The sequence below is a fragment of the Pinus tabuliformis genome, chromosome 5_2, assembly GCF_031772625.1.
Source record: "Pinus tabuliformis cultivar Carrire ecotype Pingquan chromosome 5_2, CPIR1, whole genome shotgun sequence".
Lineage (NCBI taxonomy): Eukaryota > Viridiplantae > Streptophyta > Pinopsida > Pinales > Pinaceae > Pinus > Pinus tabuliformis.
The window spans coordinates 552,949,084-553,083,847 of NC_142306.1; the positions used below are offsets into that span (position 1 = coordinate 552,949,084).

General features: G+C 37.6%; 1 protein-coding gene across 1 annotated transcript; it reads left to right on the top strand.

The window, feature by feature from the left end:
• The first annotated feature begins 6,457 nt into the window (after window positions 1-6,457).
• LOC149160146 (acyl-coenzyme A oxidase 3, peroxisomal-like) lies at window positions 6,458-86,874 on the top strand. The gene is made up of 15 exons (XM_089436638.1): window positions 6,458-6,828; window positions 26,039-26,378; window positions 81,662-81,779; window positions 81,878-81,985; window positions 82,080-82,252; window positions 82,403-82,502; window positions 82,744-82,818; window positions 82,936-83,066; window positions 83,463-83,598; window positions 83,826-83,945; window positions 85,224-85,370; window positions 85,525-85,629; window positions 85,726-85,827; window positions 86,004-86,071; window positions 86,348-86,874. The coding sequence occupies exons 1-15, from the start codon at window positions 6,690-6,692 to the stop codon at window positions 86,526-86,528; spliced, it is 2,043 nt and encodes a 680-aa protein (XP_089292764.1). The 5' UTR covers window positions 6,458-6,689; the 3' UTR covers window positions 86,529-86,874.
• The last annotated feature ends 47,890 nt before the right edge of the window (window positions 86,875-134,764 follow it).

The window sequence follows — 134,764 nt, forward strand, 5'->3', positions numbered from 1 at the left end:
TTAAATTGTTGTGAAAAAAAGCGGTGTTTTTATCCCCTGCTTTAAGCCATAAGCATCTTGACTTTTGCCTAATTTCCTCCTCTTGCCTGTTTTTCTTGTAAAGATCCAAGAAGATTTCTTTTTCAAAAGCATGCTCTTGCTCGGTATCTTGTAGATTTTCTTTCTCCTTGCTCCAGTTTTCAAGTTTCTTTTGCAGCTCTATTTTTTTATTTTTTTCCTTGAGAGCGTTTCCTCTTGCCCAAGCTTTTAGTTCTGATCTTAAGTTTTTTAGTTTAGTTTCCCATACGTAATGGGGGGAGCCTATAACAGAGGTTTCCCAGCTTTCCTTTACTAGCTTACCAAAATCTTCCTCGCCGTCCTATAGTTTGTTATATTTGAAAGGAATCGGACTGATATTCTCTAGCCTATCTAAGATCAGCACCATCACCTTATGGTCAGAGGCTGAAGCATGCACTATTTTTCTTTTGATGGTTGGAAAGGCTGCTGCTATATTCTCTTGAATCAAAATTCTATCTAGTCTTTCCTTTATATTATGTGCTCCCGATATTTTATTACTCCAGGTGAATTTTCCATTGCTTGGTGGAATGTCAAGAAGTTTGTGCACTTCTATGAGGTCTTCCAGGGCTGCTCTTGAGGGGTCACTGAAGTAATTGCCTCCCAGCTTCTCATCTATATGTCGAATCAAATTTAAATCCCCTCCTAAAACTAGCTTTCTTCTTGGACCTTCTTATGCTTCTTCTTTTACTGATTCCCAACACATAGCTTTATCTCTGTAGTGGTTTGGAGAGTATATATTTATAACGGTATACTCTTCATTCACATTCTTATATTTTAGGTCTGTCCTAACCCAATAATTGTTGAGTTTTTGTTTGACTAGTTCCCATTTCCATTTGTTCCACAACGTGCAAATACCGCCTGATGCTCCAGTGGAGTCCATAATGGTTCTTTCATAATTTTTTTGAGTTTTGATAAATTTTTGAACCTCTTGGTTGCTGACTTTGGTCTCTTGGATCATAAAAATGTTTAGTTGTTCTTGTTTTATTATGTCTCGTGTTGTGTTGATTTTAAAAGTGGAGCCCAAACCCCTGCCATTCCAAGAGACCATAATCATTATTTACTCGATTTGTGGTGAGTTCCACCCTTTTTCTTTTGCTGATTTTTTCCCCACTTCCCTTCTGTTTGCTGAGGAAGGAGTCCATTGGTTGTTGGGTACCGATGACCATTTCCTTTGCTGTTGCCTCGTCTCTTATTTCTTTGTTGGATTTCCTTCCTGCTTTTTTCTACTGATCCTACGCATGAGTGCTTTCTTTGACTTTGTTTCTTGTGAGAATTCGATCAACAATGGGTAGGGGGGAGGATAAGCTCTGGGTGGGAGAAGAGATGATGGCTAATGCATTGACTTGGGTAGGGGAACGAGGGGATGACAGGTCTTCCCCCAGAAGTTCAAATGGGTTAGAGGTCGGGTTTACTGGAGGGTCCGTGATGATAGGAGGAATAGAGGCTGAAGCTAAGGTTTCGAGAGGCTGAGAGGGGTTTGGAGCTGCTTGTTTATTATGGGGCTTCTTTCTTTTTACTTGTTCCCAAGTATCTTCTTGTGTCTCAACATTCTCAAAATTCTCTACTTCTTTTATTTTACTACACCTATTTGCAAAATGACCGTATTCATGGCATACCTTGCATTTGAAAGGGATTTGTTCGTAGTCCAGCTGCTGGATGTGAGTCCATTGGTCCACCTTGATTTTTATTGCCTCCGGTAGCCCTTTCCCCAAGTCTACTTCCACGCAGATTCGAGCACAGGCGTGCATGTTATCTTTTGGCTCACATCTGTCTATATACTTGCCAACCGCATTTCCGATAGCTTTCACCAACTCATCGCCCCAACAGTGGAGGGGAAGATGTGGCAATCTGACCCACACCGACACAACGCTTGGAATGTCCATCTCTGGGTCAAAATCCGGTGACCATCTGTTTAGATACAAGCCTCTAGAGTCCATAAAGTAAGGACCATTTCTGAATATTAGATTCCTGTCTTCTTTGGTTTCGAATAGGAAAGTGAAATATCCCCTTCCACAGAACCTTATAGCTATTTTCCCTTGTATATTTGCACTCCAGTTTCTCTCCACCCATTTTTGGACTGCTCTGGGGGAGGGCCACAACCCTGTAAATTGTCCTACCAATCCACGTTCAGCTAAAGATATAGCAGCTTTCCTGGGTAGAGTTGGGGGTAAAGAGATCTCTGGTATGTCTGCTAACTTCTTCACAAATTTGCTAGTAGTTGGCCTGGCTTTTGGAGCTCCATTTTCTACTATTAAAGCAGCGAATGCTACTTCTTGTTTGTCTATTCCATGCTGTGAGGAAGAATCTCCCCCTGTAGAGAGGGGCATGGTGGGGGAAAGCTCAGCGGCAGGAGGCTGCCGAGAGAGGGGAAAAGAACGGGAAGCTGCCCAGGGAGAGGGGAACCATCAGGGAGGGGTCGAGACCGAGCTCAAGGAAGCCCAGCAGCAGGAGGCTGCCAAGCAGGAAGGCTGTAAGAGGCAGTGAAGGCAGCTAGGTCAGGCCTGTGCGCGCACTCTGAGCGAGCAAAAAAAAAGAGATGAAGTATTCATATTTTATAAATAGTTATAGTGGTTAACTATTAAATGTTAAAATTAAACACGTTAATAATATTTATAGTAAAATAAAATAAATATCCATAACTATGAATTTTTTTATATTATAAGTACTAAATTTTAATTTTAAAAAAATGTTATAAAAATAAATAAGTTAAAATATTTATAAATTATTTTGATTGTAAAATGAGTTAAGGTTTTTGAACATGTAGTATTGATAAATCATAGTATTGTTTTTGACCAAAATAAAAAACAATATAACTTGCCTATATATATTACATCAAAATTAAACATACTATAATATAATTTTAAATTGATATAAAAAAAAGTTTAAAGTGATAAGTAATTATATAAATAAAAAGTGTTTGGAAAATCTAAATTTCTCTTACGTACTATATTATATAACTATTGTTGAACATTAAAATTTCTTAGTTAGAAAGAAGAATATACGAGAATCATGTTGGAACATATAGTTAACTAATTAGTGAGGAAGAAGAGTATATGATAGTTTTGTTAAATATTTTGTTATGGTATTTTTTTTTTTAATATTTTTATAAGTCAATATTTACGTAGATTAGAATACACACACACACATATATATATATATTAATTATTGTCTAGTTTAACTTAGAGATGAAATAATTGTTTTCACGGGAGTTTGATAATTTAATTTCAAGCAAGAATGTGATTTTTTGTTATTTAAAAAATATTTTTTGAATGCATAAATGAATTCAACACTTTGAAAAGCTCATGAAACACTAGAATTCTACAGATTAAACAACTTAAACTCAAGTTAAAATTATGCATAAAAAATAATGTGAAAAAGGTTATTTCATCTATAAGTTAGACTACTCATTTTTTATTATTTAAATTATATTTTTAAATGTATAAATAAATTTAATTGCGTAAATTATTTAAGCATAAAACTAACGTGAAAAAAGTCATTTAAACTATAAATTAGACTACTTATTTTTTATTATTTAAATTATATTTTTAAATATACAAATAAATCTAAGAGCATAAATTATTTAATCATGTAATTTATGTAATATGTCCGCACTTGATAGATCAATGATTTGGTTGAAGGTTTGGTTTGTGTGGATAAATATGAGGTTTGGTTAACATTACAACCCATTAAGAAAAATATGCAATTCCCTTCATGCATAATACAAAGTTGACATGTAATTAAATTTTTTATTAATAATAAATTATAGAAAGGAAAAAATTAATTAAAAGTAAGGAAATTCTTATATTTTCAAATTCTTTTTTTTTTTAATTTTTTTTTTAAATATTTTAGTATGGATCTTAAATATTTCAATATTTAGAAAAATTAGTATAGTTTAATATCAATTTCATATAAATTTTTATAGAAAAAGAAAGTAGATTTCTTTTGTATATGTTATAAATATTTTAATATTCATTTAAAAATATTTTTATATATTTTATGTCAACTTAATGTATGAGAAAAAATAATTAAAAATTAAATATTGATTAATAAAAAAAATATTGTTCATTTAATTTTTAATATAGGATTGATATGATTGGGGGAGGTCGGAGGGGGTTTCCTTTTAGGTTTTGACGAACAAATCAAATTAAAATTTTCTTAGGTATTAAGTGTCGCAACTAATAACCAAACTGGGTTTTTAGCACTTTGGAAAGGTCTCAATAAAGTTTTATCTATTTTGGAAAGGTCCTAATAAAAATTTATCTAAGGGAATTCATAACCTTGAGGTATTTGGGGATTCACTGTTAGTTATGCAACGCGTTCATAAGAATAAAGAGCACCCTTCCCTCTAGGTATTTGGGGATTCATTGTTAGTTGTGGAACAAGTTCATAAGTATCTAGAATACCCTGACACTCTTGCATCGTGAATACTATAGAGAATAGGGGCTTTGATGGTTAAATTTGATAATTTTTCTATCTACCATGTGAAACACCTTCATAATCATCTGGCAGATGCTATAACCAACCATGGTGTCAATCTAGGCCATGGGGAATACAAGCACAACGAACAACCCATTGAATTTGAATACATACCATGATAAGTTTTCGAATGATTGAAATATTGGTAGTATGAAACATTGCTTGGGAAGACTTGTTTGGGTGGGCGCATCCTACCATGTCTCCCCTGAGAGGTATTTGCTTTAACTCAGGCAGGAGGTGTTGATGGTCAAGGTTCGCGAATTGGAGGTCAATGCAATAAGCAAGACCATCGAAGGCTTGAAGGAGGTCTTCAGCGTTCAGATGTCAATTCTGGTGCTGCTGAAGTCAAGAATGTCCAATGGGTCTTTGCAGTGGATGTAGTTAATATGTCAAGTGTTTCTACACTAGGTGCCGAATTGGCTTCAATGAACAATAGTGTGCCCAATATACCTAAGGAGAGTGATTTTAAATAATTGGTTTTAGGATGTTTCTTCACAAGTTTTGGTTGTAGATGCTATGCAATTTTGTATATATATGTGGTTGTTTTTTGGAGATAGTATAAAGATACTTTGATAGTAGTTGTAGATGATTTGAGTAGGGTGGGTAATATAGGGTCTCTTTAGAAATTTTTGATAGCCAGTGAAGCAAGATTGCTCTTAGATGTAATAGGTATTGGCCTGCAAACCAATATTTCTTAATGCAATATAACCGTTTCTTTAAAAATAAAATTAAAAAAATATAAGATTGATATGTGATATTTAAAAAATATTTTAATGATAAAAATATTTAATATGTATATCAAGTAAAATCATTTAATATCAATTATTAATAGATAGAGTAATATATAGAGATTTTTTTTACTTTCTAGTGCACGAAAGATACGTCTTGATGATGCATGTTATATAAAACACTTGAATATAAAAGATTTCTTATGGTTGTCCGCTTGAGGTAGCTCAATTGGTAATGGTCGTGGAAATGAAGTCTCACCATCCGAAAGTTATTGGGTACAAGGTCTCACCATCCGAAAGTTATTGGGTTCAAATCTTGTACAATCAGGTGAGAAGTTCCATATGATGAAGATGTAGTCCTACCAAACTTAAAAAAAGAGATTTCCTATAATTAAAATATTAATTAAAATGGATTAGATATATATTTCTCGAAATAAATTTATGATATATATAAAACAATTAATTGAAATCTATCTTAATTTTTTATCTATAAAATGAAAAATTAGATCAATAAAAAGTCAAATTTCTTGAAATAACAAACATTTTTTCCTATTTTAAATATCGAAAAAATTTAATCCTTTAACACTTCATAAATGTGAATTAAAATAAATCTAAACTTGAAAAAATTTATACTAAAAAATTTAATCCTTTAGAATTTGTGAATTAAAATAAATCCAAACTATTTTTTATATCACTAAATTCAGAATTTCTTTTTCCCCATTTTTATTATTTTTAATATTATCTCCCAACTAACAATGACATCAAAAAAAAGGCCACAAAATTATTGATCAAAATGCTCACATCATCAGCCTTTACTCAAACCTATAGGGAGTCAGAATATCTCCTTTATATTCAAGTTTTAATCCTTTAGAATTTGTGAATTAAAATAAATCTAAACTATTTTTTATATCACTAAATTCAGAATTTCTTTTTCCCCATTTTTATTATTTTTAATATTATCTCCCAACTAACAATGACATCAAAAAGAAGGTCACAAAATTATTGATCAAAATGCTCACATCATCAGCCTTTACTCAAACCTATCCGGAGTCAGAATATCTCCTTTATATTCAAGTCCGCTCTCCAAAATAGAGAAAAAGTAACATAATCACACTGATAACAGTAACGCCTACGCGTCTTATCCACTGTAGCGGTCAAGGAAGTCGGCATCTTTGACTGTAGGATACGCACGGATATACACTAGCACGGGATACAGTCAAGTGTGGCGGTTTGGGTGCTGTTAATTCCACGCATGCAGTCAAACTCGCCTAATTCCGTGAAGAGTCGGGATGCACTCTAGCTGCGTTTTTCTCGAACCTATAAAGAAATCCTGTTCTTCCCTAGCTTATAAATTTACCAGTCTGGTTAAAATAATTTGTAGCTGAACGGAGGAATATATTGACCGTAGTGGTGGGTGTGTGAACAGAAATGGAGAATTCTGAGCAGCAGTTCGCACGCAGAGCGTTGGTAATTGCACGGCATCTAATCAACTCCGACACCTGCAATGAAATTTCGTCGCTGCAGACTTCGTCATGTCTGCAGTACTTACCCCCTGAAAGATTTTCTGGTAAGTCTTTCGTGATCTATTTATAAAAATTTATTGACCTATTCAAAAATTGCTTATACAGGCATAATTTACAAGTTTTTTGGTGGATTTAATTTCTCTGGGAAGATTTTGTAAATTTTGAGCTGTTCAGCAGAAACTTTGAATTGCAGAAGCATTGAATTCGGGGGAGGTGGGGGAGATTTTCAGTGATTATTTATCTGCATCTCCTTTTTTTTCCCCTTTTTTTGTTTTGTTTAAATTTTATTTTATTTGAATAACTAAATCTATATATGATGTTGGCCTAAATGTTTATAAGTTTGACCATATTATGTCATTCGTCAATGGTGATCCGCATTCTTAGCTGGGACTAGCTTCCGAGGGCTTCTGACGAGGACATTAAAATCAATTCCGAGTTTTTTTTCAGGGGAAATTCTAGGTAGATCAATCTGAACGTATCTACCCACGGGCCAAATTAGCAAGGTCTAATCCCAAGGATGTTGAGGAGATTTGACCCTGTGACCTCCCCATAGGGGATATCATGTTACATGAAAAGTTTGTGGATGGATCCGACCACTTCGAATGAAGTTTTTATTTTTGAGGGGGCGGGAGGGAGAGGGGGTTAAAGTAGAGTTTTAAGAAAATTTCCATTTTTCACTATAAATTTTTGGACTGAATTATTTTCTTGTTTCAATACGAAATTCGCTCACAACCCATCTTACCCGCTCACAACGCATCTTACCATCGTCAATCCAGGGCAAACTGAGATTGTAAATAGATGTTTAGAAGGATATTTTCGTTGCTTTGCATTTGATAAACATACCTAATAGGTCAAGTCGTTTCCCTTGGCAAAATGGTGGTACAACACATCCTTCCATACTTCATAAAAAATGTCCCCATTTATCGCACTATATGGATATCATCCTCAATCCATCACATCACCCTCGAAAGGGATTGCAAAGGTTCAAATAGTGGAGGACCACATAAGGCACGAGCAAAAGGTTTTCAAACTATTGAAGGACAACTTGGTTATAGCACAAGATAAGATGAAACAAGCATATCAACATTGTAGTGAAAGGGATTTTGAAGAGCGGGATTGGGTATTTTGAGGCTTCGATCATATAAAGAGATGTCCCTCAAATGACAAAAGAAGGACAATAAATTAGCACCCAATATTATGGCCCCTATGATGTGTTGCAGAGGATTGGAAGTATGACTTACAAATTGGAATTTCCTTAATCTTTACATGTACATCTAGTCTGTCTTGTTTTTTGCTTAAAGAAGGTAATCAATGACAAGATCCCAATCCAAACTATTTTACTAGAGACTAATGATGAAGGCAAAATCATACTAGAACTAGAAACAATCCTTGAAACAAGGATTAAGCAGTTGGGAAATCCAACAATTACCGAGCATCTCATCAAATGGAGGGGCCTACTAGTGGAATAAGCAACAAAAAGATAAGTTATTCATGCAAAAGCACCCACAATTAGTCAAGTGTTGAGGACAACACTTGTTCGAAGGGGAGGGGTATGTTAAGCACAAAAAACCTCTTAGTAAGCCCTAGATATTGAGTTATTACATTTCTATTGTTATGTTAGTAAGTTAGCCAAAACCTTTCATTGTACCCTTTCATTATAACTGTGCCCTTTTTCTCGTATATACGTACTAAGGAGACTTAGTCTTAGGATTATCTCATCTTGTCTTTTGTATGTATTCATTGTAAAAGGAGATTTCCCTCTTGAAATGGATTGTAGTCTTTGAGTTTCTATCATTTTTAATGTGCTTGGATCATTACGTAATCTCAACTGTACATTTCATTGAGAGATTAGGGTTTTGGTATATTCGGGTTTTAGCAAAAAGTTTAAAGACAAGTCAAGATAGAGAGTTCAAACATTTTTTGTTGGATAGGAATAGCGATTAGGAGAGATAGATCAAAGTGCATGAACTAGAAGGAAAAGTAGTGTATAGCAATACTATACAACAAGTTTGTACAATACCATTGTATGGCATATTTGTAGAAAACTACATAACCAACCATACAATAGTAAAATAGGGCCGCATAATTATTGCTTCTATTTTCTCAAATATCATGCAAGTTGTATCTCTCTTTAGTAGGCCATGCACCTTAGGTTAGGGGTGATTTTTTTTTTACACAGATGCGTAGGGTTTCTATTAAATCTACGCTTCGACGCAACAAACTACAATGGAAATATGATACATTTCGTTTTCATGCATAGGATCCTCTAAGGGAGGATTGACATGTGTTTCAAAAAGATCTAACTGAAACCAACTGCAATAAGAGGTCCCACATACAAAAACTTTACAAAACCAACCGAGCAAAATGACACATTTACAATAGGAGATCATTAGCAAAAGGGAGAGAGAGCTTCTTCTGGGGGCCTATTTAGATCAAGTTGCATATTGCATGTAGGTCGACTGAGTGTTATGCTTGTAGAGCTCAAATTTTCTTTTATCTCCATCTACAATTGCAATTCATTCAGTGGCCTCCGTAATGCATGAATTTCATCATCTTAACGAGTGATTTTATTTTTGAGTGACTTAATTTCATCCATAAGAAAGATGAATGTGTTCATCTGCTAGTGAACTTTCCAATTCAGGTCCATGTGTTCTAGATGTAGGGCTTCAATTTGATGTGAACATACTTTACATTCTCTATTGCCATTTGCTACTGTTAAATTTCCTTTTTGAGTTGACATTGGATAGATGCGGAGAAAAGGGAGCCAATTTTCAGAGAGGACCAGATACAGAGGGGTTTGGGGTCCAATGAAAAGGTTGCAACTGTTGAGAAATCTAGGGCATCAAGTATTAGGTGATTTCTCTTCATTCAGTAACTGCTTGTGAGTGTTTTTTACTTCTTTAGATTAGGATCTTCTTTTACTTAGATTACTAGTGTTCTTCTTCATCAAACAATTACCAATGCATGAACATAAATAGTCAAGAGATACAGAATGTAGGTTATGAGCCAGGGCCAAAACCTCTCATTCTTTGAGAGGAAAACCCACACAAATTCTTCTTATAGAGATTCCAATTGACGAATACCATGAACAAGACCCTTGACCTATTTGCCATTCCAAGACCAAGACATTAGTTTGCTTGATTTTCAACCTTCTGCTCTTTTCCTTTTCTTGATTCCTCTTTCACTCCGACCTTCTTAACACTGAGACTACATCACTGAGACATTCATTGTGCTAGCAATAAGATAACACCGAAGTACATTACTGTAATATCATCAAAAACCTCATCATTGCATTGAGATCTTCATTATTGTAATACTACCGAGATCTTATCACTTGTAGGAGCACCGAGACCTTATGAACTGTAAAGACACCCAAACTGTGATATCACTGAGAATGTGACTTGAGTGAAGTTAAGATTGTGATAGCACTAGATCCTTCTTTCTATGGTAGCACCGAGACCCTTTCATTGAAGTGACATCGAAACAGAAGTTGCACCAAAACTATGAGAGTACTGGACTATGGGAATACCAAATCTATGAAGTTGGCATAACACCGAATTGTAGTCTTCTCAGATCACTGAACTGTAGCCTTCTCAGATTACCGAACTGTAGTCTCCTCACCGAACTGTGTCTTTGTAATCTCCTATCTGAATTACAGAGGTATCTCAACTTGTATTTGTACTTGGTCACCCAAATTTTAGAGAGATCCAAATTTTCTCTGTGGAATAGGTCGAGCTGCCTATTTGTAGTAGTTTGTCCATGAATATTAGCCGACATGATCTTATAAAGGGTTGTCTCTCCAAATTGGGTGAGCCGACATGAGTTCTTCACTTTGTCTTGAGGCTGACTTGAAGAGGAGTAACTAGTGCTTGTCTTGGAGGGCTATTTGACAATCCTATAGACTTATATACATTTGTAACATGCCCAAGAATGGTTCATCATACATGACATTGACTTTTGACAAATCCTAAAAGCCATCTAAAAATAAAATCTCTTGCTCATGAAGTCCATGAAGCAAGCATTACAATAATAATTTTATTTTTCTTCTTTACAAAAGTCACAATTACATGTCATTATGAAGACCGAACCTAGTTATACTTTTCAACACTACCTCCTAACTAGGGAGGTATTCATAATGGTACCTAGTCATTCTCAATCTGAAGAATTTCTCATAAGAAGAATCAGATTGGTAACCCATCTGTATAGCATCATATCAACCAACATTGTCACATAGCAAGGCCTTGACTAACAACTCCATCTGTCCACAAGATCTGAGCTCAATGCTGGTGAGACCAATGATTTATAGGTATTCTCATCATTGTCTCTCTCGGAACATACCCCACCCGAGTTCTCAAGGTGTGTTCCATCAAGACTATTCTTACCTTGGATTCCCAGTCCTCAAAGAATATCGGTCCTCTACGACTACTCTTATCTTGGATGCCCTATTTCATCCTCAAAGAGCATCAGATGCTAGATGATTAGCCAATTCTCCATTCTGTCTTCCCAAGTGAAGACCAAAATGATGTGTCTATCTCTCCCTCTCAATTAAGGAGGAAATATCGATTCCAATAAAGGAATGTACTCATTCCTACAGAAGGAATGTACCTAAGCTACCTCTTGGCTTAGGAATTTCCAAGTTTCTTTCAAGTAAGAAACTTGTTTCCAGGCTTCCTCTTAATTAGGGACCTACAATAGCTCCTCAGATGGAGATGAATTAGGGACCTACAACAGCTCCTCAGGTGGAGATGAATTAAGGACCTACAAAAGCTCCTCAGGTGGCTGAAGAGATACTGCCTTCGATATCATGAATTTTTTCGTTATGGAGTCTTCATCTTTTGGGACTTCTTCATAGGGCACAGATCATCCATCACTTTCATCCACGAGTCAGTCATGTCATCATTCCTTCTATTAGAAAGCGATCCATCAATCTACATCTAGCCTTGCTTGATGTCATGCTGCCTTCTTCATGCTGTCTTCTTCGGAAGGATCTTACATCCTTCTACATGGTCTTCTTGGGAGATATCCACAATTCTTCCCTTGGTGGTCCTGCAAAGTTCATCTAGATATTGTTCAAAATAAGAAATGAACACTTAAATCAAAATTAGCGTTGTGATGGTCTTTCATCATGACATCTTCCTATAGGCATCAACATCCTGCATACATGTTGACACATCTCCCAAAGATATATATATATATATATATTGTCAAGGGTCTCCATCTTTTCCAGACTTCCATCAGAGTCTTCATATCTTTCTGGGAGATATCATAGTCAAATCTTTCAGTTCTCGAATGTTGAATGCCTTCTTCCATGGTTGCATAGTCTACGATCTCTTCCTTTCTTTCTTCACACATGACATTCCTAGGAACTTCCAATCAGAGTTCTTCCAATTACTGTCAATCACCTCATATTCCATATGAGGACATATTATGTTGATTTCATCTAGTGTGACCCATGCCTTCCTGCATCCTTTTATATGAGATTTCTTTCCTTTGATCATGCTTCTCAAGATAGAGCAGTGATCCATGTTACCTGCAACCATACAACATGACTTTATAGTATTGAATACAAGCATACATACCTCATTTACCTTTAGGTCATCTAGGCTTCTTTCAGCAGCTTCCTGATTGAAAAGAGCTTCCACCCCTTGATTTGCGTCAGCTCTTATGTCATCATAACATCATCCTGTGAATTCCACAAGTTGGAGTTCCTAATGAAACACTTGCTTCCTCTCTAGATCGGTGAACCTTCTGATGAGGATTCCATAAGAGAACCTTGAGGATCTTGCATATCCCTATCCAACAGATGTTTCCTTTTGACTGATGTATGATGAGACTTGCCTTGGATGACTTCTTCCTTTTTCCCATAAGTGTCACTTGAGCTTTTAATGAGGTCACCGAGAGCTATATCCTTCATATTTGACTATCATAAATTTTGTTCCCGACATCCTTCTTGTTTCCTATGGTGATGTCACGAGCTCTTCTAATGCTTTTCCTCTTCCTTGGACTTCCTTCTTTTCAACGTCCTCCACTTCTTCGATGAAATGGGCTTCTTTTCTATCTTTCTTGTTATTGCCCTTCCTGAGCTTAGGACAAGCTTTCCTGTAATGCTTATAGCATTGAATCTTAGCTATAATCTTCCTTCCTTTCGACAAATGTTTGACCACTTTTTGCCCTCAACTTGTCATCATCTATCTTGCAAAAAAACCATAAGTAGTTGAATGGAATAAATTTCTTATCCTTATAGGCATTTGTTACCTTGTTCATCAGTTAGTGCATTTAGAACAAAGGAGATCATTTCCTTATTTGAAATCATCTCTTCCAGATCTTGCTGTTGAGATCTTATGAAGATAGCCCTTTATCCTTTGATACCTTCAATTTGTGTAGATCAGATCTAAGTGATATGACCTTCTTTATTGTATCTTCAGAGAATAGTTCTACCAGCCTATCATATATCTCTTTTGATGTCTCCAATCCTGCTATATGGGGAACGAGGGAATCTTTGACGAATTCCATAAGAATCTCTTGAGCCCTTAGATCCTTTTCCATGTATTCAGATAGTACTTGACCTTCAGATGGTTTGGAGACTTTTCCATTGATATGATCAATGACTTCATTTTCTTCGAGGACTATTTCTATCCTTCTTTTCCATGCAAGGAAGTTTGATGACCCAACCAACTTATAGATCTCCTTGCAAAACGAAGTCATTTTACTAGATTAGATTATAGAAGAAAAAGGTACTTACTTGTCAAGTGAAGATAAAATCTTCAACTTGATCCCTTTGTTGATGATGATCGATGAAGATGTCTTGATGCTCCTCGGATGATCTTCTTTAAGGATAAGGAGGTCCTTGCTTCAATGAGGGGGAGATTGCCTTGGAACCTTTTGAAGATAATGATTAGGCCCTTGATCTTGCTTCTCTTGATTAAATAGTCTACAAACTCTTTGAGGTTTCCTTGGGTGATTATAGAGTGCGGATCTCAGAATTACTTCTAGGGTTTTGACTTCCTCCAAGATGATGTGATCTTTGACCAAGAAATGCTTCTCTTGGATGAATAGACTTCTAGTTCCCTTGATTTGTAAATCTATTTGCTTTGAGTAGAAATAAGGCTTTGGCGTTGATTATTTGATTGATGATCCCAATTCTTTTCAAGTAGACTTTCTTCTTTGATCTAGGGTTTGATTCTTCAATGTAGATCTTGAACTTTCGCTTTGATATCCTTTGACTTGCTTTGATGCCTTTCTTGAAACTTGATCCTTGAGTTTCTCTTTGATTAGATGCCCTTTTCTTGACTTTGTCACCTTAGCTCCGAAACCATGTTGAAAAATCTAGGGCATCAAGAATTAGGTGATTTCTCTTTAATTAGTAACTACTTGTGAGTGCTTTTTACTTCTTTAGATTAGGATCTTCTTTTACTTAGATTATTAGTGTTCTTCTTCATCAATCACTACCAATGCATGAACATAAATAGACAAGAGACACAGAATGTAGGCTATGAGTTAGGGCCAAAACCTCTCACTCTTTGAGAGGAAAACCCACACAAATTATTCTTATAGAGATTCCAATTGACGAATACCAAGACCAAGACCCTTGACCTATTTTCCACTCCAAGACCAAGACAGTAGTTCGCGTCACTGTCAACCTTCTGCTATTTTCCTCTTCTTGATTCCTCTTCCACTTCGACCTTCTTAACACTGAGACTACATCACTGAGACATTCATTGTGATAACAATGAGATAACACCGAAATACATCACTGTAATATCATCAAAAACCTCATCACTGCACTGAGATCTTCATTACTGTAATACTACCGAGATCTTATCACTTGTAGGAGCACCGAGACCTCATGAACTGTAATGATACCCAAACTGTGATATCACCGAGACTGTGACTTGAGCGAGTTAAGATTGTGATAGCACTGGATCCTTCTTTTTGTGGTAGCACCGAGACCCGTCCATTGAAGTGACATCAAAACATAAATTGTACTGAAACTGTGAGAGTACTAGATTGTGGGAATATCGAATTTGTGAAGTTGGCATGGCATCGAACTGTAGTCTTCTCAGATCACCGAACTGTAGTCTTCCCAGATTACTGAACTGTAGTGTCCTCACCTAACTGTGTCACTGCAATCTCCTATCCGAATTACAGAGGCATCTGAACTTGTCTTTGTACTTGGTAACCCGAATTTCAGAGATATCCGAACTTTTCTCTGTGGAATAGGCCAAGTTGCCTATTTATAGAAGTTTGCCCATGAATATTAGTCGACATGATCTTATGAAGGGTTGTCTCCAAATTGGGTGAGCCAACTTGAAGAGGAGTAACTAGTGCTTGTCTTGGAGGGCTATTTGTCAATCCTATAGACTTATATACATTTGTAGCATGCCCAAGAAGGGTTCTTCGTACATGACATTGACTTTTGACGAACCCTAAAGGCTCACAATGGGAGCCATCTAAAAATAAAATCTCTTGCTCATGAAGCCCATGAAGCAAGCATTACAATAATAATTTTATTCTTCTTTACAAAAATCACAATTACATGTCATTATGAAGACTGAACCTATTTATACTTTTCAACAACAAGGAGTAACTATAAGGCTAGCGACAGGCTAGAGGCATGCAATAACACCAACAGAGTTTAAGAGAGGCAACTTCAAATCACATGGAGGAGTAGGAGGGGAGCCAAAGCTCATCAGGCTTAGACCACACAGGCAATAGAGGAGAGGATACAAAGGGGTTTCCAGTTAAAGGGATAGAGCTTCAAAAATCTATAGGAGGCAAAAATAATTGGGAATTCCTTCTTAATGACAAAGGAGTACTTGAGTGCATGAGGACCACGTTAAAGGAAGCTGAGATGCCTAAAGAAACACCCGTGAAAGCGTACCAAGAAGCCAATTGCACTGCCACAAACAAGATTGAAAAGAATTGTGGCTTCACGATCCAACAAGGAGACCCAAGATGCACCAGAAATAATGGGATTGCTCAACTCACGTCTGTCAGCATAATATAAGCTCTTCTCTCCACTGGTTGTGCATATAATAGAACATTTAACCAGGATAATTCCCAATATATGACAAATGACAAAGTCAACTTCTAAAACAATAGCCTATCTCAGAGGAGTAGTTGCCATGCACCATTGCGGATTGAACCGCCATGAAGGGCTATGACGAGATGACCAGACACGACCCATGGATTTAATTCTAGAGCCTGAGATCCCACACGCAACACGGATTCTGTCGCCACTAATTTCTATAATAACCCACATCCTTAGAACCATCAATGCTATAAGTGTGAGATCTGTTCGAGATTAGTAGTGCCATCCGGACGCAGCTCTTAGCACCTGCGAGGGTATAAGGAAGAATTCCCATGCATGACCTACATGCTCATGACAAGCCATGCCACCTCTTATAATATACCATCCACATAGACCTTGAGTTTTATAGTTGCTATCGATGCATGGGAGGTGGGATTTTGGATAAGGGCTTTGTTATTATTATTATTATTTTTTCATAAAAGTTAGCATAAGGGCTCGTATAAATTTTGTATAGGCCAAGGGAGAAGGGGATATGTTCATGGAATGATTCACCATCTAGACAAATCGTTTATGTCAGTCTAGCCCATTTTTAAAAGGCATGCAAGATTAGCTTGTTTATCGGCTCCATATTTTGATATCTTAGGATATGGAAAAAGGACTTAAGGTGGAAATGATCCAAAGCACCCATGATTCTTTGAAGGAGTTTAAGATGATTTTCCTTAAGAAATGATCCTCTATATAAATATTGTATGGTGAGGAGAGAGTCCCCTTTAATTACAATCTTGGTGATTTCCATATCTTTGGCCAAGTTTAGCCCAAGCAAGAGGCCATATATTTCAACTTGGTTGTTGGTCCACTTTCCTAGCCCCCAGGAGTACTTAATTACTTGTTTTCCATCAAGATTAAGGATAACCCTTACCCTCCTGCTACCCCTAGGTTAGGGATGAATTTATTGGCCATACTACTGCTAGTTTTAACCACTGTAGAGGTTGCCTTGTAAGCTTTGGTTAGTTGAATTATAAGCTAATTTGAAGGAAAACTATCTGTGTGTGTGTAATTGGTCTACTTTTCTACTATTTATTGTTACTAGCTATTGTGTTGTAGTTCAATATTCATAAATTAATTTGAGATATTTTATTAATAGAGTGTTTGTACAATAGTTACCTAGGGTTGGGAAGTTTTACATGGTATTAGGGCTACTCTCTAATTAAAGGGTTTTATGTCGTTCTTAGTAGATTTGAAGATAGGAAGAGGGCTAAGTAACATGACACATTCACCCCTTACCTTGTCTCATGTATTTCACGTGTCGTACATGACATGTGGGTGACACGTGTTCAACATGAGTTTGACTTGGGTCCTATTTGTAGGACACAAGTTTGACTAGCGTTGGACACGAGCCCTATAGGTGTCCCAAAAGTTGGACATTTGTCCAGTGAAAAAAACATCTTAAAATCGATTTATTGCCTCATTCTCACTCAATTCAGTCATAGGTTTGGAGCGATCAAATGTTTTGGACTATAGCTAAGGGCAATTAATCAATGTTAGAAGGGATTCCAATTATTGGGAAGTGGATTTGTCTAGGCCCTACTAATACTGTGCAATTAATGGTAATTTTAAAGTAAAAGTGACATTCTCATTTATCTTTCATTTTCATCCTTTTACTTCTTTTTACTTAAATTTTTAACATTACCATTAATTGACTCAGGATGTTTGAGAGTAGTTTTGACCTTGTCGAATTCCATATGGAGAAAGTAGAATTTTAGATCCCACTCAAAATCCAACAGGCTTTATAGTTTTCAGGATTTCAGGATGGGGGGATTGCAACGTTTCTATTGGAGTTTGTCATTTATAAGGGCATGGAACTAGCATTTAATTAAGAGGACCAAGCCCTATATGTACCTTGATGTTGGTGGCATTGATTGTTGAACTCCTCTGTCATGACCCTAGTCAAAATGTACCCATCACTCAAACAAAATCTCAATTTGACATTTTAAACTTTTTCTATCTTATTTTAATTCTTAGAGGGTGATATTTATGATGAGGATCCCAATATAGACAATGATTTTGATGATATGTAGTACTAGTTATTTGTAGTAGCATGATTTTTCTTGTACTTTGTAGGATCTTTAGGGCCTCTTTGTTGATGTTTTTTTGGTTCAGATATGGATTGCACTCAATGCTATTTTGGTTACATGCATTAGTTGTATGATTGAATTAGTATCATCATCATGTCAATGATTTATATATTTCTTATTTTATGTGTAATTCACTAATTTGTTATATTTTTTAATATATAAGATGTAATGTGTCCTCTGTGTCATGTTTTGGGGGGTCACCATGTCATGTGTTGGATACTTATATCTTCGTGTCCTTCGTCTCCATGTTCTCATGTCATGTGACTTAGGAAGAGGGTTGTACAATAGAGTCATATTACAAGTTGTATGACAAATTTACAACCTTTCCTTGATTTCTGTGCATAGATGATTTTTTGAGAGATAACATCAACTAACCTTAGAGGAGAGGTTGGATAGTGTGTCAAATTTCTTATCTTGGAAAGTCAAGGTAATGTTGTTATTGGAAGAGTGATCTTTGGGATATGGTTAAGGATGTGGTGGCCATACATATAGATCCATTGATGTTGGTAGCTCAAAAGAAAAAAGAAGTGAAGGGCAAGTAGATGGTCATGGATGCTATAAAGGATCATTTGATTCCTCATATATTCGAGAAGAAGATTGCAAAGGAGATGTTCAATGTTTTGGTTGGCCTCTACTAGAATAAAAACGTAAATAGGAAGATTTTGTGGAGTAAACTCAAATCTATAGAAATGTCCAAATCATACTCACACACCAATTACTTGATGAAGGTCATGTAAATGCATATTTAACTTGTAGTAGTTGGGGAGAAGATTGCAAATGAAAAGCTAGTGAACATGGCACTAAATGGATTCTCATCTTCATGGAAGCCATATGTCAAAGGCATTTCTGCTCGTGAGAATCCCCTTGCTTTTGAAAGAACTATCTAGGAGGAGACTTAGATGGAGTCAAAGGCCAACAAGAATGGCATTGATGATAACTAATCCGGATTGGATCATTATATTGTTCGTCATCCATCTCGATGCATTAAGAGTGGAAAAAATGGAGGAAACAACTCACGGGAACATTTTTATCGGCGAGACCCAGTTTGGCGAAACGGGGTCTAAAATCTTTTGAGAGCGTTTTGAGGCATCAAACAACATTTTTTGGGGGTAAAACTTTGCCACTCTAGTGCTGCACCTTTTCATGTTGTTCTACACACAAAGATCTTTCCAATGACGCAAGAAACATGTCAATTGGAGTCCATATGCAAAATTTATGCCGCTCAGAAGTTGGACTTCTTGTTTTCACCATCATGGTTCGAGAGGATGTCGTGTCAGTCCCCATTAATCATGGAAAAGGGACTAGCCACGTGTTTTTGATGTAAAAGACTTTTAGAAGAGTCTATATTGTAATTCTAGTTATGAGTTGATGCAGTCAAACTTAACTACTAGTAGGATTTCGGGATGTGTTATAACTGGGCCACTAGGAGGAAGAGGCATTCCATTCTTTCGAGAGTATTTTGTTCCATAGTTGAGCAAAGATAGCCAGGAGAGATAGGAGGTAGAGCACACAGAGAGGATTTGTGCACTGTAGCAGCTCATAGGCCATAAGCATTACTTCTTTGTACCTGCAGGGTTATTTTCTAGACAGAGAAAGAGAGTGAAGCGACCTCACCTTCCAGCTGGGTTTTCTCTCGAAAGGGTTCCCAAGGTATATCTTATGTTCTATGTGTGTGTGTGAGCTTATTTTGTCATTCCTACTTTTCTGCATAATTTCCATTTGCATGCATGCACTAATTATAGTTAAATTTACAGATCTAGAGTTTCAATAAAACTATAATAGTGTAGGAATTCAAATTTTTAATATATTATTATCAGATCTGTTTGATGAACTGTCCAATGGAATATCCACGACAGTTTACGGATTATTTGGTATCAAAGCTGGTTTTCTTGGGTATTTTATGGAGATTATAGGGATCTAGATTGGCGGGGCCGAAATTTGTAAAACCCTAATCATGGCTGACGAATTTGTGAACAAACCTCGTGATCTTGCAAAGATTTGGTTTACGGGGTTGGAACAACAAGTCGCAAATATCAACCATAATGTAAACCTCCTCATGGCGGCCTTGAATAACAAGGTGGGGATATTTGGAGAAGATGGGGGTTCGAATGTAGAGGACAAATCAGAACGGGGATTAGAAGATTGGGGAGAAACAGAGAACCGATCGAAGAAAGAACTCGAAAAATATCAACCTAGTTCAAGTGCCATGAATCAATCCCTGTTTAAAATGGAAGCAAAAGTCGATATCAAGCCATACCATGACGAGATCGATGCTCTAAAGCTGAACCACTGGTTGCAGCAACTGGAAGTTTATTTCAGCGTCCATCAGATTGAGGAAGGGCAAAAAATCTCATTCGCGCGGTTGAAATTAGAGGGACATGCATTGACTTGGTGGGAAAGCCACACAGAATTCCTAAAGTTGGAGGGAGAACCTCCAGTGACTAACTGGGAAGATTTCAAAACCCTCGTTAAGTCATAGTTTTATCCCATTGGGTACATGGAGGATCAGTGGATTGGTGGCATTACTTCAAGCAAAATTCGGGCCAAAGTGTGTAGGAGTACACCACGGAATTCAAGAAGATGGCTATAATGTTGGGTATTTCTCCAAAGAACCTAGATATACTCCTCAAGTATTTGGGAGGTATGCACTGTCATCTGCGTGAGCAAATGATGTTGCTCTAGCCCAAATTGATGGATGAGGCTTGTGTACAGGCACAACACCTAGAGAACATAGGCCTGAAGAGAGTGCAATCAAGTGGATCGAAGCAGAAGGAGCAACAAAACGCTTCTAAGGAGGGGAAGAAGAAGCAAAAAGGGGGGAAAGATAAAAAGACGGCAACCACTGCACACTAGTGTAAAGATACTAGCAACCACTACAACTACTGCAACATTGATGGCCATAGAGAGGAGAAGTGTTGGAAGTTGCATCCAAAGCTAAACCCGAAGAACAAGAAGAAAGATAACAAGAAGAAGAATCTCATGGCCGCGGATTCGAGTAACCAAGTTAAAAGCAACTTAGACGTGGATGAGAAGATTGTATGTACATTAGTACAAAAGGAGGTGAATCTTAGTAGCCTTCAACAATAGGAAGAAAAAGAAATGACTAAACAATTCCATATAAAAAGACAAGTCAAGAAGACAAAGATTGATGCTCTATTTGACTTAGAATCGTAGGCGAATCTCATTACAACAGAGCTGGTCAAGAAGTTCATGATCATCCAAACCCATATCCACTTGGATGGGTAAATAAGGATGCAAAGCCGAAGGTATCAAAACAATGTAAAATTAGATTTGCTATCAGTGCTAATTTTATAATTTTATTGATGAAGTAGATCTAGAGGTGGTTCCCCTTGATGTATGTGGAATCGTGTTTGGGAGTCCATACATGTACATGCGTGATGCAATATTCATGAGGAGATCCAACCTGTACAGGCTTGTCAATGATGGAAAATCATTTATCATCAACGCGCACAAAGGCAAGTAAAAAATTTCATTGATAAGTGCCAACCAAGCCAAGAAATTGACCAGTTCCACTAAAAAGTATGTTTTATTGTTTTTAAGAGAAAGTCAGTCTGTAGAGGAGTCAATAAGAGGCAAGGCATCCCTGGAGGGGTGTACTAAAAAACAGAAACAAAAATTGGAGGAGTTGTTACAGGCATACAGGGATGTGTTCCAAGAGCCTAAAGAGTTACCACCTAAGAGAGAAGTGGAGCACGAGATCCAGCTATTGTTGGACTCCCCATTGCCAAATATTGGGTTGTACAAGCAATATGTTATAGAAGCAAGTGAGGTGAAGAAACAATTGTAGCAACTGCTGGAACAGGGTGTCATTCAACGAGTACATCACCATGTGGGTCACCCATCATGATTCTGCCAAAGAAGGATGGGACTTGGCAGATGTTTATATATTACAGGACGTTCAACAAAATAACACTCTAGAACTTGCTAGATCAGTTGCAGCAGGCAAAGTACTTCATCAAGTTGGACTTGAAGCCTGGATATCACCAGGTTCGAGTTAAAGAAAAAGACACCTGGAAGACTGGCTTCAAAACTAGACAAGGTTTGTATGAGTGGTTAGTTTTGCCATTTGGCCTATGTAATGCAGTGATTACATTGATAGGGGAGGCAGTGATTAGATTGATTGATCAGTTGTAATTCTGTGATAAAAAGGAAGTTTCTCCCTTGTTGTAATTCCCAGAAGAAAATCCTTTGCTGCGGAAGAATAATAAAATACACACAGTGTTGCAGGGTTTCCCAAGAGTTGGGGTTTCCTAGGTATATCTTGTGTTCTATGGTTTGATGTGTTTGTCTTCTGATTTTTTTTCCATTGTGCATATTAAGTTAGAAAAGTCAGTGTATTTGTGATTTAAGTTTCCAGAATATCAGTGGTTTATGTTTCTCGGTTTTTATACTTAGAAGATTGTGAATCAGTTTAGTGGGTTTTAAGGAAATCTAACATACACCTTAGGTATACCTCTCTTCACAGTGAATTTATCAACTGTACAACTGCCAGGTTTTATGTTGATTTGATGGAAATTCTGTTTATGTTTGTAATTGATTTACGTTTCCAACTTTCCACTATTTATTGTTTCCAGCTATTGTGTGGTTGTTGCAATATTCAGAAATTAATTTCTGAGTTATTTAATTAACAGAATATTAGGATAGTAGTGAACTAGGGTTGGGAAAATTTACACAAATAAATGTGAAACTTGCTGTTTTTGCATATCTTGTAGCTGCTGTTTTTTCCCTGAATATATTTACTGTGCTGTTTATGTCAATTTCTAACACTGAATCAGCAATATGACAGTGCTGGAAGGCATGCTATCAAGGCAAGCCTCCTCAAACAGGAAGAATATGCTGATCTGTGCTAATTTTAACACTGTTTACAAGCATACAGAACTGATATCCTGCTGTTTTCAGTTGTGAATTCAGCTGATCTCTGGCATGAGTGTACTTTTCTTGCCAAAGATGACTCTAGAATCTAAATCCTCATGCCCACGGATTCTCCTTGAAGATAAGGTTCCAATAACATCTCACATGCTAATATTGGCCAAGGGAATATAACTCAGCTCATGCTAATTTTAATGAGGGAAGTTGACTTGGGTTTCCTATTTAGCAAGTTTAACAAGAGTCATTTTTATTTGAGGCTTTTTTTGCATGCAAAGATTGGAAAAGAATAGTTCCTTGAGGCTTTTTGCTTCACAGAATTAGCAAATTTTGCTAATTACACCAAGCAGCTGCCTAGTTTGGAAAGAAACCAAGTGTGGCTACGTCATCAAATTAGAGTTTTGTGCTTGATAAACTTCTCATGAATGCTAATTATGCAAAGGGGTCAAATTAGGGTTTGAAATGGACAAAAGTAACAAATGGAATCAAGGTTTTGAGAACTAAGACTGAGCAAGAATGACCACTACACAGCCATTCAGATTAGGATTTTGGATTAACAAAAGTGGCAAGTTGACTTAGGGTTTTGGCATGAAATAAATTTAGAAGCTCATATAAATGGAAGCCCACCAACTAGTCGCCACATGTCACATTGGGTGAACAATCCATTTGCTCAATGCTGCACTTTATTCATCATTCTTCACCCATTCGAATCCTTGAACCACTCCGCCATCGTACACTTGGAACCATGACATCACAACTTGTACCTATCACAAATAGAAGCTGCTAATAATAGACATGCTAAAAAGGTTGTCTAACTCTGAAAAGGAAAATAAATTGAAGAAAAAGTAGGAAAGACTAAAAATGAAGGTAACATTAGCTAGATTGTTGCCAAACATCACAAGTCTAAAAATATAAGGCTATCACTTTTTTTACATGAATTACAAAACAGAATAAATTTTCCAAAAACGGAATTACTTTTTGAAAATACTTTCGAAAATATCTCAAACTACTCACATGTTCACACTGACATATGCGAAAGTTCCCGTCCGAGCTATAATCCTCAACAACAAACTGAACTTTGGAAAGGGAACATGGGCAGCACAAATAGTCTTAGAAAAATGCAATAGACATTATGGTAACCCGGGCTCACTCAAGACCATCTTGCTTTCAGTCGTTCAGCATTGTTTCACTTCCTCAACCTCCTAGTTCCTTAGTATCTGCTGTTTTTTCTGTGTCCTTCAACGTTCTCTCATGGACTTGTTGATTTGCAAGTGACAAAGACTTGATGCCTAAGGATTGAGGCTGCATGATGGAGAAACTGTTGGAGCACAAATTCAAATTTATTTGGACAAAGAAGAATGTTTTGTAATGATTACATTTGTCTCAAGGCTGAATCACCTCATTTGTTGTCTGCTCCCATTTTCTGGCAACAGGCTCAAGTATTGGGAAAGGAAGCAGTGGTGGCTTCCCTGCTGTGGGGAAGTCTAGATCCCCTCAGTACTGGAACTTCTCACAAAGGGACTGCTGGAAATGAGTCAAAGGGCAATAGCTTCTAGAAGATCACTTATTCTGGATGGAATACTGGTTCTATCTTAATCGGGTTGCTGTTGTCTATGAGATACGTCTTACTTTTAAATTTTAATACATGGATAATTTTAAACATTAGAATTTTATCTATATGCAAAGGTTGTATCTGTTACTGGCTATACCTTAGGTCATAACTTTGTATATATAAGTACAATATCTAGAAGGGGTTCTGTGTTGATCTGTCATGTTCCAGCATGACTTCTGAGTTCTAACTAGCTTAGGGCTCTGATAAATAATTGTTGGTCTATTTTTTGTTCAGGTAGTCAGTGGTGATTGATTGTACTTGACCCTATACTCTGTTATCTTCACTGAAAAAAATAAGTTGAAAGTCAGTGTGAATATACAAATAAGCCAGACTAATTATTGCATTGCCCTTGATTTGTCTATCATTGTGAAATTAGCTTATTACTAATCCTATTTTTAAATATTGAATGATTCTGCCTCTGGGAAAGTATCCCTATGACATAATTATCATTGTCTTATAATCAAATGAGTTGCAAATAGGCTGTACCTGTGTAATTGAACATTCCTTAAACTTCTACCTGATTCTCTGAATTGATTATGCTTTTTTGGGCCCTTTCATCAGAGCGTGATCAATAAGTGAAGGCAATAGGCTTCACTTTCTCATCCATAGCTTAAGTCAAAGGCAAGAGTTGGTGCTATTTACTTTCTTACCCATGCATCCACACATGCCCCTCCATTGATAGTGCCTCTTGGAATATTTGCATTTTACAATTCCCCCTAAATGGATTCCCTTGATTTTTCTGCCAGTGCAGAATGGTCCTATGGCAATCCTATTTTGTAAATATTGAAAGGATCTGCCTCTGAGATAGTCTCTCTAAGACATAATTATCACTTTCTTATATCGAAATGATCTGCCACTAAGGTGCAGTTGTGCAAATGAACCATTCCTTAAAATTCCATCTGATTTTTTGACTTAGTTGTGTTTGTTTTTGGACTGAGTCTCAGTGTTTGATCAAGCAGTGAAGGCAGCAGACTTCCACCTTTCTAATCCATAGTTCAATTCAAAGGGAAACCTTGGAGTTTTTGGCTTTCTCAGTCATTCATATAACTTCCAAACATACCCTTCCACCGATAGTTCCTCTGGGAATGTATTCATCATGCAATTCCCCCTAAAATTTAGGGGTCTTGCCTCCAGATAGTTTTCTCGGGAGAGAGGGGAGACGAGATCAAAATTTCTTCGGGCAAATATCATATAGTTTAAATGCTCTAAATGTGCTTTAAAATAGTTCTTCATTTTACAAACAGTTACTCTGTGTATCTTTAAATATTCTTGGCAAAAGATGCTTTGAAACATAAAAAATCTTTTTACTTTATTTCAGATAGTTATGTTGTTTTTACATTAATGAAATAACTCTACAAAATGCATCCTGGGATGCCAGTCTAATCTCTGCATCTTGTTATTCTAGTTAGTCTTCTTTTGATATTTCTGAGGACAGACACAATTCTCCCATAGAATTGGCAATTTTTTAACATGTAGGATGTAGCAGCTATATTAATGAAACTAACCATTGTATCCACCTATTAAATGTAAATTACTCTGAGCTGTTGTCCTTATCTTGTAATGATGCATTCATCTTCATTTTTGTCCAGGGAAACCCACTTTTGACGTTGGTGCTATGAGAGAATTGATTGATGGTCCTAATGTTGAAGTTCGGGATTGGTTATTCAACTTGATGGTTAATAGTGATCTCTTTTGTCCAAAGAGAAGAGGTGGACAATTATATGTTCTTCCAGATTACAATACGCCAATGGAGCATCAACGTGAAATGACCATGAAGAGAATACTCTACCTTCTAGACAAGGGCGTTTTTAAAGGTTGGCTGACAAAATCCAGTTTAGAGACTGAAGTAAGGAGTTCAATAATGCATGAATGCTTGGGACTATATGACCATTCACTGGGAATAAAGCTTGGTGTGCACTTCAATTTATGGTAAGGAGTGCGAAGATAGTTGCTTTCTGGTTTCTGTCTGACCTATTGCTCTCAATAAGAGATGGATGAAAAGTAAATTTCACTTACCTTTATGCTTGCTAAGTTTCGAAGTATCAGAAATACTTCTCACACATTAAAACATATCAATCCCATTTCTCTCTTCTTTTTTTTCATTTTTTTCAAGTGTAGTTTAAACAGGTTAAATTAATATTGTAAACTTGTGCCTTTGTGATAGTACATGTTGGTGGGATAATTTAAGAAACTGTGCAATTTGATTGGAGTGATAGTTCGCTTTTGTGACTAGTTATGTACTGCATGTAATCTAAGAAATTTACTACTAGTTACATTATTCATCAATGCACATTGCAAACCTGTAGACTTTATGGCATATGCTCTGCCTTCTTATGCCCACAACTGCCACCAATAGTCATGATTACTACTGTTAAGTCCTTCCAAGTGATCCATAAGGCAATACAATTTTATTGAAGTTATAGGGAAAGCATGAATATTTATGGGATTTTAATTTAGGTTAATATTCCTAGGCTTATGCATGCATCAATCCACTGGTTTTGTGCTATAGAGTAGCCAATCTATTGATTCTATCGTATCCTATTGATTGAATATAAGACCAAGTAGTAGGGATCGAGTCTAGGGATGCATCCAATCCTACCAACCAATAGTTTGTTTTTTAAGCATTGACTACAACACCTGACGCAAAGCAAAAGGTGTGTAGACAAGCAAGGGCCCCATCTATAGAGGTTTTTTCTACCCTAACTGAGAGGAAAGATTCATCAAAAAAGTGGTTGCTAACCATCTTGAAACCATCTAGGAGAAGAATACCACGAATTCGAAAATACAGGAAACCTCCAACAGGTAACCCAGAGCCTCTATAGTCAAGGCATACGAATACAGGGCCAAATGACATCACTGATGGATAGAATGGTGTAGGGAGATCTGAGGAGACAAGGGGTTGTTGGTAGAGACAAAGGCTAAATCATTGGTGATAGAGTGTTCACCATGGCAACATATTGGAATCAACATCTCTGAAATAAAAGACTAGTCAACCTGATCATATGCTTTGTTGAAATCAGTTTTCAAGATAAGAGGTTGTTGCCCAATCTCCCTCACCCACTCCATGGTCTCCTTGGCAGAAACCACAATGTCAAGAATAGATCTCCCCTGAACAAATCCTGTCTGCTCTTGACAAGCCACATACTTAGCGACCTAGTGGATCTGCAATGCCAAAGCCATAATTTTATAAGCAAGAATGAGTGAGTTGATAGGCTGTTAGCCGCCAATGGAATTTCTAGTTGCATTATTGGGGATAAGCTTGATCAACCCCCAGTTTAGAAACTCAAAAGGTTGGCTAGAGGCAAACAATTTACATGATAAAATGATGAAATAATCACCAATAGGTTCCTAGATGATTTTGAAGAAGTCACAAGGAAGCCCATCAATGCCTAGGGATTTGCCATTTTGCATGGAAGACAATGCAACAAAGAGCTCTTCCTTCAAAAATTCTTTGTCCAACCTATCCCTATCACGACAAGAAACCTTGTGGGGAACTGTTCTAATACCAGCCAGATTTATTTTCTCACGACAATTTGTTGCATCCCCAACAATTTTTTTATTTACCCTAATAAATACCGAATCACCGAAAAATAAAATCACTGGTATTTTAATTTCTAGAATTAAATATATGCAGCGGAAATGAACCAGAGAGATCAATTGCATGTTGCAAAAATAAATCACCCACAACAATTCTCCGTCATTTAATTATCTAGAAAATTTGGGTTTTTCGACCCACAGAGATATAAGGAAAAATACAAAACTAGAACCTATAACACGACTCCATCAGAATGAATTCAACCCAAGGAACTCGGCCTCTAGGAAGCCTCCAAATGAAATCAGCCTAGAGAAATTGGCTCAAGTACTCAACCAGCAACTCGACCTATGCCCTTTGTTAGATTTTGTAGCTCGAACAAGTGTTCTAGTCTCAGGAGGTGTCAATCAGACTAAGAGTACAAGAGAATTAATTATCTCTAAGCCCAATTTATTTTTCTAAGAGAAAATGTCTTAATTAGATTATTAACCATTTTTTAATTATTTTCCTAAGTTTAACTTACGAAAACAGGTTAATTAATCAATATTAATTGAGACAAGTCAATTTCTCTCTAGTGACTTGTAGAAAAAGCGTTTGGTGGAGGCAAGATGATCTTAGCCATTGATCGGGATTAGATCTTGGTCGTTGATTTCTCAACAAGAGATTATAAGAGGAAGTTGATGGGCATCTTGGAGATCATAGCAAATAAGCAAGGGTGGTGCAATGATAGCGTGGAGTGACACCAACAAAGGGTTCAACAATGATTGAGAAGGGATTTGTCAAAGAAATTTCTTCACAGTGATTTCCAGTTTCTGAGATACAGAAGGGGGCTGAGCTTGCCAGTGCGAGTTGCTAGTTTGCCAGTGCGAGTTGCCAGTTTCCTAGTGCGAGTTAGCTGAGGTCTATATCGTGTTGCCAGTTGATAGAGTGATTTGCTGGAGGTAGTGCGCGTGGCCTGTGTGAGTTGCAGAATAACTTGCCAGAATGAGTTTTTAGAGGCAGTGCGAGTTGTCGAAATGGACAATGCACATTTCCAATTAGCCAGTGTTATTGAAATTCGTTTGTAAACTAGAATTTCTGAACATGATAATTACTTGTGATTGATATATAAATTTTCTCTTAGCATTTACTTCATTTAGTTATGTCATCAAGCAATTACACATTAACAATTTAGCCATTCAAATAGAGATCATAGTGCACAAGAGACAAGAGACACCAAAAATTAGGCTAGAGGCTAGGGAAAAACCCACAAGGGGAAAACCCATCAATCCTTTCCTTATAGAATCTTTGTCATCAAGAGAAATTCAAGTCAAACTAACTAGTGATCCAAGTGCCAAGTCAACCCTCCAAACTTTGCCATGTTTTTGTCAACCAATTTGTTTATACATGCCTATCTTTAGAAGCCATATCATAGAGATAGAAAGCCTCAGAAACTTCGCATAAATTCAGAAATGCAGTGCCATAGATAGCTTGGATATGACAGGAGTGAAGTGCTATTGAAAGCTCAAATAGGAAAGAAGTACAGTGGCATATGTCACAATGAGATAGGGGCCATAACAAGCTCACATCATTACAGGAAAAGGTGCCATAGGAACTTGCATCATCACATAGAAAGGTGCCATAGGAACTCACATCCATAACAGAGAAAGTTGCCACAGGAACTCACATCATAACAGAGAACTATAGCCTCAGAAAATTCATATGTATGCTTAAGAGAATCTCACACTTCTGCCTTAGGAATCTTGTCCTCCTTACCTTAGATCAGATCATCGAAGTGTGTCTTTGATGGAGACGAACTAGCTCTATTGATAGTTTGTTCATGCGAAGGGACACAACTATTGGGCAAGCCAACGTGTTTTCTGAATGGTCGACTTGGTCTACTTGGACATATAAATAATATACTTTTAAAATTCAATTTTCTTTCTTTTAAATTTCCAAATGGGACATGACAAAAGTAATTTTCTTTTGACTGAAATAAATTATTTTTGATCTTTTTACAACATCATACATTATGAAGACTGAACCTAGTTACAATTTCAACACTCCCTCTTAACTAGGGAGGTATTCATAATGACTCATCAGGATTATTTCAAGTTGAAGGCTTCTATAAGAAAGGATCTAGATTGATAAACATCGTTGATGATAACATCATCATACCATCATTGTCAAAATACCAAGGCCTTGACAACTAAGCTCTATCTCTCCACTAGATCAGAGCACAATGTTGGGAGGCATTCAATAGGACACCACACAACCGCCTCTTCGAGGCACATACTCCACCTAGGTTCACCAAAGTATGTCCTGTTACCGCTCAATCTAGCAGGGGTCCTAGGAGGGGTTCCAAAGGGGCCGCTACTAAACCAAGTGGCAACAATGGGACAAGGACCCACTGTCACCTTAGTCGATGTCCCTTGCTTTTTATGGACTTTCATCAATGGGAGGAGTCTTGGTATATGGAAAATCACTATGAATGGTATATAGATGATGGAGGGATAGTGATTTCAAGAGCCCATTCATAGGAGAGACTTATGATTGGACTTACTTGCTTAAGAAGCAAGGTATAGGGCTCTCCAAGAAAGGCTTAAGAGGAAGCCTTGATCTAGGGATTAGGGATATTCCTTGATAGGGATGCTCTAGACCTAGGATCCTTAAGGGAAGAGGGTTTTTAAAGTGGACTTGTGAAATATGAATGATGAAGGCGCGGGACCACAAAGAAGCCCAAGTGGACCCAAGTAAGGCTCAGGGTTTCGGGTGAAACTTCAAACAAAAGATCTAGGCCAAACAAGGGAGAAGAAGAGGGTCAAAGAAATTGGAATTGACTTGAGATTTAATGCAATGAACCTAAGGAAGCCACTAACCAAGGAAACCTAGGGGCAAGAATGTAGTTGGAGCTAGGGCTTGGGATAATTCCAAATCTAGCCACGGGAAGTCTTTCAAAATTTGTGAGGGCCTAGAGGACACCCCAATGCAGTTGTAGCCCAACTCGCTCTTGAAATGGATGGCTACAAAGGATTTCGTTTGATGCCCTAGGAGAACTCTAGGGTTAGGGCTTAGAAAGGAGAAGGGGAGGTGAAAAAGATATTCATTAAGGTGATCACCAAGGATAGGATCAGTGCCTAGCCTATTGGGAGAATGGAGTCAATGCACTTTCAAATTTTGGTGTTCCTTTACCCAATCAAGGAGTCCTATAGCAAATTTGCATGGCGCTAAAGGCAACAGCTAGGTTACCAAGGAATTTATACTTCTTGCTGCAATAATTTGATAACTTTTCAAGGCAATTATGGAGGTAATGTACCCCTAGCAACATTCATTCACTATACCTAAACATGTGACATATGCAATTCCCTCACAAGATCAATATTTATCTAACTCGCATTAAATTAAGGAAAAAATTCAAATTTCATGAGCGAAAATTCCATACATTATACATGTATATCATAAAGAGAGAGAAATAGATCATGAAAAACACTTACAAGTATAACGAGTATATCCAATCATCAAATTGAGACAAAATCGAAGCTCCAAGACCAAGAAAGATATTCCAAACATCAAAATGCATCAATGATTCTCCAATTCGTCCTCAAATAGGTATAGCGAAATTCTCAAGAGAGAAAGAGATACAAATCCAAGTGATGATGAGAAATAGAATGATCCTCTCATCAATATATATGATCCTCTAAGGGTTCGATTTGCCTAATTAGGCCTAATGATACCCCTAATAATAAAATAATGTGCAAAATAACATTCCTTGGTGACAAGCCCACCAAGATAGCTCCATAACATGAAAAATAAGCCTCTCAAGAGGGCCAAAATGATAAATAAATAGCTAGGAGGGCCATTGGAAGGCCTAGTGGATTCCAATATGTGCCAATATGAGTGGAAAGACTCCAAAAATAGTGATAAAGGGGGTGGCCCCCTTGATCTCCAAGCAAATGACTCGTGGTACTTCCAAGTGGTTGCGTGGGCACAAAAACATCCTCATGGGTCTCCAAGTAGATCGATTAAGCCTGTATCTCATCTGTAACTTTGTAAGGGTTGGAACAATGATGCAATCCCTTCCTTTTGTTAGAAAATCAGGAAGGCAAAAAGATTTTCTTATTCTTGATAATTACTTGTGATGTTCTTGATTTGTTATTATGATTCTTTATATCTTCTTTCTTCTAGTTCATCAAGCAATTACTAAAGCGAAAGCACATAAAACAATGGACACCAGATGTAGGTACTATGTCAGGGCAAAACCACTCTTGAGAGGAAAACCTAGTCAAAATTCTCTTCCTTTCAATAGTATTCTTTGAGACTCTTCACCCTAGACAAAGACCAAACCTTCCCTCCATACCAAGTCATCCTCCTAGATCTTCGACCTCTCTTCCAACAACTTTGGCTATGTAACAGCTTCCGGCATCAGCAAAACTTGGAAAACTTTGATCTCCCAATCTAGGGCACAAAACAAAGAGAGAGAGGTGCCAAAATTTTGTTTTTCTTCTTCTCCTTAAACTCCACCCAACTCGCACTTCCTTTGGCTTCCCCGCTTCGTACTTTTCACTTCCCAACATCCTTAGAGATATCGAACTTGCTTGAGATGAAGTGCACCAAATGAATTCGTCTTGCTTCTATTTATAGGCTTCAAGGGAGGTTGAATTAATGTCCTTAGGCCGACTTGATGTGGAGGATACATAAATTATATTTGAATCAATACTTAACCTTTTTACATGATTCAAAAGCCCAAGAAGGGTCTATTTAAAAGTACAATGACTCTATTGACTCAGAATAAATCCTAGAAATCCTCAATGGGGACTTTGACTTAAAACATGGTAACCCAAGCATGAAACCCATGCTTCAATAAGTCACAATAATAATAATAAAAAATAACAAGTACATTACAAGATGACTCAAATACATTAAATGGAGACCGAACCTGGTTACATTTTCCAACACTCCCTTAACTAGGGAGGTATTCATCATATGCAGATACAAGGAAGTTCTCAACTATATGAACCATGAAGAAATTTTAGGCACCGCAATGCCATGGACTAGATTCTTGACCAGGGCAATCTATCCATTGGTCTCTCAACAATTTAGGCACCGCAATGCCACGACCTAGATTCCTGACCAGGGCACTCTATCCAGGTGGGACTAAGATGGACTCAAGCTTTCAGCCTTTCTAGGTACCATCAGGCTTACTTCCTAACCACCAACCCAAAGATCCAGGTGTGTATCCAAAAACAAAGCTCTATAATCAACACCACATTTCCAATTTCGAGACCTAGACATCAACACAACGTGCCAGCCAGATGTCCTCCCAGGCAATGCTTCACTCACAAAGCCTCAACACTCCTTGATCCAGTAGCTTAAGGATGACCAATCTCTCCCAATCAAACTGATTAGTAACCGACATGCTATCAAAATCTTCGAGAGATTCACCTGTACAAACACAACCCTAATCAATAATATACTTTTACATGTACATAATCAAATACAAACCTTCGGGGTCTTGATGTGGCTTCTCAACTTTTCATAGTAGGACTATCAACCAAATCTCTGACAGAAGATTCCTCAATCATACACTTTTCTTTACTACTTCTTCATGCAGCAACATATCCTCCGAAATTCATTCTTCGATCAAAACCAAGGTATGACCCCCTTCCTCTCAAACAGGGAGAATCTCTTTATCCAGACTCCCTCTTAATCTTAGTGAGATCTCTTCTATTCAGGCTTCCTCAGGGAGATCAACTTTTTATTTTTTATCAAAGAATCTTTTGTGGCTTCCAACCATTTCATCAGATTTATCATCATCCTCATCATGCTTATCACATCAACGAACATCTTCACCATATTGAAGATTGTGTACTTGCACAACTTAGATAGCAAGTACAACCAAATCTATAAAAGCATGAAGTTAGCCATATCAGAATTACGGAAGCATTTCAACCTTACATATATTAGATACCAAAACAAGAGACACATACTCATCAACATCTTGCTAGGGACTTTGTCATAAACCCTAGACTACTTCATAACAACTTTCATTCCATCTAGGGTTTCAATGTTTCTTTTAAAGGTGTAACATACCCTACTACAACATATAACAAACCCTAGAAACAATTCAAACAAATATAGATTTACAAGGCATCTAACAATTTTTAGAATTCATATATCAGACTTTCCACTAGGGTTTCATACAAATCCTAGATTTCATACAAGAGTATTAATCAATCAAAACCAATCACAACTTAGTCATCAACATGACCAACTTCCACTAGGGTTAGTTGCAATCCCTAGATTTTCAATCAACCATCAATCACAACTAAAACTCAAATTTCAACAATCTTACACGAATCTCAAATTATCATATTGTCATCATTCATCAAATATTTTCACTTCTACTAAGGTTTAACTCCAAAACCCTAGAATTTCATTTTCTCAATCTCAACAATCATTATATAAATAGATCTCAGATTGTTATATCACACATACTAGAGGATTTAACTACTACTAGGGTTTAGCTACAAAACCTTAGATTTCCAGATATCATCATCCTAGAATCTCAGACAATGACTTATATTGAATCTTAAGGCTTATGACCATCAATGACTAGGTCAACACACATATAGAGGAATTCACTATCATGCATAAGCATATCATATGTCGGACAACATTAATACATTAGACATACACTGACCTAGACCAAGCTAGGATATCGACTAAATGGACACATCTATATATACCTAGGGTTTCATTCCTAGGATATAGGTCCAACCAAACCTAAATCTAGGGTTTTATAGCAAAGCAAACCCTACTATTCCAAAAATTTCAAAGGTTCTAGATCTTAGACAAACATCATTCAACCCTAACAAGTTAAGATTTCATGGTCATGCCAAAATCCTAATCATCACATCATCAACAAGAACTTCAAAGAGCATTTCATAATATCCCTAATTAGTTTAGGGTTTCCACATTAGCATACCCTTAGGTTAGGGTTTTCCAGAGAACCTGTCTAAGGTTCTATAAAATCAGTGAAGAATAGGAGTGGGGTAGATACATCAAGTGATGAATCACCCAAAATAAGAATCAATATGATTCACTATAGCTAGACACAACAATGTTAGTAATAGATGTCAAATGAATACGCATTTATTATAAAGAAATCACTGTTTTAAAACATACATTTGTTCCTTGACAAACCTTGTCTTGAGTGGTCCTCTTTCATACTCCTTGAGAATATAGCAAATGTTTTCCTAATCAAGACAATAGAGGGAGAATGGTGATAAGTGTTAATACAATCAAAACTAAATGAGTACATGAAACCAAAAACTGAAAGGAAATGAGATACTTATCATTGGGAGTTGTTGGGGGCGCCCTCCAAAACTTATAAAAACTAATGAAATATTTTTTTCTAAAAACAAGTTAAAACCTATAAATTCTAAAACATAAAAAATATAAAATAGAATATCTAAGACTAAAAGCAAAGGACTTAGTAGTGTAGGTCCCTTATGTTAGATTCTTCGGCTTTGACTTTCTTTGGGTTTCCTTCTCCAACAATGTTGGCTTGATCTCTTTCTCTTTTCTTGTTTCTTGGATTGTCGGGACAGTCACTCCTGTAGTGACCCTTCTTATGACATTGAGAGCATTCTACTTTGGACATGTCTACTTTCTTCCTCAGTCCTTTCGATTTCTTTCCTTTGTGATGAGCAATGTAGGCATTTGATATTCCTTCAGGATTGACAACTAATAAGATCCTTAATTCTTCCTAATTGCAGGCAGTCCATAGTTCTTCAAAAGTGGGAGCTTCCTTCCAACTGTTTAGTCCTGCAGCGAATGCACCCCAAGTAGGTGGCAATCCTAGTAGAGCAGTGCTCACGAGTTATTTGTCTAGAACAATTTCATCAATGGCCAAAAGATCATCCTTGATTCTTGCTATCTTCACAAAGGAGGAGGCCACTGTGTCTTCTTTAGTCATCTTTGTGGTCCTTAACTCATTCTTCAAAGTTCAAACTTGCTACTCAACTAATGTTCGTAATAGTGAATAACTTTGACAAGGTTTCATACATTTCCTGAGCATGATTGATGTTGGCTATAAATGGGATAATGTTGTCCGTTATTCCTTCTACAATTAGAGTCATGGCCACCAATTCTAATTCTCTAAATTTTACTTTGTTAGCATCACTAGAGTCATTTGTAGGCTTCTTTACTTTTCCTTTGACCAAGTCTAGTACCTTGTTCTTTTCAAGGATGAGGTCAATCCTCTTCTTCCAAGACCTGTAGTTTGAGGCTCCTTCAAGTTTGTTCTCTCCCTTGATTGTGTTATACATATTCCTTGAATATAGTATATTCCTTCCTTGAGTTAATCCTTTTTGAATGGTTCCCTAATCAAGTGCTTGAGACTGCCTTTTTCTTCTTTCTTCACCAAAGCTCTAAGACCATGTTAGAAAATCAGAAAGGCAAAAAGATTATCTTATTCTTGATAATTACTTGTGATGTTCTTAATTTGTTATTACGATTCTTTATATCTTCTTTCTTTTAGTTCATCAAGCAATTATCAAAGCAAAAGCACATAAAACAATGGACACCAAATGTAGGCACTATGCTAGGGAAAAACCCCCTCTAGGGGAAAACCTAGTCAAAATTCGCTTTCTTTCAATAGTATTATTTGAGACTCTTCACCCTAGACAAAAACCAAACCTTCCCTCCATATCAAGTTAGCCTCCCAGATCTTCAACCTCTCTTATAGCAACCCCGACTATGTAGCAACTTCTGGCATCAACAAAACTTGGAAGACTTTGATCTCCTAATCAAGGGCATGAAACAGAGAAAGAGAGAGGCACCAAAATTTCGTTTTTCTTCTTCTCCTTAGACTCTGCCCAACTCACACTTCCTTTGGCTTCTCGGCTTTGTACTTCGCACTTCCCAGCTTCCTTAGAGATATCAAACTTGCTTGAGATGAAGTGCACCAAATGAATTTGACTTGCTTCTATTTATAGGCTTCAAGCGAGATCGAATTGATGTCCTTAGGCCGATTTGATCTCTTCTAGGCCGACTTGATGTGGAGGATACATAAATTATATATGACTCAATACTCAACCTTTTTACATGATTCAAAAGCCCAAAAGGGGTTTCTTTAAAAGTACAATGACTCTATTGACTCAGAATAAATCTTAGAAGTCCTCAATGGGGACTTTGACCTAAAACATGGTGACCCAAGCATAAAACCCATGCTTTAATAAGTTACAATAATAATAATAATAATTTTTTCTTTATTCTTTTGACAAGTACATTACAAGATGATTCAAATACATATGAAGACCGAACCTAGTTACATTTTTCAACACCTATGTCTCCCATGGTGAGACACAACACCATCTGGGCCCTGGATCAACTGCCAAGTGTGTGGTGCATGTAGCCAGCTAGGCAAGGTGGTCCAGGTGCATCATCATCATCAAATAGGTGGAACACGAGTGAGCAATGGATGGTACTGAAGGATCCCATGGCATTGTTATCTGCTCTCTGATATAGTGGAGGCCCATGGCTCTCAATGCACAGCCTAAAAATGCTAATATGACCCTCTGGAGGGCTTGGATAGGGAGACCAAACCCCAAGACGAAGACCCACCTGTAATCCTGTATAAGATCCAATGTGTCTCCTCACCTTCCAATACAACAAATCATTAGTGTAATTGAGTAAATGATCTTACAAACCATGGAACCAAGTGGACACTTCATAGTGGCATGCCCTTCCATAATGGGCTTTAGAGTGTATAGGTGTCTCCAAGTTCAAGAGGGAGGTTAATCAAGGACCCTATTAGGTGGTTTCAACCTCTAAGGGAGTGACAGGTCCATGGTACATCCATCAAGTGGCAAGTGTCATGTGATATGATGATGGGATAGTGTGGGGCATCAGGGGAAGGTTCTAAGCCACATGCCATAGTACAAGGGTAGCTAAGATAAGGGGAGCCCACACTTGGGTGTATGAATGCAGGAGGGAGCAATCGTGGTATATGAGTTACCTTGGCCTTTGTTTTTCCACCCTTACCCATATGCCTTTTGCCTTTCATTTATTTTTCTTTTAAAATTGCTCGGTGCTCTAAGGGATGACAACATGATGTGAATGATATAGCAGTGAATACCCCCTTAAGGTTGGGTAGTTCATCACCCACTAGAGGTTGGGACAATCATGGTTTTCTTAATGATGCAGGGTGTGGGTTCATGTTTGGCTTTTGCCCACGTGCTAAATTTGTATGTCCTGACCATCTTTTGCATTTTATGGTACATTTCTTGTTGAAAGTGGCCAAATTATGCGTTTTACATTTTTTTCGCTGCATCAACCTCCAGGGCATCGTTGCAAGCCTGACCCAAAGTGTGGACAAGGGAGGGGAAGTCTAACTCCTTGTGGACCCAGTGGACAAATGTAAACCCGGATGGAAAAAATGTGAAAAGCGGTCATAATGAGTGGAGGGGAGTGTTGTATGTGGTGTCGAGAAGTGGGACCATGCAACCAAAATTGGTTTTTCCCATGTAGTGGCACTCCTAAAGCTAGTAGCCAATAAAGGAGATCCCACGAGACTAAGAGACAAGGTTAACCACCAAATTGGACAAGGGGACAAGAGTACAAACCAAGCCCATTCTTTCCGTCAAATCCTCCCATAATACATTCCCAGAAGTGTCCATGATAAGTAAGAAAAAATACCCAACTACATAATGAAAGCCATACCTTTAGGGTTTGAAGGCCCACCTTCAAACATACGATCATAACAGATGGGCGAGGAATCATAATGGTTGGCTTAGGTGGTAGAGATGGTGGCACATTGAGCTATCTGGTGGCTGCAAGGGGCTGCCGGTTGAGGACCATCTAGAAAAATCCTATGGGTGTCACCCACGGGTGGTGGGTAACATGTCCTCCTCAGGACCATTTCCTAATCCATTGTCACAACACTTGACACGAGGAAATGTTGGTCCGCCAAACCATTCTTATACCAGATCAATGTACTTGACTTATGGTTGTTAGTCTTGGTCACAGTACACGACACATGGAGAATAAGGTGTCCATCCTCACTCCCTCTCAATCTGGGAGGAGATATCCACAAGCCCAAGCTTGTCTCGGAAGTATTCATACTTCTTTTACATCAACTACCTGTTCATCCATGGAAATTTATTGTAGCTTCTCGACTCCTATCTACACCATATTCTTGAATCATAAAGTGCTTTGACCTTCCATGAAAAAGTAGGTTCTTTGACAATCTTTGTAGGATATTACAATCGAATCGAGCACGTTGTCAAATAGTCCATCAAACATTTAATGGAGCCAAACTACTTCACAACTAATTGTACAAACTGCCATATCTTCTGCCTCCACAATGCAACCGAATCATGCTTCATGCTCTTCCAATAAATGATACCAGATCTCCACCATTAGTGGTATCTCTACTCAGCATCAACACTGCCAACCCAATCGATGTATCCTCAAGTCCCAAGTTGTAGTGTAAGATCCTTCATGTCAAATTTTTCTTCCAAGTCCCTTTGAAATCAATATTTCTTCTTTTGATTCATGTGTCCTTCTTTCCCAAAATACGAGGTCTTCGAAAAGCATACATCTTAGTTTTGATGATCTTAGGAGACATTTGATGCAAGAGAACTTTGAAATGGACATAAATATATGCCTAGCTTTTGAAATATGATAGCAAAATACCTAAAGGAAGATCTAATTAGGGACTTGACCAAGCTCCTTCTTGACCAGGGACTTGTTTCTAGTAGTCCTTTAGGTGGAGATCATGGGACCAATAGCTGTTTGTAGGACTTCCTCCTTCAGTGTTATGAATTTCTTCTTTGTTATGGAGCCTATATTTCTCGGGACTTTTTCGTAGGGCACAAACCATCCATCACTTTCATTCATGAATCTTGTCAGTGATGTCATCCTTCTTTTCATCGGAAAGTGATTCATTAGCCCATATCTGGCCTTCCTTCATGCCTTGCTACCTTCTTCATGTCGTGTTTCCTTCAGGATCTTTCATCCTACCACATGAGCATCAGTTGTAGCTGAGATCTACAACTCTTCCCTTGGCAACCGGCATTAGCCCATCCATATATCGTTCAAAAATAGAAAATGAACATTAAATCAAGATTACCTTTGTGATGGTCTTTCATCATGACATCTCCTTGTTTGCATCAACATCCTACATATATATATATATATATATATATATATATATATATTAACACATCTCCAAAAGTATATACAATGTCAAGGGTCTCTTTCTTTTTCAGACTTTATCAAGATCTTCATATCTTTCCTATGGAGATACTGTAGTCAAATCTTTTAGTCCTTGGATGTTGATTGCCTTCTCCATAGTTGCATTTTTCGTGATCTCGTCCTTTCTTTATTCACACATTTCTTCCTAGGAACTTCAATCATAGTTCCTTCAACATTGTCAGCCGCCTCATATTTCATATGAGGACGTATTATGTTGATTTCATCTAGTCAATGTGTGAATCATGCCTTCATGCATCCTTCCAAAGGAGGAGATCCTTTCTTTTGGTCATGCTCTTGAGGTAGAGCATTCTTCCATGTTACATGCAACTATATGACATGACTTAATTTTATCAAATACATGCATACATACCTCATTTTCTTCCTTTAGGTCATCTAGGATTCCTTTGGTAGCTTCCTTGATTTAAAGGGCTTCAATCACCTTGACATGCTTTGCTTATTATGACATCATACCATTATTCCATGAATCCCATACAAGGTGGAATTCTCAGCGAGACACTTGCTTCTTTCATTAGGTGAACCTTCCAATGAAGTTTCCAACGAAGATCCTGATCATCCTTATCCAGCAAATGCTCCTCTTGAACGATGTAGAATGAGCTTTATACTAGATGACTTCCTTTTTCTCATAAGTACTACTTATGCTTCTAATGAGGTTACTAAGAGCTACATCCTTCTATAGGTGATTGCCATAGATTTCTATATCAGTCATCTTTCATGCTTCTCTATGATGATGTCACAAGCTCTTGCTTTCAATTATATGCTTCAATGATGCCATGATGCATCCTATCATGTTTCTTAGTGATTCCTATCATGGTAGCCATACAACAAAAATCTTGAAAATAGAAACTTGAAAAGAACTAGGTGAGGAAGACTATCTCAATCATAGTAGAGCTATTTTACTTCCTCCTTCTTGGATTTCTTCTTTTCAACTTCCTCCACTTCTTCAGTGATATGGGCTTCTTCTCTTCCTCTTTGTTGTTGTCCTTCTTGAGTTTAGGACAATCTCTCTTGTAGTGCCCATATTCTTGACATCCATAGCATTGAAATTTTGCCATATTCTTCTTTCTTTTCTGAGGACCAAATTTCCCAAACTTCCCTTTTCTTTTGCCATAACAACATATGCTTGAATTTGCTTATTTGATCCTACATCAGATTGCTTCAACCTGGTTTCTTCAATTTTGCATAGTGACCATAGATCTTTGAATGGAGTAGCTTCTTTCTTTCCGTAAATGCTTGATGTAAAGTTACCCCATTCCTCTGGTAGTGCATTTAGTACTATAGTAGTCATCTCCTTGTTAGACATCATTTCTCCTAGATCTTGTAGTTGGTCCCTTGTTTTTGACACCCTCATAAAGAATGAGGCTATTTCTTCTTCTTTTGATATCTTCATCTTGTAGAGCTCTTGTCTTAATTAGATTACTTCTCCTGCATTGCTTATGGAGAACAATTCTACAAGTTATCATATATTTCTTTTGATGTTTCTGGTTTAGATACATAGGGAATGAGGGGATTCTTGATGGATTCTATGAGAATCCTTTGAACCCTTACTTACCCTTTCATATACCTTGCAAGTGCTTGAGCATCTTCCTTTGGAGGTTTGGTGATTGAGCCTTTAACATGTTAATCTCATTTTCTATGAGGTTCAGATTTGATCTTTTCTTCCATGCAAGAAAGTTTGAAGCCCCAACCCGTTTGTTGCTTTCTTTTCAAAAAGACATTTTGACAAATTCAAATGTAGACATAAATATACTTACTTGTGAAGATGCTCCTTCAACCTGCCGCCTTCTTGAATTTGATGATGATATAGATAATAGAAAACTTCTTCTTGACGAAGACGATTTTCTTCAAAAGTGATCCTTGACTCCGAAGAGAGGGAGATCACCTTGAATCCTTTGATGATGCCAACAACTCCTTTCTTCTTGCTTTCCTTGGATGAGTATACTCCGAGATGCTTTTGATTTGACGATTTCTTCAATTTGAGTGGAGGTGGGGTCTTTTGAGGTCATCTTCCTTGTGATGATGATTTGAGCGAGGATCACAAGAATGCTTTAAATTTGGACTTCTTTGATCGATGATGATGTAGTCCTTGTCTTCAAATTGCCTTGGAGATGAGAGTGTCTTCTTGATTCTTTGATGCCCTTGATATCCTTCTAGAAACTTGGTCCTTGAGTGCTTGAGTGTCCCTTATTGAGCTACCCTTCCTTGACTTGTCACCTTAGCTCTGAAGCCATGTTGAGAAATCTAGGACAAAAATATGAGATGATTTCTCTAGCAATGATAACTACTTGTGAAGACCTTTTACTTTTCTTAATTATGTTTTTCTTTACTTGATTATTATTATGTGTTCTTCTTCATCAACCATCTACCAAACCATAAAAAAAAATGAGACAAAGGACATAAGATATAAGCTATTCGCTAGGGCCAAAACCTCTCCAAGCTTGAGAGGAAAACCCACCAAATTCTTTTTCTTATAGAATCGTCAGTTGATGAATTCGAATACCAAGACCCTTGACTAACAACCCCTCCAAGACTAAGTCAACCCTTACTTGTAGATGTTGCAACTTCTCCTTCTTTCTTCACCCTTGATCCTGCAACTCAAGTCTGAAGTTCTCGGCCTCTATCTCTACAATTTTTGGCTACTTGTAGATGACTGCAATTTCCAACTTGTGACCGAATTAGGGCTACTTAAGCCCTCCTTCTCCTTTGCTTGATTAGGGTTGGCTTCTTTATGAATTCGACTTTCAATATGGATCTCTTTCTTGCCTTGATTCGACCCTCCTATGATGACCGTAATTTGGTCTTATTGCAGAGATACAAACCCTGATCTTTTCACACTTGTGAACAGAAAGTTGCCCAAAACAAATCTACAATTGCTTCGCTCTTTCTTCCACCTTGATCTTCTCTTCTTTGCTTGAATGAGAGGCTTCTTCTTCGTCCTTGTACTTGAACTACTTGTGTGTGAGATGTTGTATCTTGAATGAGGCCGAGCATCCTATATATAGACTTCTTCCTCATGCTTGTAGGCCGACTTGACTTGATCCTAGACCGACATGTTAACTTGGAGTAGGCTTATTGCTTCATTTGAAGGCCGACTTGCTAGAAGTGCTTGGACTTGGTCTTGGAGGGTCTTTTGACTCTTACAATGACTTAAATACATATGTAACATGCCCAAGAAGGGTCTCTTATACATGACAAAGACTCAATTGACTTTATGACTTAATGACCAATCCTAATAGCTCACAATGGGAGCTTCATCTATAAAAATAAAATTCCTTGAGCATGAAAACCATGTCTCAAGCTAAGTCACCTGACACGAGGATTCGAGATTCGTAGGATTCGGGATTCGTGGTGTCGGATTCGGACACTGTGACCCCCCGGAACAGGACACGTAGGATTCGTTATATATTATTTTATTAAATATATATATATATATATTAAAAATTAGATATTTCTTACACAAATTATAATTAATGATACAAATTTATTATTTCAAATATAGATCTTTATCTATAGCTATTAGCATGCATAGTGCATACAAAATTCAAATACATGTCAATCTATTATCTATTTCTTATGCCTGGCCCTCTTGCCACCATGAGAAATGTCTAATTTTTTAGACTTGTTGGAAAATCAGGATCTTTGTCATTAATATCACCCTCTAAGCATTAATATCCAGAGGTATCTTTGTCATTACCTCTGTATCTGTATAGGGACCTTTGTCATTAATATCACCCTTTAAGCATTAACATAAGATAGAACAAGCATAACATGTCAAGTCAAGATGTTGTTTGAGTGATGCGTACATTTTTACGAGGTCATGATACAAGAGTTCGACAACCAATGTCACTAACATCAAGGTACATAGAGGGATTGGTGCTCTTGATTAAATACGAGTTCCATACCCTAATACATGACAAAATTCAATGGAAACATTGCAATCCCCCAATCCTAAAATCCTGAAAAACTGATAAGTCTACTGGATTTTGATTGAAATCTAAAATTCGACTTTCTCCATATGAAATCCAATGAGGCCGGAACCACTCTCAAACATCCTGAGTCATTTCATGGTAATGTTAAAAATTTAAGTAAAAGGATGAAAATGAAGATTAAGGCATATCAATACTAGGGCCTAGACTTGATCATTAAGCTGCCAAAACGCTTGCCAAATGAAAATATGCGTGGCTGTAATGACCAAATGCGGCCTTTTCATACCCGCGCAGGTCACTTTTGCCGCCTAACAAGTCCAGGAAAACAGGACACGCTGCCAAAATTGTGACACGCAGTCAGATTCGACGTGTCAAAATAGGACACGACGTGTCATGGTTTTTGGACACAAATCTCGAGAGAATCGTGTCGGACACGATGGATTCGGGATTTGTGGGGCCTATAGGATGAATCCGGTTTCATAGGTCTCAAGCATAAAATAATTTAATTTTTCTTCTTTACATTATTAATTACATAAAATCATGATTACACATGTAATTATGAAGACCGAACCTAGTTACATATTTCAACAATGTTAAAATTGGCAACTAGGGCCAAACTCCACATGGGTCATCTTATTTATGATAACTGATATTTTTCTTGGATTCCTCTTTCCGAGAGGTGTAGGATTGATCTAGAGATCATCCGATTCCAACATGTACAAATGAAGTTATGAATTTATTTTGATTATGGACAAATTGTCAAGGTCGGCCAACAAAATTATGTAGGCTCAAAAGCCCAACAGTCACGTCTATTCATCCTCAACCTTTTTTTATAAATACATGATGTCTTAGCCTCATTTGGACACACTCAACTTCACACTTCTCTCTCTCTCCTCGTTGATTGGGTATGGATTTCGGGGCCTCTCTCTCCACACATCTGAAATTTCATGAGAGCAAAATTTCAGGAGGCCGAAATTTCAAGACAGTTTGACCAAGTGTTGACTAGCATGTGTTGACCTCCTTTGACTGCGTTTTTGTGAGGGTTATCTCTGTTTGGGCAGGCCACATTTCTGGGCACAAAAATCGAGGCTAAACGTTGACTATTGACCAGTGTTGACTGCAGCTAGGGCTGACCGCAGGTGGGTTGTTTGACCATACTTGACTGGGCTGAATTTCACTGTTTTGAGGGTTGTTTTATCTTGTTGTTTGGAGGCTGAAGTTGACTGATTTGCTAAGGGTCAAATCTGCCCTGTTGACCAGCGTTGACTTTTCTGGTTAGGGCTCTTTTGCTGCTATTATAAATGATCAGATTTGTAAATTGTACTATCTCTCTCCATTGAACTATTGAAGAGTAAAAGAAGATTTGATCAAGGGTGTCCCCACATTGGGGTTTGTCCCTGGCTGGTGCCACATCTTGTGTCCTCTTGTCTTGGCTTGTCTTCTACTATTTATGTTTATGTTCTATCTGCATTTTACTATCATGTTGATGTGATTGCTAAACTGGATATTGATATTGGGCTAATAAATAAATTGAATTAAAATTGCTCACGGACTTCTTTAGGGTGCTACCATCAGCGCGGGGCACTAAAAGAACCATTAACCGACCCACAAGCACAGAGACCAGATCAGTGCGGTCTCGGGAGGGCCAACCCACCAGACTGCACCAGCGCTCCAGGATTGGATCCACCCCTGGGAGGTGCCCTATAACCTCCAGGCGACAGCAGGGACAACCCAGTATGCCCACAGGACAGCAGACTTTGACATGCTTCTCTCAGTTTTCTTCTCTCGACCTCAGATGTTAGGAGTAGGATCTGGATAGGAGACCCTTGCCTTTTCTTCTCCTTCTCTGCTTCATCGCAGTGCTTTGTTTCGAGGTCGGGAGCTTCTAGCTTCTACATATACATTTACTTAGATTATAGATGTATTTTCTGCTTTTTTAAAAGAAATGTTAAAGGGGACCGTTTGGTCCACCGGCTTGGCATGATGTAATCATTGTAACTAACCGTCTCGTTGACCTCTTATGGTCATTTGTTGGACATTAATAAAATTATCTTATCTTATCTAAAGCATAGAACATATCATTGTTGCCTAAAATTAACATGGTATCAGAGATGAGGTGAAGACAAAGCCCCAGCAAGAGTGAAATAGCAATCACCAAAGACAGTTGAACAAGGACAAAAGGTTCAATGGGTTCATCATCCTACTTCTCGGCTAAAGACAAGCTCCATGATAAATCTAACTATCATGGATGGAAGATGTCTCTTGATTTGAACTTGGAAGAAAAAGAAGTGATGGACTATGTGCAGGGTAAAATCCCTGAACCTCCTTCAAATGCATTGGCTGCTGACGTCAAAGCAAAGAAGCTTATCAGGGATTCCATTGACAAGCATCTAGTGGCCTACATCTCTGATTTGAAGACCTCCAAGGAGATCTATGACAGATTGGTCGGCATGTTCAAGGTTAGTAATGCTAATCAAATTCTATTTCTCAAGAATAAGTTGAAGGATATTAAGAAGGGCAAGGACGAGGATATCCAATCCTATTTCTTGATGATTACTGAGATCAAGAATGATCTACTCTCGATTGGAGAAGGCATTCCTGACAGGGAACTTACTCTCACCACCCTTGGAGGACTTCCACCTGAGTGGTATGTATTTAGAACCACTATACTCAACAATGATTGAATTCTAGGGTTTGAAGAATTGATGTTGAGATGCATTCAAGAAGAAACTAGAATGGTGGAGCAAGAAATGCCTTCTAATAGAAGCAACCCCATTGCATTCTCCGCTCATGCCAAGAGGAAGAACAATGCAGGTTCAAAGAAGCAAAGTTAAAGAAGACCAAGATTTAAAAATGGAAGGAAAGGAAGATGCTTTGTTTGCAATAAGTTCGGCCACTATGCAAGGGAGTGTCCAAATAGAAGGGACACATCGCATGATGATGATCACAATCATTCTAGGGGAAACTTCAACAACAACGATCAAAGGAATGGCAAGTCAAATGGAAAAGGAAAAAGGAATGTGGGACATCAAGGAAAATGATCGACCATCCAAGAAATCAAGGAACTCCAGGTATGAAGAATCAAATGTTGTTAACAATAAGAAAAAAGAGTACTATCTTATATTGGCCCTCTTCACTACCTCTCCTCCGAACACTTTGGGAAATTGGCTGATTGATAGTGGTGCCTCAAGGCACTTCACCGGATACAAGGAAGCCCTCTCTAATCTGATAGAAAAGGAGATAAACTTGGATCATCCTTGGAGACGATGCCACCTATACCGTGAAGGGAGTAGGGAATGTTACCCTTCAATTGAATCAAGGTAACACTATTCATATGCAAGAAGTACTATATGTACCCGATCTCAAGAAGAACTTGGTGTCCATTTCAGCAATGGAAGATAAAGGATTCAAGGTGGATTTTATCGATGGAAAGGTACGTGTTTGGAAAAGAAATTTCGAGGATGCTTTTACTGTTGGGTTCAGGGTTGACAATTTGTATCAAGCTGGAGGAAGTCCATTGGGAACCATGTCTTGCGACACATCTCTACAATCTGAACTATGGCACCAGAGGTTCTCTCATCTTCATTATAAGGCCCTACTCGATGTGAGATAGATGGTGACATGTATGCCGAGTTAGAATCTAATGAATTCCGAGATCACTGCAGAGAAGATGGCATTAAGAGGGAGACTGCAACACCATACACTCCTTAGCAGAATGGTGTGGCTGAAAGGAAGAATTGCTCCATTTTAGAAGCAGTTCGTGCCATGCTTCATGATCAAGGCCTTCCAAAGTTCCTATGGGTTGAAGCTACAAATACTGTTGTGTATGTTCAAAACCAATGCCCTCATCAAGCATTGGACTCCAAGACTTCCGAAGAAATGTTCACTGGTAAGAAACCCGATGTCTCTCATTTTAGAATTTTTGGAAGTCCCATATATTTTCATGTGCCGAAAGAGAAAAGAAGCAAATTGGGTGCATCTGGGAAGAAAGGAATCTTTGTGGGCTATAGTGAAAATTCTAAGGGATATAGAATTTATGTGGTTGGTCAAAAGGAAGTTGAGATAAGTCATGATGTCACCTTCGACGAAGATATGACCCTCAAGAAGATCAACAACCTTCCTATCCTAAGGAAGGACAAAGAAGCTGACAATGGAAATCAGGGTGAAAAGGTAGACGGAATGATGCCTGATGTTGATAAACCTATGGATCCTATTGATCTTCCTCCTCATGAGCCCTCCTTCTCTAAAAGGAGACCCTCATGGCTTAGGGAGACTCTCAAAGATGCCGAGAGACACATTGCACCAAGGGGGACTTTTCGTGAAAGCAAGAAGTCGAACAGGTATCAAGGATATTTGACCACCATGAGCACTATCATTCAAAATGAGCCTTCATCATTCGTAGAAGTCGTGAAGCATCAAGTATGGAAGGATGCTATGAATGAAGAATACAAGTCTATTATGAAGAATGATGTTTGGGATGTGGTCCCTAGACCCCAGGACAAATTGGTTGTCACCTCTAAATGGCTCTACATGGAGCTAATGGAAGTGTAGAAAAATTCAAGGCTCGCTTTGTTGCTCGAGGCTTCTCTCAAAAGGAAGGTGTAGATTACGATGAGATATTTGCACCTGTTGCTTGATACACCACCATCGGTTCAATCATAGGCCTTGCTGCCTTGCAAGGATGGAACCTACATCAGATGGATGTCAAGACTGCTTTCTTGCATGGTTCAATCAAAGAGGAAGTCTATGTGGAACAACCCGAGGGGTTTTAGGTTCATGATCGGGAATCTCATGTATGCAAGTTGAAGAAAGCTCTCTATGGATTGAAGCAAGCACCTCGGGCTTGGTATGAGAGGATCGATAGCTATCTGATGAAGTTAGGATTCACTAGAAGTGAATTCGATCTAAACCTTTACTTTAAGGTTGAAAATCATAAACCTCTCATTCTGGTACTTTATGTGGACGACCTCTTTCTGACAGGTGCAGACCCTCTCATTCACAAATGTAAGAGGGAGCTGGCTTTTGAATTTGAAATAAAGGACCTAGGACCGATGCACTATTTCCTAGGGTTGGAGGTCTGGCAAAAGCCAGGTGAAATTTTCCTCTCTCAAGGAAAATATGTTGTGATGATATTGGAAAGATTTGGGATGGTAGACTGCAAGCTTGTGACTACTCCAATGGAACTTAACTTTAAGAAGGTATGTGGCAGTACTGCTGGACCTGAATTGGGAAATGTTTCTGAGCATCGTCAACTCATAGGAGCACTAATGTTCTTGGTGAACTCTCATCCAGACATATGTTTTATAGTTAACACATTGAGCCAATATATGGTTGAGCCTCATCATATACATTGGATTGGTGCCAAGAATCTTCTGAGATATCTTCAAGGCACAATCACTCATGGACTGAGATACGTTGCCGGAAATGTGAGGTTGCATGGTTATTCTAATGTTGATTGCGCTAGCAGTGTGGTGGATCACAAGAGCACTTCTGGATGTTGTTTTTCTTTTGGTTCTGCTTCGATATCCTAGATGAGCAGGAAGCAAAAATTGGTTGCCTTGAGCACCACCGAGGTCGAATACATAGCTACTAGTATGGCCTCCTGTGACGCTGTCTAGTTGCAGAAGCTCTTCAGTGAGCTGTTTGGACATGTGTTGGATACCACCGTGATCCTTTGCGACAACCAGAGTGGGATCCGATTATCAGAGAATCCCGTGTTTCATGATCGCTCCGAGCATATAGATATCAGGTACCACTTTATCCGGGATATGGTACAACAAGGAGTAATAAGGCTCCATCACATTAGGACTAATGAGCAAGTCGTTGGGGAAGGTCAAATTCTTGGCCTTCCGAGAACGACTTGGAGTTGTGGAGAGACCCTCTTATGAGGGTCCTGTATGAGATGGACATTGCGCTCTAAGAGCTTCAGGGGGCTTGGGGTACTTCTTGGAGCAATGAGCAACCATAGGGTGAGTGGTTCAACCTTCCCCTAGTGGTTCGCTGTGTATAGGATGAGTGGTTTAGCCTTCCCCTGCAATACCCCTTGGCGACATGTAGGCAGGATGAGTGGTTCATCCTTTTCCTACTGAGATATCCTACCCATGCAGTCTGGGACTCATGGGAAGTACCTCTCATCTGGCTAATGAGTAGGGAAATGAGGATAGGGACCATAGTACTACCGATGGACGCATCGTGTATTACCGTACTCCCTATGCTAGGATGACCGATATTGATCTGGGATCAAAGGGAATTGACTTTGGGTCAGTAAAAGTGGTATGAGACACTCTCTTTTGATTGGAACTGACTTTGGGTCAGTAAGAGTGGTATGAGACACTCTCTTTTGATTAGGACTGACTTCGGGCTAGTGGAGAATGGTATGATATATTCTCGATCACTTCTTCTTCTTCACAGTTCAGTAGAGCAGTGCATTGATGGCAGAGATATTACAGATCAGAAAATGGATTAGCAGATGGAGTTCTCCCTAGTTGAGAGGGAGTGTTAAAATTGGAAACTAGGGCCAAACTCCACATGGGTCATCTTATTTATGACAACTGATATTTTTCTTGGATTCCTCTCTCCGAGAGGTGTAGGATTAATCTAGAGATCATTCGCTTCCGACATGTACAAATGAAGTTATGAATTTATTTTGATTATGGACAAATTGTCAAGGTCGGCCAACAAACTTATGTAGGCTCAGAAGCCCAACAATCATGTCTATTCTTCCTCAACATTTGCTATAAATACATGATGCCTTAGCCTCATTTGGACACACTCAACTTCACACTTCTCTCTCCGCTCATTGATTGGGTACAGATTTCTGGGTCTCTCTCTCTCCACACATCCGGAATTTAAGAAGAGCAAAATTTCAGGAGGCTGACATTTCAGGAGAGCGAAATTTCAGGAGAGTGAAATTTCAGGAGGCCGAAATTTCAGGAGAGGGAAATTTTAGGAGGCTGAAATTTACGGGGATTGAATTTCAGGATAGTTTGACCAAGCGTTGACTATCATGCGTAGACCTCCTTTGACTGCATTTTTGTGAGGGCTATCTCTGTTTGGGTAGGCTGCATTTCTGGGCACAAAAATCGAGGCTAAACATTGACTATTGACCAACATTGACTACAGCTAGGGCTGATCGCAGGTGACTTGTTGACCAGACTTTGACTGGGCTGAATTTTACTATTTTGAGCGTTGTTTTATCTTGATGTTTGGAGGCTGAAGTTGACAGATTTGTTGAGGGTCAAATTTTCCCTGTAGACCAACGTTGACTTTTCTGGTTAAGGATCTTTTGCTGCTGTTATAAATTATCAGATTCGTAAATTGTACTATCTTTCTCTATTGAACTATTGAAGACTAAAAGAAGATTTGATCAAGGGTTCCCCACATTGGGGTTTGTCCCTGGCTGGTGCCACATCTTGTGCCTCTTGTCTTGGCTTGTCTTCTACTATTTATGTTTATGTTCTATCTGCATTTTACTATCATGTTGATGTGATTGCGAAATTGGATATTGATATTGGGCTAATAAAGAAATTGAAGTAAAATTGCTCTAAAGCATAGAACATACCATTGTTGCCTAAAATTAACAAACAAGCATATCTTCCAAAGGATTCGTCATTCAGGTCACAACTTGACTGAAGTTTTTTAGTCTAATTCATAGTCCTTTGTGGCTAGGGTTACCTTAGTCTCGCGACTACCTTAAAAATATTAGTGATGCTTCTATTCCCCACAAGTACTAGCAACGACCCCTTTTATTTGGGAAACTCTTCTACTATCAAATACCACAACAAGCAACATAGCACATCGGGCAATGATATTGATCACATCGATGCTGACTTAATCTCGATGGCCCACCTATGTGTGCATCTTTACTTTTTACACAAGTGACGTCTTGATTACTTAGATGGTGATGGGTAATCTCATGCAGTTACCATATTCCTCTTCACAATGTCGTTGGTTCTTCTCCACAGCAACTCTTCACTTTTAATTTTCGCAAATGCTTCTCAGAGCTTGAACTCCCAAGTTCTTCATGCTAGTTTGTGGTCTTGACCAGTGTTGCGAACATTGCGCTCAGGATTAAATCGGTGAGGGGAAAAATGGGAAAAAATCGGGAAAAAATTGGTAAAAATCGGCAAAAAAAAAAAGAAATTCATTTTTTTCAATTTTTTAGTATCTAAAGCATCCACGATTTTTTTACTATTTTATGATTTTTTGGCAATTTTTACGATTTTGTCACGATTTTTATGATTTTAATCACAATTTTTTGGCATTTTTTACGATTTTTTGGTGACTTTTTCACAATGAAGAAAACGCCAATTTAGTTGCCATGCCGAAAAAATCTCGATTTTCGCAAGATTGGTCTTGACTACTCTATCTTGATGGGTAATGGATTCTCTGCAATGGCAGGTAATAAAACTAAAAACTCACATGTCTCCTTTTTTTTAATGACAGTGTTTGACATAGATTTCACAGGCTCTTCATGTGTTACAGGATATCACTTAATCAAATGTATATTCTCATGACTCTGACATAGCATCCAATGGCAGTCCTTGAATGCTTTTGAACATGACAACTCTTTATGATAATCCTTTCTTACATAATTAATGCAAAATCATCAGAAATACTCTTCAATATAAAAAAAAGAAAAAAAAAAGAAAGAATGAAAGAAAACTTTTAGTTGCCTTCCTTATGTCCAATTATATGTTGTTATAGTGTTTTGACACCTTATTTGATCACATATGTCCCTCTGCTCCACTTGCTTCCACAGCTTCTCTTTACCATGACTTTTTGTAATTAACTCATTGTAATTTCATGGACTTGTCACATGAATATGCATAGGAAAGAGGAGGCTCAAACCATATTGAACTCATCATTAAGGAGCTTGAGAAATACCACAAAGTTGTATTTGATGTTATAGACAATTGTCAAGTCAATACGAGCTTCAACAACTATAGGATTTTCATTATACTCTCTTGATCCCTTTGCATACATTCCATATAAGCCCTTGAGACAGTTCCAACAAAAAGCTAAACTCTACATCCAATACTTCAACAAGAGACTTGGACTTGTATGCCTAGAACACTCCTTGTAAACCTGATCAACAACTCCAACTTGGTCTAAATCAGATCTTTAAGAAAGATACAAACTTGTCTTCAACTTGGACTAGGCTTCTCTTGGACTATGACTAGCTCTAACACCATGCTGAAATTCATTTGTAAACTAGAATTTCTGAACATGATAATTACTTGTGACTGATATATAAATCTTCTCTTAGCATTTACTTCATTTAGTTATGTCATCAAGTAATTACACACTAACAATTTAGCCACTCAAATAGAGATCATAGTGCGCACAAGAAACAAGAGTTGAGACACCAACAACCCACAAGGGGAAAACCCATCAATCCTTTCCTTATAGAATCTTTGTCATCAAGAGAAATCCAAATCAAACTAACCAGTGACCCAAGTGCCAAGTCAATGCTCCAAACTCTACCATACTTTTTTCAACTAATTTGTTTATACATGCCTATCTTTAGAAGCCAGATCAATGAGATAGAAAGCCTCAGAAACTTTGAATAACTTTAGAAACGCAATGCCATAAATAGATCAGATATCACATGAGTGAAGTGCTATAGAAAGCGCGGATAGGACAAAAGTACAATGCCATATGTCACAGTGAGATAGGTGCCATAGGAAGCTCACATCATTACAGGAAAAGGTGCCATAGGAACTCACATCACCACAAAGAAAGGTGCCACAAGAAATCACATCATAATAGAGAAAGGTGCCACAGGGACTCGCATCATAATAGAGAAATGTAGCCTCGGAAAATTCATATGTATGCTTCAGAGAATCTCGCACTTCCGCCTCAGTAATCTTGTCCTCCTTACCTCAGATTAGATCATTGAAGTGTGTCTTTGATGGAGACAAATTGGCCCTATTTATAGTTGTTTGTTCAGGCAAAGGGACATGACTGTTGGGCAAGGCGACTTGGTCTACTAGGACATAAAAAATATACTTTTAGAACTCAATTTTCTTTCTTTTAAATGTCCAAATGGGACATGAAAAAAATAATTTTCTTTTGACTGAAATAATTTTTTTGATATTTTTACAACATCATACATCATGAAGACTGAACCTAGTTAGAATTTCAAGAAGTGCGAATTCTAGAAGGAAGTGCGAATTGCCAGTTGGAGGCCGAGTTTATTTGTAGAGGTTCGATTTGGTCAATAGAAGTGAAGACAAATATTTGTTGGAGCTTTGCCAATTTACATCAAGCAATTGTAATAATTTTCAATTACAGGTGAATAATATAAACCCTCATCTACAGAACTAGTTTTCCCCACATTGGGGTTTTTCTAGGGACATTTATCCAAAAATCTTGGTGTCTATTTTTATGTGTGTGGTTTTCTTAGTTCCCGTGTATTTCAATTGGTGAATATTGCAGTAGTGTTTTTATTTAGTATTTGCAATAAATTATTTTGTGGGACAAATAATCTTTAAAAAGATAGGAGAATAATCACCAGTTAACTGTAATAATTTTCTCACCCTCGTTGCTTGCCACTGATGTACACTTGGGAAAACTCGACCCTCTAGCAACTCAAGCTCCTCTAGATAAAATCGATCTCCTTTCGGTAACTCGGTCCTCCTGGATTCCTCCCAATCCACTCGTACCTCTCCTTCTCTGCGCACCTAGTCCACAAAGCCACTCGCACTTAGAGAAAATCACTTTCTCCGAATGATGACTCGCTCACACAACTTGTGTCTTCACCTCCTTGCTAGGATCCCTTTATAATCTTCATTGAGTCTAAATCCCTAACCCCAATCTCCCTTCTAGAACCATCTTGGAGATCAACAATTGAGATTATTTCTAGTCACTTAAATAATTAAATTATTTATCCTTAGAAAATAACTCAATAGTCCATAATTATTTATTTACTTTAGTTATTTTACTATTCCTAACTTAGACTTAGGAAAGAAGACATAAATCACTTACTCCACCAAGTAAACACCTAGAAGAGGCAAATAATGTCTTTCACATGCTAACACACCAAGCCTATGCTGAAGACCTTCCCAATCTACCACTCACTTCAATAGGAACCACATTACAAGAAGCATCTCTAATAGTGGCTACTCCATCCATCAGACCATAAGAAGCAAAAATATTCTAAAAATGCACGCTAAACATACCTTTGACCTTTGAAGGATCCTCAGTAGGAGAGCCATTAGCACAATGTAGATTGTTTCCCACCAAAATGGGTAGCCGTATCAGAGTAATTTTTTCTCTTATTCTTTACAGTCAGTCGATCAACCATGCATGTTACAACGAGTAGCCCCTGACAACCACCACTAGCTAATGATATGCCATATATCTCCGCCACTTGCATCAACCATATGCCTCTCACCCATCTGGTAGGAGCACATCGACGAAGGTGGGCTTCCACTCAAAAGGTACTTTGCTCATTTTGTAATCAGGTACTTATGCTTGTTTGTTCTTGGACATTTGGTATGAATTATGGGGTGATCTGAAAGAAGGATGGGCCTTGACTATGATCTTGTTCTCTCACCTTCAGTGAGGGGTTAATCTTTGATCCTAGTCTAATGCAATGTTGCACGAAGCGGGGATGTTTTTTGGAAGCAAAGCTTTGGAAATGTCATTTTCGAAAAATCCTCGTAAGCGAAGCGTCTTAGAAGGTTATATATATCTATATATATATATATCATTGCATTTATATTCAAAAGAACATCTAGAGTGCCACATTAGTTACAGAATATATCAAAGCATGCATATTGTACACAAATCAAAATAGAAATGGCATCCATAGTACATTAATGATTAATTATTCGAGCATCAACCATCTAGAATCTACATTCCTCTCCTCTCGTCTAGCCTCTACCTCTACTTCAATTCTCTAGAGATATTAGTCAACATTTCCCAATTTTGATGAAATTGCCTAATCTAAGCCTTATAATATGGTAGAAAAAGCTTAACATGCATGATCAGTGATTTTGACTTGAGTGAAGGGTACATTTTTGCTAAGGCCATGACAAAGGAGTTCAACAATCAACACCACCAACACTAGGGTACATATATGGTTTGCTACTCTTGATTAAATGCTAATCACATACTCTCATACATGATATAATCTAATGAAATGCCACAATCCCATTGATTTTAAAATCCAGAAAATTGTTAAGTCTATTGAATTTTGAATGGGATATGAAATTCTATTTTCTGCATATGAAGTCCGATGAGGTTGGAACCACTCTCAAGCATCCTGAAGGCTAAGTCATTTTATGGTAATGTTAAAAATTTAAGTAAAAGGATAAAATGAAAGATAAGGGAGAATGCCATTTTTACTTTAAGAATTTAACATTACCATTAGGGAGCATCTATGAAGCGTCAAGGGAGCACATTGGGAGTGTTTGGGAAGCATGGTTCCTCACATAGCAGTTTGGAAATAAAAAAAAAAAAGCCCCTCGGAACCATGCGAGCAGTTTCTGAAACTGTGGCAAAACTGTTGTTTGGCCTTGCGGAACTATGCCAGAATCGTGGTTCAGGTCTATGAAACTGTCGTTTGGAATAATCACGATTTTAAAAGTCAAGGAATAGTGAAAAAAAGGATGGAACTTTTGTTCCACGAAAAAAGCACAGAGGTTCCGCTCGAGTATTTCCAGCAAATCCATTCAAGACACAAATCCACCTCCTGAATAGGGGGGGCGGTTCCTGCAACATTGGTCACAACATCTAATGAAATATCACAACTCTTGAAGCAAGATCACAATGCCCAATGTAGCCAAAATGCCTAAGGTAAGTCATAACGCCTTAGGCAAATGTCATGGATCTTGATGCAAAAGTACAACACTCTAGCCAAGTACATAGATCCCAACGCAAACATAGATCTCAACGTAGGTACACAATTCTCGAGGCAAGTATACAACTCATGACGTAGGGGATGCAACTTTTATCTATTGTCCAACTCATGATGCAGTGTTAGAATGCCCAAGGAGAGTCACAATGCCCTAGGCAAGTGTCATGAATCCCAATGCAAGAGGGTTTTATTCAAATGATTTACTATTGCATCTAACTTTGTAATAGCTTAATGACTCATTTAACGTATACCCCCTTCCTAATTTTATTAAGGCAAGGACAACATCAACCTTTATTAGACACGAAACCCTTAAGAGAAGATGCATTTCCTGTTATTTTTGGGTAGCTGCAGGAGATATTCCCCAACTACACAAGTCAAAAGAAAGAAAAATTAAATTTTAAATTAAAATAAAGAAATTTAAATTTAATTTGCAAAGAGACGTGCCTCTTGTGCACCCTAAACTCACTATGAAAAGACACTTGAACTTCTCATTTTATCACTCACTCATCACTTCTCTCTCTTACATGTGGGAATCAATCTGAGGAAGAGGTCGAAGTTTCTAAGAAGCCAAATTTCTGATATAGCCGATGTTTGACCTGTTGAATTTTCAGAGTGTAACTGCTTAATGATGTTTTAGGGTGTGCTAAAGTAATATCATACGCCATTGGAAGTAATTATCAGTTGTAGGAAATTGTGCTTGTTTAATTAGCACTGGAAAATCAACATGATATTAGAGCAATAAGATCTTGTAAGGAAAAATACATGTTAATTTTTGGGGTTGTTACAATCTTTATGTACAACATATCTACTTCTACTCCTACCTAAACTTATGCAAAGAACTGCATAAATTATTGTGGGCAATAATTCTTGTTAAATATGTTTAATTACCAAAATATAAAGAATGTACTGCATATTTAATTCTTACTTCTACCTAAATCTATGTAAAGAATCACATAAATTTTGAAGGAACAATTTAACGAAGTCAAACACTATGTGGGTGGATTATCGCCTAATTCCAATGGAGTAAAATATAAATTTTAATGTAAGGAGAGATTTAACCTAGAGCACCAATGAGTAAATGGTTGGAGAATATGTGTGGGGGTGAATAGCGTCATAGATCCACTAGTGTTCATAAGAAATTAACGCTGAGAGATTTAAAAAGCATCTTAGAGGATCAATACTTCTAAAACGTAAAATTATGAATGACCAAGGGATAGTATGGTTAGCATGTCTTCGATATACATCACAGGATGCAGAGGGGCATGCAATTCCCAATGGCACTGCCAAGGAAAATTTTTGTCCTAAGAAGTACTCAGGATATGTAGCACTGATGAGTCACATCATTGATTCTGATCCATCGAACTATGAGGAGGTAGCATGCCAACAAGTTTGAAAGGACGCCATGATGGAAGAATATTAATCCATAATGAAGAATGATGTGTGGGAAATTGTGTTGAGACCCGAGGGAAGTCAGTGGTGATTTCCAAGTGGATCTACAAGATCAAACATACAATACATGGCAGCATAGAGAAGTACAAAGAAAGATTCATGGTGAGAGGGTTCTCCCAAAAAGAGGGAGAGAACTATGAAAAGACATTTGTTCCAGTCGCCAAATTGAAGAAGGCCTTGTATGGACTCAAGCAAGCACCTCGGACTTGGTACTCTCGAATTGATGGATCCCTGATGAGTCTTATTTTGACCAAGAGTGATGTTGATCCCAATCTTTACTACAACGTTGTTAAAAGTGAGTTTGTGATCTTGTTGTTATATGTTGATGACTTGTTTTTTCATAGGAGCATAAAATCTCATTGATGAGTGTAAGAGGGAGTTGATCTTTGAGTTTAAGATGAAGGATCTAAGTTTGATGCATTACTTCTTGGGATTAGAAGTGTGGCAGAAGTTGGGTGAGATCTTCCTTGGTCATCGAAAATATATTATTATGATCCTTCAGAGGTTTGGGATTGTTAGAAAATCGGAAAGGCATAAATATTTTCTTATGTTGATAATTACTTGTGATATTATTATGTTCTTATTAATTTCTTTATGTTTTTCCTTTATCTTCTCATCAAGAAATCATCAAAGCAAAAACATGAAGATCATGGACACTAGATGTAGGCACTCAGCCAGAGCTAAAACCCCTTTATAGGGGAAAACCCAGTCAAAACTCTTCCTTCAATAGATTCAAATTGAGATAGACCAAGACCCTAGACCAAAAGACCTTCCCCCTCCACCAAGTCAGTGCTTCCTTTTGATTAATGATCTCTTCCAAAGTTACCAAGTGCCAGCTTCTCAAATGTAGCTTCAACCTAATATTTCGACCCCCAGCTTCAGAACTTCGACCCAGCTTTAGGACTGCAGTTTTGATCTAGCAACTTCAGTAGCTCCAGCGTAGCAAATTTACAGCGTCGACCTTGTTGCAACTTCACAGCTTCGATCTTGATGCAGCTTCATAACGTCGATCCAGTTTCCTAGCTTCGATGCAGCTTCAAAATTTCGTTCCACATGAGAGAGAGAGAGACCGAAAAACTTCGATTCCAACTTCTTGAACTTCTTATTTTTTCTACTCCCAGCGATTGCAATTCGTGAGAGATGTGCTTCCAAATGAGTCGAGTTGCTCCAATATATGGTGAGTTTGTGAGGTTGAATTCCATTGTTGAGGCCGACTTGGTGGAGGAGGTCTAATTGATTACAATAAAATAAAATTCTTTCTTGACAAATAAAGCCCAAGAAGGGTCTTTTACATTATGACATGGACAAGGACACTTGACATAAACCTTAGAAGCCTTCAATGGAGACTTTGACCTAAAAACAACTGACCCAAGCATGAATCCCATGCTTTAATAAGTCAATTTCTTTAATAATGAAATTTCCTTTTCTTTCTTTTGACAAATACATTACATCATGACTCAAATATAATTTTGAAGACCAACACTATTTACATTCTTCAACACTCCCTCTTAACTAGGGAGGTATTCGCAATTACAAATATATAGAGGTACATGGAAGATCTCCAAAATGAACTACGAAGAGTTCTAACACACACAGTGTTGCAGACTAGAAACTTGACCAGGGTATTTTATCCGGGTGGGACTAAGATGGACTCAAGCTTTCAGCCACTCTAGGTACCATCAAGGATACTCGCTAACCATCAACCTAGGGATCTAGGTGCATATCCAATGTTGGAGCTCCTTGACCAACGCCACCCTCCCTCTTTGGGATCTAGACATCAACATATAGGTTGGCCAGATGTCCTCCCAAGCATCTGCCATTAGATGCTTCATCTCTCCCTAATAAACTAAACCGGATATATCCATTTGTCCAAGCATGCTTCCAAAGTGTTAAATCTTCTTGTGGAGAGATTTACCTGTACAAACACAAACCCCGATCAGCGATAAACTTTCAAATATATGTACAAGTAAACACAAACCTTCGGGGTCCTCAATAATCCTGATGCTTCTTTCATCATCAAGTTATTCATATATAGTTGGTCGGAAGCTTTCTTCTTTCATTTCTTCAGCAACACCAAATACATCCTCAGATCTTCTCAAGTCTTTTGTTTGCAACTTAATGAATATTTTTCGATAGTACTTTTGTTTACTTCAAAGTATTCACTGTCATAATATGCCCTCCCTCTCAACTAGGAGATCAATCGTTTCCTTCTTCTATAACATCGGAGAACCTTTCATGGCTCCATCCCTTCTTACGACATCAAGGTTATTTTGATCGTCATTATTTATATTTCCTTCATCATGCTTATTAATATCATCTGAGCATCTTCATCATCTTGAAGATTATGTACCTACAAAACTTTAATAGCAAGTACAACCAAAAACATATAGAAGCATGAATTTAACTGCATCAGAATCATGGAAGCATTTAGACTTTAGACATCAAACACCTAAACCTAGATAGGCTTTGTTGGGTCCCTATAATACTAGTGATTACCCCATTAATATTGTAGTTATACCTTTTATTTATATTGTTGTGCCCCTATTACCCCCATATTGTTATTTCTGTGCCCCATAGAATCCCTCTATTGTTATTTTTGTGGCTTTATATTATTATTGTTAGGTCGGCTGGATTATATTGTGACTCCTTAGACTCCTATATATAGAAATGAGGTTTTGTCATTTGTATCATCGATTAATTGTTCATTTATGTAATGTAAAGGAGGTTGCCCCCTCGAAGAGGCTGAATTCTAAGGCGTTGATCTATATTTTCTATCTTTTCTTGAGTTGGTTTCATAACAGGCTTATAATCAACAAGAGACATATCTTTTTACATATTAGACTTCAACTTCTTGCTAAGGTTTTGTCATGAAGCCTAGACTTCGTATTCAAGACACAAAGCCTTAGATATCATCAATTCAATGGCAAGCCAATCATAGTACTATACATTTAAGGTTTCAACAGTTTTAAGAATTTACATGTTAGATTCTACTAGGGTTGTTACAAACTCTAGATTTCACAAACTAAAAATATAATCATCAACATACTCGCATATACATATCTAGGATTTTATGTACTAGTATCTCATCAATATCCATATCTACTAGGTAAACCCAAGACACACATTAATACATCAAAATTAGGTATACAACAATTTCATTCAGGATAGGGTTTCGATTAGACAAATACACACCTAGGGTTTCATTCCTAGGATCTTTTTATAGACATTACAAGGTTTTTCTCATAAAACCTAATTCACCAAACTTTAAAAAATATAGGGTTTCAATACATAAATTAGGTATTAACAACAAACCCTAAAGAACTAGGGTTTCTATAGTACCAAAACCTAAACATCAAAACAATAGGATCTCTAGATTTCATCAACAACCCTAAGTAGACTAGGGTTTCATAATATTGGCATACCCTTAGCAACAAGAGGCTAGGGTTTTATAGTGAACCCTAAAGGTTAGGGTTACACAAGAATGATCAAATAATATCATGAGGGTAGATTCAATCTAATGATTAATCACCCTAACAAGAATCTTTGTGATTCAAAACCCTAGACATAATGATGTCAGTAATGTAATGCAAATTTCAAAAGAGAATGAACATACCTTTTACATGAAGAGAACTTTATAACAAAACTTATAGTCTAAGACATACCTTGAGTTGTTCCTTAACAAACCTTGTAGGACATCAATTCTTTGAAGGGCTTCCTTTGCAACATAACTTCTTCCATGCTTCAAGTTTATCCTTGGAAGTCTCCTCCATAACCTTTGTGTGTCCTGCAATCTTTTCCTACCAAGGAAACTTTATTAAAATGGTGAAGGCTTCCCTCTTAATCCAATCTTGAGGGATACCTACAACTTATCAAAATAATTGAAAAATGTTCTAACACGACATGTTAGACCTACAAATTCTAGAAATCAAAACATAGGGGAAAACAATATGAGACTAAGAAAGGATATGTAAGAGAGGACTTAGCAATATAAGTCCTTGACTTTCGATTCTTCAGTCTTGTTCTTCTTAGGTGGAACTTCATCGGCAATATTTGCTTGATCCCAATCTCTCTTCTTATTCCTTGGATTCTCAGGACATTGACTTTTATAATGACCCATCTTATGACAATTATAACATTCAATCTTTGATAGGTCAAATTTCTTCTTTGGACCTTTGAACTTCTTGAAGGTTCCCTTCTTCTTGTGATGAGAAAAATATGCATTTGAGGTGTTTTCTTCTTCATTTTCCTTGTTGTTTACTAATGATATTTGGGCTTCTTCTTGACTGCATGCATTCCACATTGTTCAAATGTTGGAGTATCCTTCCAACTGTTAATTCCTAATGCAAAAGCACTGCAATATTTTGGTTGTCCTGGAAGAGCAGTAATTACAAGCTCTTTTTTTGGTATGATTTCATCTATTGCTTGGAGTTCATCTCTAATTCTAGATATCCTTATAAAGTAGGATGATACAATATCGTCTTTTGTCATCTTAATAATCTTTAATTCATTCTTGAGGCTTGTTATTTGACCAATGTTCTTGATGGTGAATAATTTGGTGAGAACCTCATACATTTCTTGAGTGGAATTTATGTTGGATATGTATGGAATTAGGTTGTCCTTAACTCCATCCACTATTAGGTTCATAGCCAATATTTTTGTTTCTTTGAACTTTGCTTTCTCTGCGTCCCTTGATTCATCTGTAGGATTCTTGATTTTTCCTTGAACAAGATTCAAAACTTTTCTTTTTGAGAATAAAATCTATCATCTTTTTCCAGGCCCTGTAGTTAGAGGCTCCTTCTAGTTTGTTTTCTGCCTTCATTGAGCTTGACATAGTTCCCATAGATAGTAGGCTTATCTTTTTATATGATCCTCTGTAATGACCTTTCCTTGATCTCCTTTTCTTCAATAGATCTTCAACTTGCCTTTTTCTTCCTTCTTTGGCTTAGCTCTAATACCATGTTAGAAAATCGGAAAGGCAAAAAGATTTTCTTATGTTGATAATTACTTGTGATATTATTATGTTCTTATTAACATTCACTTGATTCATCTGTAGGCTTCTTGAGTTTTCCTTGAACAAGATTCAAAACTTTGTTCTTTTTGAGAATAAAATCTATCTTCTTTTTCCAGGCCCTGTAGTTAGAGGCTCCTTCTAGTTTGTTTTATGCCTTCATTGAGCTTGACACAGTTCCTATAGATAGTAGGATTATCCCTTTATATGATCCTCTGTAATGACCTTTCCTTTATCCCCTTTCTTCAATAGATCTTCAACTTGCCTTTTTCTTCCTTCTTTGCCTTAGCTCGGATACCATGTTAGAAAATTGGAAAGGCATAAATATTTTCTTATGTTGATAATTACTTGTGATATTATCATGTTCTTATTAATTTCTTTATGTTCTTCCTTTATGTTCTTCTCATCAAGTAATCATCAAAGAAAAAACATGAAGACCATAGACACCAGATGTAGGCACTCAGCCAGGGCTAAAACCCATTTATAGGGGAAAACCCAGTCAGAATTCTTCCTTCAATAGATTCAAATTGAGATAGACGAAGACCCTAGACGAAAAGACCTTTCCCCTCCACCAAGTCAACTTTTCCTTCTGATAGATGATCTCTTCCAAAGTTACCAAGTGCTAACTTCTCAAATGCAACTTCAACCTAGAATTTCGACCCCCAACTTCAGAACCTCGACCTAGCTTTAGGATTGCCGTTTTGATCTAACAACTTCAATAGCTCCAACCTAGAAAATTTACAGCGTCGACCTTGATGCAACTTCACAACTTCGATCTTGTTGCAACGTCACAACTTTGATGTAGCTTCACACCGTTGATGTAGTTTCCTAGCTTCGATGTAGCTTCAAAATTTCGTTGCACATGAGAGAGAGAGACCCAAAAACTTCGATTCCAGCTTCCTTCTTGAACTTCGTACTTTTTCTACTCGCATCTATTACAATTCGAACTTATGAGAGATGTGCTTCCAAATGAGTTGAGTTGCTCCAATATATAGTGAGTTTGTGAGGTCGAATTCCCTTGTTGAGGCCGATTTGGTGGAGGAGGCGTAATTGACCTATTTTACAATAAAATAAATTTCTTTCTTGACAAATAAAGCCCAAGAAGGGTCTTTTACATTATGACATGGACAAGGACACTTGACATAAACCCTAGAAGTCTTCAATGGAGACTTTGACCTAAAAACAATTGACCCAAGCATGAAACCCATGCTTTAATAAGTCAATTTCTTTAATAAGTCAATTTATTTTTCTTTCTTTTGACCAATACATTACATCATGAATCAAATATAATTATGAAGACCGACACTAGTTACATTCTTCAATAGGGATGATGGACTGCAAGTCCATGACCACTCCCATGGTGACCAATATGAAGAAGTTGAGAGGCTCTGACTCAGATTTGGTGGATCCCTCTATGTATCGATAGGAAGAGCACATCATGATGTTGCTTCAATTTGGGTTTTGTTATGATATCTTGGATGAGTGGGAAGCAGACATTTGTTGCATTCAACATTGCAGAGGCTAAGTATATTGCAACTAGTCTGGCAAGTTGTGAAGCAGTGTGGCTTCGAAAGCTACTTGTAGGATTGTTTAATCAGATGCTAGAGACAATCATGATAAATTGTGACAATCAAAGTTGTGTGTAGCTTTCGGAAAATCCAGTTTCCCATGTTAGGTTGAAGCACATTGAAATCAAGTACCTCTACTTCCGAGACATGGTACAGAAGGGAGCAGTGAGGCTCCAATACATTTCTACAGACAAGTAGGTTGCTAACATTCTCTCAAAGCCTCTATCTTGGATGAAGTTTGTATACTTAAGAGACAAGCTTGGAGTGGTTGAGATTCGAGAATGCCTCCCTCATTGAGAGGGAGTGTTGATGTTGAAGCATTAGGACATACATTCTCCCTAGGTCAATGGTATTTACTAGGTGCCATGTAATGTGGCTAGGGAGAATGGCCCAGATAGCATCAGGACCCAGAGTGCTTCCCCAGTTAGAAGGTTTTGACCATATCAGTGTTGCATGACTTGGCGATTACTTGTCGAGTGGTCCGAGAATGGCCGAGTTAGCTACCTAAAGAGCCACTCGGCCATACTCGACCCCTCATACTCAAGACTTGGTGGACTCGCTGTCACTCGGTCAAACTCGCCCTGACTCGCCATGACTTTCCTGACTCGGCATACTCGCCCTTCCCGCCATCTTTCCACCATTTTTCCTGTTAAAGAGGGCATCTACTCGTTGAAAGAGTCACTTCACTCCACGATCAAGCAACGACGATTAGATAGTTAGAATCCAGCTCTCGAGTCTCCCCCAAGATCCAACAACCATTCGTGACGCCACGATCAAGGTTGGCATCTCAATCAATCATTTCAGTTTGAAATTTTTTTAACTTTAAAAGAAAAAGAAAAATCATTTTTCAGCTAGTTACAGGCACCTGCGGGCCTGTCCCGTCTCACTGCCGCATAAGGCTTTTGCAGACTTGAGACAGTCCTGCGGGTGCTTGAAACAGCTGGAGTGATGCCACTTTGGTTGTTACAGGCACCCGCGGTCATGTAACGACTGGACTGCTCACTCTGAATGTTACAGGCATCCATGGGCCTCTATTTAAAAAGAAATTAATTTTTTGTGTTAATTTAAACATTTAATTATTTTTAATAATTGGTTATACATTAATTTTGATTTGTTTTTATAATTGGTTATTTTGAGGCCTCGTGGGCTTGTCTCAAGCCTGCAGAAGGCTTCTGTGACCCTGAGATAGGCGCACGGGACCTCCTGATTCTTGATTAACAAGTTTTAAAAAAATATTAAAAAAATTTAAATTTAAAAATTGATTGTTTTTAATGTAATATTTATAATTGCATGTGGGCTTGTAACAGTGGCCTCCTATTACAGGCCTCTGTGGGCTTGTCTCAAGGCCATAGAGGCCTGCAACAGTGCCTCTTCCCGGTGCTGTTGCTGTAGGAATTTACAGGGTAAGTTCCTCAGACAGAACACCAAAGGACACTGCTCACAAACAGATCACAGATCAATACACCAGTACTTTTGACGTGGTTAAAACCCCCAAAGAGGGAAACAGTCCACGCCCTGAGCCAACGCGGCCACTTCAGGCAATTTATTAATAAAAGAATGAAAATTTACATAAGCTTCTCTCATGCACGGTTAACCTACAAATGACCCTCCATGCTCTTTAAATAGAGATCATGGACCAATCGGGTGTTAAGCCACGGATCAAGTGTCGGTAATACCGAGGAGAGAATGAACTGTCGGATCACTACATATCGTGACCTTCGGATTGTAAATTACAACATGTACATAGTAAAGAAACACACTTTACCTAACTCTATACCTAACTCTATACTAGACCAAGTTGTACTTAACTATTTCCTATGTGTCGGAATATCCTAACATCCCCCCTTAAGAACAACTTGGGATAGGATTGAAGGATTTACAAATATGACACAATAGGAGAAGGAAGGAGGCACTAGAGCCTATCCCCCCTTAGTGACAACTTCCTGAACTCCAACCATAAATCGAAGTTTAGTGAACTTCGCCTCTGTGAGAGCCTTTGTAAAGATGTCTGCAACTTGATCATCTGTTGAACAATATTGCACTTCAAGAACATGGTCATGAATGAGCTTTCTGATGAAGTGCATGTGCAGTTCAATGTGTTTGCTGCGCTAATGTTGGACTGGATCTTTGCATAGTTGAATGGCACTTTGATTATCACACCAAAGTGTAGTCGGATGCTGCTGCTGAAAGCCAAACTCTGACAAGATCTGACGAAGCCACAAGGCTTCCTTACTAGCTTCTACGGCACCACGATACTCTGCTTCTGCTGAAGAAAGAGAAATGACACCTTGTTTCTTGCAAGCCCATGTAATAGGTCCTGAACCAAGAGTGAACACATAACCTGCAGTGGACTTCCGATCATCAGGGTCACCAGCCCAATCGGAATCAGTGAAACCAACCAATAGAGGAGATGCTTCGGCACTGTAATGAATCCCAAACTGAATTGTACCTCGAACATAACGAAGTATTCTTTTAGCTGCTTTCTAATGACTTTCACGTGGGTTTTGCATAAACCGAGCAACAAGGCCAACAACAAAGGAAAGGTCAGGACGAGTATGGGTTAGATACAAAAGTTTTCCTACAAGTTGACGGTATAAGGTAGCATCAACTTTAGGAGAAGTACAAGTGACTGAAAGTTTCACTCCAGACTGAAAGGGAGAAGGGGCTGGCTTACAGTATTCCATGTGAAAATGGCGTAGAATATCACAAGCATACTTGGATTGGGAAAGGGAAATACCTTCCTTGGATTGCAAGACTTGAAGACCAAGAAAATAATGTAAGTGTCCTAAGTCTGTCATGTCAAACTTCCTTTTAAGGCTAGACTTCACATGATTTATAAGGTTGGGATCACTACCAGTCAGGATAAGATCATCAACATAAAGAACAAGAATGATAAGAGACTTGCCCACTTTCTTGGTGTAGACAGTATTGTCAGAATGACACCTAGAAAAGCCATTTTCTAAAAGAAAGTTATCCATTTTGGCATACCAAGCTCGAGGAGCTTGCTTGAGACCATAAAGGGATTTCTTAAGCCGACATACAAGGCTGGAGTCCGTTTGTATAAAGCCAATAGGTTGTTCCATATAGATTTCTTCATGCAAGTCCCCATGCAAGAAGGCGGATTTAACATCCATCTGATGGACTTCCCATTTGAAAGAGGTAGCAAGGGAAAGAACAAGGCAGATAGAGTTCATTTTGGCAACAGGGGAGAAGGTTTCAGTATAGTCAATGCCTTCAACTTGTGAAAAACCCTTAGCAACAAGACGAGCTTTATGTTTATCAACTTTCCCATCTGGTCCATACTTGGTTCTGTAAACCCATTTGCATCTAACAAGTTTTCGTCCCTTTGGTAGAGGAACAAGATCCCATGTATCATTTGCCAATAATGAATGATATTCTTCATTCATAGCTGCTTCCCAATCTGGATGGCCTGAAGCTTCTGCAAAGGTGTCAGGATCATAATTCACTGAAGCTTGAGCCAGTAAAGAAGAGGCTCTCTCGAACTGAGAACGTGTACGTCGCTGATCTGTAGGATCACCGGCAAGATCACCTGCTGCATCCCGAGTAGCACGAACCCATTTTGGAAGCTGAGGAGCTGAAGGAGGATCCTGAGAAGGTGGGGGAGGATTTTCATCCTCGCTTTCATCCCCGCTTTCATCATCTGAAGAAGAAATATTTTCAAAAGTAGAAGAGATAGGGAGAGGTGGCACATCCGCCGAACTAGGCTCGCAGGCCGATATATTTTCAGCAAACTTTACATCTCTTCTAATGATAACATTTTTGGACTTAAGTGGAATAAGTCTATATCCATTGACATCTTCAGAATATCCAACAAAAATACATTTTTCACTCTTAGGTTCTAAAGCTTTATGTTTCTCATCTGGATTCTGGAATATGGGCCCATGCTTCACTTCCAAAAACACGAAAGTGACTTACATCTGGTTTGATTGAGCTCCATGCTTCTTCTGGAGTGATATTCTTTAAAACCTTAGTAGGAGTGCGATTTATTATGTAATTTGCACAGTTAATTGCTTCTGCCCAATAATTAAGACTAAGTCCTTTAGATTGAAGCATACAATTAGCCATTTCCTTTAAGGTGCGATTCTTCCTTTCAGCTACACCATTTTGTTGTGGAGTATATGGAACAGTATGTTGCATTTGAATTCCATTCTCAGTGCAAAAGTTGATGAATGTGTTTTTAACATATTCTCCAACATTATCAGATCTTAGCTTAAGAATTTGATGTCCAGATTGTTTTTCAACAAAGGCCTTAAAGGCCAAGAACATGTTAAATACTTCACTCTTGAGTTTTAAGAAGTATACCCAAGTGCGTCTGGAGAAATCATCAATGAAAGTTAAGAAATACTTGTAGCCAGAGAATGAAGCAACTGGAAGTGGACCACATAAATCACTATGCACGAGCTGTAAAGGGGCTGAGGCGTGCCAAGAGGCACGTTTTTAAAAATTGTCCCGATGATGTTTTCCGAGTACACATCCGGAACAAACACCATCTCTGCAAGATACCATTGGAAGAACTGTCACCATATTTTCTTTACATAGATTCTGAAGAGAGCGATAGTTTAAGTGACCAAATCGCTCATGCCAAAGTTTGCTCACTTCATCATTATGAGCAACAAATACTGAGGGAAGATTTGATGACCCAAAGTTGTGAAACTTATACAACCTTGTAGAATCATCAGCAATGCCAGTAGCTAAAATCTGTCTAGGATCTCTTAGGTCCTTAATTACAACATCGTGAGGTGAAAATTCAACGATTTTACCTTCACCTGAATGGGTTATCTGATATACAGATAGAAGGTTGCAGGATAAGGTTGGAACACATAATACATCATTAAACTGACCATTGTCTAGATGAACAGTTCCAGTCCCTACAACACTAAGAGATCTATCATCACCAACATATATATTTTTGGTGTTACAATCATTTAAAGAAGAAAACATGGATTTGTTTTTGGCCATGCGATAAGAAGCTCAGAGTCAATGAGCCACTCATAAGAATGAGAAGAAGAAGATACATTTAGTGCATAGCCAGACCGAGATGCTTGACAACCACATGTAGAAAGTGCCATTCCTGAAGATGAAGTTGAAGTTGAAGAGTGCTCCAAATGGATGTTATGCTTCTTCATTGCTGCTTCCAAGGCGTCCATCTTCTTAAAGCATTTGGATTCTAAGTGGCCATCTCGATTACAAAAGTTGCAATGTCTATCAGTCTTCTTTCCTTTGTTTTTATTTGTCTTATCATTTTGTTGAAATGATTTTTCATTTTGAGGCTGAAATTGCTTAGGACCCTTGTTTGGTTTAGGACCATTCTTTTTAGGATACAACTTCTTAGGATTCTTTGGATTTGGTTGTTGCTGGGCGGCTAATGCTTTCTTAGAAGAGTTTCCAAGATGAAGAAGACCAAGGTGTAAGAGTTTTTCTTGTTCTCTTATTAAAGAATCACAAAAGGAATCAAAGGAAGGGGACTTGTAGGTTTGTCCTTGAGAAATGAAGGCTTCTCTTGTAGAATGGAAGGTGGAAACAAACACAGAATAGGCTGGTCCCAACTTAGTAAGAATGGAGTAGATAAGGCTACTATCTTCTTTCTTAACCTTAACACTTTCCAAGAGAAGTCTAAGGGTCTTGAACTTGGACAAAAAATCTTCAATGCAAGAAAAATTATTGGGGTCCAATGTAAGCAATTCATTTTCAAGTTGATGGGCTTTAAGTTCATTTTTAATTCCAAAGACTTTAGTAATCTGTTTCATTGCTTCATCAGGAGTATCAAGTTCTGCAATATGGAATCTAAGATCTGGAGAAATAGACATCCCTATCAATCCACGTGCTTGGTCTTGCCTATTTTCCCATTTAGCTGCCTTGTCTTCATCTTTTCGTTTGGTCTCTTGGCCTGTGGCTATTCTGTAAAGATCTTTACTTCTAAGTAAATCCACAATGTAGGACCACCATTGGAAGTAGTTGGTGCTGTCAAGAATAACTTGGCATGGACTTTCCATTTTTTTTTTAAAATTGAAGCTATAGATGCTGAAACTAAGTGTTTCAATGGAAAGATCTCGAAAAATTAGGCTGTTTAAAAAAAAACGGTTCTGAAAACAGCTTCCGGATGAAGAAGTTATGGCTTTTTGAAGAAAATTTGATGAAGTCGTCGACGAAGTGCGAGAATGTGCGGAAATGAAAAATCTGCCCTCACAAAATGGAGACTTGAACCCAAGACCTCTACTCTCATAAATTAGCTTTGCACCAAGTGAGCTATACAAAAAGTTTGAGAGAGAGACAGAGAGAGGGGGGTTGATGCTTTGGGTTGCGTGCTTGCTTTGAGAAAGCTCTTTTTCCCTACAAAACAAAAAACACAAAACCCAACACGGACATACAAAACAAACGAACCTTGCGGCTTGAAGTTAGCTTTAGCCGGAAACTAAATATTTTCAAAAACGAACCTTGCGGCTCGAAGTTAGCTTTAGCCGGAAACTAAATATTTTCCTCAATGTTTTTGATTTTCTGAGATCACACAAAGGCGCAGCGGAAAAGAGCATACGCATGAGAAAAATCCTTCCTTTCTGTTTCTGATTTGCCCAGATCGCACAGAGTCGCAGGGCAAAGAGCATACGCAGAAATGAAAGGTATAGATCCGGTGATAAAAAAAAGCTTAAATAAACCGAAAACCGAAATAAACAGAGAGAAAATAACTGTAAACTGCAAATAAACACTGTATACCTCCAGATCTTAAAAATGACGCAGCTAGGGCTACCGGAAACCTTTTCATGTGAAACGAAAGGGGTTCCTCACTGGAACAGATGCTCCCAACACAACAGAGCAGTCCTCTTGGCCCGAAAGCAGTCAGAAACAGTAGATCTAGGAAACGGTAGTCGGATGCAGTTCTACCGGCTTCAGATTTGGATCACCAACGGACGCGGCCTCAAATAGCTCCGATACCATGTAGGAATTTACAGGGTAAGTTCCTCAGACAGAACACCAATGGACACCGCTTACAAACAGATCACAGATCAATACACCAGTACTTTTGACGTGGTTAAAACCCCCAAAGAGGGAAACAGTCCACGGCCTGAGCCAACGCGGCCACTTCAGGCAATTTATTAATAAAAAAATGAAAATTTACATAAGCTTCTCTCATGCACGATTAACCTACAAATGACCCTCCATGCTCTTTAAATAGAGATCATGGACCAATCGGGTGTTAAGCCACGGATCAAGTGTCGGTAATACCGAGGAGAGAATGAACCGTCGGATCGCTACATATCGTGACCGTCGGATTGTAAGTTACAAAATGTACATAGTAAAGAAACACACTTTACCTAACTCTATATTAGACCAAGTTGTACTTAACTATTTCCTATGTGTCGGAATATCCTAACAAGCCTATATGGGCCTTTTTTTTTATTGCAGGCCTCTGTAGATAAAAACATTTAGAATTTTTTAATATATATATATATATATATATATATATATATATTTTTTTTTTCTTCTGAAACCAAATTTTCATCTTGATTCCATGGCTCCTAAGGTTAAATCCAAGTTTAGAAGGTCTCTTGATGAAACTTGGTAATATGGTACCCATGAAGATCCCAATTGTGATGGGAGAGTCAAATGCAACTTCTTTCCTTTGTGGTGTTCGGAGGCATAAATAGATTGAAATACCACTTGGCTAGAATAATGGGTAGAGATGCGGTAATTTGTGATCATTGCCCTCCAGAAGTGAATGTGAAAATGCAAGCTAATTTGGATGCCATTCAGGAGCAAAATGCTAAGAGAGCAAGAACGAAGTGTGAGACTGCAATAATGGGTGGATCTTAGATATAGTCATAGGGTCAGCGAGTTCTTACAGGTTCTGCCTCATCAAATGTTGTAGCAAATGCATCTCATATAAAATCTCCTTTCTTCCTTCCTCGTAATTGTTCGGGATCTCAGCCAAGCTTGGAAAGTTTTAGTGAAAAAAAGGGGGCGACAGATATGGTAGTGAGGAGGTTTTGGTATCATGATAGCCTCCCATTTAACTATGCAAAGTCACCTTTCTTTTAGCCCATTGTAGATGCAATTTCATGTGTTGGCCCTGTGTACAAAGCACCTTCCTATAATTCACTTAGGGAGAAAGACCTTAATGGTGAGTTTGAATTTGTCAAGGCACAATTGGACCATATTAAAAACTTATGGAAGATCACTGGGTGCACAATCATGTCAGATGGGAGGACAGAACAGTGGGTAGAACAATCATCAACTTTATTGTCACTCGCTCTAAAGTAACCATGTTCCTAAAGTCCATTGATGCATCTTCACATGTGAAGGATGCAAATCTGATTTTTTCAATGTTGTCAAAGGTTGTGGAGGATGTTGGGGAAAAAATGTTGTCCAAGTAATCACATACAATGCTGCAAATAATGTGGCAGCTGGAAGAATGCGAACCAAAAAATATCCTACCATTTTTCGGAGTCCATGTGTTGCCCATTGCATAGACCTGATTTTATAGGGCATTGGAAAGTTGTCGTGGGTGCAAGATGTTGTTGTAGAGTGCAAACAAATAACCAATTACATTTATAACCATGCTTGGGTGCTAAGTCTTATGAGAGAATTCACAAAGGGTGAGTTCAGTCAGCCCATTGTCACACAGTTTGCCACTAATTTCCTCTCCCTCTAAAGCCTTTTGAATGAGTACCAAGCTTTGAGACATGTTTTGTAGCCAACAGTGGCTATTTTGGAAAGATTGTGTTGAAGAATCTAGGGCAATTAGAGTTAATGAGATTCTTCTAGTCATGATAACTATTTGTGAGGTTTTTTAACTTTTCTTGTTATTCCAATCTTCACTTGTTGTTATTAGAGTGTGTCTTATTTTAGTTCATCAAATAGCTACCAAAACAAAGAGACAAGAACACAAGGTGTTGGCTTTCTGCCAAGGCCAAAACCTCTCACTCTTTGAGAGGAAAACCCACACAAAATTCTTCTTATAGAGATTCCAATTGACGAATACAAAATTCTTCTTGTTGCAGTCTCACTGAGATCATCACTCTATCACTGAGGTTTCTTTATGTATGAGAGTTGCACCGAGATCTACCTTGTCACTATGTCCACATCATGATTATCATTATGTCAAGATCATGAGAGCATTTAGAATGGATGCCGAGATAAAGCATGTTACTGTGGGATCATCATAACTATGCCAAGACTGTGTTTTTCTTCCTGCACCGAGGTCTTCTTCATCATAGGTATGCCGAGACTGTTATTGTATTTTCTCCATCATTGATTATGCCGAGAGTGTAATACTTGAGAGATCTGTATTACACATATGCCAAGACTGGGACTGCTTCATTAGGACTGTGAGACATCACCGAAAAACACAAAGATCCTTCTCCCTTCGTAACACTAAACTACTGCACTTATCTGAGATTTTTGAGCCACTGTACTTCCTGTAACTCATCTGAAATTTCAGAGACATCCGAGTTTTGTACCCATCTTTTGCGCAGACCCTAGCTGGGTATATATAGTAGTTCGTCCTCCATATTTAGCCGACTTGAACCAACGAAGAGGTGTGTCATCTTATTTGAGCCGACATGATTGTTTTCTTATTCATTTGTTGGTTGACTTCTTCAAGAGGATTGTGCTTGTCTTTGGAGGGCTGTTAGACACTAGGTTGACTCATTTATTTTACATATGCTCAAGAAGAGCTCTTTATACATGACATTGACTCTTTGACTTTCCTATAGCACTTCAACATGTGCTAGACCTATGCAATGAGCAAGAAACTCATTTTATAATTTACAAAAATAATATTTCTTTTCTTTTACAAGTACAAAGATCAGAATTACATTTATGAAGACCAAATCTAGTTACACTTTCTTCAACAGATTGCACAAAACCAAATGCCATGGCTATGAAGGTGTATGTGTTCAAAGAGGACTTGTGGGAGAAACTCACTGAGATTGTTAGCTTAACCAAGCCCCTTGTGTGAGTCTTGAGGATCATGGATGGAGACAAGCCTCCAGTACATTTATGAGGGCATGGACAAGGCCAAAGAGGCCATCAAGGCTTTTTATAGGGGGGATTCATATAAATATCTCCCTATATGGGAAATTAATGATTCCAAGTGGGACAAGCAGCTACATTCGTTGTTGCATGCAGCAGGAGCATATCTAAATCCAAGCATATTCTATAATGAGGGGTCTAATATTCAAAGAGATCCCGAGGTGATGAGAGGTGTCATGATATGCATTGAGAGGATGTTCTCGAGCCAAGAAATTCAAGACAAAATCAATTTGCAACTAGATGTGTACAAGAAAGCATATGGCATGTTTGGATTTAGCTCAAACATATGGCTGAGGGACAAGAAAATGCCACGTAAGATTCAATTTTTAAATTCTATAAATTCTTAAAGTTTGGCGTTGCAATTTGCAACGCTCTAAACTTTTTTGTTGTTTTTAACAGCTAATTGGTGGATAGATTGTGGCACTGAGGCACCGAAATCGCAAGAATTTGCAATCAAATTTCTAAGCTAGCCTTGTAGTGCTTCAAGATATGAGTACCATTGGTCAGTGTTTGAGCACATCCATAGCAAAAAGCGTAACAGGTTGGAGCATGAGTGGTTGCAAAAGCTGGTCTACGTTTATTACAACCTTCAGCTGCTCACTAAACAAATGTGTCCAATTGATTTTGATCCAATTGCATTGGATGACATTGGTCTAGAGTCTGAATGGGTTGTGGAGGAGTTGCCTACTGATGATTTGAGTTGGCTTGATGAGAAGACACTAGATCCCTTTGGTCTACTTTTTTCTCAAATGGAAGCTCCAAACACACTTGCCTCACAGTTTTTGTTTGAGCCCACTTATGTTGGCACTATCTCCTTGAGCGCTCTTATTCTAGGCGTCCTTGTGCTGATGCATGAGGCATGACATTGCACGTGGAGAGACTGTCTATTTTTGGTTTTCTAATTATGTTATGGATCATGGAGAACTTTTGCTACCGTATGTTGTTTATGAAATCATTTTCAGTTTGCTTTTAAATTTTTTTAATATAAATCTCAATTGTGTTATGTTATAACTTATATGATCATATTTTATGAGATGATGATATGAAATCCTGTGTAAACCATGGTTTTATAACTTGCAAGTGTTGGAAATGCCATTAGTTTATCTTATATGCAAAAAGATGAGATATCTTTTAGTGTTTTGCTATGTGCCAGTGTTTCCCGAGTCTTCCCGAGTTGGCGAGTGATATGCCAGTTGAGTATTTGCCGAGTACGAGTCGTGCAACATTGGACCATATTGCTAAGAGTTACTTGGCTAGTGGGTAGAGTGAGTTTCTCAAAGCATCAGACAAGTATTTTTACCATTCAAGTGCTATGTGACGACATGGCGAAATGGTAAATGGGCCCAGGGTTTCACCATTGGTTAGGGAAAATTGACTTGGTTCCAAGTGACGACTTGGTTAGCTGGTGACCCAGGACTAGTTTTGTTTTTTACCCCAGTTATGGGGTACCTGACCATATCGCCAAAGGGTATTTGGCTAGTGAGTGATTAGATCCTTTGCATGATGTTGATTCAGGGTGCTTTCCTCATGGTTCTGAAATAGAACATGAAGTGGATGGATACATTAACATAACGGTCTCATTCAATATTTTCTTGGGATGGAGAAATTTTCAGCTAAGTGGGACATTTGTGGAAGACATGGTGAATACCTCCCTAACTAAGAGGGGGTGTTGATTTTTGGTAGCTGCAGGAGGTATTCCTCAACTACACAAGTTAAAAGAAAGAAAAATTAAATTTTAAATTAAAAGAAAGAAATTTAATTTAATTTTAACTTTAATTTGCAAAGAGACGTTCCTATTGGGCACCCTAAAATCACTATCAAAAGACACTTGAACTTCTCATTTTCTCACTCACTCATCACTCACATATTTCTCTCTCTATCACACGTGGGAAGCAACTTGAGGACGAGGTCGAAGTTTCTAAGGAGCCAAATTTTTAAGACAGTCGATGTTTGACCAGTTGAATTTTCTGAGTGTAATTGCGGGGTGTGCTAAAGTAATATCACACATCATTGGAAGTAATTATTAGTTGGAGAAAATTGTGCTTGTCTAATTAGCACTAAAAAATCAACATTTTTTAGAACAATAAGTTGGGTGTGGGTGATGAAGTGGATCTGATTTTAGGGGAGGGAGACTTAATGAGTTGACTATCATAGCCACAAGGATTTTTTAAGATATTCATCAACATGAGTGTCGATGTTTTGGGTAGCATCGAGAGTATTCTTACGTGTGGGGCAAGTGGGCTAAGTGATGGGGCTTTGTACCCATAAACCCATGGTATTGATCCTTGGTATTTTTATGACCCATGGGATGGACCCATGGTATTCATTTCGAAAAGTATAATTACAAGGGCGAGTGATTCATTCTTGTGGCTTGGAAAGAGGGCCGAGAAGGGCTAGATAGGGCCAAGAGGGCTTAAAAGGGCCGAGCAAGGCCAAAAAGGCTAACCTGGACACAAAGACGTGTAGGAGCATGAGACATTGAGAGAGAGATTCTCTCAACTAAGCAAGAGTTATGCATAAGTAATATTGCAGGTTTGTCATGAGTGAGATACTTAGTTGTGCCGGATTTGAGGAAAGAGCATGAAGTAGCAAAGGAGATCCAAATTAGCCAGATCGAGGACAAATCTAGGCTTGATCTATTGGATCAGATTCAAGTTAATTGTTATATATGTAATTTGCTCGATTTCCATTTTGCTTGGTATGGGAACCCTAGATTCTTATTGAAGGATCAATAAGAATTGTGTTTTGGGATTGGAATATTTGGTTTATTGTGCATGATCTAATTGCTAGTTTTAAAGTTTCCATTGTGTAAAAGTTACACATTAGTCTTTCAGTTCATTAGTTAATAAGAAGTTGTTACTAGATCTGGTGTGTGTGTGCATTGAGTCTAGTGCACAAAATCTAACATGGTATCATAGCTTGGTCTCTGAGAAGGGCAGTTGGATTTGAGATTTGCACATGTGACAACTCTGAGAGGGAGATGTAGGAACTGTTGCAAGTAGTAGCAATGTTTTGAAGAACCATGCCAAGAGAGTTGGCTAAGTTGGCTTGAGAAGGGGAGATCGAGATGGTTAGAAGGTTTTGATAGCCATTGGAGATCCAAGTGAGAAACTTGGAGTGAAGGTCAAGTAGAGACCTTGAGGACCAAGAAGGCCTATGGTCTAGAGTCAGAGAGAGTCAAGCTTCAAAAGGAGTGAGCAAGCTCCAAAGGGAATCAGTTTTCAGAGGGAATGAGCAAGCTCAGAGGAAGACAACCATCAAGTATAGGAAAGTCATGGTACATGCAAGGAAGTCATGGACCATGCAAGGAGAGTCATGATACGAGATGATCATGTAAGGGAAAGTCACGGAGTTGGAGATTTCTTGGGAAGTCATGGTTTGAATGGTCATGCAGGATGCTTTGGAGCATGGTGTCTTTGATGATCCAGGTCTTCCAAATGGGTATGGCTGTGGATCAGATTTGAAGGCAAAGTCACTTCTAGGTTGTATTGTGAGAATACATCCCTCACTAAGAGGGAGTGTTGATGTTTTGGGTAGCACGGGAGTATTCTCACGTGTGGGGCAAGTGGGCAAAGTGATGGGGCTTTATACCCATAGACCCATGGTATTGCACTCTTTGGAAAAGTACAAGTACAAGGGTAAGTGATTCATTCTTGTGGCCTGGCAAGAGAATCGAGAGGGTCGAGATGGGCCAAGAGGGCTGAGCAAGGCCAAGAGGACCAAGTAGGGCACATAGTCGTGTAGGGGCATGAGACATTTAGAGAGAGATTCTCTCAAGTAAGCAAGAGTTCTAGATGAGTAATATTTCAAGTTTGCTATGAGTGAAATACTCATTTGTGTTGGGTTCGAGGAAGAAGCATGAAGCAACAAATGAGATCCAGATCAACCTGTTCATGGATGAATCTAGGGCTTGATCTGATGGATTAGGTCCAGGTTAATTGTTGTATATGTAATTTCCTCAAGAGCCATTTTCCCTAGTATGGGAGTCATAGATTCTTATTGAAGGATTAATATGAATTGAGTTTTCGGGCTGAAATTTTGTGTTTATTGTGCATGATCTAATTGCTAGTTTTAAAGTTTCCACTGTGTAAAAGTTAGACACATCAATGCGTTTCAGTTCATTAGTTGTGTAAAGTTAATAGGAAGTTATTACCAAATCTGGGGTGTGTGTGCACTGAGTCTAGTGCAAAAAATCTAACAATGAGTGCCTTTAAACTTTAAAGAGAGGAAATGCTTGGCATTAAGTTACCATTCCTTGAGGCTGTTTTTCTTCTACCCCTTTCTTGCCTTTTCTTTATTTGATTGTTCCCATTGTTAGGCATGAGACTTGGGCATTGGGCTTTTTCCAATGTAGCATTGCTCAAGCTTTATCATTTGCCTTTTTATTTTGTTGCATCAACCTTGAGCTTATAGCTTTGAAGATGAGGTTTTTCTACGTGGGATTATGAAGTATGGACCTTGATGTATGACATGACATGTCAATAATGACCATGGATATGATGAATGTGCATGAAAGTGGCTATGGGCAATAGGAAAATTAGATGGAAAACCTACCTAGGTTGCTTGTAGTACACTTGACTTGAAAGCCCACAGACTTATCTATTGGAAAAAACTACGAACTCACTATAGCACAGCCTAGTAGAAGACAAAATTTTAGATTGTTTAAGAGCCATTATCACATTACACAATGATCATCACATTCATGATAAATTTAGAGAGCAACATCGTAAAATATAAGTAAAACATAAGATACAACAATGCACAATAAAATCTCCATCAAAATATCATCACGAGAGTCAATTGAGCAAATGTAAGGTACTAAGGAGCATCAGGAGCATCTATGGCAAATGTCTATAGATAACCATAGATCTCATCTGTGGTAAATATCACAAGCGAAGAATCCTTTAGTTATCCCTACATGTGAGGGGTTAACAGACTTCAAATTAGACAAGTTTGGCCTCATTTCAGTACCTTTCATAACTGTAACTCTAACCCTAGTGTTCACAACCTCCTGGCCACTGCTCCAGCTCTTCGTGCCCTTTACATATCCCTCTAGTATGTCCTAATCTCCTTGGCAATAATGCTACCTCTTCTTGTCCTCTCTGATGGAGCCACTATCATAAAACTTTCAATCATGATGCTACATATTGCACATTATTACATCAAACCATGTCCAAAGTGGTATATATTGATGAGAAAGCCCTTGAATATTTTGAGGTGCCTTCATTTTTTGGTGCTTCTCCTCAACCCGTAGATCCATCCTTCCTCCTAATCACCAAAGAACATTCTTGAGCCTACCTAGTGCATTCCTCCAAGAGCTTAGCTTGTACCACCTCCTCAACTGTTGCTAGAGAGGTGGGGAAACTTTATCCCTTCCTCTAACTACCTATGCTCATAAGTTGATATTCGTCTCCGTTTCATGTTTGAAGGTGGTCTGCTGAGATGTGATCCCTTCCTGCTTGTTTCTAAGATTGATAGTTTCTGCGTGTAAAGTGTCACTAGGGTAGCGGTGGAGGGCATCTTGTCCTTTGTTGTCATTTAGTTGTTTTTTAGTGATATGTTTTTGAATTCAACCTTGGCTACCTTGGTTGTGAGTTCCCTGATCTTTGTCCATAATGCGAGGTTTGATGACTCTAGGAGTTCCAACCTTTATAATTTGTTGATACTTTATATGGTCAGTTTTGTCGGGATGGCATTACTAACTTTTGGAGTCTGGGAATTTTATATTCATGCCATGTTTTGCTATAATATTCTTTCCTATGTATGGCAGTTCGGAAAGAATTTATGGCATTTATTATCCTAAAAGTGGAGTCTGCCCAAGGATTCCATTAATACAGGCTGATTTGTGTAAAAAATGCAGGCTGGCAGCCAAACTGTGCATTAAATACAGGTGAACAGTCTGTGTGCCATAAGTGCTGGCATGTGGTCAATGTAAGTTGGTGTTCAAACCGTACCATGAATGCTAGCTGATCCAGAATGGGTATACAATCCATAAAAAAGGCTCCATAGCTTACAACTCAACCCCTGGTTGAAGGATAACTGAGTCAACTCAAGGGGACAGAGTAATTGACCCTAAGCTGGGCTTTAACAATTTACTGTTACATTACTAGTTAAGTTTAAGCCAATAAAAATCAAAATCATTAACGGTGCAGAATTGTTTTGTGAATTGTTGTATGCATTCATTGGCCTTTGAACATATGCACTGCTGTCAGTTTCCCTATTTTCCCTAGATGAAAAAATAGGCCATGCTTCATATCTGATTAATGATAAATTACCAACTTGTGCGCCATATTCTTTAGATATGGCTTGCCAATGACACAATTAAGAATAAGATGCAGGTCTTATGTTCTAAAATAAGTTACATTGCAAGTGTTCATCCCATCTAGAAGCTAACATACAGGAACAATCAAGAAAAAAACATCAATATTCTTTGCTAGACTGGCTTTGCAAAGACACTATCTGAAATCCCCACAGATATCTGTCTAAAGAGAATTTGGTACTTGATTGTTATTATTGGATACTATCTATATATCAATGTTTATCCATGTGGTGGCAGGGGTGGTGCAATCAAGTTTCTTGGAACAAAGGTACACCATGAAAAGTGGCTGCAGGATACAGAAAACTTTGTTGTAAGAGGATGCTTTGCGATGACTGAGCTTGGACACGGCAGTAATGTATTCACTGAGCACTCAGATCAACTTATTTAAGTTCTCTCAGGCACTGGTCACATCTTTAGAGATATTCTTGGACACTAACCATTATTGTTGCACAGGTCCGGGGCATCGAAACAATTACCACCTATGATCCCTCCACTCAAGAATTCGTCATCACTACACCTTGTGAATCTGCTCAAAAATACTGGATTGGAGGGGCTGCAATTGTAAGAAGCATTATGTTTCTGGTTTAATAATATCAATTATTTGACAAATTCAATCGAGTCAAACTTTTTGTTTTTGATGGCTTTGTTTGTGTAGCATGCCACCCATGCGATAGTTTTCTCCCAGCTTATTATCAACGGAAAGAATGAAGGTGTGCATGCATTTATTGCACAAATAAGAGACAAAAATGGGAAGACATGTTCAGGTGTACGAATTGCCGACTGCGGTCACAAAATTGGCTTAAATGGAGTCGATAATGGACGAATTTGGTATAGAATTTTTGGCAGTATCAATGTTAGGGTTTAGCAAGGAACGTAAAAGGACTGAATTTTTGGTCTGCTTGAACAGAATTGTTGAATTTTATTTCTTGATGATATTATTTATTAAGAAAATAATGATTTCATATAAACTTCTTGTAGGTTTGACAAAGTGCGAGTTCCACGTGAAAATATCCTGAACTCTGTTGCTGATGTGTCTCCAGATGGCAAGTATCATAGTCGAATAGCTGATCCTGACCAGGTGAGTTTGAATGCCAATTTGCAACTTTACAAAAGTCACAATTTGAATCTTCATACATACACAAATGTAATCTTTAGAACCATCTTGTATTTAGAACTTTTGATCTCATGTGGTGATATGTAACAATAATATGCTGAATTTTGATTTTGATGATGAGCTGTTAAATCCTAGAGTTCTATCTACATTATTCTACTATAATCTGTTTCAAATGGGTGCTGATTTTTACTTATTTTTGATTCAGAGGTTTGCAGCTTTCCTGGCCCCTTTAACAAATGGTCGTGTGACCATTGCTGTTAGTTCTCTATATCAAAGCAGGGTAAGATACCCAGAGCAAATTTTAATTTTCACCTTTTGATTCTTTCTGCAAAATGTTTTATTAAATTAATATGTTAAAAATTACCATTAATTGGGTTTGCTTCTTGTGTTCTTGCAGATTGGATTAGCAACTGCAATCCGATATTCATTGACAAGACGTGCTTTTCATCTCTATCCTGATGAGCCAGAAGCACTGTTGCTTGACTACCCAGCCCATCGGCGTCGTTTGCTTCCATTGCTGGCCAAAACGTAAGTTTGCTGCATGTTGTAAGACATTTTAGTCGTTGATACTGAAGTCATTAAAGAAAGAAGACATTGACGAATATAAGAGAGCATTGATAATATTTCACCACTTATTCTAGAATATGGTTATTTGAATCCTATGTAAATAATAAAGTTTGCTATGTCGGAAATTTGCAACTGATATTGACAACATTTGTACATTTTTATATGCTCTTTATCTGGGAAAAAGAGCTTATTGTGATCTGAAATAATAAATTAACCTATATAAGAACAATGTGGCAGTTTGTTAGTGTGAATACATGCATCAATGAAGTAATCCTTGACATGACTTCTGAAGGGCTTATTTATCAAATAGGCAGGAAAGTTGCTGACGGTGTATTTTAAGTGTTTTTGTTTATGCAGATATGCTATGAGTTGTGCAGCAAATGATCTTAAGAGGATATATTGGGAAAGAACTCCTTCAGACAGCAAGATTATACATGTTCTTTCCAGTGGATACAAGGCTATGTTCACCTGGCATAACATGAAAACATTACAGGTTCTACTGAAAGAGAATAGCAGTTAATTCTGATTATCATTATATGACTGATAGACATCCTTCTGAATTTTCTCTGTATCTTGTCACTGGTGTTTTTCCATTTATAATATATAACTTTGAGTTCTTCAGGACGGGGAAGGGGGTGGTTCTGTATGTAATCTTTTGTTCCCTTTTCTGAAAGACTGCAATTAGACTTACATTGATAGTCAAAAGTATTTGAGATGCAGGAGTGTCGTGAAGCATGTGGTGGGCAGGGTCTCAAAACAGAAAACCGTATAGGTCACCTGAAAGGTGAATATGATGTGCAATCGACATTTGAAGGAGACAACAATGTACTCATGCAACAGGTATCAAGATTGACAAATATATGAGATTATAAATTTGAAAAGTCTTCTTCTGGTTGCTGAAAATGTTACTAAGGGCACATCATGTCAGATGCTTGTTGATTATGGTTGTCATATGCTATTCACAAAAGGCTCTTACTTACCCTATTAAGATTTTTCTGGGAATGATAGCCAGAGATACTCTAAAACAGCCAGTCACCATCTTCAATCTAAGTTGATGAAAATGGATCCAGATATGATGCGGATCCACTGGATTTTCTGAAACATCAAGATCAGAATACAGGGAAATGACAAAAAAATCATGAACCACAAACATACAAAATTCAAATTTCCGAATATATTTACTTCAAATCTCTCTTAAAAATTCAGAAATGTAGAGATTTGTAGGATGGAGCAGGAGCTATTTTATAGGAAAACGTTGTGGTATTATGGCTTTGTATTTTTCTGTCTTATTTCATGTTTTTTTAATGTGTTTCCAACAAAATACATTTTTTTGGAGGATTTACCATCTTGAAGTTTCCAGCAAAGTTGAAAACAGATCTCGAGCACATCCTCAGTGCTTCCAAATCAAAAACATATGCATGGTGGAGCTGGATTTGGATCCATGGAAACATCGAACCTTGATTCTCAATAGGTGGATCCAGTAACATAGGATTAAAGGGCTAGAGCTGAGGAAGTACACAGTAGCCTGACATGACAAAGGATGATGCTATGTGCATTATATCTCGAGAAACTAGTATTATAGTAGTCACTCATCCATGCATATAATCATTCTTTTCTATTTAGATATCCTATGGTCGTGTAATCCATTTGTTCTTGAGGAAGGGACCTTCCCTGGTTCTGTATTTCGTTTATTCTTGAGGAAGGCACGTTGCCAGACCAACTTTTGATAACCTTTATTGGTTGTTAAAATTATTTTAGGAAACTTGAAGAGTTCTTGAAACAGAATTTTGTCACATTTTACCTCAGTGACACTCTTCCAACCTCCCTTATCATGAAAAACTTCTTAGTTCTCTTAGGAAAAAAGGCTCGTTAAGGCACTTGTTTGTTTCTTAAATTTTCCAGCAGAACTTCATTCATATGGCAATTTTATTTGGACAAACAACTTGATTGTGGCACAAATCAACCTCAGCAGTCTTTATATGGATATCCCCTCTTTAAAAGAGGTTGGGACATCCAAAACATCTGAAGTCAATTGTTCCTTTCAATTATTAAGACAAATATATTTAGGGAAGATACTAGAACTTGTGCACTAACAGAGGTCATTGTTTTCTGCTTTAGGTGAGTAAAGCACTATTTTCAGAATATTCTGTTGCTCGTAAGAAGCAAAAACCATTAAGGGGTTTGGGCCTAGAGCACATGAATAATAATCGGCCCGTAATTCCAGCAATACTTGATTCATCTACATTGCGAAATATTGAGTTCCAAGTGAGCCTTTTCTTCTTTTAGCCTCTTTGTTTTCTTTCGCTTTTGACTAAATTTTCATACTGTACATGTAATTTTCTGCGTGTTGGGACTTGGATATTTTAGTTCTGTGATATGTCAAATTACAGATTTATAAGTGTACTTGTAAGAAGTGCAGATTGATATATTCCGTTTGAGGGAGCGTGATTTATTGGAACGTTTGGCAAGAGAAATATCTCAACGTGTTTCTCAAGGCACAACGACAACAGTTGCTTTCACCTTGGTATGTCACGTATGTGATGTCTGCCAATTGGAAAACTGAACTGACATTTCTGTTATTAGTGCTGTATCTAATAGAAATGAATTATTTGATGATTAGAGCTATGAATTGGCGGGGGACCTGGGGAGATCTTTCTCTGAACGAGCAGTATTAGATTCTTTCTTCTTGGCTGAGACAAAAATTGCTGCTGGTTCTATGAAGGTGCATTGAACTGGAATTGACCTTAATATTTAAGAAACGACTTTCCTTTGATTTTGTTAGGCTAATCTCATTTCAACACATGTGGAAGTCAAAAAAATTTCTTCAAAGTTCACTTTATTATCCTTCTTATTGCTTCTCATATCATGACACTTCTGGCTTTGCATTTCCGTTTCTAGGATATTATAGGGCTTTTGAGGAACACTTACGCTTTGATCACTCTTGAAGAAGATATTGCATTCCTCAGGTACACAAATAAAGCAGACCATTTACTGAGATTTTTGTGCTTTTCAAAGTTTTGTGTCCTTGTTAAAGGTTCATTTTATTTCTCAAGTGCCTTTTGAAATCACAAAAGCTAGTGTTTGAAGGCCTGTTAACTTCAAACTTTGTCTAACTTATTTACATGTCAAATTTTAATCTTTTCTTATTGAACAGTGATCGGATCTGTGAAATTGTTTTATTTTGTCAGTGTTATCAATAACGGCAATTGATAGTATGTGCATCTTTGATGACCCAATGACAGGTATGGGTATTTATCACCACAGCAATCGCAAATGATCCGGAAAGAAATTGCAAAGCTGTGTGATGAACTGCGACCACATGCTCTGGCTCTGGTTGATTCCTTTGGAATTCCTCAGCCATATCTTAGTCCAATTGCATTTGATTGGATTGACGCAAATTCGTGGGAAGCAGTTCAGCAGTAGTTTGAGAGAGTTTTACTGCGAAGAAGTTTATTCTTTAAATAAAGTTTATTTAAAATACAAGTTTCATTTTAAATAAAGTTTATTTAAAATACAAGTGTGGATTGTTGCTATTTTGAAGAATAATATTTTGGAATTGGATTTATACGTATTATTGTCTCAAAAGGTATAAATATTTACCGTGTTCTTGCTGTTAGAACACAGATTCCTTTTCTTAAGGCTCACGTGTAACTATACCATTGTGATTCTGGATATTAATTGTAGGCCTCCGTAGTTGCTGGGCAAATGGTGGAAGCCTTTATGTAATCACTAATTTATTGAAATAAAGCAAAGCAAATTGCAAGGCAAATGTTTTGTAGTAAAGTTAAGTACACTATTTGTGATCTCTGTTATAATCCAGCATTTTACTGAATTATTTGGATATTTTTCACTCAAAATATATTTTCCTTCATATAAATTTTTAAGATATTATCATTTTTCATCTATACCTTGATATAGATTTCCATATTGGCTCATAAGGTTCTTCAAGAGTAAGATTACTATTTATTTTATTTGTTTGTTCACTCTACTTCTTTCTTTGGTAAGGGAGGTTGTGTGTAGAATATATAATTTTATTGTTTTCAAGTTTTGAAACGTTTCACTTTGAAGTTGGATTGGGGTTTATTTGAATAAATTCGCAATTGGACATGCAGAATTCATATGGCTTATGTTTTTTTAATTGCAACTAAAGAAGAGATTGGATTGGGGTTTATTGAAGCTGCTAGTAACAATTTTTTCCTAATGGTTGAATATATTCACAATTGGACATGCAGAATTCATATGGCTTATGTTCTTTTAATTGCAAATAAATTCAAACTCACAATTGGACATGCAGAATTCATATGGCTCATGTTCTTTTAATTGCAACTAAAGAAGAGACTACCGGTATGCCCAATTCCTATGCTCACTATTATGCTTATGTTCTATTAAATACAACTAAAGAAGAGACTATGAGTATACCTATTTGCTAAAGAATAGGTCCCATCCAAAAAGATTGATTTTTGGAGTAAACATTCAACTCCAACTTAGTATTAAATGTCTAATTATGTAAAATTTGAGTAGACATCATTGTTAATCTTTAATATATGCGTGATCAATGTAAAATTTAGATGTTTAAGTGAATGGTTAAATGGTCATAAGCAAGATATAGTGTTATATAATAATGTAATGATGGATGATTAAGTTGAGAGTGCTATATTATGTGGGTAGCCTACTTTGGAAATTTTTTGGATACTTTTTGTAATGTTAATAAATAATGATAGCTACTATTATTATTTTTAAGTTAAAGGTATGTTATTTTGGGATGGACCTAGATAAAATCCTGCGTAGTTCTATATTGAAAAAGCTTTTCTTGTTAGGTGTACAAAACCGTGAAATGTTAATTTGAGTAACTCTCAATCTCCAGCGAAAGCACATGTATGTTATCCATGAATGAAAATAATAATAACATGTGGCAAAGATGAAGAGTAAAAAACAAAAAACTAATAGAATAGAAAACAAAAACAAAAATATAATAATAATAACAACATTAATTGAAAAGTCACGACTCTTTTAAAGGGACACCCACTTACATTATTTATAGGGAGTCTATCCATGTAAATCACTATCTCATTCATATTCATTTTTTATAAATATTATATCTTAGTGTGGTATGTGGTTTAACGGTAAGTTTCGTTAGGTGAAACCAACAAGACCGTTGTTCAAATCCCATTGAGTATATGACCTGCTATGATCTCAGCTCGAGGAGTATACTCTCCATTTCTGAGAGCCTTGGCTCTTGCTAAATCATAAGAGTCTAGTATATTTGGCTTGTAGGTTGCTGGATATACTCTTGGTGTTATAAGGCAGCCACGAGGGTTGAAAATGGACCTCCCCTAGATTAGTCCGAGTTACCAATTCACTACGAAAAAAAATACTATATCTTATTGTACCATTAAGCAATTTACATATTCATTACATTGTCCAGTATCATAGTTGGTTGAGTTTGTACACACAAACACTTGTCGTGTACTTAACAAATGTTATTGTATAACATTTGTCATTGTATAATATTTGTTACCCTCCATTGACACTACACAATAATTGTTTCCCTTTGTTGTTGTCATATATTTCATCAATTTATTGTTTGTACCAATTCCATATCGAGTTTTGCCACATGTAGCACTATATTAATGAAGTTGTACCAATTATTTTCCTTGTTTGTGCAATCATTTGACCAAGTCGCCATTATATTCAAATTAATTGCAGTCATAACATTTAGTCCCTACAACCATATGACATAATTGCCAACTCAATCATTTAACCAAAATAATCAATTGCAATCATATCGTGTCATTTGTACGAATATATCCGCTATTTCTTGTTCCGCCAATTTTAGTGGACACAATTAATTTGGGATTTTTTTATAAAATTGGGTAACAATGAAAAAAAATTGCAATATATGTAGTCAACTATATAAAATAATAATAAATAAATAGATCCATAACATTACAATAGATAATTAAAGTTGCTCACAATTGATCATAAAAATAGTCCACGAGTAGCTTAGAAAATGACAGAGATCAATTTAAAATTGAAGGAATCAGATACACAACAAAAGAAATTTTAGAGCAACTATGAAGAACATAAGCAAAAATAGGACACATTAGAGGAACAAATTACTCAAAATCATGATATCGTACGACAAGATCAACTTGAGGTAAGGAACCCAGTCACTCAGAATCACTTTACCTTACAATAGGAACAAACAAATGTAAGTGTGAAGGTCAATAAATATCATCTAAATTACCTCAGTGTGAATTTTGGCAAGTCTAAAAAGTAGTCATTTCACAACAAAATTCTTCAAATGTTTCAAACCCTTTAAGCTTGTCTAGCACTTCAAACACATAAATAAACATACATTTGATTTCATCTAACACACCAAACCCACAAATAAATATACCTCCTTATGGCATAATAATTCCTAACTAGGTTCCATCATGTCACCAACTAGTCTTTGCATACCCACATAGAGCAAAACTTGCATGGTCAAAATTTGACAGGAATGAAAAACAAAATGTCCCCTGGTTTAACAAAGCATAAGAATGTTTCAAAATCTATGGTATTTTTAATGACATTGAAAAATTCAGATGCGACACATATAACTGGTATATGTGGTGGAAAAAATCATAATATTCAATAAATTGGAATAATTTAAAGATGATTTTTTAAACAATTCCCAAACAGAAAAGAAGAATATTTTCCACATAACTCTTTAGGTTACAACAAAAAGGGAAAATGGATGATTTTACACGTGAATAGGAATCACTAGCTACAAGAGTACCTAAATTGTCAACATGACATTTTAGTTAAATCTTACATCACTGGACTTAAAACACACATCCAAAATTAGCTAAAGTTACATGATATTACAACTATGTAAGATGTAATATGTAAGGCAAAAGTTATGGAGAAAAAGCTTGAAAAATCATTATCACCAAAATTTGATAAGATTCATTCATGATGAAAAGAAGACATTGTAGGTTCTATGGAAAGAAATGGACATTGTTTAACAATTGCATTGCCCGAATATCTTATAGATATGAATTCAAAAATAATCTAACTCCTCTAATAGCAACTCCTAGGATAAAATGAAGAAAAAAAATGTTGTAGATGTGGAGAAAAGTAAGTCAAGGGCCATAAATGTGCAACTAAACACACGACATTGCAAAATTATAGATAGGAAGGAAGTGCAAGTTGTCGCTAAAAAGACATTATTAAAATTATTGGGGAATACAATTCACCAAGGGTGTCATTAGCCTCAATCACATGTACCAAACAAACTCATGAGGAAGATTGAAAGTTTTAGCCCAAGAAGAAGTACAACAACCTATAGTATGTTATACTACTTATTTAGGAAAGAAAGGTAATATCTGTAATAAGTGGAAAACCCATGATATCATTTGAAGCAATTTCACGAAAAATGTAACCAAATACGCTAAAGCTCAAAAGAAATAAAAAAATAAAGGATATCACAATATTAGTAGATTTGGAAGCATCCACAATTTCATGGACATTAATCTTGCAAAACAATTAAATATTTTTGTATATCCTATCAAGGATCTCATGGTTACAACTATTAATGGTCAACTAAACAAAGGGGTAGGATGATACCATAAAGTCTCAATACATATACAAAACTTTGAACTACAAACAAAATATTACGCTCTACCCCTTTGTGGAGTGGATATGGTGTTAGGAGCAAAATGGTTGGTGCAATTAGCAACCTACACCACAAATATTTAGGAATAATTTATGCAATTCAAATGGCAGTGAAGGAATTACAAGTTATATGGTTTAGAAAACCAACTTTTTTCTGCATAATATTTAGAAATCTTGTGCCTTTTGCCACAAACAAGTCTACCAAGTATGCAAATCCAAAATCAAGGTGAAATTCCATAGGAAAGATCGAATTGTGTTGGGATTTATTTGAGGACAAATCATTTTTCAAAGGGGAATGAAATTTTACGAATATAATAATAATAATAAAATCACGATATGAAAAGACACAACTACTTTAAATGGGCACCCGCTTAGATTATTCATATGGGGCTCATCCATGTAATACACCATCTCATTCATATTCATCTTTATAAATTTTATATTTTATGGTGCCATTGATTAGTTTACATATTTATTGTACTATGGTGGGATAATATAACTATGTGGAGGTTTACCTATAATGAAAAAATTCTTTAGCTAACCACTATTAAAGAAAAAGGAAGACTCTATTTCCATTGAATCATTGTTATATCTTTCTTATAAGCACACCTTGCTCACTACTAGATTATAATCTCTGTGTTACCTACTACCAGATCATTGGGGTGGAGCCCCAATACGGACCATGAGAAGCCACTAGATAGGGAAAATTTGACTGAGAATCAAATGAAGAAGGATCTTGTGAGGATTTCAAGAGTAAGAAAGAAAGAAATTTGAGTTCTTGTGGGGTTATCCAAGATTACATAGCAGAGAAGGCTCTCAAGACTATGGCAACTTAGTAAGGGATTGAATAAGATGTAATCTTGGTCTAAGAAATTCAAGGGAAAGTGTCCCAAACCTAATTTATTATGTAGAGTTGTATTTTGGGCACATGTTGCAACATTGAGCACTCATAAAGGGAATATCACAAAGGAATTGTTGGGGTGACAAAGGAGATTCCTTTCTATTGTGCAAGACAACTGAAAAACCACCCATAAAATTATGTAGGTTCTTCACTCTTGTGGATTTTAGGAGAACTTGCTAGTTTTAAGAGAATGAAAAAGAGTGGATTTCATCCTTACACCACTAGTAGCCTAACAGAGAAAGGTTTCTCTAGGTGTTTGTAGGATATCTAAGAAATTACCCATAACATTTGGCAAGCTCTAGGCTTAGTGAGATGTCAAGAGAACCGATGCGTTTGAATTGATGAAAGTAAGTGGCCTTGATGACTCCACCTTTAATGACTAAGTGAGAGATTTCCCATCATGGTTTCATGGTCTAGCTTGAGGGTGATTGGTTGCAAATGAAAGTAGATAATTGAATATATGGTTGGGTGGAAAGTGGCTCACCCTGCATCAGTTGCATGTGGCTCACACTTGTGGACTTTAAAGAGTTCATTGATGAACTCGTGATTAACAAAAATATATTGAAGGGATTGATTAGGTCTTGATGGCCTTTAGAGTGATTGTGTAAGCTAAGAAATCCCTATCAAGATACATGAATGGTTAAACAAATAAAAGGTGTCCCTATTTTAGGATAAGAAGACTTGGAGGCCTTCTAGTGTTTGTGTCTTAAAAGGACTATGCTCCTTGTAAAAGTAGGCATTGATTATATCCTTTAGTTGGTAATGTATTGGGATATAATCTTGGTTTTGTTTGATTTAAGAATGAGTGATGGGTCACACTCAAGTGGGGAAAACTATGAAAAATGGCCTCATTTTGAAATATTGGAGGAAATGAATGGTTAATGGTTGTGAATGAGGAGTTTTAGATGCCTTTATAGGATAATGAGGATCTTAACATTTCTTGTAGGAATCATTTTCAATCCTTGGAAGTGGGCTAGAAAATGCTTATCAGAAACTTGTAACCTCAAAAATATAGTGATTGAATTCAAGGATGGAGGTTATAGCCTCAGCGCTTGGTCATATGGATTGACGGGGTTTGTGATTGAGGGTCCATAGAGGAAAGGAAAAAATGCATGGAAGTAGGGTATATTTTAATTATTCAAAGGTTATTCCTATGTATAGTTCTTTAGGCAACTATTCTAGCTTCAAAAATCATACATATAGAATGTAAGTGAATATTCAATAATAAACATGTAATTAACTATTAAAACATGTAATTTTTTGGAAGCTATTATCAATTTAATCATATCTATGTAAAAAATAGGTGAATTTATAACAAAATGGGTGAATATTATTTTTTCAAAAAATCTCCAAAAAATTAGTCAATTGTAAAAAATCCCCCGCCCCCCTCCCCCCCCCCCCCAAAAAAAAAAAAAAATCCCTACATGGAATTCCAACAAAATTTAGATGACCCTAATATCCAGATATTCAAATGTTTCAAGCATTGAGAAGTTTCATGTGCATGTAAATTAGGTGAAGAGAGAACTTCCTAGTTATCCGAAGGCATCTAAAAGTTTTGTGAGGATGTCTGGATGAGGGGAACCCTACTGTGTTGAACCTTATGCATATGGACCCTAGATGGAAAATTTGCATGTATATCCAAGAATCATATATTTCTTTGAAATGTGAGAATAGAATGAAATGAAAACCTAGATCTAGATTCCATGTAATCAATACGCAAGATGGACACAAGAAGCCCATGTGGAGGAACATAGCTCATGTAGTGAGCCAAGGGGAGGTGAATCAATTTTCAATGTGGTAAAAGGTGTTGCAATTATGTATGACCACGTATGATGTACCCTATCCTATGTAGCATGCACAAGTAACTTTGATATGCCTACTAATGTGGCTACACATGTTAATGTTGATGTGGTCGTATGAATGGAAGTTGATGATGCGACATGCTAACATGGAAACTAACATAGCTTTCCCATGTGACATTGTGACATGGAGCAATGGTGTAAAGGATCCAACATGGTAGTTGGTGTGGTCGATGACATGGATTCCATAAGTCCAAAAATCAAAGTTTTCTAAAAATGGCCTTTTTGGTTTTTTCCAGATCATGATGAAGTTAAAAGATTTGATTTCTACATAAACCCAGAAAATTTAAAAATCTAGATATTTAAATATCTAAAGGATTGAATGTATGTACTAAGCTAAGGTGTCATGTGATGACCTGGAAGTCAAAGCATGGTAATAATGAGGTGGAGGCTAGGTGGAAATTTTCGTGGTGGTGACTTTGATTTATACATGTAGTGGATGACCTAAATATCTAGAACTCTGGATATCTAGAAATCTAGATTTTATAAAAATGGTCTTTCTAAGTTTTTTCAGATTCAAATGTTTGTCATTGACTAAGTTCTTTTCCTAGATCCAAAATTTTGAGATAAAGTCGAAAAATTGGAAATATAGAAATTTAGAGATCCATAACTTCTGTATAAGGGAATTTTATGAATTTATCAAGATCCATATGTGACCTAGCCGTGGTTCACATGTCCAACTATGGACATGGTCCTATGTAGTGGTAACACATGGGAAGGGGAATACCATGTGTCATCCACATGTTAGTTGTTGTGGAATTGTACAATGGTGACATGTGGATAGAGGAATTCAATGTGTCAATGGAATGGATACTAACATGGCACTAATAGGGGTAAAAATTTAGAGGGCCATAACTCTATATCTAGTGCTTGAAATTTGATGAAATTTATATAGTTGGAAAGATATAGACAACCAAAAGATGAAAATAGATATTAGATGGTTAGAGGAAGAGGATTTTTGACAACCCCAATTTCCTAAGGTGACCTAGGAGATTGTGTTTGAACACTTCATGCTCTCAAAAAAGGAATGAGGGGATTGGGTGGGTTACATGAATAAACCAAATGGCATGACCAACCATTCATATAAACCTCATGTAGTTTAAATGTTGTCTTCTAGGTGTCTTCTTCTTTGACTCAAACCTAAAAATACCCTGATATAAATCCATCTTGGTGAATTATTTTTTGTATTGCAATCGATATAATAAATCATCAATCCTAGGTAGGGGGTACCATCTCTTTAGCATAATCATTCTTAGTTCTATGTAATCTATGCATATTATCCCAAGTCTCATCCTTGTTTGGTATAATTATGATTGGTGACACACAAGGTGAGGTATTTAGTCAAATCACACCCTACTCCGACAACTGATACAATTGATTCTTTAGTTCATTTTCTTCCGAAATGGACTATCTATATAACCCAATATTTGGAAATGGAGAGTTCAGAAATATTTGGTTTTCATGCTCCACTTCCCTCTTGGATGGTAGCCCTTTTGGCTCCTATAACAATCCCTTGTATGCTTGTGTCAACCCTTCTAATTGATGTTTTTGATATTTATTACATCCTTCTATGGATTCATTTTCCCTTATTGAATCATCATCAAATTGATTTTCTCATAAGAAAAGTGAGGCATATTTATTACAGGAACTAATTAGATTATTGGGTTGGCCTGAACCTACCAATGACATCTTGGATTTGCCTTTATGCACGATGATGATGAAGGATTTCCCATTCTAGATAACGCAGTAATGTTTGACTCTCTGCGTGAAGATTGCATCCCTCATATACATGTAGGGAGTCCCAAACATGACTCTACATACATTAATTGGGACTACATTCAATTCCACTTCATCTACATAATCCACACTTGCTACAAATTGTATCTTGCACTATTTTATTGCCTTGATCTTTGCATCCTTTTCTACCCATCTCAATGGTTTTAAGTTAGGTTGATCATGAACCTCCAGTCCAAGTTTGTTGACCAGATCTACCGCTATGACATATTTTGATCCGGACATATACAGGAACGGAACAAAATACAGATACAAACATAAACACCGACATGCAACAGAAATAAAAGTTCATTTCATTAATATCAAATAACTAAAATATGCTTACATACAAAATGGAAATAAACTAGCTTGGGTGATGGTAGGTTATCTCTAAGAAGAGATGTGGCAGCTACATGCCTCTGAACTATGTTACAATGAGGCTCAGTGGCCTTTTTATCATTGAGAAACAATGAGAAACCCTAAACATCCAAAAATCTCAGCCTAGGAGATGAAGCACCAAAAACTTGTGGATCCTGTTGGGGTAAGTTGGAACGTCAACTTCCCGGGGTCGTAACTTTGGCATATGATCTCTGTTTGGCTATCATAATACCTTGTTTCGAATATCTCAAAGAGGAGGCCAGACGCAAATAAATAAAATGGTTTGTCACTTATGTAGTCTCTTCATTTTCCCTAAAAACGTATTTTATTCCCTCAAAACAACTCCGGAAGTTTAGGACCCAAAAAAACTCCCAAAAATAGTCAGTTGTGCTACAATTAAGGAAATTGAAAAGAAACAACAGTGGGGTCCAAGTGGAATAGGCAGTTGACCACCAATATCCACCTGGATCAGTCCCCCCCTTAAGAAGCAATGGTCCCCATTGCATTGAGTGCCTCCATGAGATGGGGAAAATTCTGCTGAATTTGGTCCCTGGTGAGCCACTTGTCTTAGTGCAGGAGTTGGCCAGCTTTGATAACTTGATACAATTAGATCTTCTGCTGGTGATTGTTCTTGATTTGCATGTCCATGATTTGATCATTTTTGGCCTATTCCATGCAAACTAGGTTTAACTCTGTTGGTGTGAGTTGTTATGCAATCTTTGATGTGTCCAGTAATGGTGGAAAATATGTTGAATGAAGTCCAAATTTGAACACTAGGTGTGGGCCAAGGAATGGGGGAATTTTGAGCTCAAAATAATTGTCTCCATAGTCTTATTGATGGTGTAAGACCCATATCAGAGCAAGTGAAGCTTGCAATGGGCCCCAGCGAGACGCTCCTTCTGCAAATGTAACCAAACTTTGTCACCCACCTAGAACCTGTGGGGCACTTGATTTTGATCATGACACTACTTATACTTAGTATTGGCTCTGTCCAATATGTCATGGACCTGTTGGTGGATTTGTTGAATGCACTCAATGAAGTTGTTAGCCCTCTCAGCTTTGGCATGGACATGAGCTGAATCTACCTTAGTAGTTGCAAATGGTATGGCCACATCAATGGGACATAGTGGTTGGGATCCAAATCCCACCTGAAAGGGGTTGTGGCCAGTTGATCTATGGAGAGCCTTGTTGTAACTGCGTTGGACATAGGGGAGGTTTTCATCCCATGTGAATGGATGCTTCGAGTTGTACATATGAAAAATGTGCACGATCATGTTGTTGACGACCTATGTTTGGCCATCAATTTGGGGGTGGAAGGTCATGGACTTAGTGGGTTTGGTATCCAGCATTGACCAGAGGCTTGACAAAAATGTACTCAAGAACATGTTGTCTTGATCTAAGATAATGGACCGTGAGATCCCAAAGTGTACCCACACTCATTTAAAAAAGAGCTTAGTAGTGGCTTTTGTTGTGATAGTTTTCTTGCAGTCCGCCAAAATGGCCATCTTAGAAAATCTATCGACGACCACATAAAAACAGTCCTTGTCGTGCTCAGTAGAAGGAAGGCCCGACATGTAATCCATGGAGATGAATTCCCAAGGCTAACAAGGAGTAGGAAGAGGAGTATATAAGTCTTCCTTCTTGATGGTCAGTTTGGCAATGGCACAGGAAATGCAGGATCTGATGTACTTCCCAAAATCATGTCGAAGGTTTGGCATATAAAAATACTTCTGCAACATTGCCATTGTTTTCTCTACTCTGAAATGTCCAGTGACTCGACTGTAGTGTGCCTCCAAAATCATCTTGGCACACTCACTTGAAGGAACACAAAGGTGTCCCAGGTGGCATAATAGTGTACCTTGGAGGTGAAAATTAGAAAATGCTTGCCTTCCAAGAGCATCTGATATGTGTTGCCAAATTCTAGATCGCATTTGTAAAGATGCGGCCACCCCAAAGTCTTATGTCCACAAGAGTCCATCACAGTGGTTAGAGCCATGACCCGCGGTCAGCTGAGGTAGTCCACAACATTATTTATGTTGCCCTTCTTTTACTTAATGTTCAAATGGAATTGTTGGAGGTATGTGGACCATTGGTGATGGAGATCGTTCTGCAACATTCCTTGTGTCTGTATGAACTATAGGGGATGGTGGTCTATGTGGATGATCGTTTCCTTGCCCATAATGTAATGCTTCCATTGTCGACAGGCATGCACAATGGAATATATTTATTTGTCGTAATTGGGATACTTTCAAACTGTTTTTGAAAGTGTCTCATTGTGATATACCACTAGATGCCCTCGTTGAGTAAGAACTGCACCAATAGCATAGTTGGTGGCATCTGTCTCAATCTCAAATGGTTGTTGCAGGTCTGGTAATGTGTGCATTGGTGTAGAGCAGAGATAATGCTTCAACTCGAAAAATTCCTTATGTTTGGATTCAGACCAAAGGAATTTTTCTTTTGCACCACCCTTGGTGACTTGACTCAAAGGTCAAGTGATATGAGAGAACCCCAACACAAACCTGCGGTAGAAATTGGCAAGATTGAGAAAATTGCGGAGCTTTATCAGAGTGGTTGGGGCTGGCCAATCCTGAATAACTTGTATCTTGGCTAGGTCCACATGCACACTCCGCTCATCAATGATGTACCCTAGATATTGAACCTAGGTCATACCAAAGTGCATTTCTCCATATTGGCACACAATTTGTGTTGTTGCAGGGTTGGAGGACCTGTTGAATATGGTGGAGCTATTATTCCCATCTCTTGTTGAACATCCGAATGTCATCCAAATACACTACCACGAATGAGTTGGTGAAGAGTCACAAGATGTCATCCATCAGCCTCATGAAGGTTGCAAGGGCATCCGTTAACCCGAAAGGCATGACCAGCCATTCGAAAGTCCCTCCTTGGATTTGAAGGCAGTCTTCCACACATCGTAGGGTTCGATTGGTACCTGGTGATAACTAGACTTCAAGCCAATCTTGCTTAAATATTTTTCCTCCTTAAGTTGGTCCATAAGGTCATCAATCTATGGGATTGGATACCTATTCCGGACAGTGATGTTATTCAGTGTCCAATAGTCAATACAAAGTCTCTAGGTCCCATCCTTCTTCTGTACCAACATGTTCGGGCTCCAACAGGATCGTGAACTCGACTTGAAGTTCCCTTTCTACAATAGCTCTTAAACTTGCCTCTTGATTTCATCGTTCTTCAAAAAAGAGTGTCAATAGATTGGTCAGTTGGGTAGCGGCGCGGTCGGGGTTAGATTGTTAGAATGCTTGACCTGACAGTGTAGGGGTACCCTTGTGGATAAGGTGAAGATATCCCTATACTCCTCCACGACCTTTTCCTTCTGTTGTTGTCGTGCAGAGGATCCCTGTCTAGAGGTCGTTGATGTGACCAAAACCTTCTTCTTGCAATGAGGGAAAATCATAAGGAAGACAAATTTTCCGGTTTGGGAAATGATCTTACTACATTGACTCGCGGAGATCAAAGAGATGGTGGTAGGCGGTGCTACCTCCAGTATCCTATATAACTTATTGACAAAAGTAATAATAACAGTGCGAGGCATAGACTCATACACAACATGACACTTCCACAAGTATGGTTTGCCTAATAATATATCACAAACTTTAAGAGGAGAAACATCACATAGTACCTCCTATGTGAAGGGCTTGATGTTGTAGGGAAAGTGAAACGGCTAGCTAACGTGGAGATCTCATTCTTGGTGAAGCCACCTGATGGTGTACGGTTGTGGGTGTGGTGTGGTCAGTAGGCCCAACCGCTTCACGACCTCTGCTAAACTGAGGTTCTTTTGGCTTTCTCTGTCGAAAATGAATTGTAGCATAGAACCCTTCACCCACATCTGTGAGTGGAAGAGCCACTCCCCCTTTTATGGATTTTCAGGCTTAATCTTCTGGACCTTGGTGGTGGATGTTTAGTCAATTTAGTGTTCCTAAATTGATGTCATTAATTGTCAACCCGGGGCTCGTAAGCTGATGAAGTGAAGGTGTACTATATGTACTTAAGCAACCTCTTAGAGCTTTTTGTTGTTTGGGGTGTTGTTTGTGGTTAATTTATCTTCCTAAAATGGAGTGGTGATTTATAAACAGATGAGTGATGGTGTGTGTAAGGTGAATTCTAGATGAGTGAGAGTGTGTGATTAGTGATTTCTAACTACTTGCTGAAAAGGAAAAGCTTGAAAGAAATAAATAAATTGAAATGACTTTGAAAGCAAAGAACCACTTTCTAATGGCATTAGACACCATTCATGCTGCTGCAAATAAAAGGTAAGAAAATCACTTAAAAGACCAATGATAAAGTTTATCTCTTCCTAACTCTCTGCCTCTAACACATAGTACTGTGTAAGACACGATTAGGAAGTAGCTAAAGATAAGTCTAAGAAGTGATAAAAATGAGAAAAATCTACTTTAAAGACTAGTTATGATGTTCAGCTCTCTCTAACTCCCTGCCTCTAACACATAGAACTGTGTAAGACACGATTAGAAAGTAGTTAAAGATTAGTCTAAAAAGCACCCAAAGCCAGCTGCAAGTTATTAGTATTCTGATCTCTAAAAGATAGACAAATTATGATAAAGAGATCATTCATATGTTAGCATACCACTTTGAGAAATAAATCTAAAAATCAGCGATGAAAATAAAGTAAAGGCAGCAACTTAGAATCTGTCAATTGAAACTACCACTAGATATAAAGCAAATTCACAAACACAAAAGCAATCCTGGGTTAAAAACCTGCAAAAGAACAATGCTGATCAGCTTAAAATAAAGGCTGCAAATGAAATAACATGAAAGTAAATTACGTTGTACATGTTTCAAGAAAAGGAAATGCTGAATAGAAATAAGGAAATGTTGAACATAAAATACTATACAAGGCTAACATGAACAGGGGCCCTCCATTCATATCATCCAAAGAAGACTCAGAGAATTGTAAACTTCAGAACAGCATTGTTTCTATTACTCCATGTGCAGAAAAATACAGTCAAGAGTGCTAGAACAGCACTATAAAAACAGAGTCTTCAAATGCTCTAAAATGATAACAAGTTTATAAAATGCAGCAACTAAAAAGTAACCTTAAGCGTATGCAAACGCTAGTTTTTATAGGCATCTGAAAGACGGCCTAATGCGTACAGCAAAAACTGAAAAACAACTAACTGTCATGCGTAATTAAGGTTCATAACACGTCATAAGTCTGCGTGGATGAGCTGGAGGTTCTGGTCGTTATGGGCATTGAATCCAGAGTTGGATTATGTCCCCCACGGCCTGCATAAGACAGACAAGTCACCATTTGAACTGACGTGACCCAACAGCTTACGTATCACCGTTAAGCTGCCTTTGTTGACCGTAACTTGACCCTCGTTGACCGGAGGTACAGATGACGTGGATGGCTGAACAGATAGCACAGGAACCTCGAGCACCTTGATTCCTAAGTGCCCATGTGGCTCATTTGGCAAAATGACACGTGGAACCTTGAGATTAACAAAAAGGCTGCGGGATCATCAGATGGCTGCGGAATCAGCAGATGGCTGCGGAATGCCTGTAAATATGTCAAAATCTAAACAAAATAGTCACACATTAGCAAAATCCCTTAATCATGCTTAAAGTCATATAATGTAATGATTTGGGTTGGTTTGCAAGGAAAATGAGGCAAAAGTGAGAGATGAATGAGGGAAAAATGTAAGTAATGGTGGATAATCAAGTGTAAAGTAGAGGCTCTACATACCCCCACTACGAGGGTATTGCATGTCCTCATGCAATCAAAAACATTGCTCAGTCCACCTGCTGGGATGCCTCTGCCAAGACATCCAACCTTCTCTTCTTTCTCTGTGTGGCCACATTGATTCTTGGTCTTTTCATCAAACACCTAAATTTCAGATTGATTAAAGCTCTGTTTAATTTTCTGCATCTCTTCTTGAGCTTTTTGTTTTCCTTTTGCCACAGGCCCATATGAAGCATGGTGTTATCTTGGACCATCTTGTCCACATTGCCCTGTATCTTCAGTTTTTCATTTTCTTGTTTGATGTGGCGATTTAGTACCTCTAGCTCAAATATTTCCTTCTTTAATGATTGGACTTGCTGCTCCAAGGGTTGAGCAGTGCTTGGCCCAGCCACTGCTTGTTCTAGCGTCTCCAGGTAATTATAAACTTTCTGTTGATCAGGGTCAACCTCCGGTGACCGCTTTGAGCTAGGCTCATACTGAAATTCGGATCCATGTTCAAATTCAGGCTCATGCTCAAAAGGACTTTCCTCACGTGGAGGACTAGTCTCAACATACTCAGCGTGTGGAGAACTTTTCTCAAAGTCAGGTTTTGTAGCACCTTTTTGAGGTGTGCTCAAGTCAATGAAGAATGATTGTTTACCCTTTGTGGCCCCCTTTTTGTTTTGTAATCTGCTGCTCCTTCTCACGGAGGTGGTACTCTGTTTTTCTTTTTGTACTTTTTGTTTTTGTTTTTCCACCTTCTTGGAAAGGGCAGTTTCATGGAGTTGGACCAACCTTTGTGCTAAGGGCTGAGTGTCTTCCTCACTAGAGTTCTCAGGAGTAGCGTAAGTTTCTTGAGCTACAGCTTTGCCTTTATCTTTCTTTTGTTTCATTCTACTCTCTTTTCTCTTTTGAGCAACTTCTTGGGCAAGTTCTGAGAGGGTTTCTGTGATGATTCCTTGAGCTGTTTGATCAGTGTCCACAGCAGGCTCAGGATCAATTTCATGTTCAGAATGATGTACATCAGTTTCTTCTTCAATCTGTTCTTGGATAGTTTCCTCTTGGACAACAGTTTCAGGGGTAGCCTCTTTTCTTTTTCTTCTACTCTTTCTAGGCACAGAGGTTTCTCTTGCTTCTTCAAAATGGTTTCTCACAAGAAATTTCTCCCAGGTATCTCTTTTTGCTTTCAACTGTTCCTCAACTAGCATCTTAACAAGACCATGATGGTACAGATGTGGTTCAATGTTTGTCGGGTTCCTTTGGGCAATTGAACACATTTTTCTAAGACTTGAGAGTAGAAAATATGGAAGGTTAATATCATCTCCTAAGAAATGCATCATGGCTTTGGCATGGTAAACATATAAAACTCCAAACCTTCCCTCACAAGTAAAGAATGTTTGCACTAATAACAGTAAAGTTGTCCATTCTTCCTTGACATAAGTAACAGGAATCCCTTTTGTAAAAATGCTGGTATCCATACCTGGGTTCTTCAAGATTTGCTTCCACTGTTGGTCTTGTACTGATCGGTTTTTAAACCATCTTTCTCCAATTTGTGGGAGTGAAGTGGCCTATGCTATGCTGCTCTCAGTGATTGTAAACTTCAGGTCCCCTATCTCCACTTGATTGTCTTTATCTCTGAAGGAACGTGCAAAGGCCTTCGTAACCTCTCTGTGGTAACCTCTGAATTTCTGGATGCATTGGAGCCAGTTTGCTTTCTGCAAAGCGTCTTTAACTTGAGGATATCCCTCCAGAAATTTTGAACCCTCGGGTTCTACTCTCAAGAGTTTACCCATTGGCTCTACGGCTCTGTTCTTAAAACTTTTGGAAAAGGGAGGTTACACGGCTTCAACAGTGGCCTTAACACAGTGAATTTACGGCTTTGTTCTAAATCAAAAGGCTACACGGCTTCAACAGTGGCCTTAACACCGTAATTTTACGGCTCTAATGTAACAGCCGTAACACTGATAACCAGAATTAGTAGAGAGGAAGACGTAAAACAGAGTGTGGCTAAGGTAGTAGCGTAGTGAGCACAGCGGAATAAGGGAAATATGGAAATGAAACAGCGTGAATGGAATGATATGAGCGTATGAGGGCTATGAAATGATGGGTAGAAACGGTTAGGTCCTTAGGCTTCGGTCATAGGTTTACACTTGGCTGCGGGATTATGACTTAGAGAGACGTAGTACAGTAGTCTACATCACTTAGGTACGAAAACCTTAATGGAGGAGCAGCCGCAACTGAGTTTCAAAATCGTGATGAATCATGACCGATGAGTGGGGAGAATACGTGGATTTTTGGTCGAATGATGGGAAAACTGGTAATCATTACATTAAATGGCAAGAAACATAACCCCAGAAACTTTGCAAAATGAGATAACCGTAAGTTTAGGATTTAGATCATACCTCAGATTCACGCTTGGATTGCCTTTGATCATTTTCCACTAACCCTTCATTGTTTTATTGTTGTTGCATGACTCTTTTCCACATATTGTTGATGACTTCTGAACTGTAAATTTCTTTTCAAACAGACTGTGTTTTTTTTTTATGCAGGTGCAGAGAGCTGCGGAATCGTTAGATAGCTACAGAATCTCCAAATGGCTGCGGAATCTGCAGTGGTACCCTCCGGCTGCACAAAATAACTTTAGTTGTCTAAAAAAAATGACTTTATTGATGGAATGAAATGTAATGAATGAATTAATGAATGAATGGATTGATGGAAAGAAATGAGGTGAGGTGAGAGTGATTAAATGAATGAGGTGGATGAAATGGCGAAATGAGATGGAAGAGAGAGATTTTTTTTTTTGGAAAACATGAGGTGTCAGGTGACCCTGATTTTCACCTCAGGTTTTCTGCATGAGACTGCCAATCAGAGATTGGTTTTCAGGCTCATACATTTATTTTTATTTTTTTTCTTTTTTTCTTTTTTTTTTTCTTTTTTTTTTTCAAAAACCAAAGATTAGGCTGATGGAGGAGAAGAATCCTTCTCCACCAACCTGATTGCAGAATCTTCTTTAAACAACTTGACAAACTCTTCTTTTGAGAACGGCTTTTGATAGATTTTCAAGCGGTGGCCATTCACAATAAGAGGAGTATGAAATTCATCAATAGTTTTCACTCGAACTGCTCCATTGCTAAAGACTTCGTCAATCGCATATGGCCCAAGCCAATGAGTTTGAAACTTTCCTTTGAAGTCCTTAAACTTTGAATCAAACAATAGAGCCCAATCTCCTTTCTGAAACTTTCTTTCTTTGATATGACGATCATGCCATTTAGATCTTTGGTGCTGAACTAGATCGGTCCTTAGAATTGCATCTTGTCTTATTTCATCTAGCTCATTTAGCTGGTCCATTCTGTGTCTTTGAGCTTCTGAGAGGCTCATTCCCAATTGGACTGCCATCTTGAAGGTCTTGATTTGGAACTCAATGGGGAGCAGGACTTCCTTCCCATAAACAAGTTCATAGGGAGAATGTCCTGTTGTGTTCTTCCATGTAGTCCTATAGGCCCATAAGGCTTCAGGGAGCCTTTCCGCCCAATCTCTTCTATGAAGATGAACAGTCTTGGTGATAATGCCTTCAAGAACTTTATTGGTAGATTCCACTTGGCCATTGGTGTAAAAATTTCTGATTTCCCACCCCGGTTTTCAGTTTCTCCTTATTTCTCCCATGTAGTTAAATGCCCATTCCCATAACCATACATTTAACAGACTGAAAAAATAAATATTGCTGAAAACACAAATTCTGGAAATTTTTCAGAATGCTGGAAATTGCAGAATTAAAAATCAGCAATTAAAAACAGCCATTAAAACACATTAAAACACTGATATTTTTGGTCAACTTGACCCTGGAAAAACCCCCTACAACTCTTGGGGAAAACCAGTTTGAGAGCTCTTCTTTATTTCTGAAATTTGTCTTTTTACAGTGAGAATTATTCAGCAAAAATCAGCAAGCAAATTTACAACTTATCTCCTTTCCCGTGCCTCACAGCAATCTAGAAATTACAGCAAACAGGACAGCAATAAATGCTGTACGACCTCCGTTTTGTGTGCAGAAAAATCAGCAAACTGCTCCTCGATTTTTGTGCAAAAAATCTGCCTTTCACTATGTGCTGAATTAGCTGTACAAATTTGCTCAACTGCTGCCTTGGAATGTGTGCTAAGCTGCTGTCTCCTTCTCCTTCCTGCTCAGAAATCTCTCTTGCTCTCTTGCTCTCCTTCTCCCAATCTGCTCATGAAAGAATGAATGACCTTTTCCTCCTTTTCCTCCTTTAATATAACTCCAAGTGACTTTTGGGTGATCCAAGTGACTTTTGGGTGATCTCTAAATCCAATGGCTGAAATAGATTTAGATCAATGGTTGAGATTAAATGCTCATTTAAATCTCACTTTCTATTTTTTAATTCACCCCACTTTAATAAAGACCCACTTAGTCATTTATTTCCAAAGTCACTTTTCCTTTCTAATTTTTCATTGACTTTATAAAAGTCACTTTAAAATTAGACTTAATAACTTTATCACTTAAAATCACTTTTAAATTAGATTTAACTTTATAAAATTATAAAGTCACTTTAGGAGAAAAATTAAATTCTTTTGGACACTTTTCCCTAGGCCAAAGATCAAAGCCTAAGGGAACCACCTGTCCTCCGGTACCAAATTTCAACAATTGGATTGCGGATGGTAGGGAGTGGATGTTCTGTGCTTGATCTTATATTCCTCCATCAGCTTCTCCATCAATTTAGATGTAAACTGGCTGCCCTGATCTGTCACAATTTCCCTTGGGACACCAAAACGAGTGAAAATATCCTCAAAAAGAAATTGAACAACCGAATTTTCAGTGGTAGAAGGCAATGTTTTTGCTTCTACCCACTTAGTAACATAATCAGTACAAACTAGTATATACTTCTTTTGCTTTGATGGTGGATTAATTAGTCCAACGAAATCTAGAGCCCATTTCTCAAAGGGTTCGATGCATACCTGAGGCTGTAGAGCCATTTCATTTGAAGGAGTTGGTTTCCCAACTCTTTGGCAGCTGTCACACCTTTTAACATACTGCTTTGCATCTTTAAAGAGAGAAGGCCAATAATATCCTAAAGAAAGGATTTTATAGGTTGTCCTCTTGTCAGCAAAGTGCCCGCCGCATGGTTCATCATGACATGCCTTAAGGATGTCAGGCATTTCATCTTCCCGAACACACCTTCTGATTATACAATCTGGCCCTGTTTTGAACAATTCATTAGAAATCCAAGAATAATGTGCACTCTCCTGAATGATTTTCCTTTTCTCATTAGGAAATAAGTGTAGAGGAAGCTTCCCTGTAACAAGATAATTAGCCATATCTGCATACCAAGGAGTCTTGGTAGTCACTGCAAACAAGTATTCATCTGGAAACTTATCTTCTACTGGAGAATCCTCATTAGTGTTTTGGATTCTAGACAAGAAATCAGCTACTGTGTTTTGTTTTCCAGGTCTATCTAACACAGTAATGTTGAATTCTTGTAAAAGCAAAAGCCATCTTGTAACTCTACCATTAGTGACAGGTTTGTTCATTAAATATCTTATGGCAGAGTGATCAATATGGACAAAAGTTTCATAGCCGGTTATGTAGTGTCTAAACTTGTTGATTGCATGTACCACAGCTAAGAACTCTTTTTCTGTAACAGTATAATTTAACTCAGTAGGAGTCAAATTCTTACTTGTGTAATAAATGGCATAAGGGATCAAATCCTTTTGTCCCAAAACAGCTCCTAGAGCTGTATCTGAAGCATCAGTAGAGATGTGGAAAGGGAGTTTCCAATTTGGCCCCCTTAAGATGGGTGCTTCAGATATTCTAGTCTTTAAAGCTTCAAAGGCAGATTGACACTCAGGATCCCATTTAAACTCACAGTCCTTGGTAAGCAATTTGAAAAGAGGGGATGCTATCCTAGTGAAGTTTTCAATAAATCTTCTGTAATACCCAGTAAACCCAAGAAAACTTCTAACATCCTTCTGGCAATTTGGAACAGGTAACTTAGAGATGACTTCAACTTTGGATCTATCAACCTTAATCCCATCTCCTGAAATATGATGTCCTAAAACAATCCCTTCAGTAAACATCATAAAACACTTTTCATGACTTAAAGAAAGATTTGTTTCCTTACATCTTACCAGTACTTTTTCCAAATTTTCCAAAGCTTCTTCAAATGTATTACCATAAACTGTGAAATCGTCCATGTATACCTCTACACAATCATGAATCAGATCTGAAAAGATTCCTAATACAGCCCTTTGAAATGCAGCAGGTGCATTGCACAATCCAAAAGGGAGTACTCGGTAGGCAAAAGTTCCCCAAGGACAAGTAAATGTGGTTTTGTCTTGATCTTTAGGTGCTACCTGAATTTGATTATACCCACTAAAACCATCCAAGAATGAGAAATATTTTTTACCTGCTAAAGTGTCTAGTACCTGATCAATAAAAGGTAGAGGGAAATGATCCTTTAAGGTTGCCTTGTTCAATTCTCGATAATCAATGCAAACTCTCCATTTACCATTCTTTTTGGGCACTATAACCAAGGGAGAAACCCATTGGCTATCTGAAATGGGGTAAATGAAGTTTACCTTGAGCAATTTCTGAAGTTCTTCTTTCACGATTTCCCTAAGGTTTGGATTCATCCTTCTTTGTGGTTGCCTAATAGGTCTGCTGTTTTCTTCAATATAGATGTGATGAATACAAGTCTTAGGATCGATTCCTTTCATGTCAGTGTATTCCCATGCAAAGGCAGTGGAATGTTTTTGCAACAGTTTAGTTAATTCTTCTTGTTGTGGTCTTCCCAAGTTTTTGTTAATGTTCAATGTTTTTCCTGGAAGGATTTCAACTGTAGAACTACCAAACTCTTCCATTGAGAAGAGAGACATCTGTCTAGAGGAGAGATATTCAATGTCTGCATCTAACTGAAACTGTGTAGAGTCATATTCTAAAGGTATCTCAAAATTTTCTAATGTATTTAGAATTTGACTATCCTCACTGATCTCAGAGATGGTTAGAACAGGTTGAATAGTATCTTCATCCTCTACCCATTCATCTTCTCCTATTTCTGTTATAGCTTTTGCTTGGGGATACAAGTTGAATTTCTTGGTGGAATTACCATCTGATATATACATGTCCCCAGACCTACAGCTTATGAAAGCATCAGCTGTGGCCAGCCAAGGTCTTCCTAAAATAAGAGGATGTCCTCCTAGATTATTCTTGGGAGTTAAAATCATAAAATCAACTGGATATTCCCAAGAATCTAGAGAGACTGGAATATCTTCCAATACACCATCAGGTTTAATGATTGATCTATCTGCAAGCTGCAGCAAAGTAGGTGTAAAGAGAAGGTTAGGAAGTTTTAACTGATCCATGGTCTGTCTACTCATGATGTTGATCGCGGCTCCTAAGTCAATCAAAGTATTTGGGATTTCAACCCCATTAATATGAGTTTTGACAATAGGGCTACCGGGATCTACATATTTTTGCATGGTAATCTTACCCATCATTATGTCTGCAATTTTTCCAACTAGATGTATCCTTTTAGTATCTCTGGTTCTTTTTCCTGTTTTCTTCAAACTCAACTCCTTTATTGTCTTCGCTAGAATGGGAATTTCTTTAATGGCTTGTAACAAGGGGATCTTGATACAGACATTTTCAATTCATCTAGGAAACTATAGTCAGGCACCCATATCTGTTTTTCCACTCCTTTGTCAATTTGCAATCTTTTAGGAAAAGGAGGTGTAGCTAAAGGTGTAGGTTGCTCAACTATGGGAGTTGTAGAGGTTGATTCTTTTTCTTTTTGGATATTTTGGTTTTGAAGTGATACTTCATAACCTTTATTGACTTTGAGAGATTCTTCCTCAGAAATGCTTGGTTGTTGAACACTTGTGGAAGGTTGATCTAAGATTCTACCTGATCTGAGTTGTACTTCATTGAGAGGAACAACCATATAGGTAGGGAATGGTTGACCTTCCATCATGTAAGCATTTTGAGGGTTCCTATTATTTGGATTTGGTAATGGCTGAGAGGGAAGTTGATTTGATTTCTGCTGGGATTGAAGTGATAGTTGAGAATTTTGATTTTGTAGAGGAGGTTGTTGTTGTTGAGGGTATGGCAATGATAGTTGTTGACCTTGGTTTGGAAGTTGTGGAGCTTGCTGATTCTGAAATGATGGAGGATATTGATAGAATTGAGAAAATCTCCCATAAGGATTTTGCATGCTTTGCATCCATGCTTGAAAATCATTTTGAGGTTGAGGCCAAGGTTGTTGCCAAGGATTCCAATTTGGTTGGGATTGAGAATTCATAGAGTTGTTAAACCCTTGATTCTGTTGTCCTTGCCAAGGTCTCCTTGCAATAAAACAGAGAGATTCAAGTGTATCTGGATCCTCTTGAAAGACTGCTTTGAGGCCAGGAATTGAAGGACAATCCTTGGTCTCATGAGTTTCTGAGCAAATTACACATGTTTCTACAACGTGTGCATCTAAGGGACATTCCCTTAAAGCATGTTTCTTTCTACACTTCGGGCAAAAGATAGCCAAAGCCTCAGCTTCTGCTTTTTGTTTATTGTGAATCTTAAGGATATCAAGTTGTTCACTAAGACTCCCTAAGATCTCAGTTTTAAATTCATCAAGCATACTGCCGATTTCAGCCCTACTCATTGATCCTGTTGCAGATTTATTTGCCCTAAGGAGAGAAGGATCTCTAGGCCCTTTTTGAGTTTTTGATTTGCCCCTTGAGAGATGGATACAAAGTTCTGCTATATCATTGAGAGAAAGTTGAGAAATATCCCCTTTCCCCATCATGTTTAAGATGTCTATCCATTCATCCCTAATGGCTTTTAATAAGAGGGCTTTTAAGGTCTCTTCATCCAAGGTACTCATTTTTGCTCTTTTCAAGTTATATTGAAATCTTTCAAGTAAATCTTCTAGACTCTCATCTTCTTTTTGTATCATTTTAAAAACCTCGTCCTTGTGATTAGTAGGCATACAATAGTCTAAATACCTATCCAAAAATGTCTGTTTCATCTCATCCCAAGTCCTAATGGATTGAGTGAGTAACCCCATGAACCATTTCAAGGCTTGATCCTTCAGTGTTGAAGGGAACAACTTGAGTTTCTGAGAGTCATCCAGGTAGTCATAAGTTCGACATACCACTTCAAACTCAAATAAGAATGTTTCAGGGTCCTCAGTCCTTAACCCATGGAAGTTGGGGAGGACAGATGGTGATATGTTTTTCATGGTGGCTCGGGAATCCTCATTAACAATGGGAAACCCAAATGAATTATCCCCATCTCTATTTCCTCCTCCAAGGGGACCTCTACCTCCATTATTGTTATTGTTATTTCCTCCTCCTCCTCTACCTCTACCTCTACCTCCTCCTTCTTCCTCTGCCATGATGATTCTCCTAGGGATTTCAAAATCTTCTGGTTCCTCTACAAAAGGTGAATGAGAAGAGATTTCTCCTTCTTCTTCAGATGATTCCAATTCCTCAATTACAATTGGTCTTCCTGTAGGAGAAAGAGAAGAGTCTCTTCCTGGTTCAAACTCAATAGAAGGTGTAGGAGAGTCAACTCTTGGCTCTTGAATTCCAAGAATTCTAGGACTAGGAGTTTCGGTTGGAGATAAGGGGGGTGTCTCTTGTCTATCCCTTGAAGCAGATGGACTTGTAAAAATTGAACTTCAAGCTCTAGCTAAAAACCTTCCTCTAGAATCTCTAGCTCTATGCATGTCATTTTTTATTGTTTTTCTTCAAGTCAAGTTAATAGTTCTTTTTCTGATCTTCCAGTTCACTCTAGGTGCAAGAAGAGAGCATACTCAAGAAACTACCAAATCAATAACTTTCTCTTTTCTGATCCTCCAGATCACCTTGCAGTGCAAGAGGAGAGCATACTTTGATAGGTTATCAAGCTTCTTTCCTTGAAATTTTTATGTTTTTTTTTTCTAAGAATATGGCTACTTAATTTCACTTCCCCGGCAACGGCGCCAAAATGTTTAGTCAATTTAGTGTTCCTAAATTGATGTCATTAATTGTCAACCCGGGGCTCGTAAGCTGATGAAGTGAAGGTGTACTATATGTACTTAAGCAACCTCTTAGAGCTTTTTGTCGTTTGGGGTGTTGTTTGTGGTTAATTTATCTTCCTAAAATGGAGTGGTGATTTATAAACAGATGAGTGATGGTGTGTGTAAGGTGAATTCTAGATGAGTGAGAGTGTGTGATTAGTGATTTCTAACTACTTGCTGAAAAGGAAAAGCTTGAAAGAAATAAATAAATTGAAATGACTTTGAAAGAAAAGAACCACTTTCTAATGGCATTAGACACCATTCATGCTGCTGCAAATAAAAGGTAAGAAAATCACTTAAAAGACCAATGATAAAGTTTATCTCTTCCTAACTCTCTGCCTCTAACACATAGTACTGTGTAAGACACGATTAGGAAGTAGCTAAAGATAAGTCTAAGAAGTGATAAAAATGAGAAAAATCTACTTTAAAGACTAGTTATGATGTTCAGCTCTCTCTAACTCCCTGCCTCTAACACATAGTACTGTGTAAGACACGATTAGAAAGTAGTCAAAGATTAGTCTAAAAAGCACCCAAAGCCAGCTGCAAGTTATTAGTATTCTGATCTCTAAAAGATAGACAATTTATGATAAAGAGATCATTCATATGTTAGCAGACCACTTTGAGAAATAAAACTAAAAATCAGCTATGAAAATAAAGTAAAGGCAGCAACTTAGAATCTGTCAACTGAAACTACCACTAGATATAAAGCAAATTCACAAACACAAAAGCAATCCCGGGTTAAAAACCTGCAAAAGAACAATGCCGATCATCTTAAAATAAAGGCTGCAAATGAAATAACATGAAAGTAAATTACGATGTACATGTTTCAAGAAAAGGAAATGCTGAATAGAAATAAGGAAATGCTGAACATAAAATACTATACAAGGCTAACATGAACAGGGGCCCTCCATTCATATCATCCAAAGAAGACTCAGAGAATTGTAAACTTCAGAACAGAACTGTTTCTATTACTCCATGTGCAGAAAAATACAGTCAAGAGTGCTAGAACAGCACTATAAAAACAGAGTCTTCAAATGCTCTAAAATGATAACAAGTTTATAAAATGCAGCAACTAAAAAGTAAAGTTAAGCGTATGCAAACGCTAGTTTTTATAGGCATCTGAAAGACGGCCTAATGCGTACAGCAAAAACTGAAAAACAACTAACTGTCATGCGTAATTAAGGTTCATAACACGTCATAAGTCTGCGTGGATGAGTTGGAGGTTCTGGTCATTATGGGCATTGAATCCAGAGTTGGATTATGTCCCCCACGGCCTGCATAAGACGGACAAGTCACCGTTTGAACTGACGTGACCCAACAGCTTACGTATCACCGTTAAGCTGCCTTTGTTGACCGTAACTTGACCCTCATTGACCGGAGGTACAGATGACGTGGATGGCTGAACAGATAGCACAGGAACCTCGAGCACCTTGATTCCTAAGTGCCCATGTGGCTCATTTGGCAAAATGACACGTGGAACCTTGAGATTAACAAAAAGGCTGCGGGATCATCAGATGGCTGTGGAATCAGCAGATGGCTGCGGAATGCCTGTAAATATGTCAAAATCTAAACAAAATAGTCACACATTAGAAAAATCCCTTAATCATGCTTAAAGTCATATAATGTAATGATCTGGGTTGGTTTGCAAGGAAAATGAGGCAAAAGTGAGAGATGAATGAGGGAAAATTGTAAGTAATGGTGGATAATCAAGTGTAAAGTAGAGGCTCTACAGTGGAAACGGTGGAACTATACTCCGTGTCAATAATTTTCTTCCCTTTTTCATTCCCCTTGTCGAGTTCTGTCTCAAAGTCAGAACATGCATCTAATTCGTAGCTTTCAACTCGGCCACCAGTAACTGTTTGGCTTAACACTCAATTGTGTTGTGAGTGGGGCTATTTTGGAACTCACATCATTTCATTGTGTCATTCTTTGTCTTTGTGGTGTTGTACTTTTCTTGCATCTTCGGTGCATTGTTATGGGTCTCCCCACCTTAGCTTTGTCCTTTTTTCTATGGTTTGGGGGCACCTTTCCCATGCTTCGGATTTTTAGATCCAAAGTCTCACTTCTTCTATTTAAATTTTTGTTTGATCTTAACAACGTATCAATAGATGGCGCCATGCGAGGATATGTTCAAGAACTCCACCTCATCCTAGATGTACTTGTGGAGACAGTCATGGTACTTTAGTACTAAATGTTGCTTAGAATCCTTGATACCCAACTTCATGTGAAGGGTATGAAAAATATTTGCGAACTTTGGCATGTCTTGGTCCCTTCCCTACCGTAGCATGATCCACTTTATGTATTTATCTTCATAGCTCCCAGCAAAGTAATATTGTTCATTGTTTGTGTCTCAGAAAGAATTCCAACTGGGTGCGGCTGAAAATAGTGAGGATTCCCTCTTGTCCTTCTGTTCATAGTAGGTTTCCCACCAGTGCTTAACATGGGGGGGTGAATTTGAGGAGTGAAAAAGTCATATTTTCTCGATTGGAAAAGTCATGAACCCAAAAATATCCTTCCAATAGATTTAACCATCTATATGCGTTGTCTGCATCTATCTGGCCTTCAAATATGGGAATGTCAAAGTTGACTTGTATCTTAAAGGGAGTGGCACCTCCAGAGTGGCTGCTAGATGAAGATGCATCGCTTGTGCATAGTCGACGAAGGATCTGGGCAAATTTATCGATCATCACGTTCCTCTATCGTTCGAGGGCTTCCTAAAGCAATATTTTAAAAGGATGTCCTGATCCCTCGTATTTCCTTTCTTCCACCATGGGAGGCCATCAAGGTTTGCGAGGCTGGTGTTGCAAAGGTTCAACCAATTCGAGCCTTAACTCCTTATACCCTGACCTCGTTGGAGACCGATCTGATACCACTAATCCAGAATTATACAGAAACACAAAATAATACATATACAAACATAAATACCGAAACGCAGCAAAAATAAAACTTCATTTCATTAATATCAAAGAGCTGAAATCTGCTTACATACATAATGTAAATAAACTAGCTCGAGCGATGGTATGTTATCTCTAAAAAGAGATGTGGTAGCTACATGCCTCTGAATTGTGTTACAATGAAGCTTTGTGGTTTTATCATTGATAAAAAATGAGAAACCCTAAACATCCAAAAACCTCATCCTAGGAGATGAAGCGCCAAAACCTTGTGGGCCTCGTTGGGGTAAGTTGGAATGTCAACTTCCCGGGGTCGTAATTTTGGCATACTATCTCCGTTTGGCTATCATAATACCTCATTTTGAATATCTTAAAGAAGAAGCTGAAAACAAATCAATATGTCAATTTAGCACTTTTTCGATCTTTCTGTTTTCCCTAAAAACGTCTTTTACTCCCTCAAAATGGCTCCGGAGATTTAGGACCCGACAAAGTGCTAAAAATAGCAAGTTGTTCTATAATTAAAGAAACTGAAAAGAAACAAAAGTGTGGATTGAAGTGGAATAGGCGGGTGGCCACCAATATCCACTTGGATCAGTTCTCCCCCATTAGGAAACAATGGTCCCCTTTGCGTTGACTGCCTTGGTGCAGAAGTTGGCCAGATTTGACAACTCGATACAATGGGATCTTCTACTGGAGAGCATTATTGATCTTCCTATCCATGATCCACTCATTTTTTTCCTATTCCATGCAGTCTAGGTTTAGGTTTGCTGGTGTGAGTTGTTCTGCAATGTCTGATGTGTCCATTAATGGTGGAAAATATGGTCGAAGGAAATCCACATCGAACATTGGGTGTAGGCCAAGGAATGGGGGAATATTGAGCTCAAAATCATTGTCTCACATAGCCTTAATGATGGTGTAAGGCCCATATCGGAGTGGCTAAATCTTGCGGTGGGCCCTAGTGAGACACTCCTAAAAATGTAACCAAAATTTGTCACCCACTTGGAACCTGTGGGGCACCTGATGTTGATCATGACGCTGCTTTTACTTAACACTGGCTTTGTCCAATATGTCATGGACCTACTGGCGGATGTACTGAATGTGCTCAATGAAGTTGTTAGCCCTGTCAGCATCGGCCTGAACATAAGCCGAATCTACCTAAGTAGCTGCAAATGGTATGGCCACATCAATGAGACACAATGGTTGTAATCCCAATCCCACCTGAAAGGGGATGTGGCTAGTTGAACTATGGAGAGCTCTGTTGTAACTGTGCTAGACATAGGTGATGATTTCATCCCATGTTCTTGGATGATTTGAGTTGTACATATGCAGAATGTGCACGATCATCCTATTAATGACCTCTATTTGGTCATTAGTTTGCGGGTAGAAGGTTGTGGACTTAGTGACCTTGGTATCCAACATCGACCAGAGGCTTGAAAAAAATGTACTCAGGAACCTATTGTCCCGATCTGAGATAATGGAATGTGGGATCCCAAAGTGTAGCCACACTCACTCAAAGAAGAGCTTATCAATGGCTTTTGTTGTGATATTTTTCTTGCAGGCAACTAAAATGGCCATCTTAAATAATTTGTCGACAACTACAAAAATATAGTCGTTTCCATGCTTAGTAAAAGGAATGCTCGACATGTAATCCATGGAGATGGATTCCCAAGGCCGAATAGGAGTAGGAAGAGGAGTATATATGCCTTACTTCTTGATGTTCGGTTTGGTAATGGCAAAGGAAGTGAAGGATCTAATGTACTTCCCAACATCCTGTCGAAGATTTGGCCAATAAAAATACTTCTACAACACTATAACTGTTTTCTCTACTCCGAAATGTCCAACGACCCAACTGTAGTGCATCTCTTAAATCATCTTAGCACGTGTTGGCCCTCATTTTTTATCCAATTTTGCTTAAGAAAACACATTCAAATTCTACATTATCCATCCATTTTCCATCATATACACCCCATTTTAATGTATTTATGCATATTCAGGTATATAAATTTAGTTTTGCAATTTTTAGATATTTTATGAAAATTGAATTTTAAGTGCAATTTTTGGACAGAATCATAAATTCTCGTAATGGCTTCATGGATGTCATATTTGCAAGACACTTGGGCATGTGCTGAGCACATTTCTAGAAAGCTTGGGAACTAGGATTGAACTAACTCCTATTGGTCCAGTCAAAACAATATTAAATAGGCCCAGTCAAAGCTGGTCAAACAGGCCCAGTCACTCAGGAAATCCCTAGGGAATAGGGCAGTGTTATGATTCATGGGATTTTCCATATTTTTAGTGATAGGATGGATGATTTCGACTTTGATAGATAGGATATGGATAGATATAGCTGTTATATACATTTTAGATCGGTTTGTTTTATATTTTTCTATTTAAGCCAAAATATTGAAGGCTTATGATATGTTGAATTTGTATAATTTCATATTGAGACTTCTAAATACTTTGAGTTGATTCCAGTCACTTGTTCTATCTTCATTTTGATTTTCAATGGCATGGATGATTTATTGAGTTTGCAGTAGTTGATAGTCTCTTCAAGTGTGCAAGGCAAGGGTGGAGGGCCCCCACTCCAAGCTAAGTACACTTCATGGTTAATCTAGTTTGATTTTCATATACTAGTTTTGCTTCAGATTTGTTTACTTGATTTGATGTATGATGATTTATTATGTTTGTTGATGAGTCTCAGTTTATTTACCATATTTATATGAAGGTACAACCCAGTGTTCAAGTTGAACCCTCCTTCTATTAGATTAATGAATAGAAACTAAAAATCATATTTCTTGCTTTCAAGTAGTTTTCTGAATTTGTAATTTTCTAACAATGGCATTAATGATGAATGAATTTGTGATAAAGAACAACAAGGACCTCCTTAATTAGGAGCCTATTCCATTATTTGTTTATGCATCTTAAGTTATTGTCCATTATTGGTTTTTTATTTATGTTCATAAAGTAGTATTCTAGGAGAAGGACGAATCTGGTTCTCCTAAGTTAGGAGCCACTTCTCCTACTTATTACATAATGAATTAGAAATTACTTAATTGAATTTTATATTTGTAATATGCACTTCTAATTAGTTTATAATTTCATTTCCTTCAGTTTCCATAACTTATCTTCTAAAAGTTGATTATAGTTGATATCCATACATTTTGGAAAGCTTCTAAGTTCTACAAACCTGGATTGATAATGAAATACTTGTGTTAATTTACTCTATAAATTATCCCAACAGCACGCTCGCTTGCAGAAACACATAGGGGTCCTAAGTGGCATAATAGTGCACCCTAGAGGTGAAAATCATGAACTTTATCGCCTTCCAAGAGCATCTAGTATCTTGTCAAATTCTGGATCGCTCTTGTAAAAATGTGGTCACCCCGAAGTCTCGTGTCCACAAGAATCGAGCACAGTGATCAGCACCATGACCGACAGTCGGCTGAGGCAATATAAAACATTATTTTTTTTTCCCTTCTTGTACTTAATGTTCAAATGGAATTGTTGCAGGTATGTGGACCATTTCTGATGGTGATTGTTCTGTAACTTTCCTTGTGTCTGTATGAACTGCACGAGACGATGGTCTGTGTGGATGACTATTTCCTTCCACATAATGTAATTCTTCCATTGTCGCTAATCCTACACAATGGAATACACATCTTTGTCATAGGTGGGATAATTTTAGACTGTGTCTGAAAGTGTCTCACTGTGATATGCCACTGGATGCCCCTGCTGAGTAAGAACTGCACCAATAGCATAGTCGGAGGCATATGTTTCAATCTCAAATGGTTGTTGCAAGTATGGTAATGTGAGCATTGGTGCAGAGCAGAGACGACGCTTCAACTTGAAAAAACGCCTTCTGTTGGGATTCAAACCAAAATAATTTTTCTTTCCCTTCGCCCTTGGTGACTTGACTCAAAGTCCAAGTGATATGAGAGAACCTTAACACGAACTTGCAGTAGAAATTGGCAAGACCCAGAAAGATGCAGAGCTCTGTTAGAGTGGTTGGGGCTAGCCAATCCCGAATAACTTGTATCTTGGTTGGTTCCACATGCACTCCCCACTCATCAATGATCTACCGCAGATAATGAACCTAGGTCATACCAAAAGTGCATTTCTCCATATTGGCACACAATTTGTGTTGTCGCAGGGTTGGGAGGACTTGTTAAATATGGTGAAGGTGCTCTTCCCAACTCTCGCTAAAGATCACAATGTCATCCAAATACACTACACAAATGAGATGGTGAAGGGTTGCAATATGTCTTCCATCAACCTCATGAAGGTTGTGGGGGCATTCGTCAACCCAAAATGCATGACCAGGCATTCAAAAAGGCCCTCCTTAGATTTGAAGGCAGTCTTCCACAGATTGGAGGGTTCGATTAGTACCTGGTGATAACTTGACTTCAAGTTTGCTGAAATATTTGCCCCCCTTGAGCTGGTCTAGAAGGTCATCAATCCACGGGATTGGATACCTATTCCGAACAGTGATCTTATTCAGTGCTTGATAGTCAATATAGAGTCTCTAGGTCCCATAGTTCTTCTATACCAACACGAACAGGCTCCCACATGGTAATATTGTTCCTTAATGGTGTCTCGAAAAATATTCCAATTGGGTGCGGCTAAAAACAGTGAGGATTCCCTCTCGTCCTTATGTTCATAGTAGGTTTTCCTCCAATCCTTAACATGGAGGGTGACTTTGAGGAGTGCAAAAGTAATTTTTTCCCAATTGGAAATGTCACGAACCAAAAAATATCCTTCCAACAGATTTAACCATCTATCTACGATGTTTGCATCTATCTGGCCTTCAATATGGGAATGTCAAAGTTGACTTGTACCTTAAATGGAGTGGTGCCCCCAAAGTGGCTGCTAGACGAAGATGTGTCTCCTGTGGGTAGTCATTGAAGGATCTAGGAAAAGTTATCCATCATTGTGTTCCTATGTTGCTCGAGGGCTTTCCCAAACAATATTTTGAAAGGATCTCTTGCTCCCTCGTATTTATTTTCTTCCGCCATTGGAGGCCGACAGGGTTTGTGAGGCTGGTCTTACAAAGGTTCAACCAATTCAAGCCTTAACTCCTTATACCCTGATCTCGTTGGGGACATGAAAAGGAAAACATAGAAAGAGAAGACCACTCTAATACCACTAATCCAGACTTATACAGGAATGCGACAGAATACAAATACAAACATAAACACCAAGATGCAATAGAAATAAAATCTCATTTCATTAATATCAAACAACTCAAATATGCTTACATACAAAATGGAAGTAAACTAGCTTAAGCGATGGTAACTTATCTCTGAGAAGAGATTTGGTGGTTGCATGCATCTAAATTGTGTTACATTGAGGCTTAGTGGCAATTTTATCATTGAGAAACAATGAGAAACCCTAAACATCCAAAAACCTCACCCTATGAGATGAAGCGCCAAAAGCTTGTGGGCCTCGTTGGGGTAAGTTGGAACGTCAACTTCTCAAGGTCGTAACTTTGGCATATGATCTTCATTTGGGTATTATAATATCTCGTTTTGAATATCTTAAAGAAGAGGCCGAAAAAAAATTGGTAAACTAATTTGGCACTTTTCCACTCTCTCTGGTTTCCCTACAAACATCTTTCATTCCCTCAAAACGTCTTCGGAATTTTAGGACCCGAAAAACTGCCAAAAATAGTAATTTGTGTTACAATTATGTAAACTGAAAATAAACAACGGTGGGGGTCCAAGAGGAATAGGCGGGTGGACACAAATATCCACCTGGATCAATCCTCCCCTTTTAGGAAGCAATGGTCTCCATTGCGTTGAGTGCCTCCATGAGATGGGGAAACTTCTGTTGAACTTGGTCCCTGGTGAGCCACTTGCCTTGGTGCAAGAGTTGGCCAACTTTGACAACCCGATACAATTGGATATTCTCCTTGTGAGTCTTCTTGATCTGTGTTTCAATGATTCAATTAGTTGTGTCATGTTCCATGCAATATGGGTTTAGTATTTTTTGTGTGAGTTGTTTTGCAATGTATGATATGTCTAGTAGTGGTGGAAAGTATGGCCGAAGACGGTCCACATTGAACACTGGTTGCAAGCCAAGGAATGGGGGAATGGTCAGATCAAAATCATTGTCTCCCACAACCTTAGTGATGGTGTAAGTCCCATATCGTAGCAAGTGAAGCTTACGGTGGGCCCTAGCGAGACGCTCCTTCTGCAAATGTAACCAAACTTTGCCACCCACCTGGAACCTACGGGGCACCCGATGTTGATCATGACATTGCTTATACTTAGCATTGCCTTTGTCCAATATGTCATGGACCTACTAGCAGATGTGTTGAATGTGCTCAATGAAGCTATTATCCCTGTCGGATTCAGCCTTGACATGAGCCGAATCTACCTGAGTAATTGGAAATGGTATGGCCACATCAATGGGACGTAACGATTGGAATCTCAATCCCACCTGAAAGGGGCTATGGCTAGTTGAGATATTGAGAACTCTATTTTAACTGTGTTGGACATAGGAGTGTGTGGATGCTTCGAGTCATACATGTGAAAAATATGCACAATCATCTTGTTGACGACCTCTGTTTAGCCATTAGTTTGGGGCTGGACAGTCATGGACTTAGTGAGCTTGGTATCCAACATCGACCAGAGTCTTGACCAAAATTTACTCAAGAACCTTTGTCTTGATTCGAGATAATGGACTATGGGATCCCAAAGTGTACCTACAATTGTTCAAAGAATAGCTTAGCAGTGGCTCCTCTTGTGATACTTTTCTTTCAAGTCGCCAAAATGGCCATCTTAGAGAATTTGTCGATGACCACGAAAATGTAGCCCTTTCCATGCTTAGTAGAAGGAAGGCCTGACATGTAATCCATGGATATGGATTCCCAAGGTCAACTAGGAGAATATAGGCCTTACTTCTTGATGGTAATTTTGGAAATGGCATAGGAAGTGTAGTATTTGATGTACTTCCCAACATCCTATCGAAGGTTTGGCCAAAAAAATACTTATGCAGCACTACCACAGTTTTCTTTTCTCTGAAATGTCCAACGACCTGACTATAGTGCACCTCCAAAATCATCTTGGCACACTCACTTGAAGGAAATTAGAGGTTTCCCATGTGGCATAATAGTGCACCCTGGAGGTGAAAATCAAGGACTTGCTTGCCTTTCAGGACCATCTGGTATGTGTTTCTAAATTTTGGATCATTCTTGTAAAGATGCACGCACACCGAAGTCTCGTGGTAATAAGAGTCGAGCACAGTGGTCAGAGCCATGACCAACGGTCGATTGAGGCAGTTTGAAACATTATTTGTGCTTCCCTTCTTATACTTAATTTTCAAATGGAATTGTTGCGGGTATGTGGACCATTTCTGATGGAAACGTTCTACAACTTTCCTTGTGTCTGTATGAATTGCACGGGCTGGTGGTCTATGTGGATGACCGTTTCCTTCCCCATAATGTAATGATTCCATTGTCGAGAATCCTTCACAATGGAATACATCTCTTTGTCATATGTAGGATAATTTCCGATTGTGTCTGAAAGTGTCTCACTGTGATATGCCACTGCATACCCCTGTTGAGTAATAACCTCACCAATAGCATAGTCGGAGGCATCTATTTCAATATCAAATGGTTTTTGCAGGCCTGATAATGTGAGCACTAGTGCAGAAAAGAGATGATGCTTCAACTCAAGGAATGCCTTCTATTGAGATTCAAACCAAAATAATTTTTATTTCACTCCACCCTTGGTGACTTGACTCAAAGGCAAAGTGATATGAGAGAACCCCAACACGAACATGTGGTAGAAATTGGCAAGGTCAAGAAAGTTGCGGAGCTCTGTTAGAGTGGTTGGGGCTGGTGAATCCCGGATAATTGTCTTGGCTGGGTCCACATACACACCCCGCTCATCAATGATGTAACACATATATTGAACCTAGGTCATACGATCATTTCTCCATATTCGTACACAGTTTGTCTTGTCGCAGGGTTTTGAAGACTTGTTGAATATGGTGGACGTGATCTTCCCAACTCTGGCTAAAGATCAGGATGTCCTCCAAATACACTACCACAAATGAGATGGTGAAGGGCTGCAAGATGTCTTCCATCAGCCTCATGAAGGTTGCGGGGGCATTCCTCATCCCGAAAAGCATGACCAGCCATTTGAAAAGGACCTCCTTAGATTTGAAGGAAGACTTCCACACATCAAACGGTTCGATTGGTACCTGGTGATAATCGGACTTCAAGTCGATTAATGGATAGAAAAAGTTGATTCTTCTACTAAATGGTGGTTTAACATTGACCACCGACTCTAGAACTTGGCTTGAATCATTTCCTAAAACAATTCTTAATCTAGTTAGAAGTTGATGTCTTACGCGAAATGTAAGTGCTCTCAACTAGTCATCTAAAGATGACCATAAATTGTTGTATAACAAACGTTGTAAGTCTTCCACTAAATGGTGGTTTAAGAAAGGCCACAAACGAAATGGTAGTTTTGGGATGACAACAAGCCAAATCATGCTCATGCAACATGAATATTTCTCTAGCTACAACTCTGACTCCAGCACTAACTCTAGGCTAGGGATGTTGGCTCTCATTCTGATTGTGGCTCATGCTCGCTTGTTTTTGTCTGATTGATAGGACTTTAAAACTTGAAGCCTAATTTTCAATCACTAATATCCCCCCAACCCCCCCATCATATACAAGGTTAGAAGTCAAACTTTTATCCACTACAAGATGTGTCAATACTCAAGAATGAAATCTACTATACAACATATACATCTTCTTGGTTGTGGATGACCATTGCCAAAAAAAATCCATCCAAAATGAATCTTTACTCTTGCAGGGTTCTTACGACTGGAACATATGTCTAAATTATTATTATGTTTTCCACAATGTTTACAAGAGGGTTCTTGTGAGTGGAACATATGTCTAAATTATTATTATTATTTCCACAATGCTTACAAGGATGAAGGTCAAAACATTGATCCTTCGTGTGGCTAAATTGATGATAATTTTGGCATTTGGAAATTGGATGTGGACGTGGAGTGGGTGAAGATGAACTTTCTTGAAGAAACCCAACAGTTTGAAATTAGAATGGTTTGGAAAAGTTCGGAAATGAACGGAAACTTCCTTTTTGTATTCAAGACTTGTTTTTCGCTTATTACTAATGAATTCTTCCCAAATTCGAATGATGTTGATGGGAAGTGCAAGCGGAACTTATTTATCTTTGTTTGAATCTACCTCTGAGTTAGCATCATGTGTTGGATGCTCATAAGAATCTCTCTCAAACTCAAAAAGAGAATTATTCTAAACAATGACTAGTTTAGAATGATTATTCTTTTGTTGTATTTCATCTCATTGGAGCTATGATTTGAGTTGGATAAGCTCAATTGTTTCCTATAAATCTTGTAAATAATTTTGAATATTAATGAGTATCTTTATCGATTATGACAAAATTCTCGACTGTGAAAAATATTATAGCATTCGATATCTCTAATAGCTCCTCAATTCGAACCATTTTCCAAACAATTTAAGCTCAACAAATGAAGGGTGTTGATTGTTGAGAAATGGAAACAATAAATTTCAGTTTAAATTTGTCCTTGAATTTAAACTGTGAATTAAAAAACGAATTCTATTCTCATAGCAACTTGTAAATAGTTAATTATGTTTAACTAACTTAATTAGCTTAGGAATTTCGAGTTGGAAGTATTTCTGAAGTCATGTATATGTTCTCCCTAAGTTTTAGGGGTCCAGGATGAGTTTAATTGTGAGTTGTAATTAGATAACTCAGTTATGTTCAGTTAAATTAGTTCCAAACTGTTTGAGGAACTAATAGAGAGTTAACAATCAGTTGGTGCACTAGTGCATCCACAAGTGTCACTCTAGTTAACTGAAGATTCCCTCATCAAAAACTCATGCATGTCGATTTTGAGAAAGACCCAGTTGAGACTAGAGTGCAGGGATAATGTACTATCAGTTGTATGATTTACTGAGTTGTATAGATCATGCATGCAATCAGGAAGTCAACCTAGATTGGATTGTGTAGTTTTGGAAGCACTGGATTTCCATTAATATGGGCTATTCAGCCATAAGAATTGCACAAGGAAATAAGGGCTTGGAGGGTAGCAGAATTGGCTAAGTGTTGGCTAATAGCTTGCTTATGAGTTGAGAGGGTTTAGTATACTTGTGTGGTATTGTTCTAGTGAGAACAAGCTTTGTATCTTCACTCATATTTTTTATTAATGCAATACAGGTAGCGAGGTTTTGAGCAGTGGCTTTCTTCGAATACATCTTGTGTTATGTGTCATTGATTTATCTTCTTCTTATTCATATTGTTTTCATCGATCTATTGGCTTCCCCTGGTTGAAAGTAGAAGTGGATTCTTGTCCTATGCTTTAATAAATTGCATGAGCTTGTGAATCTACAGGATTTTCTACATTGATTTCTCCAAGATTGAATGTGTCATTGATGATGATGCTTCAATCAATGCCATCTAGCTTACATAAATAGATTGGATCTGACAAAATCATGTATGAAGCTCTCCATCTCGTCCACCCCTATAGGAAAACTACTACACTTATGAATTTATCCCATCCATGCCCACGCGAAAGGAACATCACCAAGCATAAAAATCATTAAGTTAAAATGTTCAATGAACTAAAGCTCTATATAGACATAAACTTGGGATAAAAGAAAACTTTTGCATGAACATTGAAGCCATAAGAAACTAAGCATGGGGACAATTGTTGCAAAATCTGGCAGCCTAGTGCAAAGTCTCACTAGGAACTCTAGGTCTAGGGAAACAATGAGATCAGCCACCATTGTCACCTCAATGACTTCTCCCCTATTGTTTTATTGTTGGATATTATTCCCACATGGGAGGATTTCCTGACATAGCTTAGAAGTTAGATGACTACGGATCATCGGCCAAATGATTCTCTAAGAAGCTTGCAAACTATACACCCTAAAATGGTCTTCAATAAAAAAAGCTTTGGGTGAGAAAGAGAGGATGGATTTGGGGGGACTACTAGCAAGGTCTAAGAGGCCAAGATAAGGTCTATAGATATTCAATATAATCTTTCCACTAACTATTGTCAATTCACGAATTGTTGTTACAAGTTAGGGTTTCAAGAGAATGCAAATGTACAACATAAAAAACTTCAAAACAACAAAGGAAATAGCCTATGAAGGGTATAATTAACAAGGGCTTACAACTATTGAAAGGGAGTAAACAAGTGATACGTCAACAATATATTTTTGATTGTTGAAAATGCACAAAATAGCACAAAAGACCTAGATGTCAACGCTAAAAATTGGGGTGAAAAACGTATAAAATGATATATTTTGCATCTTTTACATAGTTTCCGATCAAACATGTAACGAACCGAGTTCTCACTTTTTAGAGGTAGCAAAAAATCATCCGATTTTGAAAAGTGTTGATTTAGGATACACCATTTTTTAGCATAATTTTGAGACTTTAAATTTTCTTATGTATTAAGCATGCACATTTTTTTAAATGTTAGTGATTTTCATGTGAATTTGAAAAGTGTTGATGCAACATCAACCCCTTCTATTTTACTTATTTTTGATATTTTAAATTTCTCAAGTATGGATAATTTTTTTTTAAATGTTGGTGATTTTCATGTGGATTTTGAAAACATCAACCTTTTTTTAAGCATATTTTTAACACTTTGATTTTTCTTATGTCCTAAGTATGCACAATTTTTTTTAAAGATTGATTATTTTTAAGTTGTCTTATTCATTTTCTTGTTTTTCATCCTAAGAAGTTTATTTTTTAAGGATTTTCCGAACTTGTGTTTTTTGTTTTTCTTTGCAATGTTTTTCTATAATGAATTTTATTTTATTTTTGCAAAGTTTAAAAAGAAATAATAAAATCAATATCTTGAGGTTAGGTTTTTTTATATATTTATATATCGTTAATTAATACTTCAATATACATAAAAATAATTGTCACTAAAAAATAATAATTTTAAACGCTCCGAAAAATACACATTTTGTATTATATATAATTTAGAAAAAATAAATAAATAAAAATTGTGCATTTTCACTAAAAATGACATGTTCAAAAAAAAAAATTGAATAAATAAGTTGGTAAAATAACAAATTTCAAAAAAAAAAAAAGAATTTTATGACATTTGAAGTTTTTTTCCCCAAAAAAAAATTATTTAGATAAAATTTTAAGTAAAAATAACAAAAAACAAAAGATGTTAAAAAAATTAGCACATGCAATTTAAATAATAATAATAATAAAACTAAAAATTCAAAAAAAATATATACAATTAAATTCAAAAAAACAAGAAGAAGAAGATTAAAATAATAAATAAACATTTAAAAACATTATAAACAAAATTAAAAAAGGCATAGTCTTATAGATGAAATAGAATTTTTCATCGGAATCTGATAAAACAATTTCAAGTAAGAATGTGAGTTTTTGTTGTTTAAAGTGCAATTATAAATGCATAAATGGATTCAGCGCTCTCAAAAACCCCCTAGGACACTCCAATTCTACATATTAGACAACTTAAACTCATATTTTTAAAAATCTCTTTCAGATTTTTGGTTAAAAAATAATCAGAAAATATGTCGTGAAAAAGGTCATTTCGCCTATGCCATTAATAAATAGTTTAAAAAAAGAAAAGGAATGGAGTCAAAAGACAAGGTCCAAAGATAGAGGACCTTAATTAAAGAGGAATGAGAAAGAACTTGCTTCACCTCCAAACCTAGTAACTTTCTATTTAGTAGATTTAAGGTCAAAAGATGCAAACTTGTTCCTTTGATGGATTCCTGGTGACAGTTTTTGCATAATAAAAACTAGAGTTCATAAATGATATTGCAATTTTTAATATGGCATCATTTAATGCATAATGAAAGAAAAAAAGCATAAACTTACACCCTTCATGCAAGCATCACTTCATCAATCCAAAGAAAGTCTCTCTATTAAAAACTTATTCTCCCCAAGACAATTCATTACTCTACTTTAGGATTGCATCCAAATGAAAGAGAGAGAACTAGTGTGCACTCTTTACAAGAGAGAATTGAGTGTGTGAGACCATGAATCCTTTAATTCGACTTCCTTCTACTTATATGAGGGTAACTAAGTCAAATTAGGCCTAAATTACAAGTGAAAACCCTAAAACATGACTCAATTGTTCAACTAGGGTAATAGATCACAAGTTGACCTAGAGATGGCTTTTTCATAATGTAAAATATAATAAATGACTCTCTTATCTCCATGCGTGGGGAAAAATTATCTCTCCAGCATGACATCATCCTCACAAAGTGAGCATTCTCCATCAAGCAAAGTGCCAAGAAAGGTCCAAGAGTGCTCCTCACTCCAAGACATCTCATCAATGTGAAAGGGTACATCTCTAAGCCGCGACTACTTAACCATACATCATCGTCAAAAGGCCATATGTCATCACTCTACGGTTTGCAAGGGTGATGTTGCAAACCTAGGGCATGATATCATCATCATGAAGAGGTGTACCATCCCTTCCAAAGCATCCCAAGTCATCATCATCCTCATCTAGGCTCAAGACCAAGAAGTTGTAAGGCCAACCTGGTTGTGTCTTGGGCCCTTTGGGGTACATCAATCTTGGCGATGTCTTGGCCTTTGGGCTCAACATTCCAACATTTGAAGATGAAGATGGTGCCATACATCCACACGAGGGCTCCTCAAAGGCCACTGTTCATATTTGCAGGGGTACCGTTGTGGTCGATCCTCTTCAAGATGTTGTATGAGTGTCGAGCCATCCATCAAGGGATATACAATGCATCTTGGACAAACAAACCACCTGACACATACCCTCAAAGATCAAGAGAGATAAACATCATGAGATAAATTAGTCATAAGAGTATAATAGTGGACCATATTTAATGCTAACAGCACCAAAATACTACACACAAGCATTGCCTTCAAATTTCTTCCAAGTTGATGAGTTGTAAGCAAGTTACCACACCTATGTTTGGGATGGTCATCCAACAACGCTATTAGGTGCTTCCAACCCCAAGGGGAAGGATAGTTCCTAGGAAGATACATCAATCCACAAGTGCATGTGATAAAGGTGGGCATGGAATGGGAACGACTTAAAAAAAGATGCCATTGGCTTGGTGATTGGTGAATGAGGTCCAACATCTTGAATGTAATGATGAGAAGAGGAAGAAATTGTAGAGCTTGAGTTGCCCCTTTCCTTAGCCTATTTTTACCACCCTTCTGATGTGCTTTTTAGTTCAATGATTTTCCTTTCCTTGCACAACTTGGGTTACCAACTTGCTTGATGCTTTTTAATACCCCTAAAGATGAATGGTTTTTTGCTCATCGAGGTTGGGACATTTATAAGTTCATTTTATCGAGACAAAGCATGATATGTTAGGAACTAGGTGAAGGCTAATGAAAGGGGTAGAGCTCAAGTTAGGTTTTTGTACATACATTTTTAATTGTCTCAATCATCTTTTGCATTTTACAATTTCTTGCATTTGTGGTTATATATGCTTTTATCTTTCTCTTAGTTGTATCAACCTTTTAAGAGCAAAGTTTACTAGCCCTTACTCAAAGATGACAATAAAGGGTGTCAATATCGATAACAAATGGCAGTGAACCCAAAGAACCGTGGATACAAAGAACTGATTGAAAATGATGAACATGGATTACCTTGGACATGCTATAGCAATAGATACCTCATTTTCATATTCCTCATGAATAGTGATAAGAAAAGGCCTCAGGGAAGGTTAAATTGGACTAAGGGCAAAGGATAACCTCCCAAGTTGAGTGTAGGGACCAAGATACAAACAAGAGCGATCAATTATTCAGCTAAACCTATTATTCATATTAGAATGCCCATTAGATGGAAATTCATGATTACAAAAATGGTTAGTGCATCTTGTTATAGATGAATAGACCTTCATTCAAGAAGTATGATACAAGAAGTATGATAAGTGGGGAAAAAAGCACCAACCAAACATATGTGGAAAGCTCCAAGGCTAGTTATCTATGGATCATTCATAGGGTTATTGACTGGTAGGCTAATCACATAGGAAAAAAAAACTTCTGAAGTGAGTAATAAGGGAACTGGAAATATAAATGCCTTTTTCCATTGAGCGTATTGAGGGCTTTAGTGGCTATACCACATGAAGCTACTACAATACCTTGCAGAACAAGAAGTCTCATCGAAGATCGACGCTTATTTTCCTACCACATCGGAATGAGTTTTATATTATGATATAAAATTAACTTGGCAGCACAACTCAAAAAAGCGTAATTTTATATGACACTACAGCCCATGAAAATTTACAAGGATAGGCACACTTATTTAATTTAAGATTATAATTTACGGCAGCAAGAACGTATCAATTGAGAAATTTAGTAATCAAACTGATTATCTGATGTCATCTAATCGTTTGCCAATTTCTACTTGTGTTCGGCTCAGAATTAATTTACCGATATTTACCCAAAACATCACTGCACAAGTTCCCAAACATTACACACTATTTAGAATCCCTATATAATATTCATATATTATTTGTTACGATTCATATATTATTTGCTCTTCGTAACAGTATATATATTATTAGAATCCATATATATATATTATATTAGAATCCCTATACAGTATCACTATTTAGAATCCTATATATATTATTAAAATCTTTATTTAGTAAGCATTTCATTTAAATGATAGAAAAGAAGAAATTATTTTAATATCCACAAGGTTGAAAATAGCCTATGGAACAGAGTGCTTTTTCATCTGCTTGATGTATTCGGCTTTTTTTTTGTGAAGCCTCACAATAAATGCTCCCAACTTGTCAACAAACCCCTCTCTAAATAGATTATCCCAAGAACTAGCTGCCAGCATATCTACATACCTTTCCCTGTTGTCTTTGAAGGCTTCGCATTCTAAAATGAAATGTTTTTGTTTCCACTTTTTCGGAAGAACAAAAAATACACTCTTTCCTCCCACACTTCTTTTGGCATTTTCAAGTGCCATGTTTCACAACAGAGTTGATGAGAATTAGTTTTTACTAAGCAATAAGAATTTTGGCTCTCCAAGAGATATTGGCCTCTATGTATGCTTTTGGTTGATGACTATAAGTAGGATCAAACACTTCAATATAGTATTTTTTCTTTCTTCCTAGCTCATTATCCCAAGTATGCTTGTGAAACTTTTCCATAGCAAAGCGTTCATCTCTTTGTTGTTTATGGGACACAGGTTCAAGCAAATATCCCATTTACTAAACCATTTGTTATTTTGTTGCATCCAAGTTTTTTTTTCTGTTGCACAATTTGTCATTAAAGACAACCTTAGGCCATCTACCCTCTTCCATTTGCTCAAATTTTTTTAAATACCTTATGGCGCACTTTTAATCTTGAATTTGTTTGTAATCGAATGCTTCTAAACTTTCTCAATTTGTCTCCACTGCATGTCAGATGTACTGCTAGCCCATAGAGTTCACAACCATAGAAAATCATCAAAATCACTAGAAACTCAAAACGAGTTTGAGTGGTTTCCAATCTTATAACTCTGCGTCTCTACACCTATTTTGAAAAGCATAAAATGTTTTCCACCCCCCCAAAGTTCTTTTCTTTCTACACCCATCCCAACGTAGATTTTTGTTGAAGTCAATTCCGAGATATTTGTAATCCACAACTTCTTCCAGAATGTTGCCTTCAAAGTAGAACTTACGTTGGTTATTTTTCCTTTTCTTAGAAAAAACCACTACTTTTGTTTTGTTGATATTGACTTGCATCCCCACATTTCTACAAAATGCTAAAAGGATAGTAAGTGCTCTTGCAAACCAAGAGCCAATTTAGCAATCAAAATAAGGTCATTTGCATACAAAAGAAGTCTTATAACAAACTTGCCCAAATAGATACCATCACCCCCTTGTGAATTTAGCCACTCCTCAAGCTTGTCGATATATAAACCAAAAAGGGTAGGAGACAGTGGGCAACCTTGCTTGACCCCAATATCGCTTCTAAAACTTTCAGAAACGACTATTGAAGTTCTAATTTTGAATTTCACCTCTTCATATAGCCTATGCATCGTTGCTCTCAAATGTTTAAGAACCCTAAGTTCCTTCATTCTGTGCCAAAGCTTATCCCTACAAACCGAGTCAAACGCTTTTCTGAAATCAACAAAGCAACAAAAGACTTCTTCATTTTTCAATGATGTGCCTTAAAGTTATACAATGATCAACTATGGAATGTTTAGGTCTAAACCCTGCTTGCCCTTTAGCACACTTCTCTCTTTCTTCTGCCCACTTGCTAATTTTATTTTCTAGCGTGCTTCCAAATAGTTTTGCAAACAAAGGATTTATCGTGATGGTCCTATAATTGGAGGGATTATTGATGTCACTGCTCTTAAAAATAGGTATTGTCAAACTAGTTGTCCAATCTGTGGGGAGCCCCTATTGTACGATGTTGAAAATTTTTGTAATGTGAGGTGCAAAGATCTTTGAGCCCCACTTTAGATATTTTGTTTGGAGTTCAACAAAGTCTTTTGCTTTTCCAACACCCAACTTCTTGAAAACCCATCTCTACCTCTTCCACCGTGAAGAGTTCAGTGTCAGTGTTGACCATGGGGGGAGGGTCAACCTTGGGATCTTGCTCATAGAGTTGTCTTGCATAATCAAACCATTTAGAAGTTGTAATACTATTTTCAGTTTGTATCTTTTTCAGTGGGAGCTTCTTCCAAAATAATTTGGGATTACTTTTCCAAAGGAAGATTAGTTCTTCGCTCCTTGAAACAATGAAATCAACATTTTTCTTACTTAATAACTGCTTGTAAGCTTTGAACTTTATGGTATCCTTGTTTGAATCTTTCCACATATTCCTTACCTTTTTGCATTCTTCGTCAAACCAAACATTAATCGAAAAGCAATTTGTAACCATGAAATCAACATTTTCTTACTTAACAACTGCATGTAAGCTCTGGACTTTATAGTATCCTTGTTTGACTCTTTCCACATATTCCTTACCTTTTTGCATTCCTCGTCAAACCAAACATTAATCGAAAAAAAAATTGTTTCAGAGTTCTTAATTTTTTGCTCTTTTGCACTTTGCAAGTGCGCATTCAATTAAATGTGTTAATTCATGACTATGAAGGTTGTGAATTGTGATTTTCTCCTTCTCGAAGAGCCTCTCTAGCGTCATTTTGAAGGTATTACAATTTTCCGGAGTCAAAGGAATTCTGCCCTGTGAGAAATTTTGTTGGAGATGCTAAAATTTGACTCTAATTGTTTCTTTCCAGTCCAACAGAAACATAAATAAATTGGCTTGTAATCTAATTTTAAGTCCCACAACTGATCTCCAATCAGAACTTCCTCCGTTTTCTCACACAAACCATGCGATCAAATTACATAATTTACTACACTTGCTCCATTGTGAGAATTGTAAATGAAATTACCATACTTTGCCCATCTATTCAAGTCATTACAAATGACTAAATCAAAGGCCACACATATAGTAAGCAGTTGTTCAACAAAGAGATTGCAGCGCTTGTCCTCTGAAATTCTTTTCCGCTGATGATTACTCTTATGTAAGCCGAAAAGGGTCACAATCATCTTTACAGCAAAGAATGCTAGATTGCTCACTTGCAGTCCTAGCATTGAAATCATCCACTGTAAGGACTTCACCTAGCTGCGAATATGTTGCAATATCCATTTTTAAGGTTGAAAATGGATCTTTGTGGTCAAACCCTCTACATTTTTAGATTTTTGAAACTTGCGGCGCAAAATAGCATGCTGCAATTCTGATGTGGTTTCTATTTTCTGATATTTTAAACCAAATGAATTGCTTATTTGAGTCTTTTTTTACTAACTGAATGTGACGACCTTCTTTCTTCATTACTAAAACCATTATACTCATGTGCCCTTTGCCATTCCCTGTGACCTTGTTCCACACTGCCATCTTCTAGTGTCCTTTAAACAGAGGTGTCTTCCAACCTTCATGCTCACGTGTTTCTATGATGCAAATTATGTCTCTCTCTTTCGCAATAGGCCCTAACCCGGGTCCTCGTCTCCATGGGTAACTTTTGTAGTTCCAAAAAACTAATCTTAAGGAAACTTGGGTATGACTTGATTGCTATTTATTTTGACATGCAGGACTCACATTTAAGTCTTTGTCCATGTTTTCCCATACTGACCTTGCTCCCTGATTCCCTGTTGACAAGTTTGTTGTCTCTTCTTTATTACCATCTTGTTGCTCTATTTTGGAAGGAGGTCCAAATCGCGCTATCACAGTGTTGCCTTTATAAATCCATGCTCTCTTACCTTCATCTCTTGCTGCTCGGACCTTTAACATTTCCTCCCCTCCTTTCCTCCTGTTGTTTTACAATTAAATCTTCTTCTAGAGAAGAGTAAGAACCCCTCAAGAGATGTTTCTTGCTTAGAATGGTATATTTATCACGCAAGCTAAGCATGATGACTTTTATGGGCTTGGCTCTCCCATCGTTAAACTTACCCACCCTCCATGCTTGGTGGATTTGTCCTTGCCATAACAACTTTCCTTTCAAAAAGTCTCTTGCAAGGTCAAAAGTACATTCATTTTTCCCATATTCTTTCACTCCTTAAATAATTAGGTCTGTTGCCTTTCTTGCTTTCTCTATCTTGCATGTCGTCAACCTGAATGTTTGTATCTCTTTCAATATTAGCAGAATTGCTAATAACTTGAGCCCAAGTTTTGGAAACTTTGGTGGAATTTCTTTTCCTTTCTTCTCTTGTTTTCTCTTCATAGTTGTCTCTTTGGGCAATCATTTTCCCTTTATCCTGGTATGATTTCACATTCACCACCTCTGTACTTTCCACTACAGAGTTATTTATGTTTTGCACATCCGTCTTCATGTGTTGCCATTCTGTCTTCCCTATCAAAAGAGCTTCCTATAGCAATGCCACTCGTTCTTTTAAAACTTTATTGCTTTATGCTAAAGCCCTGCTCTCAATTGTTATTATATGTATTTTATGATCTATTTCTTGTTATTTAGTTTCTAAAACCTCCAGCCTTTGTTTTGCATTTAACAATTCTTTCACATAAAGATCAGATGACCAAGTGAGAGGTGTGGATGTGGGAGTATGTAAGGCATAATCATCAATGACTTTTCCTCTGGACTTCTCGTTGCCACGTGCTTGTAGAGGGGACTTGTTTGATTGCTTCTTGCGAAGAACTTTAGAACTTTCCTTTTTAGACTGTTTTTCCTTGTCTGCTTCCATTTTAGACGAACTAGTCTTCGTTTTAAAATGCCCCGATATTGTTTGACATTGACACAAACCCACTTCTCAGCTTTGACAGATGAAGCAATTTTCAATTGTCCTAAATCATTTGTCTCCACATGTTCTAAAATTTCTTGTCCCATTGTCATGTTTCACTGCATTTGTCGTCCAACCTGTTTCAAGAAAGATGTAGCTCTATAAAATGCCAAGATTACTTC

Bases quoted from the DNA above. Each gene is read 5' to 3' on its own strand.
- LOC149160146 (XM_089436638.1), top strand. From the start codon at position 6,690: ATGGAGAATTCTGAGCAGCAGTTCGCACGCAGAGCGTTGGTAATTGCA. The intron at 85,828-86,003 runs GTGCATTGAACT...TTCCGTTTCTAG, and splicing joins TTGCTGCTGGTTCTATGAAG to GATATTATAGGGCTTTTGAG. The intron at 86,072-86,347 runs GTACACAAATAA...ACCCAATGACAG, and splicing joins GAAGATATTGCATTCCTCAG to GTATGGGTATTTATCACCAC.